This window comes from Eleutherodactylus coqui, chromosome 6 (genome assembly GCF_035609145.1).
Source record: "Eleutherodactylus coqui strain aEleCoq1 chromosome 6, aEleCoq1.hap1, whole genome shotgun sequence".
NCBI classification, from domain to species: domain Eukaryota; kingdom Metazoa; phylum Chordata; class Amphibia; order Anura; family Eleutherodactylidae; genus Eleutherodactylus; species Eleutherodactylus coqui.
Window position 1 is genome coordinate 96,319,103 of NC_089842.1, and position 144,179 is coordinate 96,463,281.

General features: G+C 44.4%; 2 protein-coding genes across 4 annotated transcripts; one reads left to right on the forward strand and one right to left on the reverse strand.

Moving 5' to 3' along the window:
* Nucleotides 1-25,793: 25,793 nt before the first annotated feature.
* On the reverse strand, nt 25,794-48,495 carry AKT1S1 (AKT1 substrate 1). 2 transcript variants are annotated; one of them, XM_066607222.1, is made up of 5 exons: nt 48,416-48,495; nt 42,425-42,920; nt 26,854-26,934; nt 26,327-26,475; nt 25,794-26,198 (listed from the first exon to the last, which is right to left on the reverse strand). In XM_066607222.1, exons 2-5 carry the CDS (start codon nt 42,900-42,902, stop codon nt 26,064-26,066), a joined length of 843 nt encoding a protein of 280 aa, XP_066463319.1. In that variant the 5' UTR covers nt 42,903-42,920; nt 48,416-48,495; the 3' UTR covers nt 25,794-26,063. The 2 variants fall into 2 exon arrangements, with proteins under 2 accessions (XP_066463319.1, XP_066463320.1); XM_066607223.1 differs by having other exon boundaries at nt 48,409-48,494.
* Nucleotides 48,496-61,911: 13,416 nt separating this feature from the next.
* Nucleotides 61,912-104,132, forward strand: TBC1D17 (TBC1 domain family member 17). 2 transcript variants are annotated; one of them, XM_066607225.1, is made up of 17 exons: nt 61,912-61,980; nt 65,902-66,000; nt 68,091-68,165; nt 69,006-69,126; nt 69,993-70,197; nt 84,472-84,583; nt 86,925-87,086; nt 87,294-87,425; nt 87,641-87,744; nt 89,237-89,331; nt 90,413-90,529; nt 90,930-91,030; nt 91,908-92,007; nt 93,467-93,564; nt 94,601-94,717; nt 96,625-96,711; nt 99,427-104,132. In XM_066607225.1, the coding sequence occupies exons 1-17, from the start codon at nt 61,960-61,962 to the stop codon at nt 99,637-99,639; spliced, it is 1,959 nt and encodes a 652-aa protein (XP_066463322.1). In that variant the 5' UTR covers nt 61,912-61,959; the 3' UTR covers nt 99,640-104,132. The 2 variants fall into 2 exon arrangements, with proteins under 2 accessions (XP_066463322.1, XP_066463323.1); XM_066607226.1 differs by having other exon boundaries at nt 86,937-87,086.
* The last annotated feature ends 40,047 nt before the right edge of the window (nt 104,133-144,179 follow it).

Here is a 144,179-nt window from a genome sequence, read left to right on the forward strand (position 1 = left end):
ACCACAGTTAGGAAATTAGAGGGGAGTGGGGGGTAGCAGCGGGGAACAGGGGGGAGCCCTCTCTCTCTCCCTCTCCCCCCCCACTCCCCGCTGCAACCCCCCCGCTCACCCACAGCTCACCCGAGTACTTTTCACCCGAGTAGTGAAGTACTCGAAAATCGCGGTGCTCGATTGCGAAATCGCCCTTACCGAGTACGTTCGCTCATCTCTACTCTCTAACAATGCGACTAGCCCAAGTGTATATATGTGTGTTTATGATAGAAATTAGATTGTAAGCTCTTCTGCAGCATTGACAACTGATGTGCCATTACAATGCCAGATACTAAATAGAAAGTCTGAGTTGTCTGAAAGTACAAAGTTGTTATTCTGAACTACCTGCATCTGAGTTCTTAGTGTGAGAGACCCAGTAATATGTTTTAATCCCCTGTGTGGTTTATCCTTGTCAGAGGGTTTAGTGCGGAAGATTTTGTTGTGTGGGATTAATTTGCTCAGTCAGCTAAAGGGCAGCATCTCCCTTTCATTCCCTTTGAATCATTTTCCACCTCACATGTGATGTCCCAATTATAATAGGAGCTGCACAGATTAATTTTACATAATTGATTGGGAAAAGAAAGTCAGGCCAAACAGGATCAGGAGAATACTCAAGAGTTCCAGTGTGTTCCTCATTAGAAGACGTGAAAACCTGCAACGTCTTTCATCTGCTTTGGTTTCTTTTCAAGGTTTTTCTTAAATTCTGTCTACCTCAGTTGCCAAGGTGACTAAAACTAACGGCTTCTGGGTATTGTTTCATGCTTTAATGCCATTTTCTACAAGCAAGATCTTTTGCCACTTATTCTTGCAAAGTTAACTGCGACTTCTAATTAGTTATTTTAGATTTTTTGGCATAAAACAACTTTAATGCTACTATACAGCCATTATATAAAAGGGGTTGTATGAGGTTAGAAAAACACAACTGCTTTCTTTTACAAACAGCGCCATTCTAGTACATGGGCAGTAGGGGGTATTGCAGCTCAGAAATTTGTGTTCATGGAGCTCTAAATGGCTTTTATTCACTTACGGCCCCCTGCACACTGCAGAGCTGAATTCCGCATGCAGAATCCGGCTCTGCCAGCAGCGGCCTCGTGCATACCTGTTTAGTTCCTTTTTCTTCTGTACTGCAGATAGTCCGCACGGCAAGCCGTCGGACATGTGCAGTACAGAATTTTTTTTTAAAACCGTCTGCTTTTCCCACGTCATCGCCGATTGATGACGCAGAATCTGAGACCTTTCCGCAATGTCATTGCGGAAGGGCCACGGATTGGACAGCTCCCATTGACTTTAATGGAAGCTGCCATGCAGAATCCGCAATAAAATGGAGCATGCTGTGATTTCTCCTACCCTTGCGGAAAACGCAATTGGTTTCCACAAGTGTGCAAGAAGAATCAATTTCCCATAGCATGCTATGGGTGCTATTTGCTGCGGATCCATGGTGCAGATTCCGCAGCAAATATCTGTCTGTGGGCAGGAACCCATAAAGAGACTCTGTTAGCTACTTTGAGTCCCGTAAGCTAAACTTATGGGCTCAAGTAAGTAACAGACTGCATCCGGAGATGGAAGTTTTATACTTACCTTCCCTGATGTTCTCCCACTGTCAACTCTCAAACCCGCCACTGCAATGTAATCCTACCATTCTATGCACATGACTATGAAGTCTGCCAGAAGCGTTCAGCGACAGGTTTAACAGCTGCCGCCAAGGGAATGCTGGGGAAGGTAAGTTTAAAACTTACACCCCCGGACTCAGCGGGTTAGTTACTTTGAGCCAATAAACTTAGCTTATAGGGCTCAAAGTAGCTAACAGACTCGCTTTAAAGGTAAAGTAAATGAACCAGTATTTAGATATCTAAGCAGGTGACATTGTATGTTAGTCAACTGGATCCAATGATTTTAGGATGCCTGCAGTGTATGCTACTAGTACTGGATATATTGGCTTGACTGGAAGTGATTAGAGATGAGCGAGCATACTCGCTAAGGACAATTACTTGATCGAGCATTGTCCTTAGCGAGTATCTCCCCGCTCGGCAGAGAAGGTTCGGCTGCCGGCGCGGGTGAAGGTGAGTTGCGGCCATGAACAGGGGAGAGCGGGGGGAGAGAGGGAGAGAGATCTCCCCTTCATTCCTCCCGCTCTCCCCCGCCGCTCACCACCCGCTGAATCTTTGCTCCCGAGTGGGCAGGTACTCGCTAAGGGCAATGCTCGATCGAGCAATTGCCCTTAGCGAGTATGGTCACTCATCTCTAGAGGTGATAAATATGTTAAGCATAAAGTAAGCCATAACACTATGCCTGATTTGTCATATGATGGATCACAACAATCCCAGTGGCTTGTAATGGTGTTATCGGGGTTCCATTGTTGTGCCCATCGCTTTGATGCTAAGAATACTGCTACATGCCGCACTATTATTGCCATCAAATGTGAAAGAACTGCTGAAGGATTCTCTCCGACAGCAATGAAAATAATGATTAAGTGCAAATGGAGCCATAGGGATAAAAAAATATATATATTGCTTTCAGACAACATATGGACATGTGTGTAGTCTGATCCTGTAGTCAGGATACCCTTTCATCTACCTGCTGTTCTTCTGACTGAAGGTCATAAAAAAAGGGGACAAAGGGAATGGAGTGATGTATGACTACAGGATCACACTACAGACAGGTTTGTTTAAAGGCCACAAAAGCACTGCTTATTGATGCAAGCATCAAGGCTTGGCGGGCTTAAATATGTGCGCTTTAAAATCAATTTGTGGACGCTCCTTAATGCTTCTAATTTGCACGTCATGGGGTTTTAATTGTGCAGGACAGTAAACCTGCAGTCCGATTAAAAGGTTTATTATTTCCTAATGGCGAATTGCTTCAGTGGGGAATTTCTGAGTAAAACACTTAGAAGAAGGGCTGTAAGGAGGGGAAAAAGCCTTTTACTGAAAATAAAACCCAGTAATAGCCGCCATCAAACTGTGTTTTCACATCCGTGCTGGAAAGTCGCATTGACAATATCTCATTTAATCCTCAATTAAAGCATTTGGCCAGAGCCATTGAAATCATTCTTAATGTTTCATTTCTGACAAATTCTACATGAATGGTATACCATGGGTATAGTAGCATATAACAGCCCAGATGATCCCAGCTATGTGGAACCATATTGTCAATTGTATCTATCTTTAGTAGACATCATCAGAGAAAGACTTTTAAAAAGTTAATACAGAGTAACTATTGTCAGCAGAAATGGAAGAGGTATATAACAGTATAAAACAAAGATGACCCCCTTTATGGTGATGGGTCATGTTATCTCCATATGTTCCTCTCCCTCAACAGGAGGGCCCAGCTTTTCCTTCAGATTTCCTCCTATTTGACTTGATAATGTTGCAGTAACTCAGGAAAGTACTTTATTTAGAGGGATTCTCTTTGATGAACTACCCTCAGAGTAGGCTATCACTGTTTAATTGTTGGGGGTTAGACCTCCAGAACAATCAGAACACTGAAGGGGCTGTGGACTGGGAATGCAGTTCATCCCATACATAGGTACAGCACCTTGTCCATACAAGCAGATGTGCCTTGTGTCTGCAATTAGTCTCAGTCAAGTGAGTTAGACAAGGAGCCGTATTGGCCTCAGCCAATTGTATGGACAAACAATGAAGGCATACTACTCTCAGAAAATCACAGAGGTGAGGAAAAAGAAAAAAACAAACACATTCACTGAAACAGCCAAAAATACCTGAAGGTCTGCAAAGCAGACACGGTCGCCATAGGCACGATCGCCATAAGGCAGGCACAATCGCCACCGGCACAATCGCCGTAGGGCAGGCGCAATGGCCTTAAGCCCTGAGGATATGTAGTCAGCCAGACAATACTACTCTCAGGACCCCTTCAATTTACTGAGCAACATGGGTCTTGGAGATCAGATGCCACCAATCAAACATTGATGGCCTACCCTAAGGGTAGTCCATCCATGTTAAAGTGCAGGACAACCTCTTTCACACCTATGAGCAGAGGTGCACAACGTTTTCTATTCTGAGGGTCCTATTACCATACTGAACCCTTAGTATTTGTCCTAATTAGAGATGAGCCAGCACGCTCGTTTAAGGCTGATACTCGAGCGAGCATCGGTCTTCTCGAGTAACTGATTACTCGTCCGAGCAAATGTGGAGAGCGGTGGGGGGGAGAGAGATCTCTCTCACTCTCTACCCCCTCCCACCCACTCTCCCCCGCCGCCCGCCCGCATTTGCTCGGACGAGTAATCAGTTACTCGAGAAGACTGATGCTTGCTCAAGTATCAGCCTTAAATGAGCGTGCTAGCTCATCTCTAGTCCTAATATATAGGGACCGAGACATGACTATGCAGGGCACCCTTAGTACTTTTCCTAATACCGTATATAGGGACCCAGACATGGCTACACAGGGCACCCTTAGTACTTTTCCTAATATATAGGGGAGCCAGACATGGCTACACAGGGCACCCTTAGTACTTGTCCTAATATATAGGGGACCCAGGCATGACTACACAGTGCACCCTTAGTACTTGTCCTAATATAAAGGGGACCCATACATAGCTACACAGTGCACTCTTAGTACTTGTGCTAATATACTGTGTTTCCTTAAAAATTAAAACACTGTCATATTAATTTTTGGATCCAAAAGAGGCACAGTGTTTTATTTTCAGTGGATGTCTTATATTCACCTGGCCGCCGGCGTCTTAGTCCCTCACGCTGGTCTCCCCGGCGCTGTAGCAGGCTGCTGTGTCCTGCGCACTGACAGAAGATTCTCTTCTTGGTAACGGGGCTTTGAATACCCCGCCTCCAGGAAGCGAGTGCTGTGATTGGATCGAGCATCAGCCAATCAGAGTTGGTGTCCGATAAACCAATCACAGCCATTCAGTGATGTCATTCACAAATGGCTGTGAATGATCGAGTGCGGGCGCTTGATAAACCAATCACAGCCATTCAGCGCCGGATCTGATTGGCTGGTGCTGGTGCTCGATCCAATCACAGCTGGTGAGTATTGCTGTTTTTTTTCACCTAGTGTAGCTAGGGCTTCTTTTCAGGCCCCCTCCCCATCTCACCCCTGAAAATCAAGGTAGGGCTTATTATTGAGGTAGTTCCTAATTTTGGGGAAAACCCTGTATTTTTGACCCAAACATGACTACACAGTTCACCCTTAGTACTTGTTCTAATATATAGAGGATCACAACATATCTACATGGTTCACACTTAGTACTTGTCCGTTCCTCTTGCCTTTCTATGTGCTGCTTCATGGAAACTACATATGAGCAGCACGCATACATATTTCTGTGTCCAGATAATTGGGGCCACACAGAATGGGACTGCAGGCCGCATGTTGTGCACTCCTGCCTATGAGGAAGGCAGAGAGATAGAAAAAGATGGCCACTGCATTTTCCTATAGTCTGTACAGGGTAGAGAACTAAGCCGCGTCACTTGCATGTATCCCTCCAGCAGAAAAATCTGATGATTCAGTTGAACTTTTTTTTTTCAGGCTAGCAAGACAGAGCTCAAATCAGCCAATCACAACGCAGCTTTCATTTTACCTCAACAGTTTAAGAATTGAAAGCTGTACTGTGATTGGTTGCTATGGGCAACAAAGACCCAATGTTCTTTTAGACAGCTTTCATAAGAGTGGTGCCGGGCTACTTTTCCATGTTTATTTGACATTTGTTAAATGAACCTTTTTTTTTCATTTTTTGCTCTCATATCAAACTACTATAATGAACAAACTATTGTTTATGAAAAACTTTCTAGACAGCTATATACTGACTTAGTTCTTTACCCTGCATATAGTCCCAATAAATGTGTCATGTAAAGTTGCTAGATAAGTCGAAAGAGGAACAATTCTTTCCTGGGTATAATGACGAGGCAATACCCTTCCTCCATAGCAACAGGATCCTCCCGGCACCTTGCAGGAGCACAGATGGTTGGTGGGAGACGTCTCTGGTCTTCATCTTCTTCTCAGCTGTATAACACCTGCTTCTGAAACACAATGTAATCATTTTATTATGGTGCCATAAAGGTGCACTAAATCCCCAGCTGCACTGCCAGAAAGACACAGCCCAAGATATGCTTTATGGTCTATGTAGCATATGTAGGAAACCGCTGCTTCCCAGGGCATAGAAACCGAGCAGAATGCACTTGCCCAACACCCCCCAGAGTTTAGATGGAGTTGATTCAGAGCTGTGGTATAGGTGCCCACAGATCCAGGTGTGTGCCCCAGCACATGTGCCCCCTAGAGGGAGCTGCTGGTATACTCTGATTAATAATTACTCAATGAAGGCAAGTAAGCTTACTAATGTCTATAGCTAGAGAGAGGGAATAGTTTATCTGCATGCACCAGCGCACATATGGCAGCGGATAGTGAGACTACAGCTGAGTACCGCAGGTTTTGCCGCTCATCTCTCCTGGTCAGAGCCATTAATCTAAGCTCAGCTACATCTATGTCTTGGTTGTGTAGTGCTATTGAGTTATTGCGAACACGACCTACAGTTACATTGGAAGCAGCTCCCTATTGATCATATAAGATGTGCTGCCATTATTGTTAGTATCCTAGTAGGGATCGGTGTATTGTTAGGGAAGTGCTAGGTTAGGCGACTGCTGGCCCATAGGGAGTTGAAGGTCCAATTACATTGCTAGACTAGTTAGCTCTTAAGGACCTAATGTCAAAGTAGTCAGACCTGCAGGATCTTCATCACCTGCATCCCTGTCTGCTGAGCTCAGGCTGGAGGAGTTGCCCCTCATCATTTCCTGATCTACTGCTTTCATGCTACTAATGGCCCTTTTACATGGCCCAACAGTTGTTTAAACAAGTTCACGAACGCTGATGTCACCGCTATGGTTGTCAGCGCTCATGCAGAGCGTTTAGATTAAAAGACATCGCTGGCTTCTCTCCTTCTATGAAGCGCTGAGCAGGGAGCGTTTACACTCAACAAGAAGCCAGCGATCTAGCGATAGTTTTTCATTGACTGAAAGTCAGCAATAAACAACCGTAAACGATTATTGAGCTTTTTTTTTTTTGCGTTTACACTGAACATTTTGCTTAAATTCGGTAGTGTAGATGGCCATAAGCATCGATCCTGGGTGGAGGCACTGATAAAACTAATCTATATGTCCATTCTTCCATTCAGCGAAGGCTCTATGTCTCCTTGTCCCATACAGGTTAACGCCAAAGTCTGTTGAGGCAGGGATAGTGTTCATACCACACAAACAGGGTTACACATAGTTGGGTCAAAAATGTTGTTATAATAACTATGAGTTTGAAAGCTTATTTGTCATATATACAGGGTGGGCCACAGAAAAGTAGCCCCACACCACAAGCTGTCTAAGAAAATTTTTGTTGCCCATAGCAACTAATCACAGCACAGCTTTCATCTCTTATACTGCTGAGGTAAAATGAAAGCTGCGCTGTGATTGGTTGCTATTTCTTATGGTACTGAGGTAAAATGAAAGCTGCGCTGTGATTGGTTGCTATGAGCAACAAAGATTTTCTTTTAGACAGCTTTCAGAAGAGTGTGGTGCCAGGCTGATTTTCCGTGGCCCACCCTGTATTAGAGCTACCATTTTTGACAGTATCATCTATTGTGTCAGTGACAATAACATGGCAGCCTCCTATGGACTGTGGTGAATAAATTCTCAAAGAAAGTGCAGGGAGCTTCAATAACTTCTAGAGCCACGTGGCATCCGTGATAATATATAAGATAGATACGGAGACGATTAGGCCGTTAACCATTTTGTTCTGTGTATATTGACTTATGTTCAGCCTATATCCAACAATCAATCTTGTATCTACTGTATAATCCCTGAATAGTCAGAATGTTGCTATAGAAGCGACAGATTTAGCAGCTTTTTCCGTGGCCTGTTGATATTTGTATGTAGTAAGGCATTGTCTCACTCGGCCTGGTAAATAACCCCTCATCCTTTCTCTCCCACCTTGAGCGAAGACCTCTGACATCGTTCGCTCATTCAAATGATATATCGTTTGGTGCAAATGAACCCTCACAATAAAGGCTCTTTTACACGGGATGATTAGCGTACTATTCTTTCAGGCTCCTGCGTTCCTGGAGAATCGTCCAGTCTTAAGCTGCATAAAATCGTGAACGATGATCATTCGGTGTAAACAGCAGTCGTTCAGTTCTGAGCAGCCGCTACTTACAGTGAATGGAAAGAGGCGGTGGAGAGCGAACTCTCCTCCAGCCGCCCACCTCCCTGCTGGTCGTGCTGTCAGCGATACTCACTCCTGTGTAACAGCCTGGTAGCGAGGGTACACGGGGATGAGTGTCGGGCATCGTTTGCCCGACACTCGTCCTGTATAAAATGGCTTTAAGGGCTTATTTTACCGTGCACAATAGCGCAAAATTTAAACAGTTAAAGAAAATATAACTTTTCACTGGTTCATCCACAAATAAGCTCTGTATTTGCGCATGTGCCTGTCTGTTTAAGCCCTTAGTCCGGTAATATAGTCATGTGCGTGAGCCTTTAATCGCTATGACATCTATGTTTACTGTGGGAAAGTGCAGAATAGCAATGGCTGGCCCAGGTGGAGCATAGCAACCTGGCATGGACCTGACATGGATACAGAAGCATCTGCTCAGGAATGTTGCTTAATCAGCAGTTGCAGATTTGCTTGCTAGTTCAAAGCAGGTTTGTGACCCAGAGGCAGGACAGGCCCGGGCATGCTGCGCGCGGGTGCCAGGACATTCACAACTGATGCAATTAGTCTGCTTAAATGTTTCCGAGCACATTTGCTCTTTTTGTCCATTGTTGATGGAATGTAATCCTGCGCACATTTCAGATTGGTGACAGCCACTTAATAGCTGCAGTCTGTGTTCAGCAGGCAGGAAAGTTACAATGTAGCATTTCCAGCATGGGTGGGAGGCAGCGGAGGTAAACAATACCAGGAATGAATCATAGATAGAATATTAAATAACTGTGGGGTGAAGTCTGCTATGTTATTTCCAAAGAAGCTGTTATAGTTTCTGGAACCTCTAGAGAAAAATATGTGTCGGCATTTTATTCTGCTATATGGTACCTTATTGCAGCATGTACAGTTGTTTGTGGTGTTTGTAGTTGTTTGTACAGTTGTTTGCAACATGTGCAGTCAGGGCGGTGTATCTATATAAGGTGCAGCTGCAGCCGGGACCCAAAACCTGAGAGAGATGGAAGGCCAACTCGCTACATAAGGCCATTGTGACAAATTCTGCACGCGATACGTAGAGAATGGAACTAATTGATTTTAATGGGTTTGTTCACGTGCGCAAATTTCCTGCGCATTTGGGTCACGTCAATAAAAATGCAGCATGCCCTATACTCCTGCACATTTGGGCACCAAAAGCCCTCATAGAAGTCAATAGTGATGTGCAAATGCACTAGGACATCTGTGAAACACTGCGTAATTGTGCAGGAAAAAGAACACATCTGGAACTCATAAGACTAGCCATTTAAATGTGTGCCTATATTTTTGCTGTGCACAAATGCATGTCTTGCAAACTGAAAAAGTACGTAGAATATGTCAATGCACATGCAAATACACATACACTCATGTGAATCTGGCCTAAGGATGTCCGAGAACCTCGGACCAATATTGCACTCTTAGGGCTCCTTCACACTGGCGATGCGAGAGTGAGTGAAAACGCATCATTATGAAACCAATGATTTTCAATGGTTTTGTTCTCATTTGCGATGTTTTCACTCCTGCGATGCTGCGTGAAAAAAATTGCAGCATGTTCTTTCTTTTTGCGATATTTCCCATTGTTTTCAATGGGGCCATCGGCAGCGCCAGCCCTGTTGAGGACAATGGGAGAACATCGCGATCACCTGCTGCGGCTGTGACAGCTGCGCCGGGGGATTCCTTCAGCCCCTTAGGGATGTGAGACTGTCACATATAGAGGTTTCCATGTGTTTTCTATGAGGCCGGTGGCAGCAGCACCAGCTCCATTAGAATCAATGGAAGAACATCGCAATCTCCTGCTGCAGCGGGGATAAAGTGAACCCCTGCACGGATGCGAGGCTGCTTTTATGTGAAAACTCCTCGCATCATTGAATGGCTGTGATTAGCTCATTGAAAATGCTCTGTCACCGCTGAGGACCACACAGAAGAATGCTGGAGCGCCTGGAGAGCAGTGAGAGGGACCAGGACGGTGCCTGCGAGGTATTTTTTTTCATGCAGTGTAGCTAGGGCATATTTTTGGGGTAGGTCTTATTTTCAGGGTAAAAAGCTAGCATACCTATAGGTCTAATTATGATGGCAAAATTCATCAACAAGCTTTCAGTATTCATAAATCATGCCCAATCTATTGTGTCTGTTCAGTGACGGTCAGACACTTGCAGTATGGGCACCATGGATTAGTGATCTGTGAGCTTCTGCACCGCCAGCTTGTTTACAGACCTCAGATTTGACTTTGGTAACACTAATCCAGATGTAATACATTTTGAGAAAGTCTTAGTATAATCATCCTAGGCAAGACATGCAGAAATTACAAATAAATTCATGGGCCCGGGAAAGGGGGGGGGGGGGGGGATAAACCCCAGATAATGAGTCTGACAGGACGAGTAAACAAAGTGAGGAAGAGCAGATACTCAGTGAAGCCAAGTCTCGGGATTCCAAACCAACAACTCCAATGATTTATGTCTCCATGTATCACAGCTTTAATTGTTACTGCTGTCGGAGAAACAAAATAATCTTGTAGATATGATGCCTGTTTAATGGCTAACAAAAATAAATAATGTTACACGTTTCGAGGATACTTGGGCCTCTTCATCAGAATGATATAATAAAATACATTGGCCCTTATTTATGAATATTGGAATATGTTACACCAATTCTTTTTAGAACTTGACAGTCTTAAATTGCACCAAATTTATAAACCGGTTACTCGGACTTTGGCGCATTTTACACCATGACAAAGTAGGAAAGATGTTCCCAAAATGCTTGCATATTCTGCCAAAACTGCACCAATTTGTAATCCAAAATATGTTTTTGATCACAAATTAAATTCTGCTTTGTGTACTAATATGAAAAAACTAGTTAGCAGTCTCATTGATTGCTGATTTTAACACATAAAATGGGGGCAAAAACATGAAAAAAACACCCTATCTATGCAGTTTATTTTGTACCACAAAATATGCCAATTCTCGCATAACACTGATATGTTTGCCAAAACGGCACCTGTTTGCACTCGGAAACATGTTGTGCTCCAAAACTTACACTTTATCATCCAACAGCTCTCAGCCATTGAAATGGCCAATGGTTTCAATAGTTCAAAATGTTCACTTTAATGGAATTTGGAATCAACCGCTCTGATTCATGATGATTTTCGTGAAATCGGCCTGATACCTACACAAACCGATCATTCCACTAATTACTCTATGCAAGACAACAGTCGCAGAAAATCCAAATTATTTGGATTTTGATTGCAGGTCAAAGTCGCGTGTGACTTTTCACCAAAGACATCAAGGTAAGTTGCATGTGACTTTTCTGCGACCTGTCTGCGGTTTTTGAGGCTCTGAAACAGTTCCACGCTAGTTACATAAATGTTTTGGTCTCGCGACTTGCAAGGTACATCTGGAACATAGAGACTGCAGTTTAGGTAGCAGATGCCCGTAGCAGTCAATCAGTTTTGAGAAAGCTCTTTGAAGATAAAAGTAGTGACCTAATTGGTTGTGATGGGCAACTGCTGCACTGTTCCTTTGCCCCAATTTTGATCTTGTCCCACTGAGATTGGTGGTATATGCACCCTACTGTATACATACATTGTACTCATATCATACATGTGCCGCCATGGTCCACGGCTTTCACTTGTTCTACACTCTGAATGTTTTACTAGGGTGTGTGAAGGGGCTGAGAGGGGCAGCTGTCAGGCTGCTGTCAACTGGGATGAAAGGTGAAACTACTTTTGAAAGATAGGAGGGCTGATAACACTTATGCCCATTCATTCCCAGATAAGGGGAGTTTTATGCTGCGCTTACCATTACTGTTCAAATAATGATTCAAATGAGCGAAAGTGACCGATATCATTCAGTCTCAGGGTGCGGGCAGACGAGCGTAGGCGTATTTACGTTCGCACGAGCGCAACGTATAATCGCCCGAGCGATCGTTTTTCACCGATCACGACCAGAGCTAGAAAGCGTATTTTCGTTTGTTCCTACTTTGCAAACGGTCTTTTCGGCGATCGAATATGCGTTGGCGCGTATTTCGGTCGCATATGTTCCGTTTTTTTTTTAATTGCCGTTTTTACGCGCCGTAAAATCGCCCATGTGAACGAATACATTCGAAACCATTGCCTCAGATGGTCACGTATATACGTTTGGTCGCAAAAACGCGCCGTTTATGCGCTCGTCTGCCCGCACCCTAAGGCCACCTGCACACAGACAGGTCAGATTACGCATGCGGAAGCCCGCAGCAGAATACAAACCCTGTGTCCGGTCAGCGTCCGCACGTACCTGTCATTGTGTTTTGTCTTCTGTACAGCGGATGGTCTGCGCTGTCGGAGATTTGCAGTACAGATTTTTTTTTTAAACTCCAAAAATGCAGCATAATGCGATTTTAATCTCCAGAAGCGGAAAATTGCAGTCTGCTTGTTTGAGCGGACATGCAGATGCTCTATTGGTTGGAATAGGTGTGGAATACTGTGGATCATCCGCGCGGGTGATGATCGCGGATTCTGGTCGTGTGCAAGCAAAGCAGGCTAAATGTGGGTCAAGGACTGAACAACGAATAAGAATCGTTCGCTTCTCGTTCATCGTTCAGTTTCTGCAGACACTATGCTCCTTTTAGATGAGCCAATTCTCATGCGATTGAGCGAGTGACATCACCGCAAAAGGCCCTTTTACAAGAAACAAGTGTCAGGCAAACGATGTCCGACACTGGTCCCCCTGTATACTCGCTCCCGAGCTGTTGCACAGGAGCGAGTATCACTGGATCACTTACAGCGTGGCCAGCAGGGAAGGGGGATGGCTGGAGGAGTGTTCTCCCCCAACCCGCCTCCATTCACTTCAGTACCGAATGGCTGCTGTTTACACTGAACAGCTAGTCGTTCAGGCTTGTGCATGCTGAAACTGAACGACTGGATGACTCTCGTCCAGTCGTTCAGTCTCTACATGCATTTACACGGACGACTATCAAAACCCCGTGGGAGCGCAGGTTTTCAAACTACCACCAACGATAATCGTCCCCTGTAAAAGGCAAATGGATCATGGGTCATTCAAATGAGAATCATTCAGTCTTTCACATTTGCTGAATGAATGAATGAGAACGACTGAACAAGCGCTGTTTGAACCAAACGATAAGTAAACGAGCCAACGATGATCTTTAATCCTGCTTAAAATGAACGACGGGCAAAAAGTCAACGATTCTTGTTCATTGTCCAGTCGTTGGCTCGTGTTTAGGCGTTCACACTGTAAAAATCATTGTTGGCTCATTCATTGATCATTCGGTCAAGCAGCAATCGTTCAGTGCCTCTCATTCCCTTATACAGGAAATGAACAATTCTAATTTAAACGAGCCAACGATGCATTTTCCTGTCTGAACAGGTTTCACGAGTGCCAACAAGTTAGCGGTGACGTCACACGCTCATTCAAACGAGAATCAGCCTGTCTATAAGAACCCTTTCACTGCGCAAACAATGACACCGTTTGCTTGTTCGCTCAGGCGGTCAGTTGAAACACATAGATAAATAAGAGAATCGTTAAGTCTAAGTGAATGAGAACGCATGAATGATCGTGTTTGAACTGAACATTAAGCGAACGAGCCAACGATGATCTTTGTTAGAGATGAGCGAGCGTACTCTCTAAGGCTAACTACTCGAGCGAGTAGTGCCTTACGCGAGTACCTGCCCGCTCGTCTCAAAAGATTCGGCTGCCGGCGGGGGAGAGCGGTGAGTTGCAGGAGAGAGCAGGGGTGAGCGGGAAGGGAAGGGGGGGGGGCGGGGGGGGGGGGTGAGAGAGAAATCTCCCCTCCCTCCCGTTCTTCCCCGCTCTTTATGCTTGCATGAAATGAACAATAAACGATAAGCGAACAAATTATCGTTCACTCATTGGCCGTGTTTACACTGAATGATCATTTAAAGTGAAATTTTTTTTTTAAATGATAATTGTTCCATGTGAAAGCACCTTAACACAACTGTCACAGCATACTGAGAGTTGTAGTTTTGCAACAGCTTGAAACCGGAAGGTTCCAGATAGCTACTGCAAAGTTCAGCATACATGTCAGGAGATACTGCCCTTGCTGAACAAGTCCATAGACATTGGAAAAGATGTTACACAGTGGTATATGGTTGGTACACTTGCCGCATGCAGCAGAGATTTCCTCATCGGATGTCTTGGATGTAGCCCATAACCTGATGTGAACGGAGCCTACCTCACATAATGATCGTTGCGGTCCTATTAACAGGGTCAGCTGGCAGCACTTTTACAACCATTTTTTTACATGTTCTAATGCATCTAGAAATTAAACAACTGAAATATTAGATACCCGTTTTGTGTCTGCAGCTCCAGTTCAGACCTATGTGTTTCTATAGTAACATTCTACAGACCAACCCCCTGTGTAGCGATATACTGTATGCCCCACACGTGTACACACCCAGAAATTAATGGATCTTTTTGTTGGTTTTTTTGTAGGTTTCCGCCTTCCTTCTGATGCTACACAGACCAAATGGATATTAGTCTTCTGGTTTTTCCTTTCGTTTTTTTGGGATGCTCCTTAGAAACGACAGCCAACAAGAGTCTGCAGCCAACCTCATTGGCAGACAGCAGAACGTCTTGCATCGTAGATCTTGACCCTTACGGTGCAGAAGAAAAGTCCTTGGATAAACTTTGAGATTTGAAACTCTATAGAAAAGGAGGATAAGACACCTCAAACACTTTCTTTTATTGCTATATGAGAAATTAGAAGCAAGGTCGAGTTACCTCCATCATGGCCAGAAGATGGGGCGGGCGTACTTGCTGGTTCTTGCTTTTTTCCGTTCCAATGCACTATTCATCTATCTAGAGGAAAGTAATATTCTTCATTGTAACAAATGCAACACTGGTGGAGTTGCATAACGGGAACTCTTTTGACAAATTTGTTATTCCACTGCATAGCAGGGTGAGGTGCATTATGGGTCATCCAACGACCTAATAAGTTTCCTGTCAAGCAGTCTGAGGTGCACTGAGGGAACTTCCACTACCTAATAACTTTCCTGCAGAGTTGCTGGAGGTGCATTATGAAAACTGTGAAAACCTAGTAACTTCCGTGCAGAACTGGAGGAGCTGCAGTGAGGGACCGCCAACAACCCCGTAGCGTCCCTGAAGAGTTAGAGGTGCATTATGGAAACTCTAGCAACTTAGTTACTTTACCGTGGCAGTTGTTTCCTTTTATAACCTCTTCAGATGTTGAGTGAGACAGTTTTAGTGAATTTAAAATAAAATAGTCAAAATACCAAAGGCAATGGTTTTGTTTTTAAGGCAAATTTAGTGCATCTTTCATTTTTCATAGCGCATTTGAAAAATTAGAGTAATGCTATGATTGCTTGCTGTGGGCAGTGAAAGCAAGCATAGCAAGCAATCATAACATTACTGTAGTTGAGACTACAGAAAAAAAAAGGATGGCCATGAGCTATGTCTAGTATTGCAGCTCATCCCTAATTTACTTGAGTAGAGCAAACCTGCAATACCAGACAGACAATGGACAAAGGTGGCGCAATTTCTGAAAAAAAAAAAAGACATTTTCCTAGTCTTCTTGGGTAACACATTTAGTACATGGCAAATTTGCATAGTTTTCACAGCAAAAGCATTCCATTCATTTGAATTGGCATATACGCAGTAATGTCTATCGTACATTTTTTTTAGTGAGAAAAAGGCGATATTACTTCTTGACGCAAATTCCGTATTGGGATGTGGATCCCTGTTGAGTGAAGTTAATCCACATACAGCTCCACAGAGGCGACAATGCAAATATGTGGCAGAAATCCACATATAAGTTCCTTTCACACTTAAAGATATTCTTTCAAACAGCCGAAAGATTAAACGATGTATTTGTTCAAAGTGTTAATGGCTTTAAACATCTTCATTTGCATGTAAAAGGACCCTTAATCACGTTCTTTTCCCTCCATGAGTTGTTTGTTCAGCTGGGTGTGTTTAAACACATGTCCAGCTGAGCAAACATCTGCTGGCAGATTCCATTGTTCTCCTCCCAGCAGAGTACACAGTGTACTTATTATATATGCAAAGCAAACACAATGAGTACACTGTTATCATGCAGTCTTTTGAAAGATGAGCAAAATTCATTCAAATGGAACAAATTTGTTCAGTCTTTTAGCGGCTGAACGATGGATTTTCTGTGGACTGAAATCCATCGTTCAAACGAAAAAAGTGCACAATGCCCGTGTTTACATGTAACCATTATCGTTCCTTTTCGGCCGTTTGAACAAATTTTGAGTGATAATTGTTGCATGTAAAAGGGTCTTTAGCCATAATCCACATCAGTGTTTGCCTGTACATATGCTATACGTCCCATTTAGGCTTCATGCTCTCAACTCTGTTAGGCTCTTTTCACACTTCAGCTTTTTTGGTCAACAGAGGCTGATAGGGATAATAATAATCTTTATTTGTATAGCACCAACTTATTCCGCAGTGCTTCCGGAGTATGGGGAACACAAACCAAAATTGTATACCAATTTAATGTGGTATACAATTATTTAGAAAGAGAAGGGGTGGGGGTGATAGAGGGGCAGGCGATGAGGCACGGGGGAACACAAACAGTACGAAAAATTCCATATGGTTTTTAGTTATTAGGAAACAACGTGGGGTGGTTGGTGGTAAGAAGGTAGAGGGGAAGAAGATGTATACAATAGGTAAAGTGGAAAGTGTGGGGAGCCATAGGGAGGCACAGGGGGCATGTTGTGGGGGATTGTATCAGGAAAATTGGTATGCCTTCCTGAAGAAGTGCGTCTGAAGTTCCTGTGCGTCAGGGATCGTCTGGATGTTATGGGGTAGAGCGTTCCAGAGGACCGATGCTGCTCTAGAGAGGTCCTAGAAGAGAGCATGTGAGGATTGAATTAGAGGGGAGTTTAATCTAAATGTATTTGCTTCCCTCCTGTCCATACACCACCCAGCCCGCACACTCCGATCAGCTATGTACAGTGGCGCAGCACCATGAAGAGCTTTGTGAGTGAGAGTGATGAGTTTGAATTTAGTTCTCTAGTGGATGGGCAGCCAGTGCAGCAACTGGCATAGTGTGGAGGTGTCTGAGAAGCGGCTGGATAGGAAGAGGAGTCTAGCAGCTGCATTTAGTATGGATTGGAGAGGGGAGAGTCTGGTGCAGGAAAGGCAGATGAGCAGCGAGTTGCAGTAATCAAGTCTGGAGTGGATGAGGGCAATATTTCAGGTGGCATGTTCATCCCAGAGATTGGATGTGGGGGGTAAAGGAGAGGTCAGAGTCCAGTGCTGACTGAGGGTTATTATGGTGCCACATATGGAGATATTGGAGGGGTTGGTTGGAGGGCGGAAAGACCAGGTCAGTTTTTGAGAGGTTAAGTTTGAAAAAAAGAGAAGACATGGTGTTAAAGACAGCGGACAGACAGTCAGTGATATTTTGGAGGAATGGTGCCAAGATGTAATGGGAAGGAAGAGGTGTATGGCTGGGCGTCGTCAGCGTAGAGTTGGTTTGTCCGATTGGGGCTGTAGAGCTAGAGAAGAGGAGGGGACCAAGGGCCGAGCCCTGGGGGATACCCCAAACAGCGAGAGGAAGTGGAGAGGAGGTAGAGCCAGTGAAGGAGACACTGAAGGAGCAGTCAGAGAGATAGGAGGAGAAACAAGAAAGAGCAGTGTCCTTTAGGCCAATAGAGCGAAGCATAGCGAGCAAAAGGTCATGGTCAATAGTGTCAAATGCAGTGGAGAGGTCAAGGAGGATTAGTAGGGAGTAGTCGCCCCTCAACTTTGCTGTCATCAGGTCGTTTGATACTTTTGTGAGGGCGGTTTCGGTCAAGTGTATAGGGCGGAAGCCAGACTGGAGAGGGTCAAGGAGAGTGTTATCAAAGAGAAAGCGTGCGAGGTGGGAGTAAACCAGGTGTTCTAGTAATTTGGATATGTTCTTTGGGGCTGAGGAGGGAGTGGAAGGTGTCGAAAAGTCATTTGGGGTTGTGGGATAGTAAGGAGACGAGGGAGGTGAAGTTTGTTTGGCATGGTGGAGGGCGAGGTTGCAGAGTTTGAGCATAAATTTGAAGTGGGTGAAGTCTGCGGGCTGATTTGACTTTCTCCACGGCCATTCAACACACCTAGAGCACCGTTGGATGAAGTGCGTTGGGGCATGAGCCAAGGTTGCTATGGTCCGCAGTGGACAGCTCAGAGCACAGGAGGTGCTGCTTCATCCAGGATGTGTCCGAGTGTGGTGGAGTACTGTTTGGCGGCCAGATTGGGGCATGAGAGAAATGGCGGACAGGAAGGACTGTAAAGTCTCCGCAAACTGTTTGGTGTGTACGGTCTGGAGGTTTGTGGAGATGCTAGGGTGCCTGATTGAGATCACAACCTCCTCTCCTTCTCCGAGTGGGAGGTGGGAGTTTGCAAAGCGGGAGGTAGAGCAGAGGCAAATTAGGTTGAGAGTGTTGCCAGCTCTGTAAGTGGGGATCATAGCAGAAACTCAACACAAATATGAACAGTCTTATATGGGCCTGTTCTGTAATGCCATGTGCCTCTGATTTTACAAATGCAGACTGAGTTTTCACAGATTATATTGAGTGCTGTACTATGGAGATATTCTTCCTAGATGAGACCATGCCTCATGTAGGCTCCATTTGGTGGCACATAGCATGTCTTTACACCAGTCAGGCAGACCATCAAAGCAGCCTAATATTGTATAGGTTCCCCCCCCCCTTAAACTCAACATGTTCTGCACACCATTTAATAATTTTTGCTCTGTGGCAGGGCACATTATCCTGCTGAGAGGTCCCTGCCAGTAAGGAATACCACCACTATGACAGCATATACTTAACCTACAGCAATGTTTAAGTAGGTGGTATGTGTCACAATAACATTCACATGAATGGCAGGACTTCCCAGAGCATCATACCATCTCTGGCAGCATAGGGCAGCCTGTTGCCCTCTCTTCCCCAAGTAAGCAACATAAACACTTAGATATTTACAGGATGTAAAAGAAACAATGGTACATCAGATCAGGCCACCGCCTTCCATGATCGATCAATTCTAAGGCCTCATGAGCACAGGGGGAAAAAAAATCAGGCCCACTACGGATTCTCCATGGAGGATCCGTAGCGGGTCCCTCCTGCCCCGCAGACATGAGCGTTTAAAATAACAATAACTTACCCACAGCGGACCGGGCAGATCTCTTCTTCATGGCCGGATCTTCTTTCTTCAGCCGGCAGATGTGTTCGGCGCGCCGGCTGCGTGCCGCGCGCATGCGCCGTGCACACCCGCCCGGCCGAAAAAAGAAGATCCGGCCGTGAAGAAGAGAAGATCTGCCCGGTCCGCTGCGGGTAAGTTATTGTTATTTTAGGTCTCCCGCGGATCTGAACGGCTTCAATAGAAGCCTGCAGGAGCCATCCCTGCGGGAGACCCGCACGAAAATGGAGCATGTCACGTTTGTCATGCGCCATTTTTTTTTTTTATTCCCTTTTATTGACCATCTCTGGGTATTTATCTACCCGCGGGTGGTCAATGCATCCCTATGGGATGGGGATCCGCATGCGGGTGATCCGTTATGGATTTTAAATCCTATTTTGCCTGTGGACATGAGGCCTAATGCTATGGCCATTGGGCAGGAGTCAAAAAGTTTAGTGCTTTTTTTTCATGTCCCATGTTCCCCTATGTTGCCTCCTTTTTATCACAATGCACGAACTTGTGATTTTCGTGCATTGCGGTTTTAACATTATAAACTCCTATTGTCTATCGCAAGAAAACCACAAGGGGCAGCAATGTTTTTGCAAGAAAAAGCATTGCTGACGCTCAGACATCTCATGAGCAGAATTGCGATTTTTGGCATGATTTTCTCATGGCAAAATCATGATCGCCAGTATGAAGGAGCCCTAAGCAGCACAATTGTCACGAGTCAGTGTTGCTCAGATCCTTACTCTTGCCCATTTACCTGCTTCTAAGCCATTAGTGTCAAGAACTATCTGCTCACCTGCTGCATATATCCCACCCTGAATGGTGTCCTCACAAAAGATAATCCAGGTTATTCACTTTGCCGGTCAGTGGGTTTAGTGCCACGGCTGATCAGTGACTGACATTTCTAAGAATCATATCAGTCCCTTGAACATAAGTATGCAGTATCTTGCTCCCATTGCTGGTATTACTTCATAATCGCTGGTATTACTTCATAATCTCTGCATTAAGTAGCTAAGCTGCCAAATTTCAGCCAGGTGTATGACAGCCACTCTGCTATGTCAGCAATACAGAGAGCATTCTGGCAATAGGACAAGATGAAGAACAGGTTATTACAGGTGTGACACGTAAAAATATCTGGCTACCAGAGTCTCAAATTAAGGTCACAGAACTATTTGTATTGTGTGAACTGGCACAAAGTACATAATGTATCCAAGATTGGAAAGTTGGCTTAGTGCCATTTTGTAAGAAAAAAAAAGTTAAGTCAACCCTCCAGTCCTGGAGAAATAAGGATGGCTGAATCACTTCTGACAAGCTGATTATACACCTGCTTTGATTGAACAATGGTGGCCAGCCACATCATCATGTAGTGGCCAATACTAAATGATACATTCTGATCAACAGTGTGCGTTAGTCAGTCATTTTAGAGGGATTATTCACTGGAATGTGCAGTCAGACACCTGAAAAGGTTTGCACAAATTAGAGTGCCCCTGTTCCTTCAATTTTGTAAGAGCAGTTGAGTGCCCATCTATTAAAAAAAAAAAAAAAACCTACAAAGTTAAAATCCTTGCATTGTCCTTAGCTGGTAATTGTAAACAAGTGCTAGCTTTCCATACAATGGTAACATGCAAGACAACATGTCTCCTTGCAGGCATCAACCAGCTTTTTTCCTAAAGGGAACCAAGAGTCTTATTGGAAGATACTTGGTCAAATAAAGGCCAAAAAAAAAAAAGTTGAGCTGCTTTTATGGCCAGTTATAGAAGATACTTAGAAAGTAGTTTTAGATGTGTAACAGGCCCCACACAATAGCTGAAGGCTCAGAAAGACAAGCATGTTGACAGGTACCATTGAATTTTAACCACCCATGTCTTGACAGTGGCCATTAAGGAGTTTTATGACACATTAGAAGCCTGGCACAGCCCTCCCGAGGCGGGGTGGGGTGGGGTGGGTGCTCAGATGTCGGATAATAGCCTGCCACTTGTTTTAGTAGTAGGGCCTGAAGAGACCTTTGATTCTCGCTTTTAAACCCATTAAAGCAGTGCAGTTGCATTTAGGAATCAGAGGGAGGGGGCTCCCTTTGTGACACATTGGACTCCCATGATGTGATCACAGGGTCCTGATGGGTTGCTATGGCAGTGAGCTAGGAGGTTCAGTCTATGGATGAGCTGCATAAGCTTTCTAATGTACAATAGGGAAGTAGTGTATTTAGAGAAGATGCTAATAAAGTCCCCCAGTGGGACCAAAAAGTACAACTACATCATAAAACCCTTTAAAATTTGTTATTGGTGTAATTGTACAGGCCTGCAAAATTAATTTGCACAGTGAATATTTTTAAATGCAAACATGCCAGAACAGCAGATTTGTTCTTCCTAGAGGCAAGATTAACAATGGAAAAGAGAAAAATCAAAATGTTGTATGTTCTCAAAAGTTGGTTTTGTTTTTTTTTTTGCAGAATCAAAACTATAGCGCTCAGCTGATGGAAAAATTAACCAACTGCTATGGCTCTTAATGAGGCAAGGCAAACAAAAATCTTTAAAGAAAAAAAAAAAACCACCACAGAGTTGGTGTTGTCAGAATGGTGCCGACCCAGAGAATGTCACATTTTGCACACTGAATGCTGTAAAAATGAAATCCCCATTAGAAAATACAGCTTGTTCCACACAAAACAAAAGCCCTCAAATGCTATGCTGACAGAAAAATTAAAACGTTGGCTCCTGGAATGCAACCATGAAGAAAATATATTAGTTGGTCATTAAGGTGCAAACAGGCTTAGTCACAGATACTGGTTTTCCCTTCTGTCACAAGCTATGCACCTCACAACCTAGACCAGTGGCGGCAAACCTGTGGCACAGAGCCCTCCCTGCTGGCATGTGCGCTGGTGGTTGCTCGCCATGGGAGTGAATACCGGCCGGTCTTCACTCAGCGGTGCCGATTCCAGACACACACCCGGGATCCTCCTCCCTTGGTTCTGCAAGAGCAGAGGGGTGGAGGTGTCCGGACGCACACTGACTTTTGGCGCAGTGCTGAGCAGAGGCACTTCGGCGAGGAGGTTGTAAGTATATGGGTCCACTGTGGATGAGAGCGAACGAGCTACCGGTGACACTTGCTTGTTCACACAAGAATCAGCTTATCAAAAAAAAAACCTCAAGTGTCCTGGGGCCAATGCCTTCTAATGAAGGGGGGGGGGGGGCACGTGCAACACTAAGGAAGCTAGGGGGGGGTTTTCCAGGGAGACTACTGATGAGTTATCCTCAGGATAGAATAAACAGTAGTGTCGGGATCAGTGATAGCGCTCCTCCAGTGCTAAATGGTGATATGATCAGTAAATGAAAAGAGGACTTACCCGGTACTAAGTGAGCGACCCTGGGATGGGTTAGCTCACTAGTACCTCCAATTCCAGGATAGCCTGTAGGTAAATAATTTGAACGATCCTCCTTCCAACACTTATAAGGAAGCTAGGGGGTTTTCCAGGGAGACTACTGATGAGATATCCTCAGGATAGGTAATCAGTAGTTGATAGGCTCCTGAACAACAGACCCCAGCCAGACTGATCAGCTTAGTGCCACAATTACACAGGGGGTGGAGTGGAAGCAGCAGAAGTCTCTGTGCCAACCTCTGTAGTGGCCAGCACAGCTAGTGTTGATTTCAATGAGAGCTGTGCCTGCAGTTACAAGTGATGGCCACTACATGGAGGTCGGCACAGAGCCTTCTGCTGTTTCAGCTCAGACCTCCATTTGCAGTGCTGACAGCATGAGTCTGCTCAGCTGATTAATTGGGATCCTGAGTGATGGAACCCAACTGATCAAATATGGATGACCTAGGTCACCAATAGTATTTATGGAAAATCCCATTAACCCCACATGGCCTATTTTGGTGTTGAGGACCAAACGAATTTGTGCTATTTTCTCATCTCCATTTTTAGAAAAGCTATAACGTATTTTTCCATCAACGCGGCTGTATAAGGGATTGTTTTTTGCATGGCGAACTGTAGTTTTTATTGGTACCATTTTTGGGTACATAGACTACATTGTAAAACTTTTATGATTGCAGGTGAAAGAAAAATGCATCAGTTCTGTCATAGGGCGCCTGCACACAAGCAGAAATTCCGCAGCATTTCCGCCGCTGGAAGCCTGCATAGGATTGCGTTAACAAATGCAATCCTATGCAGACGGCCGCGGTTTGGCTGCGTGAAATCTCGCGCAGCAACCTGTGGCATGTTCTATTAGCCCCGCACAGAAACGTCACTCGCCCACTGCTGGCTCCGGTCTGTGACGGCTGCCTGGGCGAATATGCGCAGCTCTCTGCAGGCGCTTGGGGTCGGGTCCTGCGGTGAGAATCCTTGCCGCTGGATCTGACCCGCCTGACTGCAGGCGGCTATAGATTTTTTTTTTTAAAGCGTTAATTATGCAGCATAAACACTACATTTTTCTGCGGCCCAGTGCGGTTACAACGATGACATTTATATTTAGGTTTTTCCACAATAAAAACTTTTGGAAATTATTTTTTCCTAAAATTACTGCATTCAAAGTCCTATAACTTTATTTTTTCATGATGGCGCTCTGAGGGCTTATTTTTTGTGACACTAGCTGTAGTTTTTACTGGTACCATTTTGGGGTAAATAGGTTTATCACATTTATTGTGTTTTTGGAAGGCAAAAATGCTAAAAATTAGCATTTTGCCCCAGTTTTTGTATTTTTTTTAATGCTTTTTGCTGTGCAGGATAAAAAGTGTGTTCAATGTATTGTACACGTCGATACCAAATGCAGGTTTTTTGTTTTAATTTTTTATGCCAATATGAGAAGCATAAAAAGGGTTTAACTTTTTTTACATTATTTTTTGTACTTTATTTAGCTTTTATTTTCACACGATCTATGTCTCTCTCTGAGGGACTTACACTGCAGCAGTAATGATCGCTACGATAAGGCATGGCAGAACTCTCCTACCATGCCTTATCGATAGCGATCTTAGGCAATGGCAATACAGCGGCTGTCGCAGTGGGAGGCTGGCTACTAGTGACAGCCGGCTCCCGCTGTGGGATAGCGCAAGATCATAGCAGATCTCGTGCTATCCCTATGACGCAAGGGTACGTCATTTCGCGGGAAGTACCCTGCTCCCATGACGTACCATTACGTCATGGGGAGGGCAGAGGTTAATGACACTGGCACAAGACTACACAGCTGCAATCAAGACACATGAAGAGTTCATTAGAGTTGTTCATTTCTTATAATGCAGAAGTAAAGTGAAAGCCATTGCTTGCGACAGGAACCCCTTCTAGACAGCTTCCATAAGGCTGTATTTACACAGCCAATATTCTTACACGTTTTGTGCGTTGCAAGACATGTAACTAGACCCACGGAAAACAATAGGGGTTTAGATTCATAAGAGATTCTCTTGCTGAGACATTAAGAAAAAAAGTTGCATGTTTTGTTTTCATGCAGGTCTCACACAAGACTAGTACATGCAAGTGTGCTGTGTGAGTCGTGCCCAAGAATCTCAGGCACAACTAAGACCCTATTTACACTGAAAGATGATTGAGTGATCTTTGCATAGTCTATAGTAGCCAATTAGCTACTTTAGCGCTATGCAGGTGGAGCGGGACACTGCAGCTACTGCTCGGCAAACATAGCCGTTTTGCATAAGCAAACAGTTGCATTGTTCTCCGCGCTTACAGCTTGTGTTCTGCTGTGCACTACCAGCAGGACAAGTTGAAAGGATCTGATCAGCACTGCCAACTGATATCCGCCTGCACCGCTGATTAGAGGAACGAATAGTCCACAAAAACTGCATGATATCCGTGCATTTAAATGTAAAGGTTATCGCTCAAAAATATGGCTTTCAGCAAATTTTGAGCGAGAATTGTTGTCTAAATGGGTCTCACTATTGGCCAAGTAAATACAGCCTTAATGGTGGATTCCCATGGGCGTATGTGTAAAAATGCACAATACAACTCATTTGTACAATGAAATGTCACGCTTGTGCGCATTTTACTGTTGGGACCTTTCACATGGGTGTGGAACACCCATTTGTAACAAAAAGCCATGTAGTCCAATTAGTTCCAGGTGTGTTCTTTCCTGCAAGACTGCACAATATCAGCATAATGTGAAACCCTCAGACTATGGTTTATGGTGTGCAAATGTGTGCTAATCGATCATGTTGCTTTTTTATATGCATGCAGAGAAAATAAAAAATAAAAAAATAAAAAATCCATCCATTGAAGTCAATGGGTTCTTTTCTCTGCATGCTCTGTGTGCAAATTTTGCACTTGCAAACACGTCTGTGTGAAGCCACCCTGAGGCCGTCTTCACATGGGCAAGAAAATTTGAGCAATTTGTACATTGCAAGATCTAGCCTAGTTATCCAGACAGTGCTATGGGGCCATACACATGAGTCCATGATTATTCCTGTATTGTGTACATACCTGTGCCCACACAATACCAGAGACCAACACAATTATGCATTCCCCTTTTATTGAGGCGTAATTAAAAAAATTGGAGTAAAATTTGGTCTTTTGCATCGAATTGAAAGAACTCATGTTTGAAAAATCTGGCCATGGGGAAGAAAATGATTAAAAGGGCATTAAAATTCACACTCCACATTAGGCAGGGAACCAGTCAGCCTCCTAATATGGGGTGGGCAGTTACTTCTTGGAGCTTCATCCGCTGATTTGTATTGAGTCCTTAGTGTTCAGTTCAGTGGTCAGATGAAGCCACTCACTACTCGTTAGTACTTCCTGTACTTGATCTGGAAGTCACCAGTATTCAGTCGAGGGCGAGGAAGGTCACCAAATGGTTGCGTGGTGTCATGAGCCAGGGCTCTCATGCTAGCAGCGATCCTATCCAGGTCTGGCGAAGGAAACTGGAGAAAAAGCTTTGTTTTAGTATACAGCAAAGGCTACAGCCTTAAATATCCCAAAAAGCCAAACTTTCAGTTTACATGACTATTATAAGACTCAGTTAAGCTAAGCAGAGACCTCCCAAACCCACCTTGCCACCTTCTTCATCTGATGATTTATTGTTCTGCCTCTTCTCCTTGAAGCCCCACACGGGCACAGTGACTGGCAGAGACTTTGCATACTGCTGGATGTTGCGCTTTGAAATGGGATGCCCTGGGGCATCTTCAGTCATGCTGCCATCTGCAAGAGATTATATACTTTATCCAACAAGCATGTAACCAGGTATCACTACATATGACCTCTGAGCACCTTACATTAAGGTGTCAAGTGAGTGGATGATTGTTTTGCATGTCACATCCCACATAGCACCCCCATTCCTGGCCAACTAAAAGGGGAACCCAGTACTAAGATGTACATATTCTTCAACTGCAGTTGATACCTTCAGAAGGTAAGAACACTACTGCTGAAGATCTTCAAATACAGGTTCCTGATTGGCTGCAAGTTGTTGCATATTTTGGTGCAGATCTGCAGCAAGCCAACTACATGTGAACACCCTAAAAGGTGATTCTAATAACCAAATTAAGAAGCTTATTAAAAAGTCAAACGGAAAGCCCTTACCATCGGTACTCTCTTCCGGATCAGATTCAAAGAAAGGTTCACAGTCTTGGCTATTTGAGTCTTCATCCATCACAAACATTCCTGGAAAGGAGAGAAAAAAAAAAAAAAAGTAGTGTTATGTACTTGCTGCATTGTGCTAGACCAGATATGCATTGATCCAACAGCGCCATCTAGAGGACCACTGACAGTAAAGCACCGAGTTGCTTGCCAAGATATAGCCTATGGTAGTTATCCTTAGACACACGGACTGCATAGACCTGTAGTGTTGCAGGAATAGCTACATTTAAACATAACTGCATGTCACTCATTTAGTGTAAAGTTGACCAACCCTTCAGGTTCACGTGACACCATGATTAATTGAGGGACAGACGATTTGGTGAAGTCTTTGATCACTATGATGCCTATAAAATGAAGAGCTTCTGCACCAATGCTAGATATATATTGAATCTATACATAAAGTGGCAAATAGCAACACCTGTTGGGTATTTATTAAGCTAGGCAACAAGGAGGGTGCAGTAATAAAGTGACCCTAAAGTGCCAAATTCCTGCACCATCTATAAAATCAGACACAAGAGTGACGTCTGGTACATCTCTACATTTTATTTCTCATTGATATTGAGTCCTAGTATTCAGCCTGTTAACATTGTCCTGAAACAAGTCTGGTCCAACCTTCATACAACATGGAGTTTTACCATCTAGGTTTCCCATTACCCACAGTATGAAATGGCTATGGAGCACAGTTAGGGTATGTATAGTTTGTGCATTCCATCTCTGAACCACATTTGGGCTGCAGCTATGGAGAGTGTTTATTGAAAATGCTTACAATTAGTGCAGAATTCCCAATGTGGAATCCAAAACAAGTGACCTCACATCTTGATTGGAGATGTGTGGTATAGAGTATGACATTGGTTCCCAGTGGAAGTAATGGGATTTGGATAGGCCATGGAATCAGTGCAGATTCTGCGGCGTGAATATACCCTTAGAATGCATTGACATGAAGGATGTTCTCATGTTAGTTTTGTGCAATGTGCCCAAAACTCAAGTATGAAATCCATTTTGAGTTGATTTATTCACACATAAGGAGAAAACTATGTTACAGCATGTTTCCTCACCCATTGTTTCGAATGCGTTCTGCAAAGACATTGCATGTGAGTGGGATACAGTATTCCCATTGAAGTCAATGGGAAACACTTGCGATCCTAATTTGTGGGGATTGCAGTGTCACAGCACCGATGTGACCTATAAGCAAACACTTTATAGCACTATATATAATTTTAAAAAAAGTGAAGTCAGCTGCATGCGACTACACCCCAAGAGCCCCTGATGGTAAGCTCAGGGTATGACAGATGATTGCAGGAAGGTCAAAGGTGAAATCCACTTTAACAGCCTGTGACTTCAAAGTCTTACAATGCAGTCTACAGGGAGTTAACTGGTGCCTTCATTGTTTTTACATACCTGTACTATTTGGAGAATACAAACCTTTACCATCTTCCCAGTCTCTACCTGCATATAATTGTGTGATTAGTAAAGCTAGTAGCTAAAGAGTTTAACACTAGTGGCAAACTGACCACACACACCCCAATATCTGCAGGAGATCACCCCTGACTGAAGGGCATTTGTACTTCTGTAGAAAAGGGGTGATCAAGGAGTCCCACTCTGGAATAAGTTAATGCTATACATGACCCCCTCTACCAGGCGAGGAAGAGTGAAGTTGGTGATTGCCCATGGATCTATTACATACTGTGGTCATCTCACTTTAGAGGCAGTTATGTCTGCATTACATTGACAGTTTGTAATGTGGCCATGCAGGGGGAGTACTTCACCATGTATAGAAATATTACATAACCCCATGGTAGCAGCCCTGCATATATCACTTATTGCTGCAGAGCAGAGAACATGCAAACTGGTGCATAAATCTCTTGTAATCTGAACAGTCTATGGGGTTTTAGTGTTATGCAGAAGACCGTTCTTAAGAAAATAGGCTTTTCATTAGCAGCAGAGAAAGGGCTCCAGCACACTGGTGTTTCTCTTGTGAATTTTAATGTGAGAGTCAATAGAACTTTCTAATGTTAAACACCATGCATGAAAAAAAATTATATACCGTATTTTTCGTTGTACTAGACGCACTGGTCTATAGGACGCACCCCCATTTTAGAGTGGGAAAATATTTGAACTCACCCAGGGACAGTGCAGGGTTAGTGCCAACCCAGGGACAGCGCAGGGTTAGTGCCAGGTGATAGAGCAGCAGAGGTCCGAAAACTGGCGTTCCATATCACAGCGGCACTTCTGTGCAGCAGGAGGAAGGAAGCAGTTTGGTGGAGGCAGGGAGCAGCAGTAGTACCCGCCAGCGCTCACGACCAATCAGAGGCATGTATGGGCGGCAGTGGGGAGGAGACTGGTCGCACATTTGTTAGTGCGATCGCGAGTTTAACATGCAATCGCGCTAACTAAATTGCGATCAGAACACATTTTTTGGCACATTCGCTCTATAAGACGCAACATCTTTTCCCCTCTGCTTTGGAGGGGGAAAAAGTGCGTCTTATAAAGCGAAAAATACGGTATAAAGTTTAACATTAGAAAGTCCTATTGACTGACACGAAAAATGCAAGTGTGCAGGAGCCCCAACAGAACGGACCCTACCAGTACTTACTAGGTCATACACCTGCAGGCCCCTAGTCAGCACCAAATTCACCAGATAAGCCTTTTTTTGGCCAGCACCATCCAAAAATTCCCATGGTGGGCAGAGTCAATCCAGTAGTAAGCACTGCAATGTCTCAATTTTCTACCAGCACATAAATAGTTAGAGCTAAGTGGCAAAAAACTTTCCTTCCCTTTTACTATAAGCAGCTTCCCATCTGTAGTTTCATAGCCCTTTATTCAAACGAGGCCACAAGACAAAGTGAGTTGCTGCTCCTGTACAGACAGGATTTCAAACACTAGACCTAAAGCACTTGGCCATGCAGTTGCCTACTATTAAAATGGAAGCTTAGCTTGGTGCCAGGTGGGTCCAAAATATTGCAAATTATGAGTACTTCAGCTTATCCTATAGTCTTAACAGCTAGTTTGGCAAATGCTTGTGTGTTGGCAGTATATCTGTTGCAAAGGGATATTCCATGACACTGTACTGAGGATTAATAGTATTGAAGGTGATTTCCAGAGGGACGTCCATTTTTCTGCAGAAACTGAGTCCAGAGCAGTTACACACTTCATAATGCCTACCGTTTCATTAGCAACAAGTTTCATTTCCTCAACAGGGAGAAATGGTTGAGGGAGTAAGGGTGGCTGGGACCTTAGGAGGCAGTGATCATGCTAGCCTTGAATAAAAAAGGGGAGGAAGACCTGAGAAGACTCAGACCTCAAGGTTGGATTTCAGAAAGGCAGATTTTAATAAACTCAGAAAGAGGATAGGAAGATTCCAATGACTGAATGTTCTTAAGGACAGAAATGTCCAAGAAGGTTGGGAAGTATTGCAAAATGAGATTCTCAAAGCACAATTGTTAACAATCCCTAAAAGGACGAATGGGAAGCATTTAAAGAGATCAGGATGAGTGTACACAGAACTTGCACACGTTAAAAACGAAGAAAAATATGTTTATCAATGGAAAGAGGGGGAAATAAGATTATAATGCGGTCTGCAGAAACTGTAGGGCAAGTGTCAGAAAAGCTAAAGCTAATAATGAATTGAGGCTTTCAACAAAGAGCAATAAACAAGGATTTTAGGGGTATGTCAAAAGCAAAAGAAATGTCAAAGATGCTATTGGATGCTTACAAGATGAAAACGGGGAATTTGTTAATGTTGAGAAGGCTGAACTTTTAAATTCCTATTTCGTATCTGTTTACTCCAGAAAGTAGATGGAACATCAACTGATCTTCCCTGTGCCATTGGGGGAATAAAAGAATGCAGGCCATCTATAAGCAGAGAGATGGTGAGGGAACCCTTAGCCAACTTAAATGAATTCAGGTCTCAAAGCCCAGATGGATTACATCCTAGGATACTAAAGAAGCCGTGGAGGTAATTGCTGAACCCCTCGCCATAATCTTTGAAAACTCCTGGAAAACAGGAAAATTCCCAAAAGATTGGAAAAAAGCAAATGTCCCCCATCTTCAAAAACCGGGAAGGTGGTGGTTCCAGGAAACTACAGGCCTGTGAGCCTGACTTCTATACTGGGAAAGAGCTTTGAACAAATTATTAAACATATATGCAAGTACTTGGATGAGAATGAGTAATTAAGCACAGCCAGCATGGGTTTGTAACAAGTCATGCCAGACTAATCTAATTTCCTTCTATGACAGTATCATTGACTGGGTTGATCAGGGAAATGAGGTGGATATAGTTTATCTTGACCTTAGTGAAGCATTTGATAAAAGTATCTTATACCATACTTATTGAAAAAAAGACCAAATATGTGATTGACAAGACAACTGTTAGGTGGCTTCACAACTAAAATTGACTGACTGTACTCAGTGGTCATAAATGGCTGCACACCCAAGTGGAAGAATGTATCAAGTGGGGTACCACAAGGCTGTGTCCTAAACCTAGTGTTTAATATTTTAATAAAATGTGGAGGAGGGAATTGATGGGAAACTAATCAAAGTTTGCCAATGACAAAGCTAGGAGGGATAGCTAACATTAGGGAAGAGTATTCAAAAAGATCTAGAAAAGCTTGAACAGCAGGTGGTAGCAGAATGGTATTTAACAAGGAGAAGTGCAAAGTCCTACATCTGGGCAAGAAAAATGAAGAAAGCACATACAGAATGGGAGGAATTGAGCTAAGCAGCAGCACACGTGAAAAAGACTTGGGTATACTAATAGATTATTGACTCATGTTCAGTCTATGATGTGATGCAGCAGCCAAAAAGCCAAACACAATTCTGGGATGTATTAAGAGAAGCATAGAGTCTAGATCACGTGAGGTTATCCCCCTCTACTCTTTAGTCAGACCTAATCGGGAATACTGTGTCCAGCTCTGGGTACCACACGAAAGAAAAAAAAATATAGATAAACCAGAGCAAGTTCAGAGAAGAGTTACCAAGATGGTGAGCGGTCTACAAATCATGTCTTATGAGGAACTGTTAAGCGATCTGGGAGTGTTTAGATTGCAAAAAAAGGCTTGGAGACTTAATAGCTGTCTACAAATATCTGAAGGGCTGTCACAGTGCTGAGGGATCAGCCCTATTTTCATATGTACAAGGAAAGACTAGAAGCAATGGGATGAAACTGAAAGGGAGGAGGCACAAATTAGATATTAGAAAAATACTTGAGTATTGATCACAGTGAGGGTGATCAATGAGTGGAACAGGTTACCACAGGAGGTGGTGAGTTCTCCTTCAATGGAAGGCTAGACATCTGTCTGGGATGATTTACTGAATCCTGCACTGAGCCGGGGGTTGGACCCGATGGCCCTGAAGGTCCCTTCCAACTCTATTGTAGGATTGTATGAACACACACACACACACACACACACACACACACTATTGACTTGTTTAAAAAAAAAGCATGAAAAAAAAAAAGCAGCAATAATTTTTGTGATAAAAAGCAGGACTGACAAAACCCACAATTCTGCCATGATTTTCACAGTGATATTGTGATTGCCAGTGTGAAGGAGCCCTTAGGAGCAATTTGCAGCCCAGCAAGAACAGTCATAGGGATACAGATATGAGGCAAGTACTGAGAATCTGAAACTTCTAGCACATCCTCCTCATGCAACAGACCACCAAATGAAAGTATCCTGGAATTGTCAAGTCCATGTAACCCCTTTAAGTGTTAATGGACACTTTCCCATAAAGACATGAATAACTTTGCAATTACAATGTTAAATGCCTCTATATTAACCTGTTTGTGCCCATGTCCAAAGTCTGTTGAGAATTCCACTTTCAAAGGTTAGGGCCACCAGATCTTAGATTTGCTACATGCTGTATCTGTCATGTCCTTAGACATCCTGCACCGATTGCTGGAGAGGTCCCTAGGAGCAAAGCCCAGAAAAACATCTCAATGAAACGGTTCACCTCCCTAAAGCACCAAAAACCAAGTTATGGTGCTGTTAGGTGACACCAAGCCAGGTGATGTATTTATGCTCACCTGTTCCCATGATCTGGTGCCATCACCCTGTAAAGTCTGTGTACAGAATAAATATCTGACTTTCCAGGTTCCCTTCAGTGTGTTCTCCCATAGACTCGTATGGTAGAGTGCGCATGAGGATCTGAAAGATCCTTGTCTGCTGCGTGATCTTGGCTAGGTGACAAAAGGAAAGTATAAAGAAAAACCTAACCCTACGCCTGGGTGAGTGTCACATCCCTAACAGCACCATAACTTAGTTTATGGTGTCATGGGAATGTGACAGGTTCCCTTTAAGGCAAAGTTCAGACTGCAGTATGCAAGTTACATCCAAGAATATTGGGCACAGCTCACCTTGGACCACATACACCTAAGTGTGCGGTCTGATCTGCAGGATCTGTGGAAATTGCATGTTCCAGTCTCTTACCCCCACAAGCAGCATGGGCCTGGGTGAAAGTGTTTGGGCTATAGCCACAGTTCATGTGCAGCCCATAAAAAACATAACAGTGTTATGTTGTATTCACATGGGTGTTTTTCATGCAGACTTCAGAATTTTTTTTGTCCAAAGAGCATGTTTATTTGAATGGGAATGGTGACATGGGGTTCTTTTTTTACTTGAATAGTTAAAAATAAATGCAGCATGGCCCATTTGTGTGTTTCAGTCAAAAGTTAGCAAGCCAACAGGTGACAAAAAGCCACACACCCAAGCCCTTTTGCACTCACATGATGCAAGTGCAATCTGTTTTTGAACACATGTAACCATTGTGATCTATATATCTAAATATAAAACAAACCAGGAAGTACAGAGCCAGTACATTGTGTATGAGAGGCAAATGCAAAAAGTCTTAAAAAAAAGTTACAAAAATGCATAATAATTGCCCAAAGTCATTTTAAGCTGAGCTCACACTGCTGTAAGTGGAACACTATGGGCCTCTTGCAGTGTTTTACAGCTGGCTCCGTCACATACCGTAAACTAGAACATGCTGCGTTTTAATTTCCGATCATGGATTACGCAATACTGAAATGCTGCTGTGAGCAGAACTGTGTAAGGCAATGCAATTGATTGCCCGAGCTACTGCGTATCACATGAGCAGACAGAGCCCATGGAATCCACAGTTCAAGTCTGGTTGGTGAGACTGGCCTTAAAGGGGTTGTCCCGCGCCGAAACGGGTTTTTTTTTTTCAACCCCCCCCCCCCCCCGTTCGGCGCGAGACAACCCCGATGCAGGGACGTACAGAAAGCTCACCGGAGCGCTTACCTTAATCCCCGCGCTCCGGTGACTTCTATACTTACCTGTGAAGATGGCCGCCGGGATCCTCTGCCTCCGTGGACCGCAGCTCTTCTGTGCGGTCCACTGCCGATTCCAGCCTCCCGATTGGCTGGAATCGGCACTTGACGGGGCGGAGCTACACGGAGCCCCATAGAGAACAGGAGAAGACCTGGACTGCGCAAGCACGGCTAATTTGGCCATCGGAGGGCGAAAATTAGTCGGCACCATGGAGACAAGGACGCTAGCAACGGAGCAGGTAAGTATAAAACTTTTTATAACTTCTGTATGGCTCATAATTAATGCACAATGTATATTACAAAGTGCATTAATATGGCCATACAAAAGTGTATAGACCCACTTGCTGCCGCGGGACAACCCCTTTAATACAGGCCTCAAGTTTTCACGAGACCTTGTTCTAAACAGATGTGCCCCTTCACTAGGCGCACCAGTAGGCTGCATGGACAGTGCTCTGAGTAAGACAATCCCCTCCCCATTACACATTCTAATTGGATAGTGAGGATGGCACTAGAGCATTACAGGGAAAGCAAGGAAGACTCAATGCTGATGTGTCATTTTCATAATTATGCCAGTTTACTTTGAAGTCAATAACAGGTCATTGTTTCCATTTTTTAAGTTGCTTCTGTGAACACTCCCTTAAGTACCAAAGCATTAAACTGGCAATTAAAAGGCAATGGGCATCCACTGACAATGGATGCTGAGCTGTCACATGCTCTGGTTTGGCAAAGCATTTCCATCTATGAAGAACCATAATAGACATTGAGCAAGCCCCCGTATGCTGTCCAATGCAAGTTTCTCAGGTGCAGCTGTGTGAACATGGCCTTACCTGTACTTGACGTGCACTGGAAGCCAAGTGAGAAGAGCATGGTGCTTCAGGGTAAGCTCATATGGCACATCTACTGGCACTCTTACAATGGGAAATAACTCCCTGTACAGCTAGACATGTAGGACACTTCCTTCTAGATAGCCAGACTATTGTCCTCATGTGTTGTTACCAGTCACTGCTAGGTAGTTGTGCCAGGAGGGATGGGCATCAACAGGTGATGTCACCCAGCTTTCTGAGAAGTGGCCTCATCTTAAAGTGGCATGTGATGCATCTTCTACATCTATGAAGATGTCTGCTACTCTGTGACAGTAGCTGTAACTGCGGCCACACTGGTGGGGGGGGGGGGGGGGGGGAAATTCTTACCAGATAGTTCTCATTAGATGTATTTTATTCTGAAATCCACATAGAAGATGCGATATTTCGACCACTGTTGCTTTGGTCTTCGCCTTCTACCTCTATTGACTGTATTTGCATTGGATGCTAGGAGTCCAGCATCCAGCTAGGCTTGCACGGATCAGATATTCCCACGGCTATTTTTTATGCTGCAGTTCCTACTTCCATTGCCTTACACTGGTGGTCACCTAGCCTTCCAAGAAGCCAGTGTAACCAAGAACAGTTGCTCCTATGGAAAGGGTTACTCCACCTCAGACTTCTAGAATACACGATATAGGAGTCTGGTAGATGGAAGCCCCCAGCCTGACTGACCACATACTGTGCTATGCCAGTCCAATAACCCCTATAAAAGTGAGCAGGAGTACTACAAACAGCACAAGACAGCTTTGTCGTATGGGTAAACCACCATGTACACAGGAGTACTTCCATTGCTGCCGTGATGGAAATACCCATTTAACATTCACTGAAGGTCTGTCAGATCTTCACTGTCTGCTGCAACACACTTCTGTATAGTTAAACATGGACATTCAATAGTCTGAAGCAAATTTTCTTAGAACTGCATTATTGCCGTTACTTCTCCTGGAAATGCATGATCAACTTGATAGCTGGGGAGCCCAAGGCCGCCTTTCCGATTGAGGGAGGAGGGAGAGAAAGGGAAAAAAAAAAAAAAAAAAAAAAAAAAAAAAGCTTGCGGCTTAAACACCTCCCAGCCGAATCTTGCGATAATGTCAGCAAGGTCATGAAGCCACAACTAAGTGGACTTTTAGCCACATGCTTTACTTGGAACACTGCCCAGAGGTGGCGGTACATGCTGGTTGATTTGCTTATAACTAGAGATGAGCGAGCACCAAAATGCTCGGGTGCTCGTTACTAGAGACGAACTTTTCGCGATGCTCGAGGGTTCGTTTCGAGTAACGAACCCCATTGAAGTCAATGGGCGACCTGAGCATTTTTGTATATCGCCGATGCTTGCTAAGGTTTTCATTTGTTAAAATCTGGGCAATTCAAGAACGTGATGGGAACGACACAGAAACGGATAGGGCAGGCGAGGTGCTACATTTTGGGCTGCATCTCAAGTTCCCAGGTCCCACTATTAAGCCACAATAGCGGCAAGAGTGCCCCCCCCCCCAACAATTTTTACTTCTGAAAAACCCTCATTAGCAAGGCATACCTTAGCTAAGCACCACACTACCTCCAAAGCACAATCACTGCCTGCATGACACTCCGCTGCCACTTCTCCTGGGTTACATGCTGACCAACCACCCCGCACGACCCAGTGTCCACAGCGCACACCAAAGTGTCCCTGCGCAGCCTTCAGCTGCCCTCATGCCACACGCTGGCCTCATAGCCACACCACCCTCATAGCCACACCACCCTCATGTCTATTTATAAGTGCGTCTGCTATGAGGAGGAACCGCAGGCACACACTGCAGAGGGTTGGCACGGCCAGGCAGCGACCCTCTTTAAAAGGGGCGGGGCGATAGCCCATAATGCTGTACAGAAGCAATGAGAAATCCAATTCTGTGCCACCTCCATCAGGAGCTGCAAATGTGGGCATAGCAATGGGGGAACCCATGTGCCACACACTATTCATTCTGTCAAGGTGTCTGCATGCCCCAGTCAGACCGGGGTTTTGTTTTTTTTATAACTAGTCACAGGCAGGTACAACTCCGCAATGGGAATTCTGTGTGCACCCACAGCATGGGTGGCTCCCTGGAACCCACCGGCTGTACATAAATGTAACCCATTGCAGTGCCCAGCACAGCTGAGATAACGTCAGGTTTAATGCAGGTGGTCTTCGGCCCACACTGCATGCCCCAGTCAGACTGGGGTTCTTTAGAAGTGGACACATGCAGTTACAACTCCGTGTGGACTGACAGCATGGGTGGATTCCAGGAAGCCACTGGCGGTACATAAATATATCCCATTGCAGTGCCCAGCACAGCTGAGGTAACGTCAGCTTTAATGCAGGTGGGCTAAAAATTACTAGGACTACAATGTAGGCGAGGGCCCCAAAAAATTGGTGTACCAACAGTACAAATGTACTTCAGAAAAATTGCCCATGCCCAACCAAGAGGGCAGGTGAAACCCATTAATCGCTTTGGTTAGTGTGGCTTAATTTGTAACTAGGCCTGTAGGCGGCCCAGTTAAAATAAAAATTGGTTCAGGTGAAAGTTTCAACACTTTATTGAATTGAGAATTGAAACGTATAAACATTGCTTACAAAAGTTATATGACTGAGCCTTGTGGGCCTCAGAAAAAATGCCCGTTCGGCGCGATTACGTGAGGTTTCAGGAGGAGGAAGATGAATATAATACACAGATTGATGACGCTAAAAGGTCCCTGTTTTTGATGGTGATAGAGAACGATGCTTCCATCCGCGGGTGCAGCCTACATATTGTTTAGGTATTGCTGCTGTCCGCTGGTGAAGAGAAGTCTGGGGAAATCCAGGCTTTGTTCATCTTGATGAGTGTAAGCCTGTCGGTTGACAGGCAGGTACGCTTATCCGTGATGATTCCCCCAGCCGCATTAAACACCCTCTGACAAGATGCTAGCCGCAGAACTAGCAAGCACCTCCACGGCATACAGCGCGAGTTCAGGCCACGTGTCCAGCTTCGACACCCAGTAGTTGTAGGGGCAGAGGCATCACGGAGGACGGTCGTGCGATCGGCTACGTACTCCCTCACCATCCTTCTACAGTGCTCCTGCTGACTCAGCCTTGACTGGGGAGTGGTGACAGTCTTGCTGGGGAGCCATAAAGCTGTCAAAGGCCTTGGAGAGTGTTCCCCTGCCTGTGCTGTACATGCTGCCTGATCTCTGCGCCTCCCCCGCTACCTGGCCCTCGGAACTGCACCTTCTGCCACTAGCGCTGTCGGATAGGAATTTTACCATCAGTTTGTCCGCCAGGGTCCTGTGGTATAGCATCACTCTCGAACCCCTTTCCTCTTCGGGTATGAGTGGAAAGGTTCTCCTTATACCGTGGGTCGAGCAGTGTGTACACCCAGTAATCCGTAGTGGCCAGAATGCGTGTAATGCGAGGGTCACGAGAAAGGCATCCTAACATGAAGTCAGCCATGTGTGCCAGGGTACCTGTACGCAACACATGGCTGTCCTCACTAGGAAGATCACTTGCAGGATCCTCCTCCTCCGGCCATACACGCTGAAAGGATGACAGGCAAGCAGCATGAGTACCCTCAGCAGTGGACCAAGCTGTCTCTTCCCCCTCCTACTCATGCTTCTCCACCTCCTCCTCCACGCGCTGAGATAGACAGGAGGGTGCTCTGACTATCCAGCGACATACTGTCTTCCCCCGCCTCCGTTTCCGAGCGCAAAGCGTCTGCCTTTATGCTTTGCAGGGAACTTCTCAAGAGGCATAGCAGAGGAATGGTGACGCTAATGATTACAGCATCGACGCTCACCATCTGGGTAGACTCCTCAAAGTTTCCAAGGACCTGGCAGATGTCTGCCAACCAGGCCCACTCTTCTGTAAAGAATTGAGGAGGCTGACTCCCACTACGCCACCCATGTTGGAGTTGGTATTCCACTATAGCTCTACGCTGCTCATACAGCCTGGCCAACATGCGGAGCGTAGAGTTCCACCATGTGGGCACGTCGCACAGCAGATTAAACCGATGTTGCAGGGTGCGCAGGGTGGCAGCATCCGTCTTGGACTTGCGGAAATGTGCGCTGAGCCGGCGCACCTTTCCGAGCAGGTCTGACAAGCGTGGGTAGCTTTTCAGAAAGCGCTGAACCACCAAATTAAAGACATGGGCCAGGCATGGCATGTGCGTGAGACTGTCGAGCTGCAGAGCCGCCACCAGGTTACGTCTGTCACACACGACCATGCCCCGTTGGAGGCTCAGTGGCGAAAGCCAGCGGTCGGTCTGCTCTGTCAGACCCTGCAGCAGTTCGTGGGCCGTGTGCCTCTTCTCTCCTAAGCTGAGTAGTTTCAGCACGGCCTGCTGACGCTTGCCCACCGCTGTGCTGCCACGCCGCGTGACACCGACTGCTGGCGACGTGCTGCTGCTGACATCTTGATTGCGAGACAGGTTGCGTAGGAGGAGGGTGGTTTAGTGGAGGAAGCATACACCGCCGCAGATACCAGCACCGAGCTGGGGCCTGCAATTCTGGGGGTGGGTAGGATGTGAGCGGTCCCAGGCTCTGACTCTGTCCCAGCCTCCACTAAATTCACCCAATGTGCCGTCAGGGAGATAGTGGCCCTGCCCGCCTGTGCTTGTCCATGTGTCTGTTAAGTGGACCTTGGCAGTAACCGCGTTGGTGAGGGCGTGTACAATGTTGCGGGAGACGTGGTCATGCAGGGCTGGGACGGCACATCGGGAAAAGTAGTGGCAACTGGGAACCGAATAGCGCGGGGCTGCCGCCGCCATCATGTTTTTGAAAGCCTCCGTTTCCACAAGCCTATACGGCAGCATCTCTAGGCTGATCAATTTGGCTATGTGCACGTTTAACGCTTGAGCGTGCGGGTGCGTGGCAGCGTACTTGCGCTCAAACACTTGCGCTAGCGACGGCTGGACGGTGCGCTGAGAGACATTGGTGGATGGGGCCGAGCACAGTGGAGGTGAGGGTGTGGGTGCAGGCCAGGAGACGGTAGTGCCTGTGTCCCGAGAGGGGGGTTGGATCTCAGTGGCAGGTTGGGGCACAGGGGGAGAGGCAGTGGTGCAAACCGGAGGCGGTGAACGGCCTTTGTCCCACCTTGTGGGGTGCTTGGCCATCATATGCCTGCGCATGCTGGTGGCGGTGGCTCCCCAGCTGATCTTGGCGCGACAAAGGTTGCACACCACTGTTCGTCGGTCATCTGCACTCAGTGAAAAACTGCCAGACCTTTGAGCACCTTGGCCTCTGCAGGGTGGCATGGCGCGAGGGGGCGCTTTGGGAAACAGTTGGTGGATTATTCGGTCTGGCCCTGCCTCTACCCCTGGCCACTGCACTGCCTCTTGCAACCTGCCCTCTTGCTGCACTTGCCTCCCCCTCTGAAGACCTGTCCTCAGTAGGCTTAGCAAACCAGGTGGGGGTCAGTCACCTCATCGTCCTGCTGCTCTTCCTCCGAATCCTGTGTGCGCTCCTCCCTCAGACTTACTCCAATTACTACTACCTGAGTGATAGACAACTGTGCCTCATCGTCGTCGTCCTGCTCACCCACTGAAAGCTCTTGAGATAGTTGCCGTAAGTCCCCAGCCTCATTCCCCGGACCCCGGGAACTTTCCAAAGGTTGGGCATCGGTCATGACAAACTCCTCCAGTGGGATAGGAACCATTGCTGCCCATTCTGGGCAGGGGTCCGAGAACAGTTCCTGGGAGTCTGCCTGCTCCTCAGAATGTGTCATTGTAATGGAGTGAGGAGGCTGGGAGGAAGGAGGAGCAGCAGCCAGAGGATTCAGAGTTGCAGCAGTGGACGGCATAGAACTCTGGGTGGTCGATAGATTGTTGGATGCACTTTCTGCCGTCCACGACAGGACTTGCTCACACTGCTCATTTTCTAATAAAGGTCTACCGCGTGGACCCATTAATTGTGAGAAATGTGGGGACGCCAGAAACGTGCCTCTCTCCTAATCCCACAGCAGTCGGCTGTGATACACCTGGATCAGGAGCTCGGCCTGTGCCCACACCCTGACTTGGGCCTCCGCGTCCTCGCCCGCGTCCTCTAGGCCTACCCCTACCCCTCAGCATGGTGTATTACCAGTAGTGCAGAAACAGAACGCTGTAATTAAATGTGCCGCTTATTGGCCTGTGGTTGGAGGCTGACTTCGCTTACGGAACGCACAGCAGAGCCAGGAAAGAATTTTGCGCAAGCCTGTAGTGAGATGTAGGTGCGTATGACTGAGCTAGTGGAATTCACAGCGCAGAAGCAGTCAAGTGTCCAAAGGCCAGTAGTAGGCCTTAAGTGTTTTGATTCTATTTTTTTAAAGGCTGAGCTGAGACAGCAGACAGATACTTTAGGCAGTGTATATATGTATACTGTTTCCCTCTGGACAGGATGACGGCGGTGATGTAACGGGCAACGCAGAGCCAGGAAAGAATTTTGCGCAAGCCTGCTGTAACACTTAGCTGTGTAATAATTAGGACTACTACCCCCAGCAGAGACGCAGTACACTCAAGACGGTCACAGGCAGCCCAAACATAGTATTTTTCTCAAATTTGTTTGAAAAAGCCCACTGCCTATATAGACAGTTTATCTTTCACCTTTCCCACTGTCCCTGCCTCACCAGTACTGGCCCTATACTCTGTACAATGACTGCAGACTGAGGACGCAATGCTCTGCACGCCCGATATATACACATAAAAAAAAAATAAAAAAAAATTGTGCAACACTGCTAAAAGCAGCCTCAACAGTACTGCACACGGTCAGATGTGGCCCTAAGAAGGACCGTTGGGGTTCTTGAAGCCTAAAATAACTCCTAACACTCTCCCTATAGCAGCTCCAGCATCACCAGCACTGTCCCTGATCTGTCAGAATGCATCTGTGGCGAGCCGCGGGAGGGGCCGATTTATATACTCGGGTGACACCTGATCTCGCCAGCCACTCACTGCAGGGGGGTGGTATAGGGCTGGAACATCACAGGAGGAAGTTGTAATGCCTTCCATGTCTTTCTATTGGCCAGAAAAGCGTGCTAACGTCTCAGAGATGAAAGTAACTCGAACATCGCGTGGTACTCGTCTCGAGTAGCGAGCATCTCGAACGAGTACGTTCGCTCTACTTATAACCCCATCTGGATCAACTACAGGCATTGCTGCACTGTGCAATTAGTGACAGACTGCAAAGATATGATTGTATTTGTCAGTGGTGTACAAAACCCAAGTTAGTCTATTCATGCATTCCAAGGGGGAATAACAGAAACTGCACAATGAGTTACAAGAAAAGCTATACCAGAATTGTTAAATGTAGAACACAAGTATTTACTAAAACACTGATGTCAGGGGAGTTGAGCAATAGCTACCCTCTGTATTAACCATGCACACTGCAGGCATTGTTCCATCTGCGCACCCCTCACCTGTTGAGTCGCTAGGAGCATTGTCAGTAGACTTTTGCAGATTGCCTTCCTTGAAGTCATAGTCCTCATCCTCAGGGGTGTCAAGTTGAGGGATCTGGTCAGGCACCTCACTGTGAGGGCCCTGCTTAGCCCTCTCATTGTCCTCAGTCACAGAAAAGCCTTCCTTGCCGTATATAGAAGGGTAGCTCTTGGAATAAGAGTTCTGTCTACCCCCAGAAGTCTCCATGACTGCCTTGTTGATTGGTAAGGGGCTGGTAAAAGCAGTGGTTTTATGTACTACAGCAATGTCATCAATGTATCTCTGGGAGGCCTCCAGGAGCACTCCACTACCATGAACGGCGTACTCGAAGTTGGTAAGCATCTTAGACTTGTATGCCGTGATCAGCACAATGTCATTTCCAGTCTGTCTACGATATTTCTCTGAAGCACTGATTAAGGCCTCCCAGGCCTCCTTGTGGTTGTCAGCCATGTCAGTCATACTTGAGATGTTTCCGCCCTGCAAGAAGAAAAAAAAAGTCACAAGTTATTAAAGAACTTCCTGCCCAAGATAGTTATTCAAGCAACCCTCTGGTTTGGAAACAAACTTCTGTCCTGGACCGGAGGGGCAGGAGATACATTACCTGCAGTTCTCTGCCATACCTCCAAGCCAATGGTTCATATACAATCTTTAGACTGTCCAATCCCCATAGTAGTCACACTGATGTACTAAGGTACTATACATGCTCTTTTGGCTAGAACTGCTCACATGATCAGCACTGGCCAACATGCATTAGGCTGGGTTTACACAGGGTGGATTTGCCGTGGTTTTGCCGCAGCAGATCCACCCGCGGCAAAACCGCCCACTAATCTCGGGATTAGCCAGCCATGTGGACGAGGTTTCTCAGAAATCTCGTCCACACGGGACGGCTAATCCGCTGCGGTAAATCCGGTTGAAACCACGGCTGCGGTTTCAAAAGAAGCAGCATGTCTGTTTACTTTCGTTTTTTGTTTATTTACGTCACGGCCGCGCTCTCCTCTATGGGAGCGCCGGCCGCAACGGAAAAGCATGCGGCCGGGCCGCGTCAAAGCCGCCACAGCTTAAACCGCGGCGGTTCTCCTGGCGGAAATCTCGCGGTTTTTGCTGCGGCCAAACCACGAGATTTCTGACGGGAATACGCCCTGTGTGAAATTTGCTGCAACCACCATGGATGACTGAAGACAAAGCCCAAAACTGGAGTAGTACACCCCACCCTGCCCATAACAGAATCTTCTTCTGAAACTGAAAGGTCATTTTAAAAGGCTACACTGAACTTTGACTTTTTGGAGAACAGAGTCCCTGTGCCTCCCATTGTAGGTGAAGCAAACCAAGTACCCCTGATGCTCTCCATTATGGTCTATGGACATTACAGGCTTTACAAGCTCACTGCAAGCTGTCCCTGTAAACAGCAGCTTTGCCGATACAATGGGCATCATGCACCATACTGCTTGTCATGGTACATAAGTGTCCTTTAGGAATTTGTTGCAGTTTGTGGGGGGGGGGGGGGGGCGGGGGGGAAATTACCATCAGGGTTGTCACCCAACTTCTATGTAGCCTTGAGTGCTAGGATGCATCTCTGCATTCAAGGCATATTTGCCATTCACAAGTCTGGGAAAGCAGAACAAGTCCATGCCATCACAAGGCTAGTGCTCTAGCGCAGACGACCTGTGCGGTGCGAGAACGCTGGAGCGGCCCCTTCAACGGGACAGAAGAGGCAGACTGCACAAGCGTGTCCAATTAAGCCAGGAGAAGGACTTGGTCGGTGCTGGGGAGACGGGGACGCCAACACAAAGGGGGGGGGGGGGGACCCCTGTAGGCAAGTATATAACTTCTGTATGGCCAATATTTAATGCACAATGTATATTACAAAGTGCATTTATATGGCCATACAGAAGTGTTTAACCCCACTTGCTTTCGCGGGACAACCCCTTTAAGGCTGTATGACGGTCCTCGAAAAACCCTTAAAACACAAGCCTTTAGGATATTTCCAAAGGGGCTGAGGTACATTGCAGGGGTTCACCCAGCTCCATTAGTCAACCCATTCAGTCTAAGCAGATTACCAAGAGTCCTTCAGGGGATCCAACTACTTAAAGGAGTCGGACACATTATATGGATTATTAAATACACCAATTTGTGGCAGGGAAGAAGAGAACTTACCAGTTTATCTACTGTTTTAAGTCATATTCAAGTCATATTCCCCAACTCAGTCTTTGCAACTGCTGCCATGCCACTCTTATCCACTGCAGCACATGAAACGGAGGGGCTGCTGACCAGGGCACAGCTATGCCCACGCTTGCAGGAGGTGTGCACAATTGCTGCTCTCCAGAATTACTGCTTTGGGACCAGAGCAGTCAATATGCATGAACCCTGTGTATAGGCAGCCGCACATTCACCATCCAGGACATACGCAGCTGCTTATAGCAACGGCTGTGCTGGGTGCAGCTGCCAGCTAGTTCAGTAGTCTCCTGATCGCACGTGCACTTATAAGGGCTCACCCACACAAGCATATGTTTGCTTATTACACAGTGCTAAAAACACATTGGGCCAATCAAACACACAAAACACACGTGTAAAGGGAAAAAAAGCATTTCCTATTTTGGTGCTTAATATGCTAGTTACAAGTTATGGGCAGTAAATACATATTACACATGTATTGTGCATCATAAACAAATATGCATACAATACACAGCAAACATACCCCAGTGTGACCCCAACAGGGGGTCTCGGCATAAGCATACTACTAACTGCACATCCACTGCTCCAGGACCATACATAGATAAGCAGAAGTTCTGGCATGGACATGCCCTGGTCAGAAGCCCTCCAGTAGTGCACGCTGCAGGGCATGAGTGGCATGGCAGCAGCTTGGAAGCTTTTCTGAATCAAGGGGCATGACTAAAACAGAAAAAGGTTTTAGGAAGAAGATATATTAGCAAGCATTTTCTTTGTGCCCATCACTCTTTTGGATATTTATTAAGTACCTATAAAGTGGCCAACCCATTTACACTTGCAGTCATGTTCAGTACACTTTAGTATATTTTTTGCTGTGCTGTTGCTTAGCAATGGTTCTTATACCTGCAGCTTATAAACAATGTAATTATGTATGAGCTGCAGGTATATATGCACCAATAGAGAACAATGGGCTGTATCTCATGCATACAAGTAATAAAATAGAACATGCTGCGTTCTATTTTGCGAGTATGCAGCTCTGGTGAGAATTGCGTAAGAGCAATGTAATACATTGCCTGCAAGATACCACATATACAGCGTACAGAGCCTGCGTAATACACACCAATATGGTCGCGTGAGATCAACCTAAGAGTTGAACAGTACAAGCTTAAACTAAACAGTCCTAAACCATGCCAGATTTCACAGTAAGGGCTTACTTACATTGGCATGCATAATACAGAGAGCTTAAACCCCGTTGACATGCATTATGTTACACACAAACCATTTGGGTCCATATTACAGTCCAAAATAGTCCATTAAGGGGGGGGGGGCATAAATATGCATGCATATACACACACACAAGCAATAGGGCCTTGTTTTAGCTGCACATGTTAAAAATGCAATTAACCCTTTCCAAGCCACTGTCTGACCTCTGAAGACATTGTGATTTAAGGCTGTACAGCTCCGATGTTGGAAGACATCCATCGGGGTTCTCTTACTGTATATTGCCAGCCTCTCTGCTGTCAGGGCCAATCCAATGTGTCACCTCATGCAGTACCGGCTTTAGCCAGCATATAGCGCCGTTGTATAACAGCAGAAAAAGAGTAAGCCCCCTACGATAACCAGGATACAAATTGGATTGGAAAGGGTTGATATGCACAAAAAAAAAAAAAAACAACTAATGACAATATACAAGGAATATGCTGCATATGGTTCAGACCAAAACTGAATAGGTCTGTGTGAATGAGCTCTCTGGGTCCTTTTCCACAGGATGATTCTCTGGTACTTATGTTCGACAGTCGTCCCAGCGATAACTGTTCATGCTTTCACACAAGAGCAATAATCACTCAGTGAATGGAGGCAGAGTGAAAGGAGATCACATCAGCCCACCTGCATTCACAGCAAACAGGTAGTCATTCATAGATGAACGACTGCCTGTTCACACAGGCCAAGTGTCTAGGGTGGTTTAGTGAATGAATTATTCAGCATTCACCAGTTCTCTGCCAGCTCTACACTAAATAATCGGTCAGATTGCTGCGATTCAGTGAGAATCTGAAGGATAATTTCTCTGTAGGAGGGCCTAGACTGCTGAGTGATAAGAGATTCTTTAGATTGACTGTCTAGTATAACTTTCTATCACCTATTGGGTTTTGTTTACACCAAAGTGTAACAATGTAAATATTTTGATGCATAATGTTGTTACATTTAGGCCATGGACACTTTTCATGCAGCCACACTTTATCACACCTGTCAGTGTCAAAACAAAAGCAAACCACACACTTTGCAAGTGTGATGCAAACCATGTAAGACCATTTTCTGCCACAGTTTCACCAGAAAGCTGACAGATTTTCAATAGAAGTGTCACCCCTTTGTGTTTAAACCCCTTAGCTCTTTCATATCTCTGCTTGTAGTCAGTGAACAGGAGCATTCCTGTTCACCGCCACAGCTCCAGTACTTCTCAGATCCAGTCGTGTTAAGTTTGGGAAGCCGCACCCCCATTATTCACAAGCCTAAAGACATTTTGTCTGCCTCCCACAAACACAAAAATAGCGTCCATAGCATGTCAGATACAGCGGCTCAGCTCTAGCATACCTTTAATAGGGAACTCTACATATAATGGCAAAATACCAGTTCTACTGATAGTGATTACAGTGCAGTTACCTCCAGTGATCACAAGTGACATATCCAGTCATTTACTTTCAGTTTTCCCCTCTACCTGGCCCAGACCACCATGGTGACTTTCTAGCTACCACTCATCTCTGCTGACTTTGTAACAGACCTCTTTGTCTGTGCTCTCAGCACACCACTTCCCTATACTATTCGCAAGCCTCCATCATGCTACCCCTGTAATAATGCCAACGAGCCATTACTGCCAATTAGTGATCTCAAACAGACTGCTCCCCATGCCACCCCAGACTGCTCACCTATCACAAACCGCTCCCCAGCATCCCCTTCTCTTACAGAGTGCTGAAGACCCCTCATCATACGATGAGCCTCCATCCCTCAGCTCATTCTCTACCCGCTTCCCCCTTTAAATGCTTCCTTTGCTCCCAGCACCCCTTAATTTTTTTCTCCCTCCCACCAGTCATAGTAAGACCAGACCAGAGGGGGCCAACATGCTATCAACCACCATACAGAAGTGGTGTAGTACCCACATCTGGAGGTATTATTAGGTTCCTCAGATTATAGCCATGCTAATTCTGTTTGACTGCAGAGAAAGAGGGGTCTGTGTCTCCCCCCTTCCTGCTTACAGGCCCAGCCACCAGTGCAATCCCTACAGCTATATCACTGGAGCCATGGGCTCTAGGACATTCATGAGATGGAGATTTATCTGCAGGGTTAGCTCTAATTGCACAAAGTTATATAGGATTACATCAGACTCCAGATTACTGCAGAGCCAACAGCACAGCTGCAGGAACTGCATACCATCTGGTGCTCTCTGTTATCAGCCACTGCAGGTTAGCTGTAACTAAAGTGAAGAGACCACCAGAGAAGCCCCTGCAGCTCCCATTCCTCCAGTCATGTGCATGTTAGAAGCTGCACACTTCTGATTTTAGATTGCCCCCCCCCCCTTCAATAGTTTAGCCAAAACTTCTATTTGCAGGAACAGGCAGAGAAAACTTGCAAGTTAGTGACAGAACTACAAATCCCAGCATGCCCCAAATCACAACTGCAAGGCAGGGAATGCTGGGACCTGTGGGTCCACAATGGTAAGAGCAGCCGTTGAGGAGGCGGCCGTACCCGGGGCTGTACGGGATGCCGGTGACCGGGCACACGTATGGGGACAACAAGCAGCACACACTTGTTACCTGCAGCCGATCCAAACCCAGAGCCCCCAAGGGTCGCACAACCACGAACGTCACAGCAGACCTGTCCCCCTCCACGCCCACCACCCTTTATAGCTCCTAGCTCCGCCTCTTCAAGCCATGTCCACGCCCCTCGACTCCCGTGCCAGGAACAAAGATGGAGTAGGGTTTCCCAGGTGGTTTCTAGAGAGTGTTTCAGCAGATTTCATCCAGGGAATACTGTATAAATGTGACTGTTAGGTCAATGCTTGACTGTTTTAGTAAAATAGATCTGGGAAAGACGTTTGCGAGTTAGTCAGTTGCCCTTAACCAAGATGGCGCGGCCGCATCAGTGCGGGAGGCAGGTGACATTGGCCACGCCCCGCAGATTGTTTATTTCATAGCGCAGTTAGAAGCAGACGGTCCCGTAGGACCCGTTTAATCCTCCAGCGGTGTGTAATAACAGTGTGTAAACCCCGGGGGCGGGCGAGCAGCACCGCACAGAAGAAGATGCCTGATGGAAACCTTTAACTGTTCCCTCGTGCACCCAGGCGTGTGTGAGAGGTGTGGGACATATGCAGTGCTCCTCCTTTACAATGGGGCACACAAATAAACGTGCAAAACTAGTGCAGCGTGCTCCATCTCTTCCCTAAGGGTATATTTACATGTCGCGTGTATATTACAGCAATGTGGGAAATGGGACATCACAGTATAAAAATGTCCCACATTTCCTAGTCCTGGGATCCTTTGTATCCTGACACATGAGTTACTCAAAGAACAATAACAATAAATGCACTCAATTTGGATTACATAAAGCCGCGGTATTTATTAACCACTTAATGCGGCCCCTTTTTTTTGCCATTTTCGTTTTTTTTATCCCCCTTTTAATAAAAAATTATTAAAACTCTTTTATTTATCCATCGCCGTCGCTGTATGAGGGCTTGTTTGTTGCAGGACGTGTTGTATTTTTCAATGGTGCTATGTAATGTACTGAAAAACTTTTTAAAAATTCTAAGTGGAGTGAAATGGAAAAAACAAAATTCTGCCATCTTTGAGTGCGTCTTGTTTCTACGGCCCACAAACTGCAACAAAAATTACCTGATAACTTTATTCTATGGGTCAGTACGATTACTACGATACCAAACTTAGGGCACATTTAGACGACCGTATATCGGCTGGGTTTTCACGCCCAGCCGATATACAGCGTCTCTCTCTGCAGGAGGAGGAGGCTGGAAGAGCCGGGAGCAGTGCTCTGAGCTCCCGCCCCCTATCTGCCTCCTCTCCACCCCCTCTCCGCCCCTCGGCACTATTTGCAATGAGAGGATGCGGGACGGGGGCGGGGCTAAGTTTTGGGAATTAGCCCTGCCCCACCCCATCCCGCCTCTCCTCATTGAAACCTCATGGAGGTTCCGTCGCAGATCTGGCACAAAATACCAGAAGAAAAAATTCTCCATGCAGCGCTTTTTCTTCTGGCAAAACGCTGGGCAGCTATAATCAATGGGGTCCGTTCAGCATTGTTCAGTTCTGCCATTCGGCCAGGGGATTCCCCTTTCCTGCTCTCCCAACGGAGCAAGAAACCTGAACCCCTGACGCAGAGGTAAAACTACCCTCAATTGTATTTTTTTATGGCTGACCTGCTGCTTTGTGCATAGTGATGGCACAGAAAGAATGATGTATTTTAACAATATTATACTTAAAGAGGTTTTCCAGGGAAATACTATTGATGACCTATTATCAGGATAGGTCATCAATAGTTGATCGTCCGGGGTCCGTTGCTCAGGATCCCGACCAATCAGCTGAGTGGGCGCATGCTGCCAGCACCACAAAAGCGGAAGCCAACACGCCGACTTCCGTGTAGAGGCCGGCGCTTGTAACTGCAGGCACGGCTCTCATTGAAATAAAAGGGAGCCGCGCCTGCAGTTACAAGCGACGGCCATTATAAGGAGGTCAGCGCAGAGCCTTCCGCTCTGACCTCTGTGTATTTGGAGCAGAAGTCCCTGCGGCGACCTCCCATGTAGTGGCTGGTGTTTGTATCTGCAGGCACGGCTCTCATTGAGTCTGGATCTGGAATAGAGGAAAATACATGTTTATGGCTGCCTGCAGACGGGCGGAAATTCTGTGGCGGGATTTCCCGCGGGATTTTCGCCGCTGGAAGCCTGCATAGGATTGCGTTAACAGACGCAATCCTATGCAGACGGCCGCGGTTTGGCCGCGCGAAATCTCGCGCGGCAAACAAACCGCGGCGTGTCCTATTTCTGTGCGGGCCTCACGGAGCCCCACACAGAAACGTCACTCACCCACCGCTGGCTCCGGTCTGCGCATGCGCCGGCTGCCCAGCAGCCGGCACATGAAAGATCTGGAGCTGCGGGACGATGGTGAGTACGCGCTGCTCTCTGCAGGCGCTCGGGTCGGGTCCTGTGGCGAGAATTCTCACTGCCGGATCCGACCCGGCCATCTGCAGGCGGCCTATGAGTAACAGTTAATTCTAGATGCAAGGCACTCACATGGGAGATAAGGTCCCCATACTGGGCTTGGAGGTGTTGAGGAAACTATAGACCTGTTTCATGGGCCCTACAATATAACTTTATATGGGGACAGCTTGGTGTTTCTATTAGCAGTAGGGTTGGGACATCGACACAAAAATATCGATAGTATCGACTATCGCTGAACAAACTATCGATTATTGTAAAATATCAGTGGAAAACTATCGATATTTCGATATATCAACTTTTTTAAATGCTGTATAAAAATAAAAAGTCTAGGGTTAATAAAGCAACACAATCAATGAAAAAAATGTCGTTTTCTTTTAAAACTTCAAACTGTTGAATTTATTATTAACTTCTAACTATTAAATAACATGAAAATATATTAAAGTTACAAATGAAAATAAAAAATGACAGATGAAACATAGAATTAAAATTAGGTATATGAAAAGAGGTTGTTTATCATTGGCCCCAATAATCGTTATCTAAAGAGCCAAGAAATATTAATTTGCTCGCATGCTCTCCCTTCAAAATGCGCAGACATAATTACACCAGCTTGGCTGGGAGTGCAGAAAGATGATTGGAGATAAACACACTGAAACAAGGTCCTGTCAGCTACAAGATGGACACTGGACCTGACGGGATGTGAGCATGATCTCTGTGTGTTTGTGGGGCTGCATGCCCTGCATTTTTTCAAGTTGCCGCTGAGGGACCAACGGTTTCCATGGCAACTTGTAAACAATGCAGGGCCTGGTAACGCGAACGCCGTGCCCCGAGCACGATTGTAATTGCGTTAGATGGGTCTCCTATCTTTTCGATGAGCACTGCGGTCGCGTTAGATATTAAACGCACGACATGTTGCGTCCCCTTTTCTGGACCGACCTTCGTGCGTTCAGCGCAGCCCTCCATCTGCATGTGGAAATGCTTTCATTTAGAAAGCATTGCCACCAGCCACCGCGTTAGACGCAAGCGCTCAGAGCCTGCGTCTAACGCGATGAACAAAAGCATGTGGAAATAGGGGCCTAAGACCCCACTTCTTCTGAGAGTCGTTTTGCCTGGAGAAAACCTTATTGGTGACAGAGTCACCTCACACTTTCCAAAAGTTTCTAGAACTTGTTTATAAGTTCATTAGTGCCTCGAGCAAAACTACATCCTGCACCAACACAAAAGGAAGGGCAGAATGTAAAGAAAGAAAATCTGGGCACTAGACCACAAGGCACATTTCTTCTTTACAAAAATCAATATTATATCGCCTTAAACTATAGATGTTACCGATATATCGGACATAACAATATCCATGAAAAGTATTGCCAAAGCATTAGCGATATATCGATATTTCGATCTATCGGTTTTCGATGTCCCAACCTTAATTAGCAGCATTGTTGAACCCTGGTGCAATCCAAGCAGAAGACACGACAAGTCACACCTCCAGCTAACCCGAAAAGAGGTCTATGCAAACCAACACAAACTCCCAGACAGCTACCTTAGGTAGCTGTATGTAATCGATCTGCAGTCCTTGGAATGGGTAGTCTGGCCTTAGACTAATAGCTAGGAGGTACATGGGCAACTTTGCCTTTGACTGATTCATTGGCCCATGACTCCAATGTGACATTGGTACTGATTAGAGATGAGCAAGTATACTCGCTAAAGGCAATTGCTCGAGCGAGCATTCCCTCTAGCGAGTATCTCCCCCGCTTGAGACAGAATGTTCAGGTGCCGGCGCGGAGGAGCAGTGAGTAGCAGCTGTCAGCAGGAGGGAGCGGGGGGGGGGGGGGAGAGGGAGAGAGAGATCTCCCCTCCGTTTCGCCCCGCTCTCTCCCGCAGCTCTGTGCCCGCTGTCGGCACCCAAACCTTCCATCTTGAGCGGGGAAGATGCTCGCTAAAGGCAATGCTCGCTCGAGCAATGGCCTTTAGCGAGTATACTCGCTCATCTATAGTACTGATGTAAAGAGAATCTGTAACAATAAACACAGCACATTTGATAGTTAACTGTTGGCTACTAAGGGGGCTAGTCACTTTAATACCATTTGGGGTATATGCAATTGATGCTTGTATCACTGTAAGTTTGTCTGCCCCTAATAAGTTTACTGGGTAGGTCTCTGACACCAAAAATCTACCCATATTTAAAATGTAATACACTTTATGTAAACTCTTGCTTCTAATTTGATTTTGCTTGTAATGTACCTATTAGGCTTGTCAACTATCTCATTACAGTTTTAGCACCATAATTCAATAGTATTCAAATATATAGAACCCGATATATTGAATATATCATATACTTGTGTTGTGCACGCATTCAAGTTACTGTACGTAAAACTTCCTTTCAATTCTTCAGCACACACTTTCTGTGACACTTTCATTCACTTAGCCACTTCTTTCTTTACATCACGATCTGATGTCCATCCTCCATATTTGCTGTCAAACTTGCTTCATTTCTCTGCATCGAGACAACCAATTTTGGGCATATGCTGCTTTTTTTTTGCCCATGACCTCGTACGGTCATGTGCCTATCTCTAGGACAGTTGCTGCCAGACCTCCATTGGTCATGTCTCTCGGTCCCCAGGACCATTACAGTTTCAAGATTAAGGCTTTGATTACCCATCTCAGACAGGTGGTACACTAATCTAACAGAGACTTTCCGTATAAGTCCTTAACCTGTTAGTCTGGAATTCCCAGATTCCAATTTAATCAGTCTGGCTGTAGGGTATCTCTTTTCTCTCTGGCCCCTCATTATCTTGGTATACATCCACAAAACAAAGAGGCACAGCAATACCTACAATGTACTTTATCCAGCAAAGGTTTGTCTCACATACTGTTGCATTCATTTGTACAGGTTATTCATGTCATGGAAAGCAAGGGGGGATTACCAATTGATCCCGCCTCTGTCCCCAATTACTCATGGATCAACTATTCTGAGCTCCTTCGCTGCCACCAACTTGTCACGGCCAAGCCTTGATCAATTACTGTAGCGGGATTGCAAGCTTGGAGTCGCTAGAATACCGGCTGATTTGTACCCAGCTTTCCTAGGCTTCTGTACACATGTGCAGCGGAAGCTCAAATCACCACCTGATCCATTCTAATGCACTCCAGCACTCTACAATGCTGTGTGCATACACGCTGCCACCACCAGTTTGTTACAGGCAAATTGGAAACTAGGCTTATATACAGGTGTATAAGGGAATACAGGTATGCACAATAAACAGTATTTTAAAATAGAAGAAAATCCTGGGTTCTGTGCCATAAAATGTCATTGGCTTGCAAACTACAGGACTTAAATTTTAAAATCGTGTCCCGGTAGTATAGGACACCCCATCAGTTGCACAAAATTTTTCAGCAGACCTCCCTCACTTGCTGGAGGTGTAACAAGGACAGGGGAAACATGTTCCACATCTGATGGAGCTGTCCTACTGTGTCTGCCTTATGGAAGGAGGTGATGGAGGTCTACAATCGTATCTGTGTGACGCGAGTGAAATTAACTATAGAAATGGCCCTGCTCTCAATCTTCCCAGGTCCTACCAAAAAGACTAAGGCCTCATGTCCACGGGGAAAATCAGGTCCACTGCGGATATGTAACCCGGATTTCTGCTGCGGATGCAGTGCAGATGAGCTTAAATTCCCTTTTTTTTATGCAGGAGATCAATTGAGCTATGAGCTCTATGAGCTCCCGCATGCGTGATCCGCACTTAAATGGAGCATGCTGCGGTTTTTTTTACGCACATTAAATTTTTTAATCACTTTTAAATACCATCCGCGGCTCTTTATCTACCCGTGGGTGATCAATGCATTCCAATGGTAAATTGTAGGTGCGGATCACGCACGTGGGTGCTCCGCTGAGGATTTTAAATATTATTTTCCCCTTTGACATGAGGCCTTAAAGGGGTCTTTTGAGTTTCTTCATTCTAGCAACCAGAACAATTATTCCCAGGCTGTGGATGTCCACTACGCCTCCATCAAGGGTGATGTGGGTGGAGGAGCTGAATGACCTAATGCACTTTAACGTAATGAGGGCAGGAGAGAGTGATGCCCATGACAAGTTCTGTAGAACATGGCAGGTCTGGATCGGGAGTATATGCCCTTCATATTTCTGGTCATGATTTTATCTATTCATTGATATCAAACATGTCCCTGAAATTATAACCAGGTACAGGAATATGCAGTTTGAGAGTAACATAATATGTTAGGTTGAAAGGAGACAATGTCCATCTATTTCAGCCTGTTTCCACCCCCCTTGTTAATCCAGAGGAAGGCAAAAAAAAAACTATGAGGAAGAAGCCAATTTAGCGCATTTGGGGAGAAAAAATTCTCTCCTGACTTCATAATGGCGGTCAGAATAATCCCTGGATCAACGTTTGAAAATTCCTAACTGACTCCAAGACCCGGATCAACAACCCCGCTATATCCTGTAATATCTATTTAATGTCTATATCCTGTAATATCATAGCACTCTAGAAAGGTATCTAGTCCCCTCTTAAACTCCTCTATAAATTTGGCCATTACTACGTCCTCAGGCAGAGAGTTCCACAGTAAGTAAAGAACCCCCTTCTGTGTTGGTGATGGAACCTTCTTTCTTCTAACCGTAGAGGATGCCCTCTTGTTACTGTCACAGTCCTGGGTATAAACAGATCATAGGAGAGATCCTTGTATTGCCCCTAATGTATTTATACATAGTTATTTTATTGCCCCTTAACCGTCTTTTTTCTAGGGTGAATAATCCCAATTTTTCTCTGGGTATTCCAGTCCTCCCATTCCATTTATTAATTTAGTGGACCTTCTTTGAACCCCTCAAGCACTGCAACATCTTTCCTGAGCCCCGGTGTCCACAACTGTACACAGTATTCCATGTGGGGCCTGACAAGTGCCTTATATAGTGGTAGGATAATGTTCTCATCCTTCACCCCTATACCTCTTTTAATGCATCCCAAGACTTTATTTGCTTTTGCAGCAGTTGACTGGCATTGATTGCTCTAGTTAAGTCTACAGTCCACTAGTACCCCCAGTTTTTTTTTCCATATCACTTTTACCTAGCAGTACCCCATTTAGTGTATATTGGTGACATCGGTTTCTCCTGCCCAGGTGCATAACCTTACAAACGTGTGTGGGTGTGTTTTATTCAGCTGGGCTGCCCGATTCTGAAAGCATATTTCATATCGGGCTAGGACCTATACACGACCAAATATCCTTTATTAAAATATTTCCTTCTGATGTAAATTTTGCTGTCAAGATGTCTTTGGGAAATATTTAAGGTATTAATCAACACCGGCAGGGGGTCAATTAGCATTGCCCTGTCACTAACTAGTTTTATTGCCATTGGAGCAAAGTATTTCCTAGCCTCTTGTACATCAAAAGACCTGGCCAGTAAAGAGGGAGGAAGGGGGGAAATGAATATTGAGTCCACTCAGCTTTTCCAGGGCCCTGAACAACCATTTGATATGTATAGTTGGGGGACAATATCTCTATATCACAATTCACATGCACTAATAAGTCCAGGCTGAAAGTAGGCTTTACTTCTTATGATCCAGATTCATCAGACAAAAGATTTCTCCATATACTAACAATCTGTCTGTCAGGACACATAGGCTTAAAGTTCTTAACTCCGCAGTGTAACGAAACTAATGGAAAAAGAAGGGGTGGGGGGATATTCCATTGTGCAAACTATTCTATCTTTTCAGCAGGGTACATCATAAATTTAAAACTGTGAAGGTGTCTCCAAATTGAATAACGATATGACCATGAGGAAATATTGGTCCGTCATATATCCAACTTTAAAAAGCTTTTGATCCCGCTTGTATAATATAGAAACACAGTACAAAGATCGTCTATTCATTCACACAAAGTTTACTGAATTCACTGATTGATAATTTTGGCAAATTAAATAGAAACAGAGGATTGTACCTTTCTAGAGACAGCAGACATAAACAAAACACATGTAAGATTCAAGGGTCTTACTCACTGTGGATTATGTGCTTGTCTGGTTTCTACCATCCAGAGACTGCAGCAGTCCTTAGAACATTCCACATGCCCGCATTCTCCACCAAGAATGTTGGAGTAATCACTTAATTTAAGTGATACTCGGTGGCTATTGTAGCCTTTGGTATGCCTAAGTATTATTCAGTGCATCAGAGAAGAAAACAATGAGAAACACTCAAGTGATGTTTCCAAGCTCACCTGAAGCATTTTATTATTGAATAGTTTATTTAGCAAAATTTTTAGCACTTTTCAGCAGGTGATCACGAGCTGCCTGTGCCTGTCAATATTCAATCAATATTCAACAAGCATTTCATAGTGGATCATAGTAAATTTACAACCTTGTGCACATGCATGTATTTTATAGCTTGTATAAACAAAGTTATTTTACAAATTATTCTACTGCAAACAATCCTTGAAAAAGACACATCCAGTACATAAACAAGAAAGAATGTCAAAATATCTGGAAGTACAAGGACATTTGCGTGCAAGAAGAATACATTGCATTTTTCTACTGCTGAGCTGTTGCTTTGTGAATTGTGATGGCACATACAGAATGATGTTTTTAACACTATTATACTTAAGTTACTCTCACATCAGGATCCCACTTCTTAAGGACTCTGTATCTTCCTGCTAGCCGCAGATTATCCAATCCAATGCTGTCACCACGCTACCTGACTCACTGGACAGATGTTCCAAAAGGTACTGGAGGACTCCCCCAGCTGACCCCAATAATCTCTCAAGCAAAGGTTAGATAACACAAACATCCCCTTTATTGAGGGTAATCTATTAAAAAATGAACCCCTTAACACCCAGATCCCATGTGTCTTCCACTCCTAAAGGTCCCGTCGACCTTACATTCTATGGAATGCCAAAAGGTGAACCAACAAAATATAAGATACTGCCGCCAGCAGTGGACTTGGGCCCCCTATTGTTTCTTTCCAGCAAAAGATAAGATTCCACCCTTTGTATTATCACCCTCATTCATCTTCCAGTTTTTTCCACAAGCCAACCCTTATCCTCCTCCAAGGTGCACTATTACAGTCCCGCAGTCACCAGTGACACAGCCAGCCCAGGCCACCTACTTTCTCGCTCCACTGCAATCACACTGACAGACAGTCCAGACTCAAGAGCTCACAGCACCTGCAGGCTGGCTACATGCAAGGCTGGATAGTCCTAGCTCTCCGTCTATCAGCCTGACGCTGCCACCTCATGGTGTCAGGACACAGGTCCTCTGACTCCCCACACTCAGTGCCCTATGAGCCCATCTCTGGCGACCCTTGTCTCCAGCAGTGCCGCGTCTGCTGCTGGGGCTCATTAGGACAGGACCCATCTAGCTCCTCACCTTCCCCAGTGGCCATTGCTTCAAAAATGTGACTTACTAGTCAGATAAAAGAAAACAAGACAGAGGAGGGCTCACTCACCGCCATGGGACCACCAGAGGAATCGGAGGCGCAGGCACTACGTGCTGCTTAGTCAATACTGCTTTTTTTCTGTAAGTCCTGTACTTTAGTTTTATAGATCTTGCTGCGTTTCCATATATGTCTTTTTTTTCAATAAAGGCCTTTTCATACTGCGTAAATAGTACTTGTCATTCTGTATAATGCTTAGCTATTCTATCCAATTCCTAGAGAAATACATAGCATACTTAAATAACACACATTTTGTACTTTGCCTAAAAATCTCACATATTCTATAATTGCCAAGGCTTTCTATTTTTACACATTGTCTGTGACATATATGCTGCATATGCTCCGCTGCAGATTTGCGTGCCGATAATATGCAGCATATTGTAGTGCAAGCAAAGCGGATGAAACTTAAAGGGTTTGTCCATTTGTAAACTATTGATGGCCTATCCTTAGGATGTGTTACCATCTAACGGGCATCAACTTGCAGCTGAGACTCCGCCCAGCCATGGCTGCCAGTAGCCGAACAATCTTGCCGACCTTTTCGCAAGATCAAGCTTCCATTGGCAACCAGCATTCAGTGGGATTGCTGCTTTAAAACAGAACCTGTTATGTGGGAACGCACACCTTAGAGCTCACACACATTTTGCCTGTATATTATGCATGTTAATCACAGTACTAAAAGCCTATTGATTTATATTGGGCCATTCACTGCATATTATGCATATGTAAATTGCGTTTAATATTAAATTACGCTCTTGTGAGCCTGTCCTAAGGGTGCTATTACACAAGCTCAATTAGTGCTTATGCTATAGCGCTCAGCCTGGGGATTTTTTGAAAACATGAGCGCTAGCACAACTGCTAGGACCCTAAGGCCACCTTCTCACATGGCGGAATTGCTGCGTGTATTCCGCAATGGAATACCAGCAGCAATTCCACAAGAATTCTGCGGTGGCCAAATCAGCACCAAAATAATGGTGATTTGGTCCTATTTTTACTTGCGGAACAGCTAGAGAATTCAACCTTTGCATTCAAGGGTTGACTTCCACAGTGCGATTATGTAGCAAAAATAGACATGCTGTGGAATATGTAAAGGTCACCTAACAGTTTGCTAATTGCTAATGATCAGCACTAATCTCAGCTCTGACCCTGTAAACCTGAGATAAAGAGGGTGCTTGTCTAATTCACCTATGCTGAGAGTACATCAGGGACAGCTGAGGAATCCTTGATTGGCTGTCCAGTGGCTGTCAGGAAGACCTGCAGCCCATAAGAAGAGAATGGCTGTCAAACCCATGACCTACTGCACTCTAGTCGGCAGCTCTCTCCACTAGGCCATCCAGGACTTGGACAGTTCCTTTGCTGAAACCTAGCCTTGTTCTATATTCCTCCTGATCTAGTTGCTGCCTCTCTGTCCTGGCCCCGGCCTGCCGCTAATTGGGAATCTCTATAAAAGCCTGGCCCTGCCACATCCTCCTTGCATGATTATTATGCTTCACAGCACTGTTTGATTAAGCTCCACATTACCTGCTCCTCCACTATTTCTGAAAGACTACCTGATAGTGACTCCTGGCTTCCATCTGACTACGTTTTCCATCTGACCGATTTGTACTGCAACTGTGACTACCCAATAACGACTCCTGGCTTCTATCAGACACTTTCCGCCTCATCCATTGTACTGCAACTGTGACTACATGCTGAAGACCTCCAGCTTCCTCCTGACTACTCTCTGGTGCTGCATGGCTACTACACCCGGTTTCCAGATGTTGATGGAAGACCGGACGTCTCACACTGTGATAGAGGACCTCCTCAGGCAGCTGATCAGTTGCACTGAAGAAGCCGGCGGTAAAGAATGGCTGAAGCTGTGCTAAGTGGCGCCCTCCTCCCCCTGCAGGACAGCACCAAAGCTGATGCCAGAAAGAGCTTGGACATCGCGGAGGTTGATGACCTGGAATTGGAAGTAGATGACTTCTGTCCTGGACGTGCTGGAAAGAGAGCCAATAGAGAGTGGAGGTATTATTCCTCAACACCGCTGCTCACAAGAAGTAAAGTGGACCACAGGAGGTTGCAGCTCCTGTCAACAGCGCAGGGATAAAGTAATAGTGAACTACATCATGCAGCTTTGGACAATGTTTTGTTAACCATTTCCAGTCAGCTGTCCCCTATGGGTGTTCATCTGCCTCAGAGTTTAAAGGAAAAAATATGGAGAGGTAAAGTTGGGAGGGCCGCTTCACACAGGCAATAAAAACGCGCAAAAGTTATGAGTTATGAGATGCACATATATAAACCCCATTCTTTTGAATGTGGTCATACACATGTGCTTTGTTTTCTCACATCACTTCGATGCCATGGGGGAAACATATCGCAGCATGTTCTATCTTGTGTGTGCTCTCGCATGACACTGCCCATTGTTTTTAGTGAGGCCAGGGGCAGCATCGCACCACATGCTAGGTGCATGCAATGCGATATGACGTCTCCATTGACAATGATCAGAGAAACTGCACCATCCCCTGCCGCAGCTGTGACAGCCGCATTGGAGGATCCCTGAATCCCCAGAGTGATGCAAGGCGGTTTTGACATGTAAACACCATGCATCCTTAAGGAATTGACATGGTAGGGAGCGCAATATGGGGGCGGGATTCACGGCCCCATACCGCACTCACCTGTGTAACGTTAGCCTAAATCTGCTGTCCTAGGTTACAGTCGTAGGATTAGTTTAAGCGTGTTGTCGCCCGCTTCATGCAAGTAGAAATTATTTCAATAGTTGAATTCAGTTTTAGACTTGGCACACTTGAGTCTGTATGACCAAGTCTCTGGACATGTTTTATATGTTATGGATTTGTTTCTATATATATTATTGAATACTAATTAAGGTTGGTAACCCTTTACACATTTCCGTGTCCTTTTATAATCCAGATTGCGTCGTTTGTGTGTTTATTGCTGATTATTGGTATTTTATTACTCATGTGTCATGACGCATAGGATCCCATGACGGTGATTGTTTGCCAGGATGGATTATTCAGCTATGTAAGAAATGTCCCGAGGCCAGCTAATAATCAGATGTACCAGTTAATGATAGGGCATCTGTAATACACCCTAATAAACACATTCAGATGCCCTCCAAATCTTATGAAGTAAAGAGTGGAAATGACTCTCATATTAGCGCCTTCAAGCTGTGGAAATTCATTTCAGCTGTGTACTAGAGCCTCCATGCCCCCCCTATAATATCTTGTATCCAAGCTAGAGGCGGTACAACAGGGTACTAGACCCTCCATGCCGCCCGTATCACATCTTGTATCTAGAGGCGGTACAACAGGGTACTAGACCCTCCATGCCGCCCGTATCACATCTTGTATCTAGAGGCGGTACAACAGGGTACTAGAGCCTCCATGCCCGCCTGTGAGGGATTGATTGTATTTGACAATGAGTGTGTTTGGGGATGTCTGGCACTATCTAATAAGCGTACACTACATATCACACTGTGGATGCCTGACATGTTTTACTCCTCGCTGTACATGTATGTATTCTGTACTCTGCTTTGTACATATAACATATGTTAGGCTTTCTACAGCCGTTTACAGATATGTATTCAATGGAGACCTGCAGACAGGCATCAAAGGGGCGGGGCGTCCCTATGGTAACCGCCTGGGATGAGGGAAGAAACCGGTCACGGGGCGGAAGTGACGCTTAGAACGCGGAAGTTTTGGAGTGGCTGGTCATGGAGTCTGATGCTTACAAGGTGAGTTCTGGGGTTCGGCCCCGATTATGTGGGTCCGTACGGGGTCGGTGACGGGGAATGCTGAGAACACGGCTCAAGCTCACGCCGGTGGCGGTCATATCTCTGCGGACGAGTTGGCAGGGGTGCCGTAGTGTCCACTGAGCACTAGATGGCGCTGCAGCGGTGTGCACCTTACTGGCTGCTATTTTTAATCAGGTGATGAGGTGTCTTGTGATCTGCTGGGCGCCCATCATAGCCCAGCTGCAGAGGGACAGATATCTACAGGGAGAAGAGCCCAGTTACATTGTATCTGCCTGCTGGGCACTGGCTGATACTTCTGGGGCCGCAGGCCGCTAGTGACGTGGCTTCTTGGGGGGCTGGCACATCGGTGTGGGGGTTCTGCTCTCCTGCACAGTTTGGGGAATCCCCACAATGCTTTTGTGTTTCACTTCCTTTCACTTTTTAAAGATCCCTGCTTGCTTTCACTAAATAGAAACATTATTTCAATTAAAAGACTGAAAACTGCTCTTCTCCATCTGCCGGGTGTATCAGAGAGGTTTCTTTGTATAGAAAAGGTTTCCATCCAGTGACAGCAAGCGTCCCGTGTAACTGCATAAAAATCATTGCTGGATTGCGAACTTGTGGTTACGTGTAAACGCTCCCTGCTCAGCGCCTCACATAGCAGTGATCTCTGTCTGTCTAAACGCTCTGCAGGAGCGCTGACGACCTTAGCGGTGACCTCCGTGCTCGTGCACTCCCTGAGATCACCGTCATCCCGTGTAAATGGTAGATTAGTCCCACTTTATTGGTAACCTGCCACATGAGAGGACGCTTTCTGACTGGTAATGATGCACAAGGGTCCTAGGTTATATCCGCATGACATCGATACGACATGAGCCCCGTGGGCAGTGTGACAGACATGAATACGGTAATAGAACTCTCGCCGGTCTCTGCCCGGCTTCCTACATATGGGCTAGCGTGATATCTGGCCGTGAAACGCTTCTCAATATTGCGCTCCCCAATGTGCAATTTAGCCGCGGCTGAGAGGCGTTTTGGTGTCAAAAGGGCCTTCCATCACTTCACTAAAGTAGCGATCTTCCGCTGCGGCCGGCGCCATATCATGTGTTTTCCTGGCCCATTGAAAGTAATGGGCAATGCGTTTTGAGCAACGAGAAAAGATAGGACATTTCCCCCCCCCCCCTTCTCTTTCCGCAATGCGGTACTGGAAAAAGTCGCTCATGCATATCTATGCAAGATGTCTCACCACACACGAATCTCGTGTGTTTTTTCTCGACTGCCTGAAAGCGACCTAACATGTCTGGAGTCTCAATGCCAGCAAGAGTGCAGGATGAAGATCGACCTCATGGCCTTGGTGTCTGTAATGAGGCCACGTCTGTGGGAGGGTGAATAGGCACAATTGCAGAATTTGGGAAACAGAGATCCCTCCCCCACCCGCCGTGATTGAGCGGGACTTGCCGATATGAAATGACCTGTGTGCCATGTCTCGCCATAAGTACATGGGCCGTCCCTCTTTGTGGAGGCCACGATAACCGGCCTGTCCTATCTGGACACGCTGGAAAACCTGTTCATACTGTAAGTGAATGATGAGTATCATGACCGCCCACTGTCATCTCCAACGTCATGCCTACCTCAATGCTGGATAGGCAGAGTGGGAAGTAGAGACCAGGCCGTCGTGTAGTGGCCCCCCGCCATCACCTGATTTGACGCATGTGAATGTTTTATTATTTTTTTATTTGTGGGGCTATGTTAAGGGCAAACCCTGCATGCCGCCTCTGCCGCATAACCATGATGAAGGTCATTTACATGGGGCGGTTACCAGTTGAGTTATCACTGGGATCAGCGAATTTGAGCGACAGTTGTCCAGTGTACACGCGGCCACCAACGGCACTGAGCAAGAAATCCCTCAGTTGTTTGGGTCCCATAGATACCAAGTGACTACCAGTTTTCCCTGATAATAAGACCTACCCTGATGACCCTTGAAATATAAGCCCTAGCTAGGCTACATGTTAAAAAAAAAAAACAATACTGACCTACTGCTGACATTCCGTTCCCGCGCTGGTCTCCGCCGCTGCTGCAGGCTGCCGCCTCCTTCTAACCGACAGAGCAGTTCTTCCTGGAAGTGGGGCTTAAATTCCCCGCCTCCAGCAAGCTAATGCTCTGATTGGTTAATACAGTAAGCCAATGAAAGCCGCTACTGGATTAACCAATCACAGCCATTGAATTACATCATTGTCTTATTTTCGGGGAAACACGGTATCAGAACGTGTGATAGTGTGTTATACATGACTGCCTGTTTGCAGTGAATGCAGGCGGGTGCCAGAAGAGCTTTTGGGATGCTTCACCTCTATTCACTGACCGGCTGTTGCTCTTGTGTGATACGAGGCAGTGATGGTCAGCTGGATAGCTGTCGGCCACTTATGTGGCAGTCATCCTATGTAAGGGTGGTATTAAGAATTCAGGAAGCTGCAGGCACTGTGGCAGCGGACAAGTAGGGCGAGTCTGCGAAGAGTTCGATTGTTACATGACTGCTTGTCCCCCGGGGGGCTGACCCTGAATCAATATTATGTGGATTAGGCTGGTTTCACATGGACAACAAAAGCTGGTGATTTTCTCACGACGCGACATTGCTACAAATCGCACGTATGTGAAGCCCATGCTTTCCAATGTCTTCCTTTCTCATTAGCGATATTTAGTAGTCTGCTCCATTGTGACAAAAAAAAATTGCGGGTTGCTAAACATTACCGCGATTTGCGAGGTTTTGTAGCCCATGTTTCCCTATGCAGCTTTACTTTCTGTTGCATCACATGAAAACGTGGTTTTCTTGTGGTGCGATGCAGCTTTTACAGTAGGAAGTCCTACCTTTGTCCCTAAAATAAGCCCTAGCTACATAACAAAAAGCAAACACACTCTTGTTTGAAGTACTCCAGCAAAGATTCCTGGTCAGAATTCCCCCCCCCCCCCACCTCAGGAAGTGCTACCTCTGATTGGCTGAGTCGTGGCGTTCCAGAACCAATCATAGGCAGCGCTCGATTAACCAATTGCAGCCATTCAAATGCCAGGGAGCTTTGGGAGAAGTGTGACGTAGCTGGACAGCGCCACTAAGGTGATGTGTGTGGCTTTCTTTTATGTAGCTAGGGCTTATTTTCGGGTAAGGGCTTATATTTCAAGCCCCTCTTTCCCCGAAAATCTGGCAAAAGAATGCCACAAAGTTGCATGAGTTTGTAGCAACACAAAATGATTCTATGAAAATCACAATGTCGCCACGAGAAAACACAGTGATATCGCACAGAACAGTGATGCAATTTCCTCGTAGCGATATCATTGTTGCCCGTGTGGATGAGGCCTAAAACCTGGGATCCATGTGCCTCATATAAATCAGAAAGCGGCCCCTCATGTGACCGGATTGGTTCTTACTTTAGACACACCCTGTATATTAAAGTAGATTTATAACCAAAAAAATCTAGAAAACCTCTTTTCTCCATTTGTCAATTTTTTGTTCTGCACTAATGTTCCTCCACCGCAGATACAGGGTGTAGGATATGACTCTGTCTCGTGTACGGAACAGATAGTAGAGGTTTGGTGTGTAATCTACAGTTCTGCATCATGGTATGCTGAAAAAGGGGTCTCACAAGTCAGACCCCCATTGATGACTGATAAATGATATTTGTGGGGAAAATCCAATAGAGGTTATTAGTGTTTGTATAGCAGCTACCTGATCTGTTTACAACTATCTGCCCTCTGCTTTTTGGTGAGCATATACACAATGGTCCATCTGAGCAGTCAGGGCTGCAGTGTAAAGCATGGGGAATACAACAGCATCCTGACGCCAGCTCTGACAGTTGTTGCCTTGACTGTTCCTACCTGATTGTAAAGACCGCCAGTCTTATGGATTTGGGCGCTTCTACCTTTTTTCTCTTTCAGATTGTGTTTGAAAAGCATGGAGTCTTCTTACATACCAGCGCTAAGAGGCAGAACGATCAGGATTCCATGATCCAGGGCGTCATCCGTCTTATAGAGAAGGTGAGCCAGCTTGGCGTCGCCGTGTTACTGGATAATTACATGTTGTCCTTGATTTGCACTATGATTCTGCAAAGAACCGACTTTTGATGCGACGATTCTGCTTGCATGCAGTAGACTGCGGTTTCTATGCAGCCATTGCTGCAGTTTAGTTTGCCTGTAGATAACAGTGGAGCCGGAGGACCTTCCTCTATTAGCTTGGCTGCAGTGGAGTGAAGCGTGAGAACGTTCTCTGCTCTGGAAACCCCCTGCTGCCAGTCACTTCTTGGGGACAATGCATAGCTACTTCCCCTAGGGTCACTATCAACGTACTTCCATAGGGAAATGTGTCATCCGAAAATTACCTATTGTTTCAATCAAGTTTTATGTTGACCAGAATGTTTTTAAACCTTTTTAGTGATTTTTTTTTTTTTCTTTATTTATTTTTTTTCTTTTTTATTTCTTTTTTTCTTTTTCTTTTTCCATGTCACTTTGTATAGCTAAAAAGAACCCTAAAATCCTGCAGTTTTCACACTGGCCGCCAAGCCTAATAATAGTTGGACAAGACTCCCTCCTAAATGTATATATTTTTTTAATGCATATAGATGCGCAAATTTTAGCTTCATTGTGATAAAGCAGCACAAAAAGTTATCTTCACACAACAAAGCCCACTGTAAAGAATTCAACATGTAAATAAAGCAACCTGATGGCATGGGGCACTGTGATATCACATCACATTAAGGCTGCGTGTCCACGGGTGATGATCCGCAGGCGATAAATCGTCGACGGACCACGCTCTGTAAAGCTTTCCATAGGGTTGCTATGGAAAGGGCAGTGCCAGTGTCCACGAGCGGAGAATCGTCGATTCTCCGCTCGCGAGATTTAAATCAGGGCATGCTGTGATTGCCGTGATTCACTGCGGTGTGCCTATCTATTAGATAGGCTCATCTCGGAGACCTGTCAGCTCTCCCCCGCCCCCCCCCCCCCCGTAACGGAAAATATCGCTGGGGATATTCCACCTTGGCCGTGGACAGGAGACCTAACACTCAAGCTGAAGAAAAATACATCTCTACCTGACTTTTCAGATTTAGCTGCTGTGTGTATGTGAAGAACAGCACAATTATGACTTGAATCTGGCATTTCTCACCAGTTTTCGCCTCTGCAGGTTGTCGCTCTAATTTTCAGTTTTCTCTGAGCTGAAGGGTGGAGACAGTTGTTACATTGTCCCCCATGCCCTCCACATACAGAATACAGCAGATTCTGCTCCCTGACTGTCTGTAGCACACTCTGAGAGATAACCACATCATGTAAGACAGTGGTCACTTGCTGTTATCTGCAGCAGCACATTTAGGTTAGTCTCTCCTTTTGCACCAGATTTCTACCCCCTTTTTTTCTCCCTGACGTCTATGGGAGACACCACTCCTCCATACCTTACTTCCTGTTATCCATCTCGGTGTCTGTTACTACAGATGGATTTCACATGACAACAGGCAGTGGACAGCAGGGTAGAAGGAGGGAGAACTGTAGTGGCCACCACTTGGAGCAGTTTTTCAGCACAAAAAAACCCTAATTTTAGGTAATTAGCAAAATGGCAAATCCTTTTTTTGTCACATTGGCTATCACAAGTTGTTGGAAAGGTCAGCGACCATTCAAATAGAGCTTAATCATTGTGCTACTGCATATAAAATGAAAAAAAATAAGTAACTTTGTAGTAGGACTATTAACAATTTCCTACTGTTTTGTTTATGCAGCTCCTAGCCATCTCCATGGTAACAGACAACAAGCCAACTCTATGTAGTCTGATCCTGCAGTCCTACTTTCTTCTATCTGTATCCTATTTCTTGGTAACTTAGTGAATGTTTGCTTAAAGTTGTGAACAGATGTGTAGTGTAATTGCAGGATCAGACTACAGTTTGTTTGTCCGTTACCATGGAGATGCATAGGTCTGCATAGAGCTGTACATGCAAAATGATAGATTTTTAAAGCAAGACTTCTAGCAGAGTTACTTAATTTTTGTTTTGCATGTGCTAGAAAAAGAAATGGTTGTGGAAATGGACATAGAACATCCAGTGACCTCAAATGACTAAGGAACCCATTTATATAATGTTTTTCAGACATCGGATGTGCTCCTTCAGTGGATTCCTATAGACGAAGATGGAGATCTGACACAGATTCATTATTCTAAGAAAGTAAGGAAAATTTGTACCGATGGTAATTACATTGCATACTCTGCTGTTAAATAGACTCTCTGAGTCTCAACTTTTATTCTCCTACATTCCTAACTTGCAAAAATAAATAACTCTGTAATGCCCTTTATATTTACATATGGTGCCTGGTGTGCTTTTTCAATAGTGAGTGACATGCCTGCAGCTGCGTTGGGATGTCACAACCTGATGGACTAAGCCCCTGACAGTGCATTGTGTCTGGCGGAGAGTGGGTGCTGTGGAGGAGAGAAGCCGTCTGCAGCATAGAACAGCTTCTCCTTCACAGCATGCCACCAGGTACAGAGCTGTCGAGACTGGCAGGGAGTTATAACCTTAGTGCAGGGAGACAGGGCAGTGGGCCGGAAGGAGAGTAAAAGGGTTAAAATTAAATAAAACATTTAATGCAGGGTTATAATGGCAACAACACTAGTGAGAACATTGCATACACGGCTAGAGCGCCCTCTACTGCTATGCAGATAGGTGAATATGGATTTCCCTAGCAATATCTTCTCCTAGCTGCATAGCAAAAAAAGGATTTTCAAGGGAAGATGTACAGAATGTAGGGGGGTGTTTGTCAACATACTTGCTGATTGTTTCTAATTGCAGCGTTCTGAATGCGGCTTTGGAATATGATCTAGGATGTTACCCAGGATAAATGTAAAATACATAATGAATTCTTCTCTCTAGTATTATGATTTCTAAGAACAGAAGTAGAAGGATGGCAGCAGAGAGAAGGATGGGGCAGTGACCCAGGTCTGGATTTTGGGTTGCCTGTTGTATTTGTCCATAAACATAGGATTCTGATCTTTATCACTGTTTGTACAGGAGTCTCCAGGCAGTGAGGCATGCCGAGCAGAAGATGATATGTTTGACCCCGGTTATGAACCAGACTGGGCAGTTATCAGCACCGTAGGAACCAAAGTTCGCCCACAGGAAAATTCTTCAGGTGGGTACATGTTCTTTTCTCTTAGAGGGGGCATCACTAATGACTGCTTGATAATCTGGCCATTGACCTCTGTTTTTCTGATATAGTATGCCAAAGTGCTGATTCCCCCCCCCCCCCCCCATTTATTATGTAACTAGCCCCCTGCAATATACAAGTCGGATAGTATTGCTTTATTTTATTGTTTCTTTCTATCTGAAATTCCTCTGATGGGTCATGCATTCTCATTCTCACCACCTGGGATTTACTTGCTTTATGTTCTCTCGAAGTCAGTTTTTCTGCCAGCATAATTCTTGTGTGATGGGTTTTATCACACAAACTCCTATCCCAATTACTGCTGATGACTAGAGGCTCCTTTATAATGGAGATGATAGTTCAGCCTCCTGACTGTAAACTTATAGTCTATAGTTTATTTAGGTGAATCTAGAGGGTAATGATAATTACACTCACCTCGCAGCAGGCAGAGATGGTACTGACTCTAGCTTGTCCTGTGATGTTGTGCTGATGCACCATGGGATTTATAGCACAGAATAGTGAAAGCAGGGATGAATCTCCACATCAAAATAATGTCTGATAAGCATCAGGCAGGAGGCTGCATTGCATGAAAGTGACTACAATATACAGAACATAGGAGATTGCCTGTCACTCTCTGGACATCAGGTGGGAGGGGGGGGGGGGGGCAGCGATGATAAAATGTGTGGCACTTTAAAAACCTGTAACTCTTGATCTGTGCATCCTCTATTCTTTCGATTTTATACTGTATTACCTTCCAGGTCTCTCCACATTTACACCCTTTAGGTGCAGATAAGCAACTAAATCTTAGGTCAAAGTTTTATCATTTATTCTATTTTTCCTGTCTTCTTTTACAGTTGCGAAACCTGGAAATCGTGAAAAATGGGCCTTCTCACTCAGTCTGTCAGAACTCAAGTCTGTCCGCAAAAGCAAGCCAGGCCTGAGCTGGTCCTATCTGATATTTGTTACCAAGGAAGGAGTGTCCTTTCAAGCTCTTCATTTTCATCAAGGTGGAACTAAAGCTCTGCTGAAGGCGCTTCGTAAATATGTCATACTGGCTGTGTAAGTAGTGTCACCTGCGCAATTTATAAGGGTTTTCGATTTATTTGGAGTTCTGTTTTCCTTCACAAAGTCATAGAGTTAAAGGGTTCTTACTCTTGGGGATTTATGGCATATCCACAGTTTACCAGGCCTCTTCCGTATCACGCAAAGTCTTTGGCAGAGTGTGTTGCCAAGTTCTTGTGTTTGAGGTTCAGATACGCTGTTAAAGAAGGACAAGGAGTTAAATCTAATGCAATTGTTGTAATAAAGTTGCATATAGTAAATGATATCGCATACACTTTTGCAGTAACTTTTAGCAAAGGTTAAGTACTTGCGCATCAGCTGGGTAAGTGCCAGAACCCCTGGGAAACTCGCTACATCGGGCGGAAGTCTCCGGCCAAGGGTACAGAGCTTCTAACTCAATCGGGGCTCCCCAGCCTATTTTTCACTCAAACCAAGTGCTTGCGTATCAATGCTGACGTGGTGTTTACCCAAACCATCACACCTGGTAGTGGCCAAGTGGCCAATTACCAGTTGCGATGGAGTCAAGCTCACAAGACTTTAGCCTCAGACAAGAATGGCACTATGCCCGGATGCTTTCAAGGTCCTAGGAAATCTATAACAAGCTACCTACAAAGCATAGTTTATTGAAGGTATATACATGGCTGAATCTATATGAAATGGAGGCTACAAATGGCCATCTTAACCGCAATCATCGCACATAGTAACATAGTACGTTAGGCTGAATGAAGACAATGTCCATCTAGTTCAGCCTATTTCAACCCCTAGTTTATCCAGAGAAAGGCAAAAACCACAAGATGCAGAAGCCAATTAGCCCATTTGGGGGAAAATTCCTTCCCGTCTCCATAATGGCAATCCTAATAATCCCTGGATCAACCTTTGATAGTTTCTAGTCTATATCCTGTAATATCATAGCGCTCTAGAAAGACATCTAGTCCCCTCTTAAACTCCTCAATGGATTTTGCCATCACCACGTCCTCAGGCAGAGAGTTCCACAGTCTAACTGCTCTTACAGTAAAGAACCCCCTTCTGTGTTGGTGATGAAACCTGCTTTCTTCTAACGTAGAGGATGCCCTCTTGTTACCGACGCAGTCCATAAACAGAGAGCTTCAATGTGCAGCCACTTCTATATTCAGTCTTTGCATGGATATGGCAGCCAGTGCTCCTATAGAAAGCTAGACAAGGGAGCACCACCATTCTCTCGATAGGCCTACATTTGGGACCACCACATATCAGACATCTATGACACATCCTGTAACATACAGGTTTTCATTGTGAACATATTTTTTTCCTTTAGTGCCCTAAAATACTCAATTTTCCACACTGGCTGTTAGAGCAGACACAATATGTAATTTATAGTCTACTGTATAGTTCACTTCTCAGCTTTCTTGTATAGACTGGAACATGATAAGCAAAGTGCGGAGATTTAAAGAGACTGTCACCATCTCTTTGCAGCCCTCACTGAGAACACCATAGGATAGTGCCTCTCACACTGATTACAGTGATATGTTTGCTGTGTAGATCTGTGCAGTAATTTGGGAGAAACTTGCATTTAATTAGTAGCATTCATAAACAGAACTAGTCCTGCATATTCATGAGTTGCAGGCTAGTCACACCCACCCCGTCATCCAGCCAATGATTGGCAGTTCTCTCTATGTAAAGTAACAGGCAGACAAGTGGCTGGAGGGTGGGGTGGGCGTAGCTAGCATGCAGCTTATGAATACCCCGGACTGCTGCAAGTAGTCCTCTATCCATGTGCTGCTACTAATAAGATGCAAGTTTCTCAAAGACTACTGCACAGATCTATACAGCAGACAGATCACTGTAATCTGTGTGACAGGTGCTACCTCAGGGAGAGGTGCAAAAAATGGTGACAAAGTCTTTTTTTTAATTAAAGCTTTATTGTACTGCTGCAGGCCTGGATAAGACAGGATATTAATATTATACACACAAATAAGGTGCTGTTGAGCTGACCATATGCATTAAGTAGGAAATAATGCAGGAAAAATCATAGAAGATGAAAAGGGGAAGGCAAATCTATTAATTAGTTTTTTTTCCTCAAGTGCATTCACAAAGGAAAAAGAAATATCACACAAGGTGTAGGGGGATAAAACTAATCCCCCGCTAAATATCACCTGCCTAACGTGGGAGTAAGTCCTGAGCGAGTAAAAAAGGATTAAAATCAACCAATTGGCGGGCCCAGATGGAATACATCGAAGGGAATTAAGTGATGTGATAGATGGACCATTATTTCTTACATTTAGGGACTCGGTTGTGACCGTGATAGTACCACTGGATTGGTGTATTGCAAATGTGGTTTCAATATACAAAAAGGGGTCAAGAAGGGAGCCCGGTAACTACAGACCGATAAGTTTCACTTCAATTGGAAAAGTATTTGAGGGTTTATGAGAGATGCCATCCTGGAATACCTCAAGGAAAACCGTATTAACCCCTCATCAGCATGGGTTCATGAGGGGTCAATGATGTCAGACCAATCTGATCAGCTTCTACGATGAAGTAAGTTCTTGGCTGGACCTGGGAGAATCTATTGATCTCGTATATCTGGATTTCTCTAAAGCATTTGACATCGTGCCGCATAATAGGCTAATATATAAAATTAGACAGCTCGGATTGGGTGAGAACGTGTGTATCTGGGTAAAGAATTGGCTCAGAGATAGAAAGCAGAGGGTGGTAATAAATGGTCCATACTCTGATTGGGCCACCGTCACTAGTGGGGTGCCACAGGGTTCAGTATTAGGCCCCATTCTGTTCAATATATTTATCAACGACCTGATAGAGGGGCTGCACAGCAAAATATCAATATGTGCAGATGAACCAAAATTAAGATAATACAACGGAGGACAATGTACGGCTGCAAATGGACCTAGACAAGCTGGGGGCTTGGGCAGAAAAATGGCAAATGAAGTTCAATGTTGATAAATGTAAGGTTATGCACATGGGCAGGAGAAACGGATGTCACCAATATACACTAAATGGGGTACAGCTAGGGAAAAGTGACTGGGGTACTAGTGGACTGTAGACTTAACTTGAGCAATCAATGCCAGTCAGCTGCTAAGGTAAGTATTGATTATTATTTTTTTTTCTAATGACAAAACCCCTTTAATGTAATGACCCTTTGCTGACAATTAAATGGGGTTACCACAGGATAGGGGATAACTTGGCGATTGGTGAAGACCGATCCCCACCAATCCCAAGAACAGGACACCAGAGCGTTCCATGATGAAGGCGGCAGCTGTTGCTCATGTGCTCCATTTATTTCAATGAGCCCACCAGATTTGTCCAAGTTTGCAACTTGGCTCCGCCCCCCTTCCCGCAGCCTCCCATTGCAAACTGCTGGAGGGGAGGAGAGGAGGTGAGTCGGGGAGGGAAGGGGGAGACGGCTTAGCAGAGCTAAGTTGTCCCTCCCCGCCCAACGGCATTGCAGCCTCGGCGTATATGCGCCGAGCCTGGGCTGTCTGAACTGGCGCACAAACATTAGATTTGTGTGCTTATTCACTCCTTTTTTTTGGTGCCGGTGGGCGAATGTAAAAACTCCTACGGCCGTGTGAAAGAGCCCTCAACTGCAGTAAATATGACGGATGAACTTTGTTCTATGTGTCAGTGCAATTTATAGTAATACCAACCCTCATTTTTTCATTAATTGGGCAGTGTGAGGCCTTGCTTTTACAGGAAGAGCTGTAGTCTTTATTAATACTGTCTTGGGAAACCTTCATCTTTTTGATCACTTTTTACTGCAATTTTTGGGGTGAGCTAGAATACAAAATAAAATCATAATTATGGCATTCAGTTCTTCCTTTTTTTTTAGTTTGACATTCACCTTGTGGTATAAATATTGTGATTTATTCCAATAATTCAGACGTTTTCATACATAGCGTCACCAAATATGTGGAGGCTTTTTAGACTTTTTTTAATGGGAAAAGGTGTGCTTTTTTTCTTTTTTTACCTTTTTTTTTTTTTAAATGCTTTTTAATATTTTTACGGTTACACTTTATCATACACTTTTTTTTTTTTTTTTAACCCTTTTATTTAGTCCCCACAGGAGACTTGAATTTGCCATCTTTTGATCGCTTTTACAACAGTATTGCAGTGTATAGTGATTTTTAATGTTGCATATCAAGCCCTGTCACAGGCAGAACTTGATAGGCATCTATGCACGGCAGCCCTGGGAGCTTTCAGTAGGCTCCAGGCTACCATGGTAGCCCATCGACTCCCCCCGAACGCATTGTGGAGCGTGTCGATGGATGCCGGGAGGCATCCCCCTCCCGCTGACTTTTTAAACACGTGGTCCGCTTTTATCGTGGCATCGAAATAGTTACCTGCTACAATCAGAGCTAACTTTGGTTGCAGAAGTTACTGATGGCAGTCAGTGGTCAGAAACAGCTGATAGCCAATGAAAGAAATTGTGAGGCTGCAAGATTACACTACGCAGAATTTATAGATTGTCTGTTACCATGGTGACGCATAGTTTACATAGAAACTGTAGAAAGCATATAATTAAAGGGCCACACCAGAGAAAAGGCACTTTTCAGACCCTGCACCCCTCACCTGATTGCCTGTCACACTCTGGAGGTCTTCACTGCATATAGCAGTCGCCTCCATGCAGCGCAGCCTCCTGTCTGATGTGAAAGCAAAAATCTCAGCATCAAGATGTTGCCTGATGCACAACAATCGCATGATGCATCAGTAAAGCATTACATGAGCAGCTAGAGACTGTACCTTCTCTGCTGCATGCAAAAAGCTGCCATTACATTCTGTATATTAAAAACCATAAGTATACAGTCAGGAGTATGAGCTGTAATCTCCTCTGTTAGAACCGTGTGGCAGGAGCTGTGTGATCATCATCAAGAGTGTTTATGAGCCCCTCTGAAGAGCTTCTGCGCTACACCCCATGTAATAACATCACACATTAGTTATGCTGAATGAGAAACTGACTAGAAACTGCATACATAAACCCAAGTAGATCTGAGATGGTCAGAATTGTGATCACATGACCATCTGAGGAAAAAGAGGTCAGGAGTTTCAGATAGTGATACCTTGGTTGGTTAGTTCTTTCTAATATGTAGCTTTATTTTGTATTTTAGATTTATTGCAGTGGGACATTAATAAAATGGTTGTGAAGGTGACCCTACCGATTTATCCGACGTGACCGTGCACCTTATGAGTACAACCTATAAATCTGACGGCGGGTCATTGGGTAAACTAAGGATAAACTAATCAATAAGGGAATTAAGATAGCAGTTGTAGGAAACGCGATCCTCCTCCTGGCAGGTGAAATGTGATCGTTGCTTTTCCTTCTTGTATTATTTTATTCCAATTGCCTTTTTTAACAGCTGGAATAAGATAACATTTCCTCCTCCAGTCGTCTTACTTGGGGAAGGCTGCATCTTGAATCCATCAATAGTGAAAGTGAGTAGACAGCACAATGTTAATAGATGTTCCCGCTCTGGAGGAATTATCGAGTGGCCCTATTTGTTTTCCTGTCTATTATTTATGAGGTTCATCTTGTCATAACGAAATGCTATAGTTTCACTTACTACAACTACTGCCGGAAGCTGCGGGTTGCTGACAGATGCTGAATCAAGGCTATTAGGATAACTTGGGTATTGCTAAATTGCTTCTCAAGTGCCTGGCCTGGAATATCCGGCTTGTCTGTTGATTTTATTCTGCAGTATTGACTGCATTGATATCCTATTAAAGGGACATTGTAGGGGTTTTCTCACCAAAACTAATTTATAGGCCGCACTTATTTAAAGGTCCTCATTCCACTTGGTTAGGTCAACGCTACATCCAAGAAAAGACTGCATGGAGAGATTGTAGTGTATGTCCATTTATAGTCTATAGGAGTGAGCAAATCTTCGTCTTGGTGATAGGTGGGATTCTAGCCCGTCGGACACTTTGGGCATATCAATGGTTTTTTTAGGAAAACGTGACCGTTGCTTCAGCTTTTATTGACGTAATATGAATAAATATAGATGTTCCTAGAAAGTAGGAATGGGAGTACTATCTGGTTAAATTGTGTGAACCATCTACATTTTGGGCCTACAATGTAGATTAGGTCTTAGGTTTTCTAAACGTGTTATCTATACATGATATGTGTAGATATTAATGGCTATCATGTCAAAGTTGATGGATCATGGCATTGAGAGAAAAAAGTTGCCCGTAAAGACAGATTTCTGAGAGTGAACTATTTGGGCATTTGTACGGGAATGTAGCACAGGGTGCATTGGAGCCAGTGGGCTCATGTAACATTGCCTTGCCAGATAATTCATTCATCACAATCCATAACTATTTAATTTTAACAAGTATTGGAGAAAATCAAATTGTTTTTCCAAGATCTGATAACTGCAATTTTTGCGCATATAGGATATTCGTCGAAGTGGAACCTAATGAGGGTGCCTGTGCGGCCCGTGGCTGATCGGCAGTAACTGCATGTGGATCACGGCTAATTACTGGACTGGATCTGGACATGCCATTGTTTCAACGTGTAGTTACCTCAGATCAGCTACAGCGTGTAAAGGCACCATTGTAGGAGGAACCGGTTTATTTAAAAGGATCCCAACTATGATTTATAAGCCACTCCGTGCACCTCGCACACTGTGCAAACCTGTGCCGGCCTCATTTAAAAAAAAAAAAGGGCGATATGGGGTATTTCGAAAGAACTCCCAAAGATAAGGCCTTGCATAACTTTTATTTTGCGCCACAATGTGGGAAAAAAAATCACTCATACGTATGACCCCATTCAAAAGAGTGGGTTCATATTTGTGCAAGATTTGTGTCTTGCAAAGCACAAATCTTGGGCAATTTTCTCTGCTGTGTGAAATGGGCTGTAGAAAAACATAAGGTAAAGTCCGCTGGTGCAAGCACTCAGTCATGACTGACTCCTAGGGTGATTTGCAACTGCCTTCTCCAGTCATATTTTACCACCCAGCAAGCTGGGTACTCATTTTACTGACCTCGGAAGCCTGAGTTAACTTTGTTCCGGCTCCCCTGAACCAAGCGGGATTGAACCTGCAACTTTTAGGACTGCATTTCTGCTGCATTAACACTCTGCGCCACACGGAGCTCATAGAAAAGAACCAAAAAAACCTCAAAAAATGAACACCCTTTCAGAAGGTAAAACTTAATTTTTATTCATATGCTTAAAAACCACCAAATGGGGAACTCACAAAAATCTATTAATTACCTACTTAAAACTGGATAACTACCCTAAGAAGGACGATCCCGTTCCAGAACCTCTCCCTAAAAGACCCTATGCTGATGATGACAAAGGGTAAGCAGAAGATGACTATTAATCAGAGAGTAGGGAAGAGGGAAAAAAAAACTGAACAGCCAACTCTGAGCAAAATTTTTATCAAATCTATCAGACGTACAGATCCCAGATAGATGTCCGTAAAAATCCATCCAAGCTACTCCACATAAGCCGTCATCAACAGTGCCGATGACTGCGAATCAGACTGGTCCATTAAAGGATATAAAAGCCAGCGCTGAGCGAAATCTGCATAAAATGCAGACCACTAAATATATCCCATGAATAGATCTCACAGATGTTCATACAAATCTATCCAAACAGCTCAAAATAAATTGTCATCAACAGAGCAGAAGCTCTGAATCAGACAGATTTTGACATGGTAAGTCGGTCTAGAAAAAAAAGCGTTGGTGTAATACATATGCATTAAAAGTATCGGTACCAGCCAAGACCGCACTGGTCTATTGGAAAATGTAGTATTGTAAATAATTACTAAAATTTGTATTCCTCGTCAGCCCCATGTTTCTTTTTAGAATGCACATGTGCGATCTCGGCTGGTACTTTTTTTTTTTTTGGGGGGGGGGACCCTTTTTTTATTTATTTATTTATTTTTTTTGCTTCCCTTGTTTTCATTTCAGTTTCTGTCCTCCAAAAACTGAGCAGAGACTGAAAGCCTAAACTGAGCTTAAAGGGGTTGTCCCGCGGCAGCAAGTGGGTCTATACACTTCTGTATGGCCATAATAATGCACTTTGTAATATACATTGTGCATTAATTATGAGCCATACAGAAGTTTATAAAAAGTTTTATACTTACCTGCTCCGTTGCTGGCGTCCTCGTCTCCATGGTGCCGACTAATTTTCGCCCTCCGATGGCCAAATTAGCCGCGCTTGCGCAGTCCGGGTCTTCTGCAGTCTTCTATGGAGCCGCTCGTGCAGAATGCAGGCTCCGTGTAGCTCCGCCCCGTCACGTGCCGATTCCAGCCAATCAGGAGGCTGGAATCGGCAATGGACCGCACAGAAGAGCTGCGGTCCACGGAGACAGAGAATCCCGGCGGCCATCTTCAGCGGTAAGTATTGAAATCACCGGAGCGCGGGGATTAAGGTAAGCGCTCCGGTAAGCTTTCTTTACCTCCCTGCATCGGGGTTGTCTCGCGCCGACCGGGGGGGGGTTGAAAAAAAAAAAAACCCGTTTCGGCGCGGGACAACCCCTTTAAGGCCTTATGCACACTGGCGGATTTTTGCTGCGGAATCTGGGAATGGCGTCCGCCTCCAGGGTCCTCAGTAATAACCCTCCATAGCATGCTGTGGAAAAATGATTCTTCATGCGCACGAGCAGAAACAAATTGCAGGCCGCGGATTCTGCGGGAAAAGCAGGAGCTGAAAAAAATCTGTACTGCACATGTCTGAGGGCGAGCCCTGTCTCGTTTCACCACTGGGTATAGGACGTTTTTTACTTTTTCTATGCCAAAACACGTTCAGTGCAAATGTTGATCTATTGTGGACCAAAACAAAATGCTTAGAAGCATAAGAGATGTTATGACCAGAAGGTGAAATATTGTTAAAGGGCCATTCTGGCAAAAACATTCTATGCGTTGGACTAGCATTAGTTAAGGCTGTATCATTTTTGCCTGCAGGGCGGACAGTTTAATCATTTACCTTCTATGTTCACCTAAATAAGCTACAGTCAGGAGGATGAGCTGCGATCTCCTCTATTATAACTGTGTGACAGGAGCTGTATGATCATCATCATCAGTAACTGTGACAGGGGTGCCAGTATTCCCCTCTAAGCTGTTTTTGCGGTAGAGCCATGTAACATCATCACACAGACTGAGAAATTGACTAGAAAGTGAATCCATAACCCCAAGTAGATCTGACTTGCTCAGAACTGAGATCACATGATCATCTGAGTTTAGAGGCTGGGAGAAAAGTTTTACCTTAGTTATTTCATCTCACTTATATATACTGGAGGGCTAGCTAGATAATTTCTTTTTTTTTTAAATGACCGGAGTGTCTCTTTAAGATCTTCCAGGAGGTGTGTCTTGAGTAGAAATGAGCGAGCATACTCGCTAAGGGCAATTACTTGATTGAGCATTGCCCTTAGCGAGTACCTGCCCGCTCCGAAAAAAAGATTCGGCTGCTGGCGGCGGGGGAGAGCGGGGAGGAACACGGAGGGGAGATCTCTCTCTCCCTCTTCCTCCCTCCCCCCCCCCCCCCATGCTCACTGCCGCAGCTCACCTCTCACCCGCGCCGGCAGCCGAACATTTTCTTCCGAGCGGGGAGGTACTCGCTAAGGACAATGCTCGATCGAGTAATTGTCCTTACCGAGTATGCTCGGTCATCTCTAGTCTTGAGCTTTCTGGAGGTACAACTGACATGGAACTTATTACACAATGAACATTCCAAGACATAGATCGCTTACTCGTTGTATTTTATATAATACCTTATGTAGAAGGACCTGGAATTATGAAAACTATGACTTGCTTAGTAGGTTGGGCATATCGGCATTTCTTGTAGGGTGAGCCACAGCATCTAGAGAAACCCGTGTGATGTAGCCAGGAAATACTGGTTTGGGGAATTAATGAGAACATACTAGGGGACAAAATATTCGTTAATGATGGAGCTTCTTTCATATGCACTTTTACACCCATCTTGAGGTATAGTGTAATTTTTTTGTCCTCTAGGAGGACGGGGAGTTATTTTTGGAGAATGGTCTTTATTTGATACTGGAGACTATAACTTAAAGCAAGAACCAGTCTCTTCTGAGCTGCATTTGATGATTCTGTAAATTTATTGAGAAGTTTTCTTCCAGGCTTATTGTCAGCCATATTGGATACCCGTCTCGACATCCATGACTGGTAACCTGCCGATTCAGCCTGGCAATTAGTGCTATTACACACCAATAATCCTGGTGCAATAAGCGCTAATTGCAGCCTTAAGGGGGGGTTTCCCCATGACTTAAAATTGCTTCACAACCACTCTACTCCCTGGTTGCTGCTGACCAGGACATGTAATTGCTGCAGCCATTCACTGACTATAAAAGGTCACTGCTGTGGCCAATGATTGGTTTCAGCAGTCTCATGACCTGGTCAGCAGCAACCAAGAAGAACAGAGAGGTTGTGAAGCAATTTTAAGTAGTGGGAAAACCACTTTAAGCCTTGAGTGTAAATCTAATCACCGTACACTCCTGATCCTGCCTGAAGTTAGTTTCTAGGTCATTCCTGGTTGCTGTTCCTGGTATTTGTAGTATTGTACACTCCTGGCTACACTTTAGCTTGCTGTCTTAACCACTTTGGTTCCTGAACTGCTCTCCTGGTTATGACTCTTGGCTCTGTCTGGTTCCTCTCCTAGTCCTGTGGCCTCTTTCCGGTCCTGCCTTCGCTTTTGCGTCTGGTTGCCAAGTGGTGACTTCTCTGGGGGCTGAGGATTCACTGCAGCAAAATCCTTACCTTCTTGTGGGTGTTAAGGGTCAAGACCAAGGATCCCTTAAACTCTGCTCCACAGTCTTGCCAGCACAAAATCAATTGCAGTCCCATGGATCCACATTCAAGTCTCAAAAAATGTTGCATGTTCTGCTTGGATCTGCAGAGCTTATTCTTTGATAAGTTTTGTTTCTAGTGTCATAGCATACCCTGGCAGGACTAAGGACCTATAATGGCCTGAAACCTGTAAGGGGTGTTTGCCAGATGGATGTTTTTGGTTTTTATTCCATATGAGGGATTCTGGATTCTTTTCAAAGTTCTAGTCGACCTCTGGTCTCATAAATTCATGCCCAATGGGATGAGAGCCCGTGGATGCCACCATCATTTTATGGACTGAACCCTCAGGGTCTGGAAGCTGTTATTTTAGGTCAGTTTGGTTATAAAGGATGCAAAATTCTGTTTTCAAGGAGCTTGTTTCTATTAACCTCTGTTTCCGATCTTTAACTCAATGCCGAATTGGTACTGAATTGAAGCCGGAGATTGGACTATGAGGCATGGCAGTGGTCTATGCAGCAGATTCTTGGGGGCTCCAGCAGTTGGACTCCAAAACTAATAGATACATCCTAGAAGTTGCTTTCTCCTTTATCTTTTTCTTACAATAAACCAGGGAACCCCTGGACTTATTTTTAGCTTTTAGATTGTTCTTCCACTTTCCTTCCCGTCAGCACATCGTGAACCAGCAATCCATGCTTTGACATTGACTCTTAATAGCGTTGTCTGTGTCATCACAAAACTCATAACTGCTGATGAGAGGAGGCCATGGTCCTTGGTTTGATTTGTGCTGCAAGGACAGAATAACGGGCTGGGAATGGATCTCATTAGTAGTTGAGCTCTATAGCTATCAGGAGATAAGGACGGTGATTGCGTTGTCATGTGCTTAAGCTTCTGTCAACAGCAAGAACCTATAAGGAACAAACCTGCCGCACAGTAGTGCCCTAACTAGGGGGCCCATAATATTACCGTGACCTTTGCTAAAGTACCGTTATGATGTCTTACACAACCCAGTTCACGTATAATACAACCGTGAAGCTGCTTTACCCAACTCTCAACTTTTTAAAAAACAACCTCCCCCCCCCCTCCCCCCTCCGATGCCCCTTACCTGTCCTCCACATCTATATCCATAACTCTGCCCATTTTACATATGTGAACCAATACTGGCCCCCATTTTCCTGCTACATAACTTCTCCCCCAGTATAATTTGTGTTCCACTATACTTCACTACCCATAATAACTACCCTAGCCTGCCTCTACAACATACCCATTAAGGAACATGTAAGACCAGTATTGAAACTCTTCCCCTACCCCCATTGCTCCTCACTTGGAGGTTTCCGTATTTGTGACTCTTTACTCCTTTCATCCTGTCTTGGAGATTCTTGACCTTTTCCGGAAGATTTCATGTTCTTTATTACAATTGTTTGCTAATCCTGCACCTATCATGGCAGCGCCATCCTCTTATCACGAGGATTAGTAGTGCCTGCAATGCCGACAGTAGTCATGTCGTTCCAACCTACGTCAGTAGAGGGCAAAGGTGGTAGTTTAAGGCTGCTGTGCTGACGCCTGTAATGGACACAGAAGAGTGGTTTTATATTCAGGTTTTTGTAGCAGTTTTTAGAGCAGAAACTAGATGGGGATTTGAAAAAGATCAGGAATTCTAAAGGAAGAACAACTTCTTCCTGCTGGTTCCACTTCTGGCTTTGTCTCAAAAAACTGAGTGGAAAAACTGCCACGAAAGCTGTGTGAAACCATTCTCAGGTACGTCCAAACGGGATGTAAATTAAGCTGCAAAAAAAAAATGGCTATGAATCCGTGGCAAAATCTGCATTCATGTTACTCCAGGGGTTGCCACTGATTTTGTAGCATTTATATATTTTTTTTATATATTTTTTAAATCCTCAGTTCCCAAGGGCCGTTTAATTTTTCCATTGAACTATCTGTAGAAGGGATTGTTTTTACCATGGAAAAATGAAGAAAAAACTGCAATTGTGCCATCTGGTTTTTGGGTTTTCTTTTCACTGTGTGATGAAAATGACATACTGACATTATTTCAGTATTTCAATCTCTTGGCCTTTAATGGACACAACAATACTAATTATCTTAATTTTTTTGAATTGTTTATTGTCCTTTTTTTCACTTGATAAATTGGAAAATAAAGGTAGTTTTTTTTTTTTTGTTTTTTTTTTCTAAAGTCCCACAATTGAACAGTAATGAGCGCTTTGTAGCCACTGTATGATGTATGGATCTTGTGGCTCCTGCAAACGGCTAATCACCGGGAAGCTGGGAGTTGGATCCCTACCAATCTGATATTGATGACCTATCCTATAAAAGTCCTGAAAGACCCCTTTTAATAGGCTTCTGTATGTGGCAGGCCAGTAGGCTATTGTAGGTCCCACAATGCCATTACAACTCAACTCTGCACCCTGTCTAGTTTAAATACCACAGTTGTTCTTGACTGCGGCACCTAAATGGCTGAATGGAGAAAATTCTGGCCATTGTAGATGCTTCCCTCTCCGTACATATGACCTACATCTAAGTCCCATGTCACCAAGTAGTTAAATCTGTACCACATGTCAATTTCCCTGCAGATCCCCCATGCTGGCCTTGTAAGAGTTAAGGGCAATCTCATCTACTTTGAGCCCTATAGGCTAAAGCACCTGATACGCCGAGCCCGGAGATGTAAGTTGTTGTATACTTACCTGACTCGCCATTCCCTTGGTCTCAGCTGTCAAACCCGCTGCTGAACCCTTCCAGCAGACTACATTGTCGCATGCATAAAATGAGCGGACTAAATAGCGTGTGCCTATGTAGTCCGTGGAAAGCATTACAACGGTGGGTTTGAGAGACAGCAGGGCAATGGTGGAGTAAGTATAAAAACGTGCATCTTCAGACTCAATGAATCAGCTAATTTTCCCATAATCTTAGTTTAGAAGGCTCAAAGCAGCTGGCAGTCACTTTAAAGAAGCCTCATTGTATTATTACTGTATCAACATAATCCACAGCTTTGTACAGATAATGGATTAAAGGGGGTTTCTTACTGAATACATTTTATCGTCTATCCTCAGGATCAGTGAAAAAGTTTTGATCGTTGTGTTTCGACTGCTGGGATCCCTGCCGCTCCCGAAAATGGCACACCCTGAATGTCCCACAGCTCCATGGACTTCTGTTGAATGGAGGAGAATGGTTGCGCTTGACTATCTTCCTCTACATTCTCAGGATCTGCATGGGTCCCAGTGGTCAGACACTTATTACATATCCACAGGATAGGTGATAAATGTCTCTAGTGGGAAAACCTAATTATTCTCATTTGTTTTGGACTGAAGTTATTTGGGCCAGATTAGAAACTGTAGCAATGGTTTTGTATTTACTGGTGATCTGCTATTAAAGGGAAATACTCTTTTTAGCACCATTTTGCTTTATGCCATGATGGTCAGACCAAAATAATAAGAATGGCAGCCATTCCTGGGCATTGAGCTCAGACTTCTATATTTAGGTTTTATGTCTCTGTAATGTAAATGTTTTGTTTTGTTCCAGATCTCCCAAGGATTCTCGTCTCTTTTTGGTGTATCCACATGACTCTCATGCCCTCTCCCACTCATTTGATGAACTCCAGATGTTTGATGATGGCACTTCTGACTTGGTGTCTGTAAGTTCAGCTCTCAAATCTTCTTCAACTCTTCTTTTCTCCAATCCTTGATTTTGATATTTAACCCTTTTTGCTGCTTGGAACATATCTTGTACATACCTGAAGGGAGGCATTTCAGTAGGCATGGATCTTTTGAGATGGGTCCTTGCTTTAAGGGCTTTATGTCATGCTAGATCACAGCTACAGCTGCAATCTTTATCCTATTTTAAAGTCAGGATTCTGTGAGATGAAGCAAGTTGAATTGTTCACCCTTTTCCTTCAACTGACTCTCACCTGCGTGGAGGAACAGTGGAGAATAAGCTTTGGATATGCTGACAGGATGCCTGGAGGGGCGGAGGAGTATTTGTGATCTGTGATATTTATCCTTTTGATTTAATGGAGGTTTAGATAATGCATCCATAACAAACGAAAAAGCACCCATAGTGAACCAGTCTGTGAGAGGCCTTGGTTAACGCATCATATTAGGCTTACTGTCTCTATAATGGACTAGAAGATTATATACAGTACCTCTATTATCTGCCAGTTTAATTTGCATGCAAAAATTGGTTAGCACTTTCCTGTGATTATTTATTTTTTAATTTTTTTTTTTTTACATCACTCTGTGAGCTCTGTGAGCAGAGACACATGGCCTAGTTTTACTCCAAAGTGGCGTGAACGTGGTTGTGTGCATACATTTCTATTTGGGTAGACTAGTAACTGTTTACGGTGTGCAGTATATATTTTTAACCCATTTGTGGTTGACAGACGAATATTGCATCGCTTCTGTTCCAGCGATTTTGAGAGCATGGATTGTTCTTGATGTAGAGGATTGTGAAATATGTCAATGTTGCACACCTCGGTTTAGCATTTGTACGTTGGTTTTGTGTGTAAACCTTTGCTTGCATGAGCGTTTCAGGTGCAAATGTGTGTTATCCTGTTTATCATATTAATATGTGAAGATGGACATAGCTGTAAAGTTCCCATCAAGTTATCTGCAATCGGCAGAGTATCTGCTTTCAGGAAATATATAAGGTGTTTTTTTTTTTTTTTTTTTATGCTGTAATTTTTATTTAAAAATGTATGAAACTGCAATAATGCAGTAAACATTAAATAGGAAAAACTCAGTCTTGTTAATACAAAACAAATGCTGCTTACTTGGGTGATTTTTAGATGCGAGCTTATCAAGGAAAGCTTCATCAAGTGTAGGTAGTTATTTCTTGAAGGTAAGAGGTGATTTGATTGTGGGGAGGGAGCTTGGCTGCAAATACAACTTGGCTAGGAACTGTTTTTGAATTCTCGAGTTATCGTGATAGGGTTTGCAGAGACTGTTTTTGGTTTGTGCAGAGTTTGTAAAAGGGGGCTTATGTTGGGGTTCGAGGGGTGTGGAGGTATATAATATCCCTGACGGGACCACCATAATTTCCGTTCTATAGAATCTGTAAAGCATAGGTCCAGCTCGGCTCTAAGCCCGGGGTAATGTTTGGAGGTTATTTTTAGATGGGTGTTTTTTTGGCTTTTTTTTTTCAAGTTTTGATACTTGTTCTAATTCTAGCTGTCGCGACATGCATTCCCGTTTACGGCGGGCAGCTATTTGAATAAGGTGACCGCGAATCACTACTTTCTGTGCTTCCCAGAGGGGAATGGGGGAGGAAGCGGATTGGGTTTAGACATCAGGGAATTACAAGTGACATACATTGGGCTGTGATCTGACCATGGAATTATATAAGGTTTAGGGGTGCTCTTGTGTTGTGTAATTCCTGTATTTTATTGACTGGTGTGTATGTTTGTTTTAATTTCCAGAGGGATTGTCCAGTTGTAAACTATTGATAGCCTATCGTCAGGTTAGACCATCAATAGTAGATCAGCAGAGGTCAGTTACGTGAGACCACCGCCAACCAGCTGTTCTCTGAGCCATTTGACTGCGCTGATTTCTGCAGGAAGTAGACAGCTCCGTTCCCACTGCAGTGGCCAGAATCTGTATTAGATCTACTTTGTCCTGAATAATCACACAGCAGTGCCAACAAAGAAGTTATTACTATGAGAGTAACTGCAACATATTTGTCTCCTGCACTGCTACTCTATGCACACAAGCGAGTTTTTGCATGGATCACTGCATGTCCTATTCTGATCCATATTCAGGTTTAGGACATGCAATATGCGTGGTCTCTTCCAAATTCCAAGTTGCTACTCCTGGTTGCCCATGTGAACAAAGTCTATCAGCAGCCACTGGAATGTAGCCATCTCTTCCTGAACCAATCAGACGTGATCTATGATGGGTCTCTGTCTGGGCAGAGATGTGGCATTGGGAGGCGGTAGTGTCCAAAATCCAGTAAAGGATAAACTATTTATTTTTTAACTCTAGAGGTTTTTCCAGGATCCGTATTCTGCAACGTTCGGTGGGTTCTCCAAGGTTACCAATTTTTTCCGTGGAGCATTGCGGCCCCAGGATGGACATCACCAGAGACCCTTATCTGAGATGGCAGTTGGCCTGGAGGATGAACCAGGTTTTGAAGTGATCACCTGTGTGAGTATTCAGGGTTGAGGATTTCTTTTCTGTGCTGTGAGTCCCAGAGGACTGTGCGCCATATTGAACAAGGTTTGGTAAATTTAAGGGGTTTTTGTAATTACAGCAGGTTCTTGCCTGGAGTTCAGCATGTTAAGTGATTATAGAGTCTTGGGTATTGTTGTTGTGGGATTAGACTGTAAACTAACATCCAAAAATCTATTTCAGCAAGTGGAGCTGGGCGAGCGTCCAGTCATAGAGCGCCAGGCACCCGTCAGCGAGCAGGAATGGGAATCCTGCATTGATTCTGAAGGTCGAGTGATGAATGTGGAAGGGTTGAAGAAGAGGATATTTTCTGGGGTAAGTGCGGTTGCAGAGCAGGGATTAGATCTATGCACTGCAGCACTGACTGCAGAGTGTTCTATACGGTATTGGCTGCTTGTACGCATTTCCGTCCATGTACACAAGATGGCGCCATTTCACAACATTTTAGACGTAGTACACTGCAGATATTGCATGCTGCCGGCATCTATGTTATGAAATGCGTTGTTCGATTTATTTTTTTTAAATTTTAGGGCTTGTGTCCAGGGCTTCGAAAAGACGCTTGGAAATACCTTCTCGGCTATTATCCATGGGATAGCACAGCAGAAGACAGAAAATCTTTAGTACGGAGAAAAACGTAAGCGTTTCTGCAAATGGTATAATCTAGTTGTATGTGTAAGACCTCTAGTGGACAGTACGGCTATTGCATTGTTTGTGCAGTCAGTGCCATAGTACCTGCAATCCTGGGTTTATTTTCCCCAGGAAGAATTCACTTTTCAGGTATATCTGGGGTGGCGCTTTGCTCAATCTCATTAAAATGGGTGTGTTTCCTCTTTTTTATGATTTGGTTGCTAGTCACTGATTTGAGTATATGAAGAAAGGAAGGAAATGTTTTCACTTCCATTTTTCTTTTTTGAAAAAGCTTATTAAGGCCAGCTGCACACGAATGGGTCGGATTCCGGATCCCAGACTGAAATCCGATCCTGTGCCTAGCCGGTGACCACGCGCACTTTTTTTTTTCTGTGCTGCACATGGTCCTGACGGCTCGCTGTTGGACATGTGCAGTACAGATCCCCCCCCCCCATCCTCACCCCCCCTCTGCGAGCGGAAAACTGCAACTGATTTTTGCTCATGTGCAGGAAAAAGCCTTTTACCATAGCATGCTATGCAAGGTATTGGCTGCGGAACCTGGAGGCAAACGCCCACTGCAGATTCCACAATGGAAGTGAAGATGATAAAGTGATAATGGCCATTAACACTTTATACAAATCGCTAAATTTTTCAGTTGTTTGAAAGATTATCTTTGCGTGTAAAAGGGCCTTAAGGAAGTGGCAGCATGTGCAGTACTGGCAGGCAGGGTCACTGCCACTGATAATGAGTGGATGGATTAGAACACAGCACCAGCTCTGGGGCACTTTTCAGGAAAATAAAGCTATGTGCCCCAAATCCTATTCCTACCCAGTCTGCGGCAGAAGAGCTACAAGCCCAGGTATTTGATGAAATGATAGTCCTGCTTTTATAAAATGTGTTGCGTTAGGCCTTATTCAGGCCACTGTAATATACAGTAGGTACTTCTTTTGCTCCTGTATGATGGATGCAACACCCAAATCGCCTGCGGCTCATTAGATGAAGGGGGCACAATTTATGGACTCTTAAAAACTGCAACAATCTTTAGTCTAAAAGGTTTTAAAAGGCAGATCTAAAATTAATCTCTATTAAAAGAAAATAAAAACTTTAACACCCCATGCTACTGTTCCCACACAAACTCACTAGCAGTGAACCCTGATGGTGGCATTCGTTGGATCCGCAACAGCAGATTGGATGCAATCAATTTAAAGCCTTCGTGACTATATTAAAATTGTCCAAATATTCTATATATGACCAGCCCATGTCTTCAGCGTTACTGTAGACTTGTCACAAATGTCTCACTGATGGAAGGTATTATGTAGTAACATGCTATACATGGCAGAAGAGTTCTGGGCATAGAAGGGTTAATGCAGTCTCTCCTACGCATCTTACAAACTGTAAACTGTAACAGACCCAAGAAGCGGGCAGATAGCGTGGGCATGGTGCCATCTCCGTGGGACACTGTTCAACACATGTTCCAGTGTTTGTCTTGCTGTTTCCAGGGACGAGTATTTCCGTATGAAGCTGCAGTGGAAATCTGTGAGTGAGGACCAAGAGAAAAGAAATTCTCTGCTGAGAGGTTACCGCAGTTTGATCGGTCAGTATCATCAACCCTGCTTAGTTTGTGATTATAAGCTGCAGTATACACATCGTAGCCAGTTCATGAGCCTTAATGAAGGAGCAGGAAGGGCAATTAAAGGGGAAACCTCTCAAAATTTTAAGTTAGAAGATTTTTAATGAATTTTATGATATCGGGCCACTACCAATTTTCAGAATGAAGGGGCTTGTTGAATGCTCAAGCGTTTTGGCACACTCAGCAACTTCTTCTAGTGTACTAAATAAAATAAATCTTATTTGTATAGCACCAACTTATTCTGCAGCGCTGTCAGGTAATTTATTTATTACCCCCCCCCCCCCCCCCCCCCCACACACACACACACACACACCAAGCTGGGTACTCATTTTATCAGAAGGGGTTTGTACTTTATATAGACCTTCCATTCTAGAAATCATTGCGTGAGCTGAGTGTTCGAACATAACAGATCTCACTATTGGGATCTTCTTGCATGTATCTAGGAGATTTCAGAAGATGATTTTGCGTAGATTCATTTACTATGTATTCCTGTAGTAGTAATCTGAAAAACTAAAATTATATCCAGTGTATTGTATAAACATAGTAGCATTGTTTGTAAGGCTGATAAAAGGACGCCCATCCAGTTCAGCCTGTTATCCTGTAATGTTGATCCAAAGGAAGGCCAAAAGCCTCATGAAGTAGAGGCTAATTTTTCTCATTTTAAGCAAAAAAAACCTCCAAACTCCAGCCTAACTCCTAAACTGGAAGTCCGAATAAATCCCTAGATCAACACCCCTTCTAAAGTAAGTAAGTAACCATAACATATAATATTGTATCACTCAAGAAAGACGCCCAAAGCTCCTCTTGTACTCTTTTAGTGAGTTCACCTTCACCACGTCCTCAGGCAGAGAGTTCCATAGTCTCACTGCTCTTACAGTAAAGAACCCCCTTCTAAGTTGGTGTAGAAACCTTCTTTCCTCTACGTAGAGGGTGCCCCCTTATTACAGTCCATGGGAGAGATCTGTGTCAACCTTTTATGTATTTTGTACATATTTATAATAATGGATTCAGTGTAAATAACTTATCATCCTGTCTTTTTGTGCAGAAAGGGATGTCAGTCGTACAGACCGGAACAACAAGTTTTATGAGGGGAACGACAACCCAGGACTCAGCCTTCTCAATGATGCCTTGATGACGTACTGCATGTATAATTTTGATCTGGGTGTGTAATTTCTAGTCCTTCGTTTTGCTCATAAGATTGGTGTTACTGAGGAAGTTGATTTATTACAATTGTATATTGGGTAATATTCCCCTGCTGTAAATTATGAGAATATTAGAACACTTTGAAGAGTTCTATGACCATATAAAAGCCCATTTACGGCGGGCAGCTATTTGAATAAGGAGACCGCGAATCACTTACTTTGTGTGCATTCTTCTGGCGTGGCAAGGTTCAGCTGTTCCTATAGACATTAGAGAATCCTCAGATGAATGAAGTCTGGTTCAGATGCACTTCTAATGTAGATGAGACGTTAGGTGTCACATATCTCCTCTGTTCTGTGTATCCCTTCAACGATGGCAGGTGGAGAGGTTCTGTGATGATATGTCTGTTGATTTTTGCTCAGGTTATGTTCAGGGGATGAGCGATCTCCTCTCCCCCATACTGTATGTCATGCAGAATGAGGTGGATGCCTTCTGGTGTTTCACTGGATTCATGGAGATGGTGGTAAGTCCTATACTGAAACTGATCATACCTTCTTGTTTCATAAATGTTTTTGCATGAGAAATCTGCCCAAAGACCAACTAATCTCACTTTAGTACGCTGACCATCCAATGTCTGGTGGTGTTGGAAACAAAGTAGTACTTTCCCTCTTAGAGCCTGACTATACTCAAAGCATAAAAATTGGGATGTAACTAGAGATGAGCGAGCATACTCGCTAAGGCAAACTAGTCGAGCCAGTAGTGCCTTACCTTCCCGCTCGTCTCTAAAGATTCGGGTGCTGGCGGGAAGAGCGGTGAGTTGCGGGAGTGAGCAGGGGGGAGAGAGGGATCTCCCCGCCCCCTGCTGGCACACAAATTTTTAGAGACGAGCGGGCAGGTACTCGCATAACGCACTACTCGCTCGAGTAGTTTGCCTTAGCGAGTATGCTCGCTCATCTCTAGATGTAACTTCGTTTATCCTCCAATATCCCTATTCACCCCTTATTACAGGATCCATAGAACTGAGATATGAGGAGCTGTTTGTATGAAACTCAGACTGTAGACTTTAACTGTCTCTGAACCTGCTGGCAATATTGGGGAAATATTGTTCCTCCTTCCAGCTACATTTGGAAGCATAGCCGTGTGCTGACCATCATCCTGAGTAGGGGCATCGGAGGCCAAATAATAACTGCAGATTAGATATCACGACTCGCTTCTATCTGCTGCCTGTCACCTAATTTGTCACGTGTCAATTCTGATTGATGGCCATCTAATGAAAAGACTCTTTGTATGTGTCTAACCGCATAGTAATTGCTGACAGCTACTGTTACCCCTCAGTGCAGCCAGTGTTTTGGGAGAGCAGCTTGTAATGATTGCATTGGTTTGTTTCTCCTGCATCGCAGCACCACAATTTTGAGGAGAGCCAGGAAAGTATGAAGAGACAGCTGTCCCAGCTCAACCTCCTGCTGCGTGTCCTGGATCCTGCGCTCTGTGATTTCCTGGGTTTGTATTCCAAGCTTCGTCTTCTACAGCAGTAATCTGGGGAGAGGTTTGCTGCACATACCCATTTGTACGGGGCTCTAACCTAAGCGGAGTACAGTAGTGGAATGCATATCTTCTGTGGGTTCTGTTCATAATGGCTTATGGTTCTCAGACCACCCTATGTGCACTGTGCATACGGTAGTCTGGTAATCTGGCAGAAATTTAACTTGCATGCAACTTTTTAAGGTTTTGTACGCACATTAGGCGAAGGTCGATGAAAATGGACGATTTCAATCAATTTTTTGTGGGTGAAATTTATATGGTATATGGACACCAGCCTATGTGTGTATCATCAATCTTGGACTACTATACTTGCATTATTTATTAATTTTTTTGTTTTACTACTGAAAATCAAATTTGAAGCACAGGCCTTTAGGGGTCTCCTTTTCAGCATTTTGCAATCCACTGCCTGTGGTTAGGCATTTGGCTTCTCTAGTAACAAGGCATGGGGACACTGATAGTTACTACATGCAACAGAGGGGTGGACGTTCAGATGTCGTTTTGCAACTTATTGGAACAGGAATCAGCAAGGCAGCATAGGAAGTGTGGGAGAAGTAGTCCTGGCCAGTACAGTACTGGTAGAATAGCTAGCTTAGAACCTTTCCCTACCTCCAAGTGCATTGCAGGCAGTAGGGCAGCGGAAAGATAGGAAAATCTATATGGAAAACTAAATTGGTCTTAACTTGGGTGCAAACGGCAGCAAAGCAGTGGCCAATGAAAACCTGGGCTGCTTTTGAAGTCTTTTTTTTAAAAACTCTGGTACGCTCTAAGGATTGTTTTAGCCAATCGCTGACGCACAGTCATCGTCTCAAAAAATGACGACTTTATTTGACAATTTTGTCTGGTAGTCAAATTAACCCTTTCCAATCCAATTTTTTGGATTCAGGGTTTCCTAAAAGGCTTTCTCTTTTTGTTGTTCTACAACTGTGCCATCTGCTGGCTAAAGCCAGTGTGTGCACTCCAGAGAGGCTCCGATAGCAGAGTGGCTGGCAATAGACGGTAAGAATACCCTGTCGGACGTCTTCTGACATTGGAGCTGTACAAGCTTCAATCAGAATGTAGGAAGACGTCAGACAATGAACTACCTTTCCTTGAAAGAACATTCTTAGAAAGATTGTAGTCTGCCCGGTGTCGCTGAATATTTATGGCTAGTTTGAACAACTGTAGTGGCCAACATGGACTAAAATGTGTATGGCTTGTTCATTGAACCACCAACCTACTTTTATCTTATGTGTATCACCATCTTTTAGAGCCTTTGCCAATTAATGGTCAGATGTGTGTGCAATGCAGTTCAGTACAAGGCCGAATACAGATCACTGTTTACTGCCATATACATGTATTACAGTTAAGAGTCCCTGCATCCCCACCACCATTGGGAATATTTTATGAATGTGTTTTTTTTTTTTTTTCTTTTCTTTAGATTCCAAAGAATCTGGAAGTTTAAGTTGCTGCTTCAGGTGGCTGCTCATCTGGTTCAAACGGGAATTCTCCTTCCAAGATATTCTTCTCTTATGGGAGGTAAGCACCTGTGACTGGGAGGACAACTATATACTTCATGTCTTCTCTATAGAACTTGGGGCTGCATCGCATCCTTGTGAGGTGCCCTTCATAGTCTTGTCATCAGGGCAACCAGAGATTGCCAATTTGTGTGATATGACACTAGACCATGGTCAAGAAAGAGCTTTCTGCTCTCCTACTGAAAGAATATGATACTGTTTCAAAAGCCTTATAATTGCTGGTATTCCACTTTTTTTTGGAAGATGCCATATTATCAGGCAAATGGTTGCTGAACTATTGGATTCTGGATTAAAAGCAGTGTGATGGTTAGCTAGCCTTCATGCACTTCAATGTATGTGCAAATGACCCTATCAATTACTGCCTTCATCTTTAATTGGGTTTTCAGAGAAATGCTATGATGACCTAGTCACGGGATAGGTCATCAATAGTGGCTAGGGGCCAACACTCAGGACCTGTGCTGATTGAGTGTGCCTGCTGTCACTGCCCCTACACAATGGGACATGGAGCAGAAGTTGCTGCTCCAACCCCTGTGCAGTGACCAGGGCTTAAAGCACTGCCTGCAGTTACAAGCAGCGGCCACTACACTACACGTGTTGAAGCAGCAGCTTCTGCTCCGTGCCAGATTGAGTAGTGCCAGAACAGTGGGGGCTTGATCAGCTGATTGGCCGAGGTCCTGAGCAATAGATCCCAGCCAAACAACTATTGATGACCTATCAATACTAATGCCCTGTAAGCCCTTTTCAACCTTGGCCTTCTTTTAACCTCTGATAGATGAGTATTTGGAGCAGTCGTATGATGAGTGGTCACTGGTCTAAAACTGGCAGTCTTTAGTGTTGTCAGCATTCATAGATTATTGTTCATCAGTGTAATAAATCCTTTCTGTCACGATGCAAGTATTGCTCTGAACAGCTTCATGCTGCCCACATATCAGATGTTCGGTGCAAAAATCTACAGACATAATTCATGATGCCAAATTTCATCCTCAATCAGAGCTCTTATAATAATAATCATGTTCCCTGTTTGTGTTTGCATCAAGGTCCTGTGGACGGGGCTCCCAAGTCCTAACTTCCACCTTCTTGTTGGTTGTGGCATTCTTGACCTGGAGCGGGAAGCGTTAATGAACTCCGACTATGGCTTCAATGAGATCCTTAAAGTAAGTGAGACTGGGCTTGGGAAATTGTAGCTGTATGGACTGCTACTGGGCTTTAGGGTTTGAGGGGGTCCAATGACGCCTGTGTCACATAAGAACACAATGATAGCTGGGGACCCTGTTACAGTCTTGCATTGGGGACCCAGGAGATTCAAGTTGCACGTATAGTCCATATTTACAATATATTGCAATTTGTATAATATAAATTGTTCACAGGTATATGGGTATGTACCTGAAACCTCTGGACTGCACTAATATTACATTGGGTCATAATTAGAGATGAGCGAATATACTCGTTTCGAGTAATTACTCGATCGAGCACCGCGATTTTCGAGTACTTCCGTACTCGGGTGAAAAGATTCGGGGGCGGGGGGAGGTGTTGCGGAGTGGGGGGTAGCAGCGGGGAACAGGGGGGAGCCCTCTCTCCCTCTCCCTCCCCGCTGCAACCCCCCACTCACCCACGGCGCGCCCCCCCCCGAATCTTTTCACCCGAGTACGGCAGTACTCGAAAATCGCGGCGCTCGGGCGAAAAAGGGGTGTGGCCGAGTAGGTTCGCTCATCTCTAGTCATAATGGTTTCATGTGGATATATATTACAATATTAGAAGTGAAATGATATAATATGGAATAGTTTACCAAATCATTCCAGATCATTGTTCCTAGGCCATAGTAGATCAAACAGCACATATAATAAGAATAAAGAGCATGGGGACTATGCAGGTCTATGAAGCCTGAGTGACCAAGTGATCTCTTCACAGCTGCTAGAAGTAAAGTTGTCATCACAGTTGGGTTTTGATGTGCTTTAGGGCACGATATTGGGAACGCATTGTTTTGTTTTGCATGTTAACAGCCTCCACAGTGCAGATTCATTCAGCCAGTGTTCAATAAAACACACTTAATTTGTAGGTCTGCTGACATTCGAGTCAGCAGGATATAAGTATAGTTGCTTTTTTGTCATATGAATGGCTAAAAAGCTCCATATGTCAAGTTGAATCGGACCGCTCTATGCCGGAGTCTCCTAGAAGTATAATTTGCATTGGCAAATTAGAGGATCCAATTTCCCCTATAGATCAATTTGTGTAATGAAGAAAAAAAGGTGACCCCCTACTTCCCCCCTCAACAGGGTATTCCCATCTCAGATATTTATGGTATACCCTCAGGATTTGCCATAAATGTATGATTTATGCAGGTCCCACACCTAGCTCTGTAATCCAGGCCTCAGTTGCTGTGGAGAGCGAATGGGTATTCCCGTCTCTGCCATGTTTGCCCTTTACTTCTGTCCTGATGCTGTTGGCTGCAAGAGCAGGTAGATGGGGAAGAGAGAGATGGCTAAAATAACTTGAATATCTTATAAAAAGCAGTTTTGATTCCCCGTCAGTGTGTCTGTAGAGGAAAATACTAGCTAATAAAATATTGTGATCACAGCAGCATGGGCACTGATTCACAGGCAATGAGAGTGATGGGAGACAGTTAGTTGGCACATAAGCTAGCAGGGCTGTGGAAACTGTGGCTGGGCTGAAGATCCACTGTAACAAGTATAGAGAATTTAGAACAACTCCACAAAGTTTCTTTACCCAAGTACTGTGAAGTTTTTGTATTTTTCACTGCAGGTGTGCAGCCAATCACATAGATGGGGGAATGGGGCTGGCATTTATTTTTGACAGCCATAGAGACCTGTTCTATTCAGACTCCTCTTGCGCATCGATGGAGTAACAAACCATAGGAGCCGTTTAACTTCTTACCTGAATTAAAATAATTGAGCTGCATAAATATTTCTGCATTCTTAATTATTCATTGTTTCCGGTTTTCAGGACTATAATTATAATTACGCCCTCTGTACACTACTGCTCCCCTCCTCCTATCGCTTGGCTTTACAAACCTTATTTATCTGTTGTCTTTGCTCCTGTTCAGCACATTAATGAGCTGACCATGAAGATGAGCGTGGAGGACATACTGTGTCGAGCTGAAGCCCTGAATCAGCAGCTGGCACACTGTCAGGTGAGTACAAGGGATTATTGCTGCTACAGCCGCATCCCTGCCAGTGATTATTGACCTCCCCGTTGCCTCCCATTCACTAGCCGGCCCTGTATTGGACTCGCTCTGGCTTTGTAGTAGATCATGATCTAAAAAGGCAGCACTGGAGTCTGTTCTTTGAGAAGCCTTGCTATAAACATTGTTTCCCTTTTGTATGTCTCAGTCTTCGATACTTGTTGTGATTATGTGTTATTTTGTAGTCACTGGTTATAAAGCGCTGTGGAATGTTTTTGCTATATAAGGCCCACTCTCCACAGACGTGTATTTGCCAGCAGTAAACCGGCCGACACTTTCCATAGCATTGCTATGGAAAGCGCCCGCCCCTGTCCACGAGTGGAGAATCATTGCCATTCTTCGCTCGCAGCAGGCAATTCGCATCATTGCCCCGATTCTCCGCGGCCAGCCTATCTATCAGATAGGGCTGACCGGCAGAGATTCGACGGCAGCTCCTGCACCTGGGCGGCAGCTCCCGCGGCGATCTGCCGCGGGACTTCGCAATGCCCGTGGACAGGGGGCCTTATACATGGCATTATAATTGATGCTATGGGTTAGATGTCCTCCAAGATCTGACATGTCATTCATCGTACGTTTGACAATAATCAAGCGGAGTGCCAGAAATGCCTATGAAACACCTGGGTATTCTCTGGGCATCATGGAGAATGAGGGGGGTTTCCTTAATCCGAACCCACCTAGCTTACTTGTATGTGCTTTATCCTATGATTACTCCTTTTATTTAGTTTTTACCAACTGCAGTAACACTTCAAAATGATTGATAAAGTCTGATTTGCAGAAGCAAGTTGCATTATAGAAAGATCAACACCTTTTGGCATGGCTCAGATGTCTGTTACTGGAAATCTGGCACAAAGGCCAGCCAAATCAATGTTGGTGTTCAGGGAATGTTGTGTCAGATTTGCAGTAATAGAAATCTCTGGGCAGTGTCAAAGGGCAGGGGTGTAATTAGAACTTCTAAGACCTCTGAACTGCCCCCCCCCCCCCCCCAAAAAAAAAATTATGTATATATTCTATAAGACAAGTTCTATAACATTGTGGTTTTAGATACAGTGACTTTGCTCTGGTTGAGCTCTATATATTGCAGTCCCCACATAATGGTCAGATGCCAGTTCTACACAGTGGTGGTGAATACAGGTATCCTCTTCTGTGATTGCTGATGTTTGCTTTGCTGGTTTTCTCCATCCGGGCCAAGATCGCCATGATTACTTCTTCCAGCACACACTAACCATCCTCCTGCTACTTCCATATTTTCAGTATTCCGCAATAGTAATAGGACAATTATTTAATGGGGGCACTATTTCGTAATAGTGCCCACTCTATCACCCCATTTGGTAATGGCGTCCTCTTGCCCCCAATCCCCTCCAAACCTTCAGCTTAACAGCAATGTTTTCGCTAGCAGTTCTACATTTACAAGGCTGTCAGAGCTTCCAGGTTCTCTGTGCAAAGGATATCCTGACACCTTCCAACATCTTACCGTGTATAGTATGTGCAGGAGATGAGGGAGGATTAAAGATATCCTCTGCATAGAGCACCTCATGTCCAGAACCTCTGTTAGCACTGTGAGATCTGTGGGGCATTGAGTGGGTCCCAGCGAATTGGCCTGGAGCCCCAGTGTCTTGCTGGCCCCATAGCAGTTGTGTGGTCTGCCTATGTTGGCGGCATACCACTGTCAAAGGATTTAAGCTGTCCACTAAGGCCTTCCTTTGTGCAAATCTTGGCTTGTCTAAGATTCATCAATGTATCATAAGATTATTTTTACGGGATTTCCCCTCTAGGAGTATTAAAAGTCACTATATACAGGAAAGCGGTATTACTTGTCTGTGTAACGTACAGCGAGAGACCCAGCAGCACATCACTTAGAGATGCACTAAACTTAGAAAATGCACACAAATCTAAAATATCGCAGCACACCCTCTTTTAACCTACCCTTAAAGGAAATACTATCTGTGTCTTAGTGTTTACAGGTAGAGACATGGATGCATTAGTACCTATGCCTGCAGTATTTACCTGGAGAGTAAGAGGGCAGATTACTATCTATGTCTACATCATTTACAGGTAGACAACTCTTTCTTCAGCTATATTATTTACAGAGAGGCAGGGCGACAGTACTACCTGTGCCTATGTAACTTTGTACATTGGAGGATGCACTTATCCCCTTTGGGAGGCAACTACCACATTATGCTAAAACCTAGTCTCAAAGTTCGCTGTCTCCTGGCTTGGATTGTTGCTATGCATTGTCCTCCAGCTAGAAGTGCATGTTATAAAAAGTACCAGTATAATGGGACATCAGCTGATTATAATGTAAAGGGAAACAAATGTCGTCATGTAACTTTTAAGAATAGAAAATTGTTCCTGTATGTGCCCTTGTTCTATAATCCACCAAAACTGGGGAAGGAAATCTCCTTGAAGTTAATGCAAAGGTAACACCAGTGCAAGGGCATTGTAATGGAAAATGCAGTGTAGAGAAATTTATCCTAAACATAGATCCCAGGCGCGGTATCTGGGTATCCGTTCAACCGCCGTGCAGGATTTCATCTCTCTTGTGATGTTCATTCGTAATTTGATATCCCATTCTTTCATAGAAATATTTGCAGGAACCATTGGGTTAATTTTGAGGAACATTAGACTTCTATGTTCTTTCATCAACACTTTTTTCTTCATTTACAGGAATTGCCTCTTAATATTAAAGAGCTCCTTGGCATGGCGGATTTGAAGAGTCCAGCACCCAGTACGGACACAGCCAGCCCTCCACAGCCCCTCTCTCCGAGCCAGGTCCACGAACTAGACCTCACCGACAGCGTGTCCCCCAGTCAGCCAGACAGTAGTATTGAAATCCTGCCCACAGAGGACACTACAACCTCACAGAGCCTGTCTCCTTGACCAGCCTCACCCATCCATGCTCTTCAATACCAATCTACTCTGTGTGCACTTGCATTGCACCCAGACTTGACTTATGTGGACAGATCTACACAGTCATCTGGTCACGTACTCACCTGTAACAATCATTTACTAATTATTAAGCCCCATTCATAGCTAAAAACTGACAAATCCATGACCTTACAAAGTACGTGTTTCCTGGTGATGGGGTGCTGCCGTCTCAGAAACCTCTGCCTCGTATGTCATTCTAAAGATTGATAAGTGACTATTGTATATGGGAAGTGTGCTGCTTATGTATACTTGAAAAGTGTGTGATATATTTTTGACACAGATGATATTGGTCAACGGCTAAGCTAGTAGACCTCATGGGTTTATGCCTTGGGATGCAACTTATAGCGCCACCCAATTCATCTTGCATCCTTATGCATGATCATGAGATGCTTGGTAAAGCTCATTCCTTAAAGAGGTTATCCAGGCAGCGGCCACCGGGATACATAGGACTCGGAGTGGAAGCACTGCTCCGACCCCTGTGTAGTGGTTGGCACTCGGAATTGCAAGCACAGCTCTAATTGAAGTCAGTGGGACCCCAACCTGTAACTACAACCGCAGCTCTCAATGATTTCAATGAGGGCTGCGCTTGCAATTAGGACACTACACAGGGGTTGGAGCAGTATTTCTGCTCCGACCTTCGAGTATTCCAATGGCCGCTTCCAAGATAACCCCCTTTAAGGTCACAATAGAGTTTCCAGTTTAGAAAATGTAATGTTGTTTGTACTTTTGTTGCAAATTGTTTTTTTTTTTTCTCTCTCTTAAAGGGGTATCAGTAGGATATGCCGTCACTCTGATCACTGGGGCTCCAAACTTTGGTGTCCCCACTAACAGTGGCAGAACCACAGAGCTGACTTTGTGCTGCAGCCTTTTCAGTTCTTTTACCCTGCCTAGCAGCACTCCTGGCCCACTGGCAATGCAGGGAACTGCAGCAGTCTCTATTCACTTCAATGGTTGGCTGGGCCTGCTATGTAGAAAAAATACTGTGAATAGGCCGCATCACTAAATCAGCGCTGCATCCCCTGCATTTTCAATGGGAGAATTTGAAGTTGGACCTCCACCAATCGTAAAGTGATTGGATTTCCTAGTGATATGCCATTGCTTTATGAGATGTAAGAGAAAAAACACTTTTTCGGTTCGTTCACACGTAGCACATTTTGCGCTGCGGATTTTTGTGCAATTGAATGGGTGAAGTCTGCAGCGGATCTGCCTTACAAATGGTGAAGGTTTTAATGTAGTTTCCACTGCAGAAAAACCACACCAAATCCACTGCATGTGAACGCAACCTTAGGGTATGTTCACATGGCAAAATTCGCAGCGGCGTTTTCTGTGTTAATTCCGCCTCTAAAAAAGTGTCAATCTGCAGCCTTCTGCCGCGAGTTTTTGTTACAGATCCGCATGTGGAATTTACTGACCTGTCACTTATTAATGCGGAAACAAGATTTTACGCGTCGGAAATTTGCCTATTGACAGGGCTAATTCAAAACTGCATCAAAAAATTTCTTAATTGACACAGAAAATTTCCAGGGTGAACTCCATTGTGTGAACGTGTCCTTAAAGGGGGGTTGTCTTATGAGGAGTGCACCCTTTTGTTTGGCAGCTCCCCCAAAGGGAATGTTGTTTGTGCCTATTTCGTTTTTTGATCTTATGAACATTCAGATAGAGAATAGGTAAACATGGGAATAATGTGTAGGATTGTGTAACATTGGAAATAAAGTACATTTTAGATTAGATTCCCACTAATGCCGTTAACCACTGCCTTCTGAAAGTATGTATGTCATTTGGAGAATGTGTTTGAGCAACTGACTTTACAGGTCTTATGTAAATTAAGCTTGATGACTGTCTAATGAAAATTTCTGCAATTTCTAACACACTTCATCGCCATTTTCAAGACCTCTGTTTGCTGTCAATTTACTGTTTGTTTACTCGCAGGGGCTGAAAACCTATGCAGACCTAATACTTCACACAGTGGAGAGGCAGTTTTATCTCTGCGAATTAAGCTACTTATAGGCCGTCAGCACACAGGAGGGTCGGATTCCGCATGCCTAATCTGACCCTGTGCCCGGCTGGCGTCCACACGGAAGTCTTTTTACTGTACTGCGGATGGTCTGCACCGCGAGACGTCGGACATGCGCAGTACAGATTTTACTTTTTAAATCGCTGCCTTTCCCGCGTCATCGCCTAGCGATGACTGAATCCGTGACGTCATTGCGGAGGGGCCACCTGCCATTGAGGGAGAGTCAGGAGGCTGCCTGATGGTCATTAGATGATCAGCCATCCCTGCTGAAATTGGCTAGTAAGGCCGATCTATATTTAATGCGTATAGCCACCCTTAAAGAGATTTGTCGCCATGAAGTTTGACTCTGAGCTGAGCTTCGTGTCACGGAGGCGGGCTGCACCAGCCTCTCCCTTCCCGCAGCATGCAGAGTGGCAGCTCTCTCCCTATACACAGAAGAGGACAGAGCTGTCAGTCTGCAGGATGCTGGCGGGGAGAAGCTGACATGGCCCGCCTTAAGTCAATCTTCATGAACCTGGTGACAGTCACTTTAAATAGCCTGGACTTTTACAGTGTAGAAAACTAGTAAAAGTGTAAGTATTATATAGCAGCCTGCCCAGGAGAGGGATTTGCCTGGTGTATTTGGCTCACAGACGATTGTCTAGACTGCGATACCACTAGATCAAAGACTCAGCTGGTATAAGCTGCCCATACACTTTCACTAGCTGTCAGCTGACAGTTGTTATTCCTGATCTCCCATAGACATGCAGGCTGGACTTGATTGAGGGTTTTCATTGTGGAGAGGGGAGTAAGCTGCTGCCAGATCCCTCTGGCAGCAGCTCTTCTCCTATGAGAAGAAAGCATGCTGACATCCAGCTTACCTGATCCTTCTTCTCAATGACATCCGCTGACAGAAGTGTCGCACATAACATAAGATAGTCGCTTGCTTCATCCAACTTTAGCTGTAAACCTGTACTCCCCTAAAAGTGACTAATGCGTATAACCGCAAAGTTTGTAATCCTTCATATTCCCATTCGGCAAACAGAGATCTTGAAAGCGATTTAAAGAATTAACGCAAAGTATATTAGAAAGTTTCTGAACTTTTCATTTTACCATTAATTAAGCTTTATTTATATAAAATCCATAAACTCTGAGCCGATCCATTGATTGAGGAGTTATACACCAGCTACCCTTTTACAGGTAGAGCTGGAAATCCAAGGATTTGGATCTCTGCACATTTGATAGCTGCTCTCGTTATCTCTATAGATAAATGGCCTGTACAGATATTTGAAGGCTTGTTCTGTTATCCGTGAATTTCCCAGAGGATGAATCCCCACCGATCACTCTTTCATGACTTGTCCAGTTGGCAGATCAAACGACGAAATCTGTTCAATTCTTGGACACTGGCTTTGAAGGGATTTCGCAAGATGAGAAAAAGTCTATTTTTGTTTTTTCTCTCTCGGCTCTTGTCCATGGGTCATGTCTGTTACTGGAATACAGCACTCGGCCAATGTACTAAAGGGATGCTATTTCTAGGGGGGGGGGGGGATTCCTTTTTTCTAATGCCCTTTAAAACTGTTACCAAAGCCCCTTGTGGTGATGTTGGTGTATTCATCTGTACCATTGCTTTCCGTATAAATGGCAAGGTCATACCTCAGAGTTGGTAGCCCATAGAAGGAAGGGGGGAATATTTAACAGCAAAGACAATGACTGCATGAAATAATATAAAGGAGCCAAAGTGCAAGAAAGATGTAGTATTTGTAGATTATCTTCCAGTCTGTCCTACAGTATGTTGTAATTGAAAACAGTCTTGTCAGCCACAAGATTGATTATCAAAGTCTGCCGTAGATGAAAGCGAAGCATTCAGACTTTTAGATATTGATCACAAGTGCTGCTGACTTCGGTAAAAAGATTTAAAAAAGGCCACAAGCTGTCTCCTATGGGCTAATTGTGATTATCTGGTGTCCATGCACTTTGTTCGGATGTGTCTCGGTTAGTCCTTCATGGTTTCATTGTGAGGGACAGGGGAATGGGAAGGAATTGTGTCGATCATTCATTTGCACCTATGATTGCACCTTTTTTATACATATATGTATCTATCTTTCTATGTGTATTATATCTGTTTGTATTTGTATTCTGTATTTAATATACAAATATATTTCCATAGACGGGGGAGGGGAATTCACATTGGTAGTTGACTACACTCATTTTTGTTATTTCGGATAAGGGAGAACTTCCCAGCACCAGATGATGTGATTTTTCTTTTCAGCTCCACTTGTCCTACTCGCTTGATTCCAACTTTTTCTTCACCTTGTGAGTTCTCAAATCACATGACTGCTCTGAATCCCCTTGTCTAATGACATCTACGGTAACACATTATTTGGCATGCTGTCTACCTCTCTGGATAATGGCCTCCTTCCTAAAAATGCATTAAAAGTAAAGTAATTTTTAACGCCTGTCGCCTTGGTGTTTTAATCACATGAGTGTCTTCCAGTTTTTATTTCCTCTAATCTACCCAAGCGGCTCGGATATAACACCATCTCCCCAGTTTGGACAATGTCAGTTTATAATTAGGGATGAGCGAGCGTACTCGGAAAAGCACTACTCGCTCGAGTAATTTGCTTTATCCGAGTATCGCTGTGCTCGTCCCTGAAGATTCGGGTGCCGGCACGGAGCGGGGAGAGCGGGGAGGAACGGAGGGGAGATCTTTCTCTCCCTCTCTCCCACCCGCTCTCCCCCGCTCTCCCCTGCGACTCACCTGTCAGCCGCAGCGGCACCCGAATCTTCAGGGACGAGCACAGCGATACTCGGATAAAGCACATTACTCGAGCGAGTAGTGCTTTTCCGAGTACGCTTGCTCATCTCTATTTATAATGTGTTTTTTTTTATTTTTTATACTCTTTGCAGTTTTCTAGAACTTTGCTTGCTACCAGTGTATTCAAACCAATCTTTTTACATCCAGAGGCGGTCCTGCTTATGTACACTACCCTACCAAAAGTTATTGGAACACTTGAGCAAGAATCCAAAATAGTATTTATTTTCATGTTAGCACTTAGTGGGGCTCCTTTGGCCCTAATGACGTTGCATATGTCAGCTGGTATCTCCCGCCATTCATCTGGCTAATTCTCTCAAGAAAAAGACACTTTTTGTCTTTTATAATCCAATGTTCCACTTCTGGTTTGGATTCTGTGCAGCCAGTCCAATCATGGAACATCCATATCTTTAACCCCTTCCCGCCCCAGGGCATATCTGTACATCCTGGCTCCCTGGTACTTAATTCAACAGGATGTATACTTACGCCCTGGGGATAGCGCAAGGTCAGAAGAGATCTGGTTTCCCCCTGTAGCAGCGAAGCTTTATCGGGACAGTGACCCCATGCTGTTAATCCGTTCCCTGCCGCAATCTATGTAGATCGCGGCATGTAAAGGGTTCACAGAGGGAGTGCGCTCCCTGTGACGTTATCGGACCTCCCCGTTGTAATCTCGTTGGGGCCGACAGGTTGCCATGGCAACAGGACACCAGCTACAGACGTCCTGCATTGCCAGTGCTTTTCATCGCTAATACAAGTGATAAGGCATTGCAGGACAGAAGTCCTGCAATGCTTTATCATAGCGATCAAAGCTGCTAATATAAAAGTCCCCTACAGAGAGATAAAAAGGTAAACTAAAATTTTTTTTATAAAAATAATGTAAAAAATGCTTTTTTTTTTTTTTTTTTGCCTCCCAAAAAACGCAAATAAAAGTGGTAAAAAAAAGCCGCAAGTACCCCAAAATGGTACCAATAAAACCTATAGCTCGTTAATGCAAAAAACAAGCCCTCACAGAGCTCCATCCATGGAAAAATAAAGTTATAGGATTTAGAAAAAATATTAATTTCCAAAAAACAGAAAAAGTGGAATAACCAAAAAAATTATAAAAATGTTGCTATCTTTGTAATCATACCAACCCGCAGAAAAAAATGTATTGTTGTTTATGCTGCATGATTAACGCTGTAAAAAAAATCTATGGTGGAATTGATGCGTTTTCTTTCCCTGCTATCATAGAAAAATTAAGTTTTACAATATTGTCTTATCTACCCAAAAATAGCACCAATAAAAACTACAGTTTGCACGCAAAAAAACAAGCCCTTATACATCCGCATCGGGGAAAAAATAAAAAAGTTACGAGTTTTCAAAAATAGAGATGAAAATCCGCCAAAAATCATTGCATTCTATAGCCTAAAATAGGCCATGTGCTTAAGGGGTTAAACTAGCATAAAACCGCATTCAATTTGTGACAAGGCATGCTGTCTTGTTGGAAGTATTTCTGGCCATTCTCAGAGTATTGCCACATTGTCAGCAGCTTATTATTGTCTAGAGTGTCAAGTTACAACTCTGTATTCATTGTTCTTGCCACTGCAACCACCGGACTGAGACCGTGCCACGTAAAACGTTCCCAGACCATAATGGAACTTCCGGCCGACATAACTGTTGGCACAACACACTCAGGCAAAAGGTGTTCCCCAGGATCCTCCACACCCAGGTATGTCCATCTGATATGAAGATAGAGTAGCGTAATTCATCACTCTCATTCGATCATTGCTCAACTGACAATACTTCTTGCAACCTTGAAGCCGGACCGATGCGTTGTGCTCCATGATGGACGGCTTTGTGCAGCGGCATAGCCCATGTATGCACTAGCGTGCCCTTCCTCTCACAAACTATGCTTGACACCTCCGAGGTCTCTTTCTTAAGCAGCACAGTTTAGGACATGTGACCTACTAATAAGACATGATCGGTTCTACTGATACACGTGTCCAATCACTTTAGGTAGGTTGCTGAAGCTGCGTGGTTTGTTACAGTGTAACAGAACCCTCTTCTAGTGATCCATCAGCACTGGTTGCTAGAGTCCGGATTAAAAATTCTATTCACTCTAAGCAAGCAAAAATTTTGAAAATGGCAGGAAATTGAAACACAAAGCATATTAGACCTTCCAATATGCCGGGTGAGATAGCCACAGCCTCAAGATGGAGAGCAGGGTACACTTGTGAGTGGCTCTCTCAATACAAGTCTATGGAAACCATTAACTAATTTTCATAGACTTCAATGGAGAAATGTCTGACCACCCCTCCATTCAGTGTTTGGACATGGTTCCCAGTGGCAGGACGGATGTCGAATAGTTATAGTGGGGGAAAACCTCTGCTGCTTGTTGCCTATATCCAATGTGAGAGGGTTATGACATGGGCAAAGGGTGCTGTCAGCACCTGGCACAGCTGAGATTCTAGGACCCCCTGTACTGGGTAAAGGGCACATTGGTGCTCCAGGTAAAGGTGCTTTCTATGCAGGTAACAAACAATGGACATTGTTCTTTTCGGTTTACATCTGTGCTCCTCTAGCCATGCTGGATTCTGCGCTTGGGTCCGGGTATCTGATTTAATTAGCTTCACTTTGCCTTTAAATAGCTGTGATTGTCCATCTGATGGGAGTATTAAAAACCTGCCTTACCCCTGTTTTGTTGTAATCCGCTCTAGGCAGCCCTTCTTCTGCCATTAGCAGGCTGGCACCACATGGCATACTTCTGAACGATCGGCACTTTTAATGTACGTGAGCAGTAGTTATTTTCACATTTATGCCAGATAAGGAATTTGTTGGTTTAATTTAAGTTCCGGCTTCCAATTATAGAATGTTCTCTGCCACCAGATGTGGGACTCCATCTGGCCATTCATCTTCAATATATTTATTTGTTCTGCTCTTCATAGAGCATTGAAGGGGAGCGATGAGAAAATCTTCTGCTTCACAGCAGTGAATACAGGGTTTGTTTGACTGTGCTATAAGCCAATGGTTTCTATGCTGTGGCTCTCTAGCTGTTCCCGAAACTACAACTCCCAGCATGTCCTGACTCCTACATTCTAGCAGTCATTTCGGGATTGGAGCTGCTGATAGGGTCCAACGAGACTTCTGCACCGTACAGTAATGTGCAGCTTCTCCAGCTGCTATAAGGCCCTGGCTGTGTAATGACTCCTGCCATGCATTTGGCTGATGTCCAATGATGTGTACCCAGGGTCAGAGCAACTTCTATGGAATTCCCTGAGTGGGTATCCTGCTTTGTTTTTGGAAGAAGGTAATGAAAAGCAATGCTGTCATAGAACAGCCCTAGTACAAGTGCCATATACTCCTCTAATACCACCATGCAGTGCTAAAATAATAAAGTCATAACTTTTACTTATCCGTCAACCTAGCTGTCTGAGGGTTGTTTTTTGTGGTACAAGTCGTATTTTTCAATGGTACGATATAATGAACTAATAATGTTACCGGGGCTGCTGTCTGCATTTGTGGATGGAGGGACGCGGCCCCGGGAACAGCGGGGCAGCTTGGTATTTGCCGGGGGGGGGAGATGATAGACAGGCGGCAATCTGCTTGCAGGGGCGGGAAGAATTTTGTGCTGGGATTTAGGGTTAGTTTCAGTGTTAGGGCGCCCATCCACTGGCGTTTGCGATTTTCGTGCGTGAAAAGCGCAGCGTTTTTGGCGCGTTTTTCGCGGCTTTTTGCGTTAATTTACATTGACATTCATGGGTGCATTAAGAGAAAAATAAGGACACATATGCAACTGAAAGTTCCTATGTTAAAAATTTCAACGGACTGAAAAAAAAAACGCCAGTGGACAGGAGTACATTCAAAACTAATTGCTCTTGAGAAAAAACGCAAAACGCAAAGGAAAAAAAATCGCCAGTGGGTGGGCGCCCTTAGGCTTACATTATTTGCTGTAAAAACTTCCATGTTACTGTGGCCCTGCTGTAACATGGAATGATTTACAGCCAATTGTGTAAGCCTAATACTTAAACTAACCCTAACCGTAACCCTCCATCCCAGCCATAACTAAATCCGCACGCTGCTATGACCTTGCAGCAGCCAGCCAACCAGGACCTTTCGGGCATTACCTAGCCCTTAGCTGTCACTCAAGGTCTCCACCCATTATTCTGGTGGAGACATAATACAATAGTACCCACACGTGACCCTTTTCAGAAGGCTGTGTGTGTTCGGTCTCCCATAGTGAAAATGGGAAGATGAAACAATGCCTCTACAGCGCCACCTATTAGAAAGTAGCATTCCTGGAAGTCAATGTCAGACCTTTTCCGTAACCTTTTGTAACAATGACGGGGCATATAAGCCAAAGCCAGAATCTTCTCTAAAAGGAAAGTATATCCATGTACAGACAGCCTGGGTTGTTTTTTACTCCTCATCAGTCTGCAATGGTTTGCTGGGTGAGATGCCTATAATGTGGGTCAGAAGAGTATAGTTGCTCCTTAGGGATAGCACCTAGAGGGTATAAGGAGACTTATAAGGCCATGCATGCTCTGCTCACCCAGTCAAGTTAGCAAAACCGCCAAGCTGCTGCTACAGAAAGGGGTTTATTATGATGCCCACAAGACAGCAGAAGTTTAAAAGCTTTTCATGTAAAACAGGCGGCACGCTGAACGCTGAGGGTATGTTCACATGTCGGAATCGCCGCTAAATTTTCCACAGTGAATTCTGTCTCAAAAAAAACACAACACAATCTGTGGCTCTCTTACTCAATTTTTGGCGCAGATCTGTACGTGGATTTCCAAAGCAGAAAATCACGTTTCCAGGTAAAGAAGTGACCTGTCCCTTCATAACATATAAACGCTTGTTTCCATGTTGGAATTCTGCATGTAGATTTTGCCCACTGCTCAATCCGCGAGCAGATCCAGGCCAAACCCCCAGACGAATGCTGCAGACTTCGGCGCAGTTTTTAGAGGCTGAATTTGTCACAGAAAATGACACCCTGATTCTGCCATCCGAATGTACCCTAAAACTGGGGGAGAGTTTCACTTCTCCATCATCTTTGAGGGAGACCCAAATTTCTTGTAATAACACTATGAAGAGAGGATTTCCTAGACTGCAGAACTGTAGCAACCCTCAGCTAGCTGTGAGATCAGAACCCCTGACCAGAAACCGATAGCCTTGGGATGTGATGAGGCGCAAAATATATCAGGCCGCTTTCACATCTGCATTGGAACCTCCGGTCGCAGATTCCGTCGCAGATCTGGCTGAAAATATGGTCTAAAAGCCGGGCAGCTGAGCGGAAACCGAATGGACCCAGTTATAGTCAATGGCCTCCGTTCTGCACTATTCGGCTCCGTCCTGAGACGGAGCTATTTGGCCACAGGGTTTCCCCTTTCCTGCTTTCCGAATGGTGGCGAAAAATGGAATTCTGGGTGCAGATGTGACCTTTTCACCATACAATGATTAAACTGTATTCAGAAAAAAACTAGGAATCCCCTAAACTGGTGATATTCTGTTATGATCAATGTATCGGGGAATTCCCTAATAACTTGTTACATTTTGTACTTTACCGTGGCGGTGCACTTTAAATCTTTACAGCTATATTTTGCTATGGGAAGAGACTGCTTTAGTAACGATTCTCAGCGAGGAGCTGCGGTTGGATCGCCCCTGTATTAGCAGTAGGTGCCAGAGGGACGGCTTGCTTGTCTAAGAGTGCGATAATGTAGTCTTGTATTTACACAGTTGTTCCGGTGATGTATTTATACTGTGAAATTACTGCAGATGCTCCCTGTCCTACATAAACATATACTTTGTAAAAAGAAATTTGCTCAACATGCTGTGTAATCAGGACACACAGCCCTGGAGACTTCAGAGCTGGACTCTAAAACCCTCTTCCCAGGTTCTTCTAAATGGATTCATTTCCTGCAGGTCTGGATGCTTGGAGTCTGCTGTAGCATGTCAGAGTAGGTGCAGTGGTTGCATGCTTACGCAATCATTTTCCTTAATATGGAAAAAGGGGCTTCTTAGGATTTTTTTCTTGTTATGCAAAAAAGTACACAAATATAGGCCATGCCCCAATAATGATGACCTTCATGTGGTGCCAGCCGACTGCCCACAAAGACAATATTGTCAGCAGTACACCGTGCTAGTGGAGTATCCCCTGATGATCAGGGCCAGCAGTGTTCCTCCGAGGAATGCCACAACCACCAATGTGTCCCAGATAAACTGGGTCAGCAGCATGCCTCCTGATACACAATGCTGCCAGCAAAGTGCCTCCTTATAAATGGTGCTAACATAGTGCCTCGGCCATATGATTAACTGGCTAAGGGTGACTACCCACTACAGTTTTGTTTTTTGCAGCGTTTTTTTTTTGCAGAGGTCTATGGGACTTGTAATGTTAAAACCGCAATCGCGCAAAATCGCAATTTACCACAAAATCGTGATTTTGCGTGTTCGCAATTTTAACATTACAAGTCCCATAGACCCCTGGAGAAAAAAAAAACGCTACAAATTTCGCTGTGAAAAAAAAACTGTAGTGGGTAGTCACCCTTAAAAGGGGAAGCTCATTGTGTGAATACTCATACAGCACTTGACCCCACCATACAGTGACCCATACAGTGGTAGCAGTTCTACATAGTTGCTTATAAGATTATATAAGGGATTACAGCACGGTTAAATCCATTGACTCACAGGTGCCATGCTCTAATTGAAGTCATTCTCTTTCCTTTCTTCTTCATCCATCCCAGACCTCTATGACGACCACTTCTGACACCTGCGAAATTTCCTGCTGAGACATCTTTGGCTACTCACTTCTGCAGTCAGTTCCAATATCTATAGTGACACAAATGTATTCAGAGCCTTTAAAGCATACCTACAGTCTTTCACACGCACGCTCCTGCAGACTGTGGGGTACAGTCGCTGTGCTAACTATAACCTGTAGAGTATTGGGCATAGGTCTAATTAATTAGAATTTGACCTGTGCCTGATATACTCTGGGTATAGTTCATTTGACATGGCAAGTATACCGCCCAGTGTGCAGCTAATGGTCAGATCATGCAGGAGAACCAGAGTGTAGGTATACTTTAATCTGAATTCATTTGTGTTGCTATAGAAGTAGTCTTGGCATTGTGGTCTTGTGACTCTGAAGACTGCCATCATGGCAACTGGCCAGTTGATGTTCACAGCCTTCTGCAGGCTTGCTGAGGGATGCAATAACCAGCGGAATAGTTGTTTTAAGAAGAAAAAGGGCACAGGGGTCTCTATTTAGTGCGCAAGGTGCTAGGGTGACACCTTGGCTCCACTACACTTGCTTGCCCTGTTGGATGGCGAGAGATCTGATTTATTTTTTTTTTTTTTAAGCTGCATACCTTTCCAGGAAAGTTTGGTGGCAGTAAATAGTGCTACTATTATAGCTGTCATATAGAGGGTTATCCAGATCTCCCAAAGCCAATTTGCTTAGTTATATAACAGCGATGCATCATTGCATTTGTAGCCCATTTAGCCATTCGCAAAGCCAAGAAAACTTTGAATGTGATCGGCAGTGCTTCCCTTATTGGTCAATTCTAGGATTCATAATGGTTGGTAAAAGAAAAACTCATTCCAGGAGGCATAAAACTCCTATCTGTTGTCGCCCTGGTCCAAAGTAATCAGTAATCCCTTTTCTGCCATCTTCATCTCCTTGGAAGCTGGTACATGAATATGTGTTACATGCAAGGCTGGGTCAAAAGGTATGTGGATGCCCAGCCTAGTTGCCATACAGTGCTTGTGTTATATCACTATACAGTGTAAAGATATGTGTGCCATCCAGTACCTAAAGAAAACTGTAGCAAGGCCCATGACAAAGACTCAAATGACCCACCAGGAAGGTCATTATGAGTGGGCACTGCCTATAGTATTTAGTGGTATATGCCTGTATTGTTTGAGAAATAACTTGATATTATATGGGCTGTGCTATTATGGAGGCTACCATAATAGGAAAACTGATTAGAAATGGCATGCGGAGGAAATGGGGCACTACTTCACCTGTTTCTATAAAACTGGCCTTCGCTCTGGGGTAGTTGCCCTTTTAGTGCAGACAGAGTGGAGATCGGGTGATGTCATTCATCAGCACTGCCTCCTTTGCTAAGCTAATGCGGCATCATCTGAAGTGTGGCACATTAAGTTTGCTGTTTAAACTCATAACCTGGGATGCCACTGAACCAGACAGCAACTGTCCTCCATTGCTAGAGGAGATGAAATCAATTGTCCTGATTTTTGCATTGACTTCACTATTGAATACAATGTCCGAATGCTCATGAATTTACTAGAGATCAGCCAATTTCACTCCATACAATAACTGCATCATATTGCAGGGTTGATGCAATCCTTGCTGCCAGGCCATTGGTGCATGTCTGCAGTCATATATATGCACTGACCAAGATTTCTTTCATTATTTAGTCTCCCCACATTATGTTGGATAGATACAATGTCCACAGCCTCCTGAGAAAGTGAATGTGGCACTATTAAAAATAGACTAATGGAATGAGCAAGTGCTGCATTCTTAACCCCTTTTCTACTCCAAGACACCAAGCAATTTGCAGATTTATAGGAAGCAGCCATATCACAATTTACCACAAGGTGGCGACATAACCCAATTGAAATCCCATAAAAACCTGTTCCCATTCCAGCTATTTTGAGGTAGCAGCAGATTTACTGTTCTGTACTCACTGAATAATAGGAACAGTATAAAAATGTAATTATTGCAGCAAATACTTTCTCCTTTCCTTGCCGGCACGGTCATCAGAACATGGAGAGAAGTCACTGGTTCACATATCATGCCGTTTACAGAGGACATTACTACTGGAACGATAAATCTAGGTTTGGGGTTGCGCTGTCGTTAGGTGGCGTCATTTGAGAAATGCTGAGTTAATCGGTGACCATACTAGGAGGGACCTAACACTTGTGTGACATGCTTTCCTCGACTTTATCACTTTTTTCGTAAAAACTATGCGCAGATTTTTCGGGGTCGTTTGCCTTTGTATTGTTTTATGAGTTGATGCCTAGCGTCAATGATCTGCTTTGGATATTATTATCTGGACAACTGATTTCCGTTGCATCGTATGGCAATACTCATAAAATCAAGTCTGATTTAGGCCCAATGCACATGGCTGTATTTGCACTTCCGGATTGGGAGCTCCGCATCCCGCAACAAATACAGCCCATAAGACATGGGTTGAAAAATGCATTTTCATGTCCACGAGCGGAAATCAACTACGATATTCTGCTTGCGGAGTGGAAATCGCAGCATATCCTATTCTAGGCTCACACTATCCATGTCATCGCTGGCTCTGCACTGCGCATGTGCGGCTGTGTGCCAGCCAGCACATCCGCAGAGCAGAGAGAAGACGGCGGACAGGTAAGTCGGGGGTCACTGCAGGGGCACAGGGTCGCATCCTGCTGTGTGGATTTTGCAGTCTGAATCTAAGCCGGCCATCTGCATTCGGCCTATAAGTAGATTTGGAGTGAGGGAAACTTATTACAAGTTCTTCCCAGCCTAGAACCACTGGAGTAGTGTTGTGATATACTGCTATAAGTATATATGGGTTAGTATTATAGATATATATATCTATATCGGCCATGACACTAGCAATGACGTGCCTCTCCCCCAGCACAGCAGCCTTCTCAATTATAGCTTGGAGATTGACATTTAATATGTGTAATGCCATTTCTGATAAATGGACACAGTTGCTTCTACAAAAGCCAGGCAAAAATCCCTCTAAAGGCCCATTTACACAAATGATTGAAAGATTGAAACTTTTATCGATCATTTTGCATAAAGTGCTAGCAGACACTAATGTCCATTAACATTTTATCATCTTCATTTGCATGTAAAAGGGGCCTCCAGGAACTGTTTGCAGAGCCCAGCATGCACACGGCTGCATTGTTCTAGTAGGGGCTGCAGGCAGAATACAATGTAATCTCCCGACTCTCGCTGAGAGCTCAGCATGTGCTCTATGGAGAGATACTTTATTTCTCTGAGGCTGAGTGATGGATTTTAAGTTCACCTTTAAATCATCATGCAGAAGAAAAGTACACGATGATTATCGCTCACTTGCAGTCGTTTGAACGAATTTTGAGCGATAATCATCGAGGGTAAATGGGCCTTAACTCAAAGCTCCAAATCTGAAGCTTCCACGTGACAGCAAAAATGTTTCAATTGCTTTTTTCAATTGTTTGCTAATCTTCTCAATGGAATAGAAGTCAGGAAATGACTAAACCAGATGGGGGACAATTTTTAAAAAAGTACAACTTATGGATTTGTGAAGTCTCTTTTCATTTCCCAAATGAGATCTAAGGTATTAACCATGCTAATATCACTCTAGCATGCAAAATTAAAATGCCAGTGTCGGGCCAAATCCCCCTCTTACTCTCACATAATAACCTACTCCGTTTTAAACCTTGAACCCCACCCCAAAAAATGTGAAGTCTAGAGCTATCCTGTGCAAGATTCTCAGTGTAACCTCTGTCTGAAGTTCTTCTCTGGGCCCAAAAACAAAGAAGTGACTGATTATCCAAATATATCCCTTTGCAACACCTAATGAAGGCAAAACAATTATCAATCTTTACTAGAGATGAACGAGCATACTCGTCGGAGCTTGATGCTTGTTCGAGTATTAGGGTGCTCGAGATGCTCGTTACTCGAGACGAGCACCACGCGGTACTCGTCTCGATTAAACTCATGAATGGGTGAGTGAGTGCTGCCTCTGATTGGCTCAGCGCAGGGACCAATCAGGGGCAGCTCTCAGCTGTCATTCAGCATGGGTGAGTGAGAGCTGCCTCTGATTGGTGAGGCTGTGACCAATCAGAGGCAGCTCATTCAGCAGGCGGGGATTTTAAATCCCCGGCTGCTGAATACTACTCACAGCAGTTCAGGAGAACTGCCGGCCGGCCGCGGCTGAACTCCGGCTGCCGGGACAATAATTTTTACACAGTTTTGGATGATTTTCAGGGAAGGGCTTATATTTTTAAGCCCTTCCCGAAAATTCATCCGCGCTCGCCGGCAGCCCATTGCTTTCAATGGAGTCGGCTGTATTGCCGGCTCCATTGAATTCAATGGGCTAACATCGTTCTTCTCTGCCACAGCTGTTACAGCTGTGGCAGAGGAGAACGATCTTTATGCTGACAGTGGGGGGGGGGCGCTCTTGCCACTATTGTGGCTTAATAGTGAGACCTCGGAGCCCGAAATGCAGCGCTGCATGTTGCTCCTCGCCTGCCCTATCCATTTCTGTGTTTTTTACATGACTTTGGTGATTTGCTAAGATTTTCACAAATGAAAACCTTAGCGGAGCACCAGTCATATACAAAAATGCTCGAGTGGCCCATTGACTTCAATGGGGTTCGTTACTCGAAACGAACTCTTGAGCATCACTGAAAGTTCGACTCGAGTAACGAACACCTGTGAGCATTTTGGTGCTCGCTCATCTCTAATCTTTACCGAACATACAGCCTAAAGTGTGTAGAATCCCATCTCCCAATCTTTGCTTTGTCACGTAAGTCCAAGGCATCTTCTTCTGGAGCAACTCCAGTTCTGAATGCATGTAAAGTAACCCGCTCATTACTTAAAGGGGTTGTCCCGCGGCAGCAAGTGGGTCTATACACTTCTGTATGGCCATATTAATGCACTTTGTAATGTACATTGTGCATTAATTATGAGCCATACAGAAGTTATAAAAAGTTTTTTACTTACCTGCTCTGTTGCTGGCGTCCTCGTCTCCATGGTGCCGACTAATTTTCGCCCTCCGATGGCCAAATTAGCCGCGCTTGCGCAGTCCGGGTCTTCTGCTTTCTTCTATGGAGCCTTTCGTGCAGGATGCCGGCTCCGTGTAGCTCCGCCCCGTCACGTGCCGATTCCAGCCAATCAGGAGGCTGGAATCGGCAATGGACCGCACAGCAGAGCTGCGGTCCACGGAGGGAGCAGACCCCGGCGGCCATCTTCAGCAGGTAAGTATAGAAGTCACCGGAGCGCGGGGATTAAGGTAAGCGCTCCGGTAAGCTTTCTGTACGTCCCTGCATCGGGGTTGTCTCGCGCCGAACGGGGGGGGGGGGGTTGAAAAAAAAAAAACCCCGTTTCAGCGCGGGACAACCCCTTTAATGCCAATATAGCTAAACATTTCTTTAAAAAGAGCCATCAGCATGAATTAATAGAGAACCCCCTACATAAGGGCCGAGATTCAAAACAATGAATTATGAACCGGGACTCGATCAGAATTAACTAAACTGTTCACCTGAATTCAAACACCTCAACCCGACCTCTCCGTCTTAGATCTTGGATAATAATTTAATAAAGCCTTTGCCGAAACACACATTTGACAGTAATAGAGGGGCCAGAGCAACCATGGACCTAGAAACTAACTAACCAATGCGAAGCCCACTGAAAAAGTCAATAAAAAGGCACAACGATACAACTACATTTCGTACTTTGATGAGCAGACCTGAGGCAAGACGGATACTAATTCACGAATAACGTAAATTAAATAGGAGACTGATGGCTCCCATTTATAGCCCTTAGCCAACTGTTTAACATGAATATAAGAATTAATTGGACGGACATTATGCTACTTCTGAAAAAAAACAAAGTTCCAGCTAAAAGTTTCCTAACATAGCCGTATGACAACCCTGACGAAGAAGAAAATGTAAAAGGATAGACATTCACATAGGAGTAAAAATATCAATATACTTCTAATTGTGACCATAATTCCCGCATGAATGATAATCTTGCCATGTCTTGGGTGCGACTGAACGAGCATGTAGTTGATACATTAGTCCCATATCAGACCCCATAGATGTATTGGACACTCCAAGCCCATCATGTCTGCATTGTGCCTTGCTCTCAACAAAGTAGTCAAACATAACAGCACAAGATAGCGTAATAATAATACAACCGGATCAGATTTTGATGACAAACACTTTTGTTGTCAGTATGCAACACCCCAGAAGGGTGACTCTGGGAACGAACCTGGCTAACGTGAAGAGCTGGGAGGAATAAGTGCTGACGAGTCACGGTGGCACTTACCATGCTCTGGTCCTGGAGGGATGACACATAGCCAAGGCCGGTGTGGAATGCCGGCCAAGCTTCGACACTATTTTGGCTGTTCGTGCCAATAAAGGGATGTGGGGGTAGTAGTAGATATCACTCGTGACGCCACTGTTCCCACACAACATTAATTCTATGCGGCGGAGTAATAATCACAGAGACTTGTGTAGAGTGCCTCGGATCCTTAGGAACTGTTAAGGCCCGATATAACTTTTACTTGAAAATAACAGGAAGAGCTGGTAATACAGGTAGTCACTTTATTCACTGACAGGCTATAGCTCAGAGGTAGGGAGGATGCACAGGATCAATACGGTCCTACAGTCCACATTATCTGTCACCAAGTCCTGGATTGGGAGCACTCCAGAATAGGAAAGGGGGTAGGGGTCACTCCACATACACTCTGGCAAAACACAATTAGGAGGCTTAGCCAATATACATAGGTGGGTGTCTCACTGAAGAACCTCTGTGCAGTGGTCCTCATGATGGACGGCCACACAGGAAAAGCCTGTGGTGTCAACTGGTACCTCCATGGTGCTTCCATGCGGCTCTGTGTTAGCACATTCTCCTGAAGATGGACTCCTTTCCCGCTCTCAGACACTCCTATTTATACCTTCACTTGTACCACATGACACAATGGAATAGATACATTTGGCAGACAGAGCTGACAGGCAATGATTTTAGGGGAGTTAACCTTTCAGACGCTGCAGCTGTGCAACACACAGAAAATGACACGACAGCTTAGCATAGTGCGAAAATAGATAAAATGAACAGCAGCACTCCAAAATAAAACCACTAACAGTGTGGATCCAACATAGAAAACGGTGCAGGCTTAACCAGAAATCCCAACTTCAGTAGGTTCCAACAAAGTAGTCCATATATAGAAAATAGGAAGCAGCACCATAAGCAGATTCTTCACAGCATCTTATAAAGATAAAAGTTACTCATCTTTATTTAGGCATCCAGGGTTAAAAAGTGGCAGATCGCAACGTTTCGGCCGGAGCAACGGCCTTTGTCAATCCACATGAAACAATACATGTATGACATTTATGGAGGGAACCAGGATGGTGTTCTGGGCCACTACAAGTATTTAACAGAATCCGCTTATTAGAAAAATACTAACCCCAAAGGACCACAGCCATTACCACAGGAAATAACTCTAGTAACACTAAATTCTTAGTCACGCTGCTTTTGACCCAGGAAACGTGCCATGGCTCAGCCAACTAATGCCCATCCCAGAAAACGGCATATCCACGATTACCTGGTGCCTAAGAGCTTCCAGTTACGCCTCTGATGGACAGATAATGTGCCTGTGCTAATGACCACTGACTGACCACATGTAGTTTCGCGTTTGTTCCCTCCATATACACAGGCAGATTATCTGCTCTATAGGGATGACCAATCTTTTATATGATCATTTATTCCTCTGCAGCTGTGATTGGTTGGCCGAGCATTTGTATGCTCACCTAATAACACGATCAGCTGGTGAACGAGTGTTTTCTCGGTCGTTGGCTAATCGTTTGACTTTTTACATGGCCCGATTGTTGGCCGACGAGCTTTCATGGGAACCTTTGGGCCCAATAATCGGTCTGTTTAAAAGGACGTTTAAACTCTTTACAAGCTCAGTTGGAACTGATCTGATGCCTGACGCCTAGACTCTGTAGCTTCACCAAGCTTCCCCGATGACTGATGACAGCGCTGCTGGGCAGCAGCTTCTCTTCTCACTTGTTCCCTGCTTGTTCTGTGTCATAAGACTTTATCTGTGTTTGTAAAACAAGATTGATGAAGCTTTGGACAAGTCAATAATCTCAATGTGTACAATGATTTCTTTATGGAGAGAGTTTTATCTTTCCCGGACAAGGTAACAACCAACTGGAATGAGGAACCAGATGTGAGCTGGTGGTCACCAGTACTGACATGTGCTATGCCTTCCTGGAGGCATGGTGGACATGAGACGTTTTCATTAGGTAAGGGCATTCATCCAAAAACACAATACTTACATTTGAGTGCCAGTACTTGTAGGACACTTTTAGTCCTGTCCCTTCCATGACCTAATGCCTCCAAAGGGCCAAGAACCTCTCTTTCCATGCAGATTGGCATAAACCTTACTTGTTTTGCAGTCTGATTTGCAAGACTGCTGGCAAGTATATCCTACAAACTAAGATTAATATAATTCGAAGAAACTTGACAAGATTCTCAACATTTAAATTTTTGCACTGATCCACTTTTTAATTTGCACGTTTTATGTGAGAATGTTTTGTTGATCATAAAACCAAGAAAACTAAGCAAGTTCAGTGCATTTTTAGACTAACCGCTTAATTTTGAGGACTTCTAAAACCACCAATGCTTTGAACATTGTCACAGTACTCGGTAAAAAGCCAGAACCCAGGGCTAAGATTCGATCTGACTTCTAGATGTACAAACATGAAAATTTATGGATGGATCAATGGTCAAGTATGAATTGTCAACTACTGCAAGAATGTGCAGAAATTTGTTTGGTTTTTTTTTTAAACCTTTTTTGGGGGTGGGAGGGGCAAATTTTTAATAATTTTACCCCAAATGGTCTAAAAATGTTGGACCAGTCCAAATCACTGAAATCTACCAGCCTTTGCAATGCATAGGATCTTGCGCATGCGCAGCAGCATAGCTGGGACGCCAGGACATTTTAATACCGGATTAACTTTTTAAGAAAACAGCCTGTGCATTGGGAAGAAAATTAGGACCACTTGTTCTCACCTGATCCCACTTCCTGAATGACCTATCACTAGAGATGAGCGAGTATACTCGCTAAGGCACATTACTCGAGCGAGTAGTGCCTTAGCCGAGTATCTCCCCGCTCGTCTCTAAAGATTCGGGGGCCGGCAGGGGGGCGGGGAGCGGCGAGGAACGGAGGGGAGATCTCTTTCTCCCTCTTCCCCCCCCCCCCCCCCGGCTCACCGCCGCAACTCACCTGTCCCCCGCCGGCCCCTGAATCTTTTAGAGACGAGCGGGGAGATAATCGGCTAAGGCACTACTCGCTCGAGTAATGTGCCTTAGCGAGTTTACGCGCTCATCTCTACCTATCACTGATGTGACTACTCGGAGGTTGGTTTTAAGATTTTAATTGGGGTTTGTTTTGTAAATCTTGTATGTCATTGACTTGTGATGTATTGGCTTGACAAAGACCGCTGGAGGTGGTTGAAATGTTGCTTCATGTGGACGCCATAAAGAACACATCTGCTTAGATGTGAGTAATAATTCTTTACACCCCAGATGCTGCTCCATCAGTGAAATCTACCAGTCCTCACCTGACAGGTCCAACAGATTTTCAGTTATGGAACCCCTTAGGTGGAGCACTGAAAGACCATCACCATTTTCCATGTCTCTATTTCAGCCATGCCACATCTTAAATCTCACCACTGGATAGCTGTAGGTTGCCAGCTGTATATTTTATCAGTAGGATGCACTGTTTCTCTGATTTGTAGACTAGACTTTGTGGAATAAGGTAGAGCAGTCACATGTTATAAGGGATGTCACTTTGGGCTTCTTACAGTAATCTCAGATGTCCTGCAGAAGACAGTCCCACTTGGGGGTGACTGGAGACCAATCACTTCCTGCTGGGGGCAATTATTTTGGGTTATGATAAAAGCATAAATTGGGATGTAATTGGCAGGCACATATACTGCATTTATTGATAGCGGGCCCTCAGAATTGTCTCCTTTGGTGGGCTCCAAGAACTCTAGTCCAGGGGTCCCCAACTCCAGTCCTCGGGGACGCCCAACAGGTCATGTTTTCAGGATATCCTATAGTAAGAACACCTGTGGCAATGTCTGAGGCACCGACAATAATTACATCACCTGTGCAATACTGAGGAAATCCTGAAAACATGACCTGTTGGCGGTCCCTGAGGACTGGAGTTGGGGAACACTGCTCTGGTCCAACATTGTCTTTTATTAACACAGTTTTTACAGGACCATGGCTTAAACAGGCAATCGCTTTGACTGGAATAGTGAGATTATTATAATATAGGTGACAGTCCTGTGAAGAGAAGACAGGAAATCTCTTAGACTAGCAGACAGGAAACATTTTCAAGATATTCACCAAAATGCAGGACTGGTGCCAGGTATCAAAACAGTGTGGAAATGACATGTAAATGTTTGCAGCTATGAGCCTACTTCTCTGATGTTAGCTTAAATGAATAACACGGTAATTTATATCTTCTATCTGGAAACCATCATTCTTATTAGGTCAGTGTTGATTGATGTATTGGAGACAAAGCGGCTGCATAATACACTATATGATTAACCCCAGCTGAAAGTGGCCTGCTGCAGCATTAGCTTCAGATGGGGTGAGCCTCTAGTGGATCTCATAAGCGTAGTAGTGGCTCATTCTTATTTCAGAGTCTGGGCCCGGGTTAGCAATGTGGGCACTCTTCCTTCTAAAGTGGGCAGTCCAAAACAGCAGAAGTAAATATTGCTATATCGCCAAATATTTTGCCATAATTAGCTAGGGTAGTTAATCAGTTTATGGTAATCTTCCCTGACTTCTATGGCAAAGAAGCAACTAATTGTCTGCAACTCAAATGGTCTAGGGCATTGATGGGGTTAATATCTGCAACACTGGTTGTTCAGTGCAGTGAAGGGTTTAATGTCTGCATCCTTGGTGGTCTCCAGCAGAGAAAGGGTTAGTGTCTAAGTCCCTGGTGGTTTATAGTAGTAAAGGGGTCCCTGATGGCTGATGTCCAGTAGGTTATTCAGCTCTGTTGTTCTTGTGGTAGAAAGGCTGAGACTAGAATGGACAGACTGCTCCCCTTCTTACACAGACTTTTCTCTATGGTCCACTCCCTCTGTTAAACAGAAAGTGTTTAATGTCTTGTGTTTCAAAGACTGTTTCTTATACCTCCTCTCTGACAGACTGCTCCCCATGTGCCTGTCGCTTACACAGCCTTCTCCCTTTGTAGCCTTCTCCCTTATAAATTGCTCACCATACAACCCTATGTAACAAACTTCTCTCTGTGTTACCCTTTGTTACAATTCCATCTGTGTTATACAGACTGCTCACCAAGCCCCCTGTCTTAGTCTGTTTTCCTCTTGCATTATGACTGTTCCCCCAAAAAACCTTTCTCAGACAGACTGTTCCCCTATGCCCTTCTGTTACACAGACTTCTCTCCATGTCGCTGTCTCCCTCACAGATCTTTTCCTATGCACCCATATATTACAGACTTCTCTCCATGCTCCCTTCTCTCTTACAGACTGCTTCCCATACTTCACTTTCTTACAGTCTGCTTCCCATGGACATTTTTCTCACAAAGACTGATCCCTATGCTCCCCTTTGTTACACAAATTGTTGTCCATGGTCTCCCACTTAGACAGTCACAGACTGCTTATTATGCTCCGTTTACACAGGCCACTCCCCTGACCACACAGACTGCTCCCTATGTCCCCTCTCTCTAACTTCCATTCTACCTACCAACTTCCTCTTGCAGGATGTTGAACACTGATGGTTCAGCTTCCTCTTTCCTCCCTGTGCTGATTTTAGAGAGAAGTGCAGGGAAATTATAGAGAGGACCGTGCAGGTGTAACTGTTTGACTCCACAGTTTTCCCTATTATGGTTCATGTCTGAGGTCTCTATTTATTATGGGGTCTGTATTTAATTCGGTGTCTGATTTTGAATCTGAATCTATTCTGGGGTTTATATTTAGTCTGGGATCTGAGGTGTATAAGTACCACCTTAGCGGCCATAGCAGCTGCTACTGGACCCGTGACTCAGGGGTAGCCCAGGTCCCCAGGCCTTCCTGAGACTCGATTGCTATAGCTATTGTGGAAATACTTTAGAATAAAAAATTAATAGTATACTCATCTCTGTCACTCCCCCATTTCTCCACTAATCACCATTTAGTTCTCGCCTTGCCACCCAGCAGCAGGTCACACAAATGCTGCCCCCAGTGGTCATGTGATTGGCTGCTGGGAGGCAAGAGGTATAGCTGAGCAGTAGCATGATTTTTATCTGGTGCACTATGGATGGGTGTGCACTCAGCAGCATATACTGTGTGACTCAGCAGGAAAGTGTGTCTTTTATATGAACTTTTACAGGGGGCTGGTAAATGTTCATGATCGAGGGGGGTCCCCATTCACAATTTTGCTATGGGGCCTAACCTTTTCTAGTTTCGCCCCTGATTCTGAAATATGTACTATGCATTTATTCTATGGTTTAGGTTGATTTGTGAATTTATGTTGGGGTCTGTGGTCTACATTCTAGGGTCTCGAGTCTGTATTTATATTGGAGTTTATATAATTTAAGCTCAACAGTCTTATGTTTCGGAGTCTTTATCTATTCTAGGATTGGTATTTATTTTAGAGACTGCACTTATTTCATGGTCTGGGGTCTTTAATTAGAATCTGGATTTATTCTAGGGTTTGAGTTTGAATACACTTTAGGGTATGAGTTGGGTCTATAACTTTGTGTGTGATTCATATGCACTACTTATAAACATATTAGGTTAGTGGTGCTTGGGGGCATAGTCTACGTCCTATAGGGTCAAGTAGGAAAATATGGTCACTGGAAATCTTCCTTAGGGCGCGGTCACACGAGCGCAGGCGTATTTACGTTCGCACGTGCGCAGCGTTTAATCGCTGGAAAGAACATTTTTCGGCGATCATGACCAGCGCTAGAAAGCGTATTATCGTTTGTTCCTACTTTGCAAACTATCTTTTCGGCCATCGAATATGCGTTGGCGCGTATTTCGGTCGCATATGTTCCGTTTTTTTTTCGGGTTGCCGTTTTTACGCGCCGTAAAATCTCCCGTGCGAACGAATACATTGGAAGCCAATGCCTCAGATGGTCACGTATATACGATTGGGCGCAAAAACGCGCCGTTTATGCGCTCGTGTGAACGCACCCTTAAGACGTGTACCACCTACTGTTGAGAGAGTGTGTTTGACACTTGGTGTAAAGCATTAAAGAAGAGGCAGATTTACGAATGAAGATCATGGTCCGCCAGATTTTGGATGTGTTTTAGAATTTTTTTTGCTGCAGCCAAATAGGGGTGTGGCCTAAATGTGACCTTGTGTGACAAAAAAATTACATCAAAGTTTTGGTGCAAAAATAGGCTTAAAGGCTACCAGACAAACTGGCCTCAATAAGGCTGCTTGCATTAAAATAATAAACCGAGATATACTTGCGCCTCCGCAAGTGCTGGGATTCAGTGCTGGGCGGACATCAGGCTGACATCAGTATCAGTACTTTACAGGGGTATTGGCGCAAATGGTGTCAGTGGGAGGATTCACAGCGAGCTGTGCTGCCATTGGCGTGTGTCAGTCGGTACCTGTACCAGGCTGCTGACCAGAAAAAGCCACCTCCTACACCACCACACTGGTGGGCCGGTGCTGGAAAGAAGTCTACTGCAAAGGGGAAAACCGGGGTTTGTTTCTCATGAATCTTATTAGATTTTGAATCGAATAAAAACTACATTGAAACAGATATAAACAATGCAGTCATTATTCAATAAACATCGGAAAAAGACTGCCTCATGGAAGATTATACTCCTGATAGAAAGTCATTCACATCTGACAAAAACTGTAAAGAGCAGACTACTTCCTTTTACCTCTTCAAAAGTATTGTTGGCAGGAATAATTATCTTGAAATACGACTGCTGAAGCATAAACACACAAAAAAGGGTGGAGGGGTTGTTGGGGTCCAGACACGAGGGTTGTAGGGAGGGGGTGGGGAATGGTTTTAAGTTGGGTGTCTTTATGTCTGCCTGGCCTATGAAATTCTTCCAATCTCATGGTATTTGAAAACCGGGGTTTGAATCCGAGCCTCTTCTTGTGACCAGTGACCTCATCACTACTGAAAGCTGCATGTATAACCTGCTTCCCCCTGGCCTACTCCAAGTAGTGTTCGAACCTAGCTTGTTATTATGGCTGGCCAGTGATTGCTTACATTATGTTACAAGTAACTAAAGATATTATATAGTGGATTCCTATAGCTTCTGTACTGAAGGACTGCTGATTGCATTAACCCTTTCCAATTCAATTTGTATCCTGGTTTTCCTAGGGGGTTTACTCTTTTTCTGCCGTTATACAACGGCGCTATATGCTGGCTAAAGCCAGTACTGCATGAGGTGACACGTTGGATAGGCTCTGACAGCAGAAGGCTGGCAATATACAGTAAGAGAACCCCGACGGATGTTTTCCAACATCGGAGCTGTACAGCCTTAAATCATAATGTCTTCAGACGTCAGACAGTGAATTGAAAAGGGTTAACTCTCAATACCATAGAGAGAATTGATCAGTTTTGTTAAATAAAAAAAAGTTTTGTTACGAGCAAGATGGCGTCCTCGCCCTTTGACTGTTGTGTGACTACTTACAGCCCTGTGACCGGGTCAATTAACAGAGGAAAGGGGAGCTTAGTGTGAGTAAGCCCTCAGCTCTGGATTGGGGATGGTTTCACGATCCTCCAGCATTACAGACTATCAGCTTGTCTGTTCACCTAGTCCAAAAGATTTCCCTTGTTGTAATCAGTCCGATTCTGGATACCCCGTCTACTAGGATCCAATAATTGGCTTCCCAGCCGGTAGGCCCCACCATGTCCCCTCCTGCCCAAGTGCCCTCATATCCCCGAGAGACCCTACAAAAGTAACCATATTTTTCAAACCTCATGCAACCTCTTTCATTCCAACTACATCTAACAATAGCCATTTCACTTAAAGCATATTCTGCATAATAATTTCACCACAAACCTTTTGATTTTCACAGAATTGTAGGTTTATTTCATTAAACCCTTTAAACACATTATTTTCAATCTCCTGTCATTTAAAGCGGGTGATGGGGCTCCTGCAGTGTGCTGATGGTGTAAGCATGTCAACGCTGCAGTGTAAGTACATTCTGTGCACACAGCCCCCTCCAGGCATTAGGTGGGATCAATAAAGGACTATTAATTAGTTATGGGATGTTGGGGAAGGAAAGCGCTTGGTTGTTACATATGAGCTGCATAGCCTTTTTTTGCTGATCTCTCTTTATCTTTGAGCTATTTGTCTTTTCTCTGTATTGGTTATTCAGTATTTCAATGTTCCTTCTCTTTAATTCTGTGTCTATAATTTCTAACAATTCATGCCAATATCATATTGAATGCTGCTTGCAACGCACTGCAGTAAATGTCACATATACCTAATCTATTGCCGTGTAACCCGTAGGAGCAACTGCAAACTACAAATGCATGAGTTCCCGAGTAAAGCCAGTGGTCATCTAAACCATTCAAAGGGTGACAAATAGCTGACTGGTCAACTATTACACCAATGGCAAGAACTGTGATTTTATTGTAGTGTTGTATGTACTGCAATACCATTTACAGTCTATGGACTAGGGTGGTGCTGTTTTTGGTAACAAAGAACACCCTTTCTTCTAATCTCATACAACTCCTTTGGGAACCTTTCATACAGGGCAGAATAGGCCACATGACACACCACAAGCTACTTGTGGATTTTGATGCACAATTGAAACCTGCCTGCAATTCTGCATCAAAATCCGGTTAGATCTGCAGATTTTGGTGTATAACTCCACAGCTGTGGATTTAGCTGCGTCCTACAATGTAATTCCATCCCATGTGAAAGGTCCCTTGGAATGTCCTATGAGTCTTAAAAAAATGTGTACGGAATTGTATAACTAGCCATTCCCAAATATAAAATGTTATAATCTACAAGACCATTGCAGCATCCCACAGGGTGACACCGGACACGCGGCATATGCTGAGGAGCTGGGAGGCCAGGATGCTGGCTTGTCTTGGTGGCACTTACCATGCTCCCTCCTGGAGGGTGCATGTAACCAAGGCCAGGACAGTGCTGGGCCTCTTCTGGGCACCCCTGGCATGGGGATGCCCAATAAATAGGAGAACAGGTGATGAGGTTGTCACGGGTGGCACCACCGTTCCGGTACCCCCTGGCATGAACATCAGTGGGGAAATAATCGAGCCACAGACAGGAGTATAGTACCTCAGGTCCCCCGGAACGGTCAGGGCCTGAAACAACTTTACTTGAATAAAAACTCCAACGTTACAAGGCATAAATAGACAGTATTGCAAGTGCAGGAAGAATTAGGTATATATATATATATACAGACAGACTTCAAGATGAGTACCTCCACACAGTGATCACAGACTTCCGAACACCTGTGTGTGTGACAATTGTAGACACATACATCCACCCAGCAGTCCCAGCCTTCAGGACGCTTGGGCATGAAGGCTTGGGCCTTGCGTACAAAAGACTTAGGACTGGCTCATGCTCTCTCTCTCTCTGAGGTGGGCTCACTCACTGCTCATGCTGATCCTTGCATTCAGGAAATCTCTCCTCCTCTTCCATCTTCAACACATGAGGGCTGAAGGTGCCCCCATGTGCCTCTGTGCTTTGCTCTCTCAGCCCCAGAAAATGGAAGAAAACTACTCCTTTGCCATGTGACAGAACATAAATGGATACATTTACAGAAAGTCAGCTCACACTTTGCAGACATTAGCCCATCATTTGCTGCAGCTGTGCAATACAATAACAGAATGACAGTTTTGCACACAGCATCTACATAAGACATGCATCTACATGTATGACATTATGGAGGGGCCTACGAAAGCAAGTACTGGGCCACTACACTCTCTTTAGCTGCTGGAGTGTTCTAACATTCAGAACTACTGCCATAGACCAGTGTGTCTATCTGTAGGTGATCATAGCAAAAACAGGGTCACTCTTCTGCTGCTCATTTACACCACTGTACCCCTACACTAGGGCAGGAGGTCCCTGTACCAGTTTGCCTCCTTTTACATAACTTACAGGATGACAATATACCTCTAAGTTACTTGCTAATGTCAGGGAAGCTGTTGGTGCTAACCACCCCTTTCTATGAATCCCAATGCACCTATAATCCATATACTATCAGATGCATCACTTGAATCCCCTAGGCCCCGATGGAGAATCGACAACAGGATTCCCCACCTTCCATGTGTCATTTATGCCAGTACTGGTGCCAGGGCCTGGGGGCATCTGTTACCTTTGCACTTCTATGAATATATCCATCTGTCTTTACTGCTTTCATTTGCTGTTGGTTCTCCAGCCACCAAACTACGGTAGCTAATTGTTAGAGGTGTGCCACGTTCACTTTTACCTACTTTAGCTAAATATTGACTTTATTGATTTTTAAAATGTTCTCAAGCTGGTTGTTCATGTCTTTGTCTGTCCCTCTCCATAAGGGCACAATCACACGGGTCTACTTTCTGTTCGTGTTACATCTATTTGTTACAGATGTAATATGAACGGCATTGATTTCCATTGGGATTTTCAGATGAGCGTTTTTTTTTTTAATGCAACAAATGGTCGCATGAAAAAATGGCACCATGTCCTATTTGAGTCTATATCATGTACCAAAATCGTTCATTAAAGTCTATGGGATTGCGTAAAGTGTAGCAAATATTTGGCATAACACAATGTATCTAAGTTTGCCTGGAGTGCTCCTTTAGGCTATAGAGATACGCAGTGATGAGTGTCTTGCGATATGAAGATCAAAATGTCACACTGCACTATTACATTTAATGATAGCCAATGCTGTTGTATTGAAACCTGTGAGCTTGGTTGGATTTTGGTTACAAGTCGCATTCGATTTTTCTACCATAGACATCGATGTAAATGCAGCTCAGAAACTTGCAAACCTTTAAAGGGTCGGACATTGATTTGCAGGAATGCTGCCATCCAATAGGTGGCGCTGCAGAGGTATTGTTTCACTTCCCTATTTGCATATTTCCCAGAGGAGCTTGCATAGCCTTATAAGCCTTCTCACACTCCTTCTAGGTGCTCTCCTTAAGGAGAGATGATACCCTTCGCTTGGTTTTCAATTCCCAATCATTGTTTTCAAGGCTTGTTTAACCCCTTAGTGACAGCCCCATCGTAAAACTATGTCCTGCTGTTGCAGGACGTGTATGGAGGGAGGTAGCGGCACTATCTCCCTCCATACAGCGCGGGCATCAGCTGTTTATGACAGCTGACACCCGCGGGCAATAGCTGCGCTCGGCCGATCGCGGCTATTAACCCTTTAAATGCCGCTGTCAATTCTGACAGCGGCATTTAAATCCCCCGAACCCTGTTTGGGGGTCCCGCACGGCCCCCCCTGCGGTGAGATCGGGGGAGCCGTGCAGGTGTCATGGCAGCCGGGGGCCTAATGAATGGCCCCAGGGCTGCCTTAGCAGACTGCCTATCAAGCCATCCACACAGGGTGGCTTGAAAGACTGCCTGTAAAAAAGCAGTATGACGTAATGCTATAGCATTACGTCATACTGCAGGAGTGATCAAAGCATCGCATGTTAAAGTCCCCCAGGGGGACTTCAAAGTAATGTAAAAAAAATAATCAATAAAGTTTTTTTAATTGTTAAAAAAAAAACTTTTTGCCATATCCATTATTAAAAAATCAAAATCATAAAATAAAAATGTGTATTTGATATCGCCGCGTCCGTAAAAGTCTGATCTATCAAAGTAGTGCATTATTTTTCCCACATGGTGAACGTCGTCTGGAAAAAAAAAATAAAGAACGCCAGAAATACACTTTTATAGTTACCCTGTCTCCCAGAAAAAACGCAATAAAAAGCGATCAAAAAGTCGTATGTATTCCAAATTGGTACTATCGGAAACTTCAGGACATCTCGCAAAAAATGAGCCCTTGCTCAACTACGTCGACGAAAAAATAAAAAAGGTATTGTGCGCACAAAATGACCGCAGAAAATAATTGAAAAAAATTAAATATCTTAAAAAAAAAAGTACTATAGCAAAAAAAATACTATACAAGTTTGGTATCGTAGCAATCGTACTGACCCATAGAATAAAAATATCAGGTCGTTTTTGTTGCAATTTGTGTGCTGTAGAAACAGGACGCACCGAAAGATGGTGGAATGTCGTTTTTTTTCCATTTCTCTCCGCTAAGAATTTTTTAAAAGTTTTTCAGTAAATTATATGGTACAATAAATAGTGCCATTGAAAAATACAACTCATCCCACAAAAAACAAGCCCTCATACAGTGACGTTGATGGATAAATTAAGGAGCTACGATTTTTTAAAAGGGAGTAGGAAAAAACAAAAATGGAAAAAAGCAAAAAAGCTCCGTCACTAAGGGGTTAATGGGTCAGACATTGATTTGCAGGAATGCTACCATCCAATAGGTGGCGCTGCAGATGTATTGTTCCATCTTTATTTACAAATTTTCATCATGTCACACAAATTTTAATAGATTATGCCACCATGTAGCCCTAGCTTAAATCTGTCAGAATCCTGCAAACCCTGGAAATGATCTGAGCATTTCCAATATAACTAACGAGTTGATTGTACACATTCAACCAATTTTCCCACCGCACATCCCCCACTGTCAGTATTAATTATATGGAGTCTACAGTAATAATGAAATAGTAATTTAGAATCAATATTTATTTTAGGTGCAGCTCAACAGCAGCATTACACACAAAACTGAAATTCTCTATTTGTATAGTAAATACTTGGACAAGACTCATTCCAGCCTTGTGTAAATTCACTAGGGAAAAAGGGGATTTATTTTTTGCACCTCAGGGTCAAGTCGCTCTGCAGAATTGTCAGACCCAGTTGTAAGATATTGGGGGATATTTTTGTTTTGAACAAAAATGAGACTTTTTTTCTTGGCACCAGGCAAAAGTGGGCAGGACTTAAAGGGGTTGTCTCGCGGCAGCAAGTGGGGTTATACACTTCTGTATGGCCATATTAATGCACTTTGTAATGTACATCGTGCATTAAATATGAGCCATACAGAAGTTATTCACTTACCTGCTCCGTTGCTAGCGTCCCCGTCTCCATGGCTCCGTCTAATTTCGCTGGCTTCTTGCTTTTTTAGACGCGCTTGTGCTGTGCGGTCTTCTCCCCTTCTGCTCGGTCCAGGCACGAGCGGCGTTCTGGCTCCGCCCCTTCTACGCGCCATCGTGTAGCTCCGCCCCGTCACGTGTGCCGATTCCAGCCAATCAGGAGGCTGGAATCGGCAATGGAACGCACAGAGCCCATGGTGCACCATAGGAGAAGACCCGCGGTGCACCATGGGAGAAAACCGCAGTGCATCCCTGGGAAAGGACCGGCGGCCATCTTAGGGAGAAGATTTTTTAAAGTCCTTATTTCGTCGGACCGGTAAGTAGCAAGCGGTTTAAAAACTGCTGTACTTTGCTATTTTATACCAGGAGGGTGACAGGGGGAATGGGGTAAGGTAAAATTTTGAGGTTTGCCGCGAGACAACCCCTTTAACAAAAGTGGCAAGGCTATGAAAGATTTACTATAATTCACACTAGAAACTGGAAAAAATTATAGTACGGATCTCTAACTGCTTATAGCTGGCGTTAATTTGCTTTTTCGGCACATAGCTTGGACAAAGATGCGGCAAATTAAGAGGCATGCGCCTCTTAACAACTTTGGTGCATTTGTTTCCTGCACACTTACATTTAGCCCAGAGTAAATAATGCCAGTCCAAGTAAATTTCGCTACCCATTGAGCACAGTGGAAGTTGATTTGTGCCTGTCCCCAGCAAAACCTCAGAGCTAATGGAAGCTGACACATATTTCTGTTAGCTATGTATTTGTATGCCTAGGGTGGTTGAAGTTGCACTGTGTTCCTGGCTAATTATTTCTGAATTGCTTCTTATTTTCAAAACCTGATTTTTCTAACGTGCCAGCTTGTGGAGCTGCAAGGTCAGAGCTCAGTAGGTGTTTATTCCTGCTTATTCCGGTCTGGCAGAGAAGCTGGAAAGCCCCGCGAGTGTCAGGACCAGTACTAACCACCCTTGCTAAAACTTAAGTGGTATGCAGACATCAGATGGAAGTCAGACCAACCCACCAATTTTCAATACAGTCCTATCAGCAGCACACAAAAAAATTTCATTTAACCAAAAAGGGTGAGGCTTGTAAGGTCTGTATATGCCACGCCACCAAGGAGTCCGAGCCCTAACTCCACCGCAAATCCAATAATAAAGAAGGTGGCAGCATAAATGGTGCAAAAGTATTTTCCTTTTTTATTCCTCCATTCTTGATACAGGCGATGTTTTGACCTTGTGTGGTCTTTGTCAAGCTCTTGACAAAGACCACACAAGGTCGAAACATCGCCTGTATTAAGAATGGAGGAATAAAAAAGGAAAATACTTTTGCACTGTTTATGCTGCCACATTCTTCTTTATTTATTATCGACCCAGCAATTTTAGCTAGACTAGCCAACTATTTCATCATCCCCGATCCTTTGTCCACACGGCAAATTAATTACTGCCCGAGGAGTCCTATTTATTTCCCTCTACCTATTGAAAACACATGCATGTTTGGCCAACGTGGAAGGAATACCTGTCAGCTGAACACGTGCCCAGGCACCTTTAGGCTGGGTTCACACAGGGCGGATTTGCCGTGGAAATCTCGTCCACACGGGATAGCCAATCTGTTGCGGCAAAGCCAGTGCTGCGGCACGGATTTCCCGGCCGCAGCAAGTCTAATTTTTTTTTTTCCATTGTGGCCAAGCTCCTCTCTATGGGAGTGCCGGCCGCAACGGAAAAGCATACGGCCAAGCAGCTCCAAAACCCACAGCTAACTGCCTCAGGTTTTGAAGCTGCGCTTATCCCGAGAAAATCATGCAGTTTTCCAAGGCGGCAAAACCACAAGAGTTCCGGCGGGATTCCGCCCTGTGTGACCCCAGCCTTAGGGCAGTATCCTGTGCCCTGAAGTCTTTCTGGCCTGCATCCAAACAATTCTATCTGAATAGTCGCCATGCAATATTACATTTTAGCTAAATGCTGTTTGCTGGGGTGCCAGGAGCGGGAAATAGGGCAATAATCTAATCGTCCACTTTGAAAGGATTTTACTCTGATAAGACAACCACTTGAAGGCCGCTTTCACATGGCTGAGAAATCCACGCAAGATTTGTGTGTTGCGAGACGCCCAATATTGCGCTCGCCCGTGTGTAGGTAGCATGAGAGAACTGATAATACTTAGGGGGTGCCACTTTTTGTCACTCCCCTTCCCTCTATGTTAGAGACCAGAGGTCTTCCAGACCAAACACAGTTCTTGGACATGTATGAAGGTAGAAGCTACGAGGGGTGCAGAAGTAGCAGCTGCAACCAGCCCTGGTGCCTAAAGGGGAACATAGATCACTGTGCCATATAATAATTTACTGATATTATGAATGAAACATGGTCGTGGGGAGCCCTTAACAGATTTGCTCTGTTCATAACGATATATTTATAATTCTCTACCTATTGCATCAATGCATAAATAGATCAAAGTCGAAATTGCTCATCGCAGTCTAGTGGTAGAGACCAGATCAAGCCATGTGAATGGAATAAAGTGGCAGATTGGGCTTAGATATCCTTTTTGTTCCACGTAACAAGACCTAGATCAATATGAAGCCTCCATCTATGCGTCTGTTGCAACGCATTGCTCTAAAATTGACATCCAAGGAGTTAAACAGGCATAGTTGTAGAGTGTTGCAATACATCGTTTTCAATTGTGATGCCGGCAGCTCTCGAAATTGCTCTGGATCCTCTAGAGATACCTTATATCATTATGCTGTACTGGCTTTTTCATTTGCAGGACATGTATTGGTAAAGATGGGGGAGGGGTGAATTGATAGCGTGCATGTAAGGCTGGAAGGAGCTTCGGAATTATCTGCTGCTGAGGTTCACTAAGAAGAGATATAGATTTAGCATTCCATTAACATGGCCACTGCAGCATAGGCTGTAATGTGTACTGCAAAAGCTCCCTGCTCCACGCCACCTCCAGCAGAACAGCCTCTTGCACTCGCCCCCCCTACTATGTTCTGCACAATCATTCATCATTTAGCTCATGCAGGGAGATTAGAGATGTAGCAGAGTTACATTGTTGTGTCTGATGATGCATCAGCTTTACCTGCAGCCCCGGTGTGAAGCCTCAGATAAGACATTGTAGCAGCAGAATGATGAGTTGCGTCAAATGAAAAACTCAGCTCTACTATATCTGACAAGCTCAGCTTTACTGCATCCCTATCTTTTTTCTCGGCACATGCAGAATTTGCACCAGAGGAGGAGGCAGATATAACCTGGGAAGAGACATATAGTGAGTAGGAAGAGCACAGAGGAAGCCCGTAGAATATAAATGGGGAAGCGTTAACATGAAGGAGGCCTCGTCCTCTGTAACGCAAAGAGTGTCTATGGAATCGTCTATAGAGATACTTTACTAATGGGTCAGCTTCTGGGCAAAAAAACTACTGGTTCTGATCTAGGAAACGGCATTGGATATACTGAAACGCCACATACTGCAGTAAATATAGCAACACAAGATGGGAATTAAGTCTTCTCATAGGGATACAGAAGCTCCTAAAATATCTGCATACTGTACATATTTGTGAGTGATATTAATAAAGGGTGGACTATTTGTTACTACTGCTGTCCAAGGGCCCAGTAGCTCATGGGGCCACAGGCTGTTACCGTCAGTGGTACAGCTTACCTTTTGGCTTTACTGCTTGCTTTTAACACTAAGGACTCATTCACACGGGTGTATTGTCACTGTGTATTACGCATGCGTATATCCCGTGCCTAACACGCGGTAAATGGAGTTAGTGAAAGTCAATGGACTTTCATCCTTCTATTCCCACCTGCGTGTGGACACAGCGTATCAATACACAAGAGAAATAAATCGCTGCATGCTCTATTTTTCTGCGCATCATACATAGCCCTTGCATGGGCTGCGAATGGTGCGCTGTCTGTACTCAATTCACTGCATGTGGACAGTGTTTCCATGCGCATCCCATCTCTGAATAGAGCGGCAATTAAAAAAAAAAATCACACTGCACATGTCTGCGAACGTGTCATTCGCAGGGATGCGCAGTGCCCTATGCTGCCCATACACGGCTCTGCCGGCAGAGCGTATTGGCTGTAATGTGTAGAGCGCTGCAGGAAGCCTTCAAAGGAGGAGGTGAGGGGAGCGCCGCTTGGTATGAAATGAAAATGGTTCTTGGATACGGAAATGTTACGGAATTTGCCGTGGAAATTTTCGCTGTGGACATTCTGCAGCATTTCTGCCACATGTAAACATGCTTTAAGTCAGCTTGAGGTATGCTGCCATGTACAGAGTGTCCTCAGTAGTAATAGTGACCTTAGTAGTAATAGTGACCCCCACAGCGGCCTCAGTAGTAATAGTGACCCCTACAGTGGCCTCTGTAGAAATAGTGACCCCCACAGTAGCCTCAGTAGTAATGGTAACCCCTACAGGGGCCTCCATAGAAATAGTGACCCCCCCCACAGTAGCTCCAGTAGTAATAGTGACCTGCACACTGGCCCCAGTAGTAATACTATTACTAATGGGGCTGATATAGGGGACACTAATATTAATAGTGATCCCCACATTAGCCCTCTGAGACTGATATACTTGCCTCCGCCTCCTCGCCTTCTCAATGCTGCTGCAAGCAGAAGTGTGTTTTTCCACAGCAGCGCTTCCTCCCCTCATCTCCTGCGGAACCAACGAGGAGAGGTCAGGAGAGGAAGATCCTAAATGAACACACTACAGTCAGTGTGTGCTACCGGCCACAGTGCCACTGATTGATTACCAGCCTGGGAGCTGCGGCACCCCAGCTGGTCATCACTTTCATGGTGACCTTGCATCCCAAAAGTGGGACAAAAGCGGGACAGACGTCTCGAAAGCAGGACAAATGACTATCCCGCTTGGGACTCTGGGGAAAGCGGGACACAGGGTCCTAAAGCGGGACTGTTCCACCTAATTTGGGACGTCTGGTCACCTTACCTTTTAACAGAGAGAGTTGCCTTAAAGGGGTTGTCCCGAGCCAAAACCTCAAAATTTTCAATTAGCCCATTCCCCCTGTCACCCCCTGGCATAAAGCAGCCCTTTAAAGCGGTTATAAACCGCTTCCTACTTACTGTTTAGAAGAAATAATAACTTATAAAGTTCTTCATCTAAGATGGCGCCTGTGATGTCCCAGGGTGCGTTCCACAGTGCACCGCGCTTCCAGGAGGCTTTCATGCGCGCTCCCGAGACGCCGGTCACGTGAGCAGGTGACTGACGTCATCTGTGGAGGTGTGCACTTGTAATGAATGAAACGCCGATCCAGCCACCCCATTGGCTGGTCGGCAGAACGCATCACAGCGGGAGGTGGAGTCTGCCGGAGAATACAGCAAACAGCTGTTTCTCCCTTCTCTTGACCACACAGACGAGCTGTATCGCGCGGGCACGCTGGAGCGGCTCGTTCACAGCGGGGAGAGTACAGACTGCGCAAGCGCGTCTAAAACAGACTGCTGAGGAAGAAATTAGACGGCACCATGGCGACGGGGAGGCAGAGACAGTGCGAGGACGGAGACAAGTGAGTGAATAACTTCTGTATGGCTCATATTTAATGCACGATGTATATTACAAAGTGCATTAATATGGCCATACAGAAGTGCTGAACCCCACTTGCTTTCTCGGGACAACCCCTTTAACTATTAGCCAGAAGGGAGAGCCACTATAAAGAGAGTCTATAGCTCTGGAGGACCCCGCAGCTTTGTCAATTACACGGAAAGCTCATTGATTTCAGTAGGTATTATGTAATTTTATATTTCTCCTGTGGCGGCGCTGCAAGGGACTTGAACACTTGCTACCAGATTCCTCCACATATTATAGCAGATTACTGAGGGTCCCAGAAATTGGCAACCCTGCAAGCAATTTATTGTTGGGGATCCTTCTAACATAAAGGAATTGTTCAAAGTGGACAACCCCTTCAAGTGATGTCATCATGTCTAACATGATGACATCACCAGACCCATCCTGTTGCTCTACCCTTGATAGCAGCAGCTTAGACTTCTTATTGCAGTTATATATATTGCCTAGAAAAGATTTTCAACCTTTTCTATATTATAATACTACATATTTGTTTCTGCTTCAAATCAAACAAGAGATGGGACCAGTAGATTAGGGGTTAAACAGGGCACTGACGGCATTGAAGAAAGCTTGCAGTAATTTTCTAGACAGATGTGCAATACGTTACAGTATCTGCATGTAGAGATTTGTCATTAGTGACTAATGGAACGGAAAGGCATAGAAGAGTAATGGGAGGCAGCCAGGCTTAGATACTTTAAGTAAGAGAATTTGCACAGTATATGTGTCAGGGTATTAGTGAAGGTTGTGCGGAGGGAGAAGAGCGCGCTGTCATCAGCTCAGAATCATCCCCGGCAGTATTATATAGACATCCTACTGCAATAACAGCCCAGGGAGGTGACGACAACAAGCTTCCTAGTGACCTATAAATTACAGGGGAATTTACAGGGAATCAAAAATCCTATTAGTAGGTTATTATATACCACTCATGGAAGTAACATCTTAAACTAGTACATAAACATGAGCCGCAGTACTGATTTTGGCAGGTGCAGAGGGAAGGGGGTTCATTTACTTTCATCTTGCACAATTGTTATAGAAGTAATGAAATGGGGCAGAGTTTAAGTAGGCCTCGAAACTCTATGTATATAACAGGTGGGCAATGTGACTTCAGGGTGCTGTAGAGAAGCCGCTGTTTAGGAGGCTCCATGAGCTCAGGCTTGCTGGGCCGGGTTGGTTCAACTGGCCCTTGCTTGGGCTTATCTCTGTAGACTGGTGCAAGTCTTTCCTCCATGAATGGTAACACTGCCAAGTTCCGGGCCACACCTGTTCCATTGGAAGCCTAGTTGGAATCAAGCATGGCTGCATGGGGTACACCAGAGGGCCCTGACGAAGGATTCATAGTTAGGCCGAAAAGTCATGCTCATAACCAAATAACTGTTTAATTCCAACATCATCTGAACAGTTCTCAACACTGTACACTTGAATTTGCTTTGCCAGGCTGTACAGGGTGCTTGGTAAGATGGGAAAACAGGATTTGGTGAGACGATCTATCTGGGTGAACCATTTGCATGACAAAGTCTTATTCACTCAATGGCAAGCGTAGTGCAGGACTGTTTCTGCATACGCTGCTCCGAGGAGTTACTCCCCGATGCTACTCCCACTTCTCACACACTACTTCCTCTCTCCTTTGCGCCAGAATCCTGGTTGACTCACTTCTCTGTTCCCACCCCTTCTTAAAGACATAGAACACTATATATGGCATATAAAGATGGACACGGTATAACCTGTTGTAAACACCCTTTTCCTGTGTAAGATAGACAAGGAATGAGCACAGTATGCTTTTTTTTTAATTAAAACTCGTTTTATTTGAGGATCAATATTTTGCTTCATACAGTAAATAAAATACATATTTATAGAAGAATGAAAATTTGTGCTGTGATTCGTTACTGTTTACACTTTTTAAGGCCATGCACGGCAATACACCGGGTCACCGCCGGCTCCAGAGCTTTAAATAGCTGCATGACCCCCGCCGTGTGAGCCGGGCCTCAGCGTTTTACTCCCACACATGCAGATAAATCATAGAGAAGAAAGAATACATAAGAGTGTGATAAGAAAACTCAAAAGAGCCGTATCACTATGATAATCACTGTTTCTACTAGAGATGAGTGAGCATACTCACTAAGGACAATTACTCGAACGAGCATTGTCCTTAGCGAGTACCTGCCCGCTCGGAAGAAGAGGTTCAGGTGCCGGCGCGGGTGAGCGGTGAGTTGCGGGAGTGAGCAGGGGTGAGTGGGGGGGAGAGAGAGATCTCCCCTCCGTTTCCCCTCTGCTCTCCCCCGCCCCCCGCCCCCCGCCGGCACCCAAACCTTTTCTTCCGAGCGGGCAGGTACTCGCTAAGGACAATGCTCGCTCATCTCTAGTTTCTACATAACCTAACTGTGTAGTTAGTCTGTTAGGAATTAAACATTTTTTTGTGTAAAAATTGTACTTGAAGAATTACACCATTTACAGATGGTCCCCGTCTTGCGAACGTTCGAGTTACGAACTTCGCAAGATGCGAACAATCTGTCCTGAACAGTATGATGTAATGCTATGGCATTACATCATACTGTACAGGGACCCGGCAGGCTTCTATCAAGCCTGATAGAAGCCTGTATGGTCAGATCGCGGACACTGTGCGGTTGCTAGGCGGCCGGGGGCCTTCTGAAAGGCCCCAGGGCTGCCTATGCAGAGCGCATATTAAGTCGTACGCTTGATAGGCACTCTGCATAGGCAGTCCTGGGGCCTTTCACAAGGCCCCCGGCCGCCTAGCAACCACACAGCGTCCCGCAGGACACTGTATGGCCCCCCTGAACGTCGGGTGCCGGCTGTTTCTTACAGCGGACACCCGGCGGCAGCAGTTCCGACGAACTGCGCCACTCGTCGGAGCTGTTAACACTTTAAATACTGCTCTGACAGCGCTATTTAAAGTGTTAACAGTTCAGACGAGCAGCGTGGCTCCTCGGAACTGCTGCCCCCGGGTGTCCACTGTAAGAACAGCCGGCACCCGACGTTGTATGGAGCGGGATCCACCGGCGATCCTGCTCCATACAAACATTTGTTCGGACCTACGAACAAATGTACTTGCAAACAGGTTCCTGGAACGGATCCTCTTCGCAAGTAGGGGACTATCTGTATTCCAAACCATAGGAAACTTTTCAGGACACTTTCTATTTTTAGAGCTAATGTTTCCATAGGGAAGGACATTGTAAACCATATCTCTCTATTGGGCCATAGTTGGAGATTGTCTGTCCATCCATTTCATCGCCACTCCATAGTGTGCCAAAAAAAGGGTTTCGTGTAATAAAATCTTACATGGTGTTGTCATTGTTAGATGTCCAGAAGTCCCAGTAAGCAAATCTCTGGGACTCTTTGTACTGGAATCCCCAGAACCTTACACGGCAAATCAGTCACTTTGCACCAAAAGGTTTGAATCTCTGTGCATCCGCACATCAAATGTATAAAATCAGCATCAGGTGCAAAACCTCTATGACATTGGGCACTGGTTCGACTACCCATCAGATACAGTCTTCTGGGAGTAATGCAGCATTGATGTACAATGTATAACTGAATGAGTTTGTTATTTACCGCCTGGGATGCTGATAAATGAGATTTCGTAGCATTAAACCACTCCTCGTTAGTAAGTGATGGAACAAGGAATCTCCTATTTATCCTCTACTTTTAGGTGTATCGCTGAAAATTTAGACTGAATCAAGTAGGTATAGAGAGAGGAAATTAACCCTTTAGGCCCAAGCAAAGCATAGGTCGAGATGGTTTGACAAAGTTCAGGATGCTGGACACATAGAAATCTATAGAAGCTTGATCTGGGTATATCATATGTCAGTTGTAGTTGCTCAAAACACACAAAAATCGCATTAACAAGTATATGTGATAATTATGTTATCCCATGCTCTACCCAATATCTAGAATCAGGAAGTTTATAAAGATGTGAGAGTCCTCTATTAGGTCCCTATAGCCTGTCACTTGGTTAGATCCCATATCTGGATTGCTTATTTATGAATTGGTAATCAATATTTGGAATACATCCTGTGATTTTCCAGAACCGTTCACAAGAGAATAGAAGAGGAGTAGTGCATCAGGTGGTGTTCAATGTTCAGTAAGGGTCTGTCCAATACTTTAAATATCGCATTTGATGTGCTATATAATATAATTTAAAATCAGGCAGTGCCATTTCTGACCTCTTTTTAGGGTGCTGTAATGTTTCAATTCCTAATTTTATTCTCAAGTGTCCCCAAATGAAAGATGACAATATTGAATTTCCTGTGATATAGTAGTGCTGTGGTATTATAACATCAATATGCTCTAAATTATCGTGAAGCTTCGGAAGGGCTATCATTTTAATAAGATTTATTCTCCCAGCTACGGATAAAGTTAGGGAGCTCCATATTTAAATGTACTTTAAGAAAGGGGATTAAAGGAGCAATATTAAGTCTATAGGAATATGTATTAATCGCTAGATATATAAACTCCTAGATATCATCTAAATGGTGATACTGCATTAAATCAACATATTTCCTCTCCTATAGCCCATCTCGGCTGATTCAGTGGCATAAACATGAATTTCTGTCAATTTAAGAGTAAACCAGAGAAGAATCTGAATTTGTTATTTGGAAATTGCATGCGGAAGAGTGCTGCGTGGGTTAGAGAGAAATAATACCATGTGATCAGCGTATAAGCCAATGTGGTCCCTCCTAGGTCCAATTGTTACCCCCCAATATTCCAAATCTTGTCTAAAAGTAGAGCCAAGGGCTCAATGGCCTCTGCAATAAGAAGGGGTGACAGCAGACACCATCGCCTCATACCTCTCCTTAGGTAGAATGAAGAGAAAAGCAGTCTATTCACGAGAAGTCTAGCACTAGGCTTTTTGTAAATGATGGATATCCTTTCAATGAAGATTTGGCCAAATCTAAAACAACGTACTAACTTTCGTAAATAGGGCCATTCAACTGAATCAAAAGCCTTGGTAGCGCCTATAGACAGCAAAGCCCAATCCTGCTGTTGTTTCCAGCCTATGTGTGATATCACTTGAACCCTTCTAGATTTATACCTGGGAGATCAACATCCAACAACATCAGATCTAGTAATGGGTCCAGAAGCAGGTTCAAATCTCCCATACCCACTGTGGCAGCATTAGGGAAAAGGGTAGCAAGCAAAATCCCTTCTGCTAAAATGGTAAGAGGTGCAGGTGGTGGGTTATAAAAATATAAAATTGCATAGGTGGCATCATTGATCTTGGCTGCCAAAAATATATATATCTACCATCTGGATCTATTCTGATTTGATCAAGTTTCCATTTAACAGCGTTTTGAATGAGAAGGGATACGCCTCTAGAATATGAGCTATGGCATGCATAATGGGACCACTGGACCCGTGTTTTACTTAAGTGCGTGGTGGTAGTTTGGGAAAAATGTGTCTCCTAGAAGCATAGTATGTGAGATATATGTGAGTGCATCTGAGAATACCATTCTTCTTTTCCTAAGAGTTACCAAGCCTCTAACATTCCAGGACATAAGTGTTATGTTGGCCATAGACTATTAAGTAGAAAATAGAAAATAATAATGGGATTTCACTCAATCCCCCTCCTGTGAGGTGGAGGACCATATTACCAATCAGCATGTGTAGTGTACTAAAATACCATATCAGATACCAGATATATTGCACTGCCAAAAACAGTTCTATCAAATGTTTGAGATATTATGTTTGAGTTTATAGTGGGATGAACAGATGTTACATATACGCAGATGCCTAGTAATATTTCTGTGTAAGATAGGCGTTGAATGAACAGACTATAGGTGTACTTTATAATGGAATGAAAAGGTATTCCACAAAAGCTGATGCCAGTTATTTTCCTGTATAAGACAGATGTGGAATGAATAGGATATATGTGTAGTTTATAGTGAAATGAACACATATCCTAAATAAGCAGATGCCAAGTTGTATTATGCTAGACGGGCATGGAACAAACAAGATATATATTGTTTACAGTAGAATGAAAATATATTGCACATTAGTAGATGCCTGATAGATTTTCCTGTGCGAGATAAACGTGGAATCAACAGGATATACAGTGGATATAAAAAAAAATCTACACACCCCTGTTTAAAATGCCATGTTTTTGCCATGTTAAAAAAGTCAACAAAGACTAATTTCAGATTTATTTCCACCTTCAATGTAGCCCATTATCTACACAATTAGGCCGCCTGCCCGCTGCGGAGGAGGAGGGGGAATACTGACAGGTCTCCGTGTTAAGCCTATCTAATAGATAGGCTCACCGCAGAGAATCGCGGCAAATCGCAGCATGTCGCGATTTTAATCCCGTAAATGGAGAATTGCCCGTGGACAGGCAGCCTTAGTTTATAGTGAAATAGCCACGTGTCCACCTATGTAGGTATGCCTGAAGAACGGTGAAAGAACAGGGTATAGGTGTAGTTTATAGTGGAATTAATAGACCGTCCACATAAACATATACCTATAGGGTCTCCTGCTCTTTTTAGACACTGGATGACTTGAATGTACATGTACTGCAATTTTCAATGCTTAATAAAAAAAAATATATATATATATATAATATATATTCTGTTAATTCCATCACAAACTATACACATATCCTGTTCATTCCACATCTATCTTGCACAAGAAAATTATTAGGCATCTGCTTATGTCGAATACATGTTAATTCCACCGTAGAATACACATACATTCTATTCATTCTATGGCTATCTTGCACAGGAAAATTGTTAGGCATCTGCCTATGTGTAATATCTGTTCATTCCACTATAAACCACACGTATATTCTGTTCATTCCATGTCTATCTTGCACAGGGAAATTATAATGCATCTTCTTAGATGGCATATTTGTTCATTCCACTATAAAGTACACATATGATATATCCTGTTCAATCTAAGGAGGGGGGGGGGGGTAATAAATAAAATTACTTGGAAGCACTGTGGAATAAGTTTGCACTATAGAAATAACAAGATTTATTTTTACCTCGCTGTTAACCCTTTCCAATCCACTGTCTGACCTCTGAAGACATTATGATTTAAGGCTGTACAGTTCCGATGTTGGAAGACATCCGTCGGGGTTCTCTTACTGTATATTGCCAGCCTCTCTGCTGTCGGAGCCTATCCAATGTGTCACCTCAGGCAGTACTGGCTTTAGCCAGCATATAGCACAGTTGTCTAATGGCAGAAAAAGAGTAAGCCTCTTAGGAAAACCAGGATACAAATTGGATTGGAAAAGGTTAATAAATCTTT

What these genes read in the sequence shown, in the direction of transcription:
- AKT1S1 (XM_066607222.1), bottom strand. Translation starts at nt 42,902, where the DNA reads ATGACTGACATGGCTGACAACCACAAGGAGGCCTGGGAGGCCTTAATC. An exon ending in TGCTCCTAGCGACTCAACAG is followed by an intron (nt 26,935 to 42,424) that starts GTGAGGGGTGCG and finishes TCTCCTTTCCAG; the next exon opens with GAATGTTTGTGATGGATGAA. An exon ending in CAGATGAAGAAGGTGGCAAG is followed by an intron (nt 26,199 to 26,326) that starts GTGGGTTTGGGA and finishes CTTTTTCTCCAG; the next exon opens with TTTCCTTCGCCAGACCTGGA.
- TBC1D17 (XM_066607225.1), top strand. Translation starts at nt 61,960, where the DNA reads ATGGAGTCTGATGCTTACAAG. An exon ending in GCACTTCTGACTTGGTGTCT is followed by an intron (nt 84,584 to 86,924) that starts GTAAGTTCAGCT and finishes TTTTAACTCTAG; the next exon opens with AGGTTTTTCCAGGATCCGTA. An exon ending in GCTTCAATGAGATCCTTAAA is followed by an intron (nt 94,718 to 96,624) that starts GTAAGTGAGACT and finishes GCTCCTGTTCAG; the next exon opens with CACATTAATGAGCTGACCAT.